This window comes from Dermacentor silvarum, chromosome 6 (genome assembly GCF_013339745.2).
Source record: "Dermacentor silvarum isolate Dsil-2018 chromosome 6, BIME_Dsil_1.4, whole genome shotgun sequence".
Taxonomy (NCBI): domain Eukaryota; kingdom Metazoa; phylum Arthropoda; class Arachnida; order Ixodida; family Ixodidae; genus Dermacentor; species Dermacentor silvarum.
The window spans coordinates 76,923,601-77,055,495 of NC_051159.1; the positions used below are offsets into that span (position 1 = coordinate 76,923,601).

The following is a 131,895-nucleotide window of genomic DNA, read 5'->3' on the forward strand; positions in this document are numbered from 1 at the left end:
CAGGCCGTGCAGAGCATCGCCGATCGGCACAAGCCCAAAAACGTGCCGAAGCCGCCGGACAAGCCGGACAGGCCGGCCTGAGGAGCAAGACACGGCTTTTTTTTTTGTACTTTTTTTTTCTCGAGGAAACAATCTCGCAACGTATAGAGCTTATCGAAAAGAAGTAAAATTTCGAGACCCAGGCGCATTGACACTTGTTTTAACACTCTGCGCTCTGGTTGAAAAGTTCAGTGACTCTTACGGCTTTGAAATCATTTGCTGCGACAGCACTTACTCTCCCACCCATACCCACAACTCTCCCAACATTGTGTAATACTCCTGCTAGCTAGCCCACCTATATACAACGACGACGACGCGATGGCGACATATGCGACGACACATCAATGGAGCATTATAGCTAAAGAATTCCCGCATGACCATGCGAACCTTTTTGACGGACGCCCTGTAGCAGCGGACAAAGTGCTTGGATCATGACTGTGCCCTATAAACAAAGGCGCGCCATTGGTACCTTTCGCGAAGTCTTAGAAAACAGCACTCTCATTAAGTGTCATGGTTCCAGGTTGTTTGAGTGTCATGCATTTCAGTGTATATGCATACCGCTAATTTGGTGAGAGGTTATCCTGTCCTACTACTTACGTGCTAGGAAAGCCAGGAGCTACAGTGCACAACTGAAAAAGAGAGGGCAGTCCAAATTTACCATAGGCTGAGAGTACAACAAGCTCTACTTACGTTTGAATCCGTAGCCTCATTTGAGGTGTAGATAGCTACAAAATGTGAGAGATTAACACAAACTTTCACCGACGATTACGATACTCCCCAATGCGAATTTCGAGCGCAGCTGTTTAGGTGTTTCGAATTCGCGATATATTGTGGCAAAGAATTGGATTCTGAACGACAGGGTGCTCTCGGCTGCGGTGCTGAGCCTCTGCTCAGGCAGCTCGTTTAGCATCAGCGGCAGACGAAGCATTCCCACCGGTTGCGTCGCTCACTGTTCAGAAAGGAAGCGTGAACACGGGATCGCGTGGCTCGTGCGGAGCGCATTTTCTAGCGGCGGCGGCGCCTTAGGCGAAGTGGCGCATGCGCAGTGGGTCGGAAGCCCACGCCAGCGCTTTGTTTCCGCGCTGGCCGCATGCCTGGTAGCCGCCGGCACTCCGCTTTCCTCCTCGCCATTTCGCCATACCCTCCTCCGCTTTCCGCCTCCTGGTTGCGCTGCGCCCTCCTATCCACTTTCCTCCTCGTGTCTTTCATCCCCCGCTGCGCTCCGCGTTCGCTTTCATCTTTCGCTGTGCTCGTTCGCTCGGTTACGCCGCCGACGTTCGCCGCAGGAACGGGCGCTTAAGAGCTGCACTATAAAATCGAACTTGGTCGCACAAGCCACTGCTCCGTTACAAAGAGACGCGGCTGAGCATTCATCCAGTAGGAGTCTGTGCGTATTCGTGATGTGTTCTGGCAAACAGGAAAACGCGTATAGCGCCGCGGTATGGGAGAGACGTAGCGCGGTGAGGAGCACTCTGCGTCTTCATACTCCTTCGCCTTCACCTACTTGCGCTAAACAAACATCTCTTAATCAAGGAAAGGTGTCTTAATTACGTTTTTGTACCTCCAGCCCAGTTACGTGCGGCATGAAAGTGTTTTTCCGAGCGTAAGGGAAGCCCGCGAATACACACAAAGTGCCTCGAGCAGCCAGTCGCGCGGCAATTTTGGGTGTATTCGCGGGCTTCTTTCACGCTAGGAAAAACTCTTATGTAGCACGTATTGAGCAACAGCAAGCCGTATCGGGAGTTTTCCATGTTGCTCTACAGTTTTCTCATTTACTCTTTTCATCAAATTATAATATTCGAGAATTGAACAATTAATTAGGACTAATTATGTAATTGTGCGGAATGCAAAAAAATGACCTGAGTATCTCCAAGCGACGGCAAACAACATTACCTTGATTCTGTCCAGCTACGTGGCATTTGCGTATTTTTAAATCTTGGTGCATGATAGTTGGGACGACACCCTGTATATAGGCAATACACGGCGCCGCATTCAAATGACCAGGTCAGCAGAATCGCCGCAACATGTGGTGGTCAAGAGCACATTGGTTCGGGCTAACAGCTACACCTCCAATGGCAAAGGTGACGAAGAGTCGAACAACCAACATAAATTGTTATGCATGATACGCGAGAAAATGGCGTCGCAGCATTGATATCAGGTGAAGGAAGCCCAGGCATCGAGAAGGAGTGATGAGTGTAAAGTTGAAGATTTGCAAGCGACACGAAATAACCATGCATCGTGCAGAGGCAGCTCCCAACGCTTCACAGGAGAGTAAGTAAATCTTGTTTTCCTGAGACATTCCAGCTCTCCCCTCTGCCTATGCTGCTGTCGTGGTGTTGATGGTCTGGGAATTCCTTGGGCATTGCACAATTTTTTTTTCTTTTTATGACTTTCTCTACCGGAACCATTTTCTTATTACTGGGTTTTGTTGAAGATTCTATTCTCTCCTACTGCGTATATATCATTGGTTTGAAGCGCTATCATTATTTACGTGCATCGCAAACATCCGTCCTCGTTCGTACCGGGAAGAAAATGTACACTTTATGGGCACAGAAATGAACTCTCCGCGTATGCAGCTGCACGGGTAGGCGTTACCTCTGTGCAACTCTAGGGAGAGAGAGGGAGAAAATGGAAAGCGAAGTGAAACCACCCTGAAAGACAAAATGACATGAATTATCGCATCACTGGAGCACCTAAAAACACGGCTACCATTTTGAAAATTTTCGCCTCCAGTTCGTTCTGTGTGAAAAAGGAAGCAAACGTTCAGAGCCCATGCCTCGGCCGCCATTTATTATAACAGCCTGTCTCATTTCCTCAAGACTAATACCGCCCCTTTTCATCAAATGAATAAAAAGAAAGATAGTGCGCGGCAGCCGTCTGAATGAATTGCGCGCACCTCGTTTCGCTGGTTCCGTAAATCAACGTCACTTCTATGCGAAAATAATAGGGCTAGGTCGGAGAGTAAGAACGCCCGAGTTTTGCGAAACTACGGCGCGGAACTGCAGCGGCGACAGGTTTGTGTAAGAGAGACCAGAGTCACAATGCGGGCGTCGGAGGTCCATGCACATCACTTCTATTCCCATTTCTGGGAGCAGAAAAGAGCAATCCTTAAAAAGTAGACATTGATATTTTAATGGTGTTCACTCTGGTAGTCAGCACACAGTGTTGTCGTAAGGGAAGCTTCCTCATGACGACTAAACTTACTTCCTGAATCCGACTTGCCAATGGCAGTAGAAACGTTGTGCATGCACACCTCAGCAGCTGCTCACCGCCTTATCACGTATCGTTCAAGGTACCTTAATTTACATGTTGCGTCTCGTCAACTTTCGCTAACGTTGCGCAATGTCCACACGGAGCACGCTGGTTCTCAGGGCGACCAGCGTCGCACGTCGGTGCCGCCGAAAAGCAGATGGTGCATTACGGTATTTCCAAACGAACATTTGTCTTTCGTGACCTTCCCGTCCTTCCTCCTCTTTTCTTAACCGTTTTCTTTTAAACGCTACTTTTAAACGAGCCTGGATATAAAACTGCAGAAAAAAGCAGTACTAGCCCTTCATTTGTCTGTCTCTTCTCTTTCTGTTTATGCGTGAGAAACATGCGCTTTTAGTACGCATGCTTCTAATATTGCAAGGACGTGTTTTACACGCACGCATAAAAATGCACTTTTTTAGCGAAGACATGGAATTTACTTTTGAGATTTACGAAAGAATTTTTGTTTGACTGCACGGTACAATTATGAAGATTTTTTTATGCAGAAGTCTCGTATAACCACGTTTTCAATGTAGTTTCTATTAAAAACTATCATAGAACGTAGCGCAACGCGGCATTTAACCAAGTTCGGCGTTCTGTGCGCAAACTTGGCCTCACCAAACCAGCTCGTGGCGCTCTGAAAATGCTAATAACCTGCGTCGGTTAGGCGTTCAGCTTATATTCAGCCTGAAATCACACAGTCCCACACCTTTTCACGAAGAAGAGGAGGGACATGGTTGGCTTTTAACTCTGTCATAAGTTATTTCATTGCGGAAACTGGATATTACCGTAAGAAAGCGTAAGACTCGAAGTACCCTCCAATAAACAAATGCAGCTCCACTAACGTGAAACCTGGGGAAGTGCGAAGTAGTGATGCGCCAGTGCTGGAGTAGCGCTGGAGGTAGGAGCAATCGAGCGCTTGTGGGGTGGTGGCGCCCTCTCGTGCGCTGCGCTGGTAACAGTCTGGCGTTTAGGAACCGATTTTAACGAGTTTCTGCTAATTAATGCGCTTAATACTTGATTATTCCTCTAAACTCGGCGGTAATACAGTTCCACTTAACGTGAAAGCTGGGGAAGTGCGGAGCCGTGATTCGCCGGTGTTTATCTTGTGTTTATCTTGTTTTATCCTGTGTTTGTCTTGTGTTTCGCAATCCATCATCTGTTTTTACACCTGCGCTAAGGCACAACTGGTGGGAAACCGCCACGCACATGGAGCCAAAGCCTTTGCTGATTATAGTTGAGTCAATTTTAACGAATTTCTGTTAATTATTGCACCTAATTATTCATTATTCTTGCCTTTTAAGTTATTCTGAATCATGATAGTTTATTGCGAACCGGTTTGATCAATTCTGCACTTGTTTCGGCCCTGTTTTGAGCATTTCTTTTTGAGCGTGATCACGCGGTAGACGCCGACGCCGACAGGCCGGGCCCCTCAAGTGCTTCGCACGTAATAGCAACATCATTTCATGGGAACTAAGCTGAGAGAGGGGGGGGGGGGGTTCAATTGGAAAATAATTACTATGGTCAATGCTTCATCATGCCTTAGTGGTTTCCTATACTCGACTTTGAAATCCGCAAAGCCGTTTTTATGCTTCCACTTACGAACATCAACAAAACTCGTCCGTAATCGCACTGCTTCTCGTGATCATTCTTTGTTCGGCGTCTTCCGTGCCGTTTGCTATTCAGGAGGCAGTTTCCAAGTTTCTTTTCGGGAAGGGATACTGTAAACGAACCCTCAGAATGAGTGATAAGCTTAGCGAACTACTAACTACTGAGTATGGTGTACAACATAGCTCTTCAGTAGGACCTCTGTTGTCCAATCGGTATGTTAACGACTTAGGAAAACTCTTACTACACTCAGAATTACTTCCGTTAGCCGACGATATGGCACTGGTGATGTCACGTCCGAGCTTAAAACAAGCCGCTAATTATTTGCAGTATGATATACATAAAATATTGCAACGGTTTCAAAAACATCAACATCAAAGATCAAGCTGCTATGCTTCCTTAATCAACTCGAAAAACTGGGTTTCACAATACCTTTGTACCTGCGTGTGACCAATTGTTATAACTGTAATTGTTATAACTGCACAAGTACACCCATTGAATACAGCAAAACGTTGCAAGGTACTTAGGCGCAGAATTTGACAGCATATGTCATGGCACGTCCACGTTGAATATATATGCAAAAAATGCGAACAGTAGCTTCAAGCTATATCATATTAAACCCTGCACTCAATTGCACTTACGAAGGATAATAATGTATGAGTCCCAAGATACGGGATCACATTTTATGGAATATTCTGTTCAGATACCTAAAGAAATCCAGTCAATCAAATTGTAAATAAATGTGCAGTCAATATATCGGGTCATCTATTCTGATACTGCGAAAAAAAGATGACATTCGGAAAGCTTTGGGCATATTAAATGTGGGCCAGTTACGTGACTATACAGGTGATTATATATATATATATATATATATATATATATATATATATACAGGTGATTATAATGGCCAAACTTTTACACAAGTGAAACAAAAACTGAAGTTCAACTTGCGCAAAACTGGAAGTTTTTCGGCACCTCGAGCATGCACTTATTACGAAAAAAAATGCAGATTACACTATGTGTCAACACTAACAACCTCTACATAGGTTCCTGCCCATATTGATCATCACATGTTCTTAGTGAATTTCATGATTGTGTATGCTTCGTGTACTACGTGTATATAAATATTTTTGTAGATCACAGTACAATTTCCCCATCGCCCTGTGTTTATGCATTCATATTGCAATTGTTGAAACCAGATCTTCTTTGGTTTCTTTTTGCGAATAAGCTAAGCGATGCTGTATAAAGCTATAGTAAAAATTATTAACATTTACTATCTCTTGCAGGTGATATTTATTTATCCGTGTCTTGCTTATTGCGTTTTGTTCAAAATTAAATGCTAAACTTACTGCCAGCGCGGCACTCAAGCACTCCTGTGTTTACGCAGCCCAGGATTATGTAAACGCTACTTTCTCTGAATATACCTAGAAAAAGAATATAAAAAGATCTGCTAATCGGAGGGCTTCAATGTGCCAAGGTTCCCTTTTCCACGGAAATGCTGCAGGTTCAACTGTATCGACCTGTCCAGTAGCAGCGACTGAGCAAATATCGTTCGGCCCGTGTCAATACAGCCCGTGGCGCCACCTATGTACAAATGCCGGAAGAGTAACGCTTGCTTCGCGGCCCAGCAGCAGCAGCGCGCCCTTGTTAAATGAAGAATTGGTCAGCATAGTGATATAAGTATAGTGAACGGACAACTTGTGACAACTTGTGTCATCATAACTTGTGCCTTTTTTTTCCGCCTTAAATTGGGTTATTGGGTCGCAATTGTGCAGGCTGATTACACTTAAGCTAAATAAAATATGAAGCAAACGCACCATTTGACGTAGCTTATTGGGAGGAAAGAAGTCAGTCTTGTTTTTGTCAGCCGAGATAGGTAGCGCAGCTGTTTTTTGCGCCCGGCTTGGAGACAGACTCAGCTACGTCACGGCTAGGGTTTGTGTTTGTAGGCTGAGACACAAATAAACGCAATGTAACGCAGCTGACGAGGAGACACAGAGCGTTGCCTACTCGTCCGCTGTCTTTTACTGATGTTAATTTTGCCTCATCCTTCAAAAATGTACCGATTAGCCCAATTATCTTGACCCGGACATTGTGATCAGAGACCGTGTTCAGAGGCGGTGTACAGAGACCACCGCCTCTGATCGCGGCAGCAGTGTCGTCGTCATGATCTTGATCAGCCTATCTATTTCCACGCAGGAACGAACGCATCTCTCAAGGATCTCCAATTACCCCTGTCTTGAATCACCTTTTCATGTTTACAAACAGAGTTGCCACAATACTTCCGGTTAAGCGCACTAGAACAACACATATGTTACAATATATATATATATATATATATATATATATATATATATATATATAATATATATATAATATAACTTTCCAACTGGCACCAGTTCTGTAGTAGAGTTGGAGTGCTCAACAAGTGAATATTTATGATTAAGTACAACGAACAAAAGCCCATATATGAGCTCGACCCATGGCGCACGTTCCTTGTATCTGAACACACCAAGAATTGCGCCTGCAGTATACTATGTGACAAAACACTTCCTTGTTCTTGGCGCACTTGACTGTCAAAAATGCAGGACAAGAAGTCTTCTATAGGGTCCTGAACACACTGCTGTCACACAGCGGAGAAAAAGATCTTGCAAATTTCCTTATTTCATCACGCCACCTAATTCTCTGCCTTTTAAGCGAAGCTTTATAGGCTCACAAGTTTCGGTGGTGGTGGTGGTGGTGGTGGTGGAGGTGATGGCGGTGTCACACTGAAAAGTGGGCCGATCCTGGCGATAGTACAGAAAGGGTCCAAGCGCATTGGCACATACCAGGGACGAAAAGAAAGAGAAAGAGAGGCAGAAAGAGAGAAAGAAAGAGAGAGAAAGGAAGAAAAAGAGAGATAGAAATAAAGAGAGAGATAAAGGAAGAGAGAAAGAAAGATAGATAGAGAGAGAGACAAAGAAAATCACCACGAAGGTCAGATGCACACACGACAAGCTTCGCTTACCCCCATTTTCTCGACAAAGGAAGGGTGGTGATTTTTTTTTCCGAGTGCGCTTTCCTTCACTTGGCACCCATTCTGTAACTCTAATGAACCACCGACTATCTTCCCTACGCATAACATGGCGTGCCCAACTTCACTAGCGAACTAACTCTTCATGAAACATCGGCTACTCCCTCTTGCTCTGTAATCCAGACCACTGTGTTCCTGTTTCTTAGCGTTACGCTTACCGTTTATCGTCTGTCTTCGTCTTCTTCTCAAGCTTCGTTGTTCACCTACAGCATCGAAAAGCACACCTAGTGCGTTTTGATCGAGCGGCCTGTGGTAAGGCTTCCTTGCGCTTGGACTCCTCCGCCGGTGCTCGAACCAAACTATACCCAGGTGCGACGTGTTGGCGCCACTCTGCATACAAGGCCGCTCCCGCTAGATGCAGAGCAACAGCACCCTGACAGCTCTGCCAGGCGCCTCACAACGTTGGCGTGATGAGCGTCGCCAGTGGCGTTGCAGGAGTGGCGCCTCGACGGTGCACAAGATGACACCGGCGGGAAACCGGCGGCGTTAGTCAATGCCCAGAAAATTGTTAGATAATGTTGGCTTGACCTTTACTGCTCATTCCGCTCAGGGCAGTGCGCACACACAACAGATGAGCAGGAAGGCTAGTGGCGTGCGAACAACGTTCATGCCATGGCAACGCAATGCGGAACGCTGGCCTGGACCCGCCTCCGAGGTCATCGAGCATAGTGTTGATGGTGCGCCGACTTCGGTTCGTCGTTGTTGCAGCCAAACCCCCTCCGGGTTTCTATAAAAAAAAATAGAGGCCCTCTAACATGGATGAAGGAAAATATAGGGAGGGAGCATTACGTCACGCAGCCAGCCTAGGCAAGCGAACGCTTCGTGTAGCCAGCAGTGGTGGCCCAACACGTGACCTCTTTCGTCGAGATCACGGAGAATCGAGATTTGCCGAGACGTTTGGTTAGCGGTAGTTTTTATTCGGTACGCGCTCGGCCGGTAGCTGCTCACACGCAGGAAGGAAAAAGATTGTTCCTTGTTTTGTTTTGTTTTTTCCTTGGTTTTATTTATTTCAAGAGTTTCAAATGATTTCGAATGGGCATTGAAAAAAAAAATCAATCGGGAGTACTAAAACCTACCGCGCGCTCTGACGTATCCTCCGTGCTGTGACGCTTTTATCACGTGTTGGGCCACCACAGTCGGCGACAATCGCGTTGCGGGATGCTCCCTCCTATATTTTTCTTCCTCCATGTCCTCTAAGCTCTAACCCTCCACGCTGGAGTCGTGCATGCGCCGAACGGCGCCGGCAGCGTTCCTGCGCCTCGGGCGTCTGCATAATTGCTATCGCAATAAATTATTCTTTCGTACGGCGCAGATGAGAGGAAAATAAATCAAAAAGTAGCCAATGTCGCACTGTTTCCTGAGTCACTGGCCTCGTAAAATACTCGTATCCAGGTTGTGTCCTGGAGTGCTATGAATGACAGCCCGAGTTTGGCTGAGTTTGGGATCTCCGCGAGCTCTGACGACGCCCTCAGACGAATGAGCTAATGGTATCAAGACATAAAATTCAACCTTTGGCACGCTTCCAGTTTCATAGGCATTATCTAGATTCACCTTTGGGTTATCATCACCTCTTGGGCAGCCGAAATAGAGTCACGCGGTGAAACCGTAGGTTCCTTCATTCATTTGTTTGTTTATCGTTCTCCCCAGTGCACTACTTGTGCAAAAAAAAAATTATGGGGTTTTACGTGCCAAAACCAGGATCTGATTATGAGGCACGCCATAGTGGGGGACTCCGGAAATTTGGACCACCTGGGGTTCTTTAACGTGCACCTAAATCTAAGTACACGGGTGTTTTCGCATTTCGCCCTCATCGAAATGCGGCCGCTGTGGCCGGGATTCGATCATGCGACCTCGTGCTCAGCAGCCCAGCACCATAGCCACTGAGCAACCACGGCGGGTAGAAAAGGAACAATAGCGCTCTGTCTTTCGTTGTTTTTCTTCCGTCGTCCTTACGCTATTCAAAATCTTTTACCGTTATTTATTTTGTCCGCTGCTATCGCGCCTTCCGCGTTATCTTTGTTCATTGACTGCCGTCGAGCAAACTCAGGCGAGCGAGATACTCGGGCATCCTGCTTAGCACCCCTGGCGGTTAACCCCACAAATGGATTTGGTATTTTCCTGAAAATACAGGTGGAAAATACACAGCTTCGATACTTATTGATGGGTTCACGGACTCTAATAAAGTATGTGTCACGAAGGTTTAATTACGAGCGCAGGATGCGTCACGTGACATCGTCGGGCATTGTTTCGTAAGTTAAGTTCAACAACGGTAAAAGGTAGGTGTACTTTAATGTGCGCAGTATAATTCAGTTCCGCATTTTCTCACTAATCTCTCAGGTAGTGAATAACTGACGCATGACACGACTGACTCGTAGGGTCGCAAAGGCCATTCCGTTGAACCCATAAACAGGATGTGCCCCGTAATAATTCAGTTCTACAGTTTTACACTCACCTCACAGACACTAAATGAATGACGTACGGAACGAGTGATTCGTTAGGTGAGAGAGGCTATCTCGTTTAACCTATACGAACAGGATGTGCCGTGTAGTTCCACGTGATTGACAGTAACGAAAAATGAGCAATTTTCCAGGAATATTAAACCGCAGCTTTGTTCGCTGGGTTCTTCGTGAACTTTGGCCTCTATAAATTAGTTTTTATAACTTGTGAAGCATGCTATGCATTGTTTGACTTGTTACTGCATGGTCGCCGGACGTCCAATAAAGTTCTTTCACTCACTCACTGGTCAGCTGATTTTTGTTTGTTCACCCCCCCCCCCCTCCTAATGTAATGCTCTACAGGGCCCTTAGGGTATCTAAATAAATATTTTAGTATGATTTGTTAAGTGTCAATTGCATTGTGTGACTGATCACTGATCCACTTGTTATTTGCTCTCCCGCCTTCCCGGCCCATGGACTGCTTTGCAGAGCGCTTAGGGTATCTTCCTAAATAAATAATGGTTCTACCAGAACGAGATTTGTTTCTTGAGCGTATTTCCGTTTATTTGCTTGTTTTTACGCACAATAATTTTCGGATATACGCATCACACAAATTGCTGTGACGCTATCACACGAATTTCTGTCATTAAGGCGTTAGCCGACCGCATACAGGTAGTGCGGTTTTCCTAGGCGTGAGCGGCGCGATGCTTTTCTGCGGGGGCAGTCCGTGCGTGCCTCTGAAATCCCGTTAAGAAAGCAGCCCACCGGTCACCTGAAAATACGCATTTCGCTAGTTAGATTCTAGGGCGTCCGCAAAGCTCATTTTTCATTGCAGGAGTTCTGAGGCAGCAATTTGAACAATCGTAGGCTGCTCCTCTTCCACTAGCGCTCAGTGTGAAAAACGAACGAAAAAGGTGGATATTAGCAGCCTTGATATAAACCGATAAAGCAATAAACACGCACGCTCATTCTTGCATGACGCAAGGATGGAAGATATCTTACCAGTTAGTCCGATGGCACAGCTAAATAATATTTCTCAAATTGGGCCGGGAGCATAGTGCTGTGGGTGATTCTACGTCCGCAAACGCGTTCTTTCGCGTAAGAGAAAGGTCTATTGGAAATTTTTTTCACAATATATACAATTTATGCAGGCATCTCTACAACATGCCCACGAGGAATGGGGGAAGAAATGACACACAACCTGCTTCCTGCCTATACATATCCTACACTCCGGGTTGTACATAAGGCAATGGCTACTGAAAAGTGTTGAACAGAAAGAAACACGGCAGGACTCATCTCACGATCACTGTCGACGGTAAAGCGATTAGCTTTCGAATGTATAGGGACACACCGTATTCCCGAAGTTGCGTTTATTTACCATGTGTCTTGGTCATTGTAAGAATTTAGTTGCTTCGGCTACATGCGACATACTCTGATATCGTCCCTCTTTGTTACAGCACTCGTTTGGCAAAGTTGCGCACGAGCATGGCGGCAAGACGACGACTCTGTGGTGTCGACGCAGTGATGACGATAAAAGTGACGAACAAGGAATGACATCGATGGAACGACAAAGGAGATATAGTAGACGACGGCATGACGGCAATGAGATGTTGACTCTTAAGAGACGACAGCATGATGACAATGACGTGAGAACAATGAGAAGACGACGAGTATGACGATGATGACATCCCGACAACCGGATGGCGAAGTTGGATGACGACAATTGGACGACGACGACGATATGACAACGGATGCATGATAGCGACTGTCGGTTGGCGACGAAATGACGACCATGACATGACAGCAGCGGTATAATCACGATTGAATAGCGACAGCATGATTAATATATCATCATTATCAGCCTATCCTTATGTCCACTGCAGGACAAAGGCCTCTCCCTGCGATCTCCAATTGCCACTGTCTTACGCTAGCTGATTACAACTTCCACCTGCAAATTTCTTCATTTCACCACACTACCTAGTTTTCCGCCGTCCTGGACTGCGCTTCCCTTCTCTTGGCACCCATTATTTAACTCTAATAGTCCACCGGTTATCGACCCTACGCATTATATGGCCTGCCCAGCTCCATTTCTTTTTCTTAATGTCAACTAGAATATCCGCTATGACCGTTTGCACTCTGATCAACACCGCTCTCTCCTCCTGTTTGTTAACGTGCTCTTCCTAACATTTTACAGTGTAAGCTGTTATGGGCTCATTCCAATAGCCGTTTCGGTTGGCGATGGCATCCGCCGCCGCCGCCACCGGTGGTGTCCGGTGTCCGTAGCAGCGATCGCCGGAAATGAGAAAAAAAAATACCCAGTTCATGCCGGAATTGCACCCGAGCCCTTTGCGCGGTAGCCAGCTACTCTACCACTCGGCAAGGCAAGCGCTTGCAAGCTTGCAGCGGAAAATGCCCTTCAAACGCACCCTAGCGCGCGAGGAGAAACCCGATATGATATGTCGACACGTGCGCACTTTACATTGCATTTGCGTATGATTATACCAGGTGGCACGCCACGTAGCAGATGCACAGGTAGCGGTACAAGGTAGTTAGAGTAGGTTTCAGGAAGATAAAGAAGTTTAAAGAGATGTGTACAAAAATACTACAAAAGAGATACATTGTGTACCTGATTAAATCAAGCTTTAGCTAGGTGGCTCTGTCCCCGCCGCGTTTCAAAGGAGAGGCCAATAAACCATCACGATCATCATCAGGCTAGGTGACTCTCACCACTTTGTTTCGAAAGGGATGCCAATAAATCATAATCATTATCAGCTTTATTAGCCGAAGATTAAGGAGTTGTATACAAAAATTCTAGAATGAAAAAGGTCTATAGCATAGCTGATTAAGTCGAGCAAACTAAGTCACTGTTTGTCGCCATCCCGTTTCAAAGAGAATTGCATTAAATCATCATAATAATCATCATTAGCATCGTATCGCGCCATGTTTGCGCGATGTGACACCCGTGCCGCGTAGCGTCGACACATACAAACATTGCATGACAGGTGTGTTATATACCACCAGGTGTCCTGACATGCAGCACGAACATACAGCAGTTGCATGCTGTATGTAGGTGGACCTGGTTAACTGAAGTAGGCTAGGTGACAATTTGTCACCACCCCGTTTCGAAGCGAATGTCAATAAATAAACAATCATCGTCATCATCATCAACAGCATCGCATCACGGGTCAAGGGATGTGACATGTGCGCCACGTAGTGCGGATGCCTGTGTTTGCTCTTCTGTACATGTTATGGCACCTCCTCGCAAGGCACGAACATCTGCAAAAGAAACGAATCGTACAGCTACGCGCGCGGCTGCAACCAGGCAACGTTGGGCTGAGCAAACCGCTGTGCAGAGCCCGAGGTATAGCGGCGCAAGCCACAGCTCGCCGTCGACGCCGGGCGGACAGTTCAGATTATTCTCGTGAAAACGACGCGAAGAGACTTCGCCGCGAAGACCCTGTAATGACAGCGTAAGCTGGTGAGGCGGCTGCACAGGAGCTCCATTTTCGGCACCAAGCATTACAGGGACTTCGCCGCGAAGACCCTGTAATGCTTGGTGCCGAAAATGGAGTTCCTGTGGAGCCGCCTCAAAAGCTCACGCTGTGACTGTGCTGCGTGTGCCGCTCAGGCCTGTGTGTTTTTTCGTTCCATCGCCCTTTGTGCGGTCCTTAACTTGTTCTCGAGCTTCTTTGTTAACCTCCAAGTTTCTGTCCGTGTTTTAGCACCCGTAGAATGCAATGATTATACACTTTTCTTTTCAACGACAGTGATAAGCCCTCAGTCAGGATTTGGCAATGTCTGCCGTATGCACTAGCACCCATTTTTATTCTTCGATAAATTTTCTGCTCATGATCAGGGTCCCCTGTGAGTAATTGACGTACTCCTTCTAGAGGCTGATTGGCGATTCAGAATTCTTGTTCTCTGATTCTGAATGTCTTCGGCATATTAATCTTCAACCCCAAGCTTACACTTTCTCGGTTAAGGTCCTCGATTATTTGTTGTAATTCGTCTCCAGTGTTGCTGAACAGGACAATGTCATCGGCAAACCGAAGGTTGCCGAGATATTCGCCGTTGATCCTCACTCCTAAGCCTTCCCAGTCTAATGGCTTGAATACGTCTAACTAAGCATGCAATGTATAGCATTGGAGAGATTGTGACTCCTTGCCTGACCCCTTTCTCGATAGGTAACTTTCTACTTTTCTTGTGGTGAACCAAGGTAGCTATGGAATCTTTGTAGATATTCGCCAAGATATTCACGTATGCCGCCTGTACTCCTTGATTAGGTAATGCCTCTATGATTGCTCGTATCTCTACTGAATCAAATGTCTTTTCATAATCCATGAAAGCCATATAGAGAGGTTTATTGTACTCCGCCGTTTTCTTGATTACCTGATTGATGACATGGATATGATCCATCGTAGAATATCCCTTCCTGAAGCCAGCCTTGGTTGATTGAAGTGCTTGGTTGATTGAAGTGAAGTGTTACCCAGATCCTATTGGAAATTATCTTGGTCAATATTTTATACTGCGCTGAAAGCAAGCTAATCGGCCTATAATTTTTAATTCTCTAACGTCTCCCTTCTTATGAATTAGTATAATGTTGGCATTCTTCCAGTTCTCTGGTGCACTTGAAGTCGTGAGGCTTTGCGTATAAAGGGCCGCGAGCTTTTCAAGCATGATATCCCCCCCGTCTTTCATTAAATTGACTGCTATTCCATCTTCTCCAGCAGATTTTCCCCAGGTCAGGTTTCGCAAGACCCTTCTAACTTCATCACTAATTATAGAAGGAACCTCTGTATTCTGGTCATTGCTACTTTGAATGAAAGTAGTTTGGCTGCTCTGGGATACTGTACAGGTCAGTATAGAATTCTTCCGCTGCTTTTACTATGTCAGTGAAATCGATTATGATATTGCCCTGCTTATCTTTCAGTACATACATCTCGCCTTGTCCTATGCAAAGTTTTCTTCTCACTGATTTCATGCTGCGTCCATTTTTTACGGCTTCCCTCAATCTTTTCTACGTTATAATTTCCAATATCACTTACTTTCTTCTTGTTGATCAGTTTTGACAGTTCAGTGAATTCTATCTGGTCTCTTGAGTTGGACACTTTCATGCTTTAGTCGTTTCTTTATTAGTCCTTTGTTACTTGAGAGAGCTTACCTACTGATTTCCCTTGGTGCCTTGCCTCCCACTTCAATTACTGTTTCTGAAATCTGCCTAGTTACTGTTTCATTCATTACCTCTATGTTGTCTTTATATTCCGGTTCTAAAACTGCATATTTGTTTGCGAGCACCAGCCTGAATTGGTCTGCTTTTACCCTTACTGCGTCTAGGTTGGGCTGTTTCTTCTTGACTAATTTTATTCTTTCTTTCTTCAAATTGAGAGAAATCCTAGACCTCGCTAACCTATGGTCACTGCACTTTACCCTACCTAACACTTCTACATCCTGCACTATGCTGCGATCGGCAGAGAGTACGCAATCAATTTCATTCCTTGTTTTTCCATTAGGGCAAACATGAAAGTTTCAAACTCGAGAGGTCAGATAGAATCCGCTGAACTGTCGAAACTGATCAACAAGAAGAAAGTAAGGGATATCCGAAATTATAATGTGGAAAAGATTGAGGAAGCAGTAAAAAATGAATGCAGCATGAAATCAGTGAGAAAACTAGTCATAGGACAAGGAAAAATGTATGCACTGAAAGATAAGCAGGGTAATATCATCAGCAATTTCGATGACATAGTAAAAGCAGCGGAAGAATTTTATACTGAGCTGTACAGTTCCCAGAGCAGCCAAGCTACTTTCATTCGAAGTAGTCATGAACAGGATACAGATGTCCCTTCTATAACTAGCGATGAAGTTAGAAGGGCCTTGAAAGACATGACCAGGGGAAGAACCGCTGGATAAGATGGATTAACAGTCGATTTAATCAAAGATGGAGGAGATATTGTTACGTGTGGAAAGACACACACCGAAGAGGCTATTTACAATATATTTACACTGGAACCAAAACCGCCAGGCCGACACCTTGCTCGCGCCCAAAGTCCAGGCACACTTCATCGTCTTTCTCGCGGCGGCTCGTCTCTTGAGCATCTCTAGATGGTATCGTAATACCACCCCCTTCCCCCCCCCCCCCCCCCCCCCACCCCGGCGGCAAAAGCGCCGTCACGGTGCTGTTAAATATACAAGGCGCTTAGAGAGGTGTAGGGTTTGAGTCGGGCGACGTGGACAATATCACTGGTTGTCACAGCGGAGGACGTAGTGGGCGTGGCTAGAACGATTTCATAGGTGACATCGGTCACTTGGCGGAGCACGCGATATGGGCCTGTGTAACAGGAGAGCAGTTTTTCACAAAGGCCAACTTTACGCGATGGTGACCAAAGCAACACGAGGGTGCCGGGTGCAAAATGCACATCACGGTGACGGAGGTCGTAGCGTTGCTTCTGTTTGTCTTAAGACACTTGCATACGAGCACGCGCAAGTTGGCTAGCATGGTCAGTATGGGCGATTGCATCACAGGGCATAATCGCTGGGTCGCTAGTTGAAGCTGTGGTGGATGGAAGCACAGTGTCTAGTGGGAGCGTCGGTTCTCGGCCATACAAGAGGTAAAACGGGGAAAAGCCAGCAGTTTCAAGACGGGAAGAGTTGTACGCAAAGGTAATGTAAGGTAGAGCCAGGTCCCAGTCACGGTGGTCGGCTGAAACGTATTTTGATAGCATGTATGTAAGGGTGCGGTTCAAACTTTCAGTGAGGCCATTCGTTTGTGGGTTGTAGGAGGTGGTAATTTTATCCTGTATTGATCAGGCACGCATGATGTCGTCAATTACTTTAGACAAAAACGTACGGCCACGATCGGTGAGCATTTGACGTGGGGCACCATGCATCAAAATGATATCGTGTAGGAGGAAGTCCGCAACATCAGTAGCGCAACTGGTCGGAAGAGCGCGTGTTATGGCGTAACGGGTGGTGTAGTCCGCAGCGACGGCAACCCACTTGTTTCCTGATGTAGATTCCGGAAATGGGCCGAGAAGGTCTAAGCCAACACGATGGAAGGGCTCGGCAGGGATGTCGAGCGGCTGCAGGTAACCAGCGGGGAGCTGGGAAGGCTTCTTTCGTCGTTGGCAAAGCTCACAAGCGGCGACGTAACGCCGTACGGAACGTGCAAGACCCGGCCAGAAAAAACGGCGACGTACTCGGTCATAGGTTCGAGATACGCCAAGGTGTCCTGCCATTGGAGCGTCGTGAAGCTCTTCTAGAACGGTTGAGCGGAGGTGTTTAGGTACTACCAGTAGGAACTCAGAGCCGTCCGGGTGAAGGTTAACTGTAACTGTTAACTTTAACTGTGTGCAACACTTTTGAATTTTGGGCGTGTATTAGCTAAAATTGTATAAACAATGTCATTTTTTTATAAATTAACATTTTTACGCAATCACACCCCTCTGCAATCTATCTACATAAACGCTAAATTTAGCCAGGTTGACGAGCGACTTACCCAAATCGATGAGCGATTCAATAAAATTAAAGAAAGAGTCGATCACCTGCATGACCGCATCCACTAAGCGCTCCAAAATAGTTTTGTGGCACTGGAACTGCAGGGGCTTTTCCAAAAAGAAGGCCAGTCTGCAACAATACATAGCCACTCTCACGCAACCTTCCGCAGTCATTGCTTTACAAGAAACGCATGGTTACGTTAAATTCCCCGGATACAACACATTCCAATGCAGAAGATGCGAACGTCCCAATACCGTGATACTAGTACAAAAGCACTTGACCGTTACTTGTTCCCATTTCGACGGTATCGACATTGATCACGACTTCATAGAAGTACTTCCTAAAAAAACCCGGTCCGGCTCCCCTTTACATCCTTAACATTTACAGCAGTCCCAGCTCTAAACACCACCGCTTTACTACCGTTCTTGCTCGGGCTAAACAGGAAGCTCAGAGAAACCCGCTCCTTATTGTTGGTGATTTTAACTCTCCAAATCAGCTATGGGGTCATAATACATCCACACCTAAAGGACGAGCTTTATGGATCCACATTCAGGATCATCAACTCACCCTCCACAATGAATTCGACACACCTACCCGCTTAGGAAATAGTGTCTCCAAAGATACATCACCAGATCTCACCATCACATTTCGGGTCAACTTAACTAAATGGGAAAACCTTCAAATCAATTTTGGTAGCGATTACTATGTCATTCAGATTTCTGTTACTTTCCCTCACAAGCGCTTTAACACTCGACCTCCCAAACTTACGGATTGGGACAAATTTAGGCAAACTCGCGCAAATAATGCTACCAATTCCGTACTTGATCTACAGCAATGGATCAGTCAACTCCAAACGGATGTTGACAGTCAAACCACAACTATGCCACCTGATGTTCCCTTTCAAACAGCTGATGCCAAACTGCTACACATGTGGCAAGCGAATGAATCGCTATTAAAGCGGTGGAAAAGACGCCGCCACAACCGCAAGCTTCGCATCCGTGTAGCTAGACTTCATCACGACATCCAAGCATATGCGACGCAACTACTTGATCAACAATGGGGCCAAGTATGTGAGAGCATGCATGGTAATCTCAGTAGTAAAAGGACTTGGCAACTGCTGAGACATTTGCTTGATCCCTCGACCTCGCGTACGCAACATAGTCACTATGTCACTCAATTATTGCACAAACACAAGGATAATATTCTCCATCTTTTTCAGGAGCTTGCACGATTACACCTCCATCCAACCACAACTCACGAGAATGCAAACTATACAGGCCAGGTTAATGAACTTCTCGACGCCGCAATAACAGAGACAGAAGTTCGACATGCCTTGGGTTCCCTTAAAACTACATCTGCTCCGGGTATAGATAACGTAAGTAAGAAATTACTCCGAAACCTGGACGACAAATCTGTCTCCGCCCTCACAGAATATTATAATCAATGCTTCGATAACAGCTCCCTTCCGAACGCATGGAAAACCGCTAAAGTAATATTTATTCCCAAACCCAATAATCCCTCTGACATATAGTTAATATTAGACCTATTTCCCTCGCGTCATGCTTGGGCAAAACGCTCGAGCATGTCATGCTTAACCGCTTAAATAAATACGCGGAAGGCAATCAGTTGTTCCCACCAAAGATTATTGGCTTTTGCAGTCACTCTCTTGCCAGGATGCCATGCTAAGGCTCAAGCATGACCTCCTTACACCTACAGGTAGCAAAGACACCCAAGTCATCTTGGGACGCGACCTTCGCGGTGCATTTAACAACATAGATCATGAATCCATCTTACGTGAATTGAATGTTATTAACTGCGGCGGAAAAATGCATGACTATATCCGCGAATTTCTTACCAGTCGTACAGCCGTCATTACTCTCAATGATCAAACTTCTCCCCCAATCACCCTAGGTAGCTTTGGCACTTCTCAGGGATCTGTGCTCTCGCAGTTTCTATTTAACCTAGCTATGAGGTCTATTGCAGGGGTGCTGGCAAAAAAACCGGATCTCCAATATTCTTTGTATGCAGACGACATTATCCTATGGATTAAGGGTGGTTCGAATGGCTACATTCAAGATACCTTGCAAGCGGCTGCAGATGCAGTGGCTACGAGAGCCGGGTTCATGAACCTCGAGTGCTCGCCCGCTAAATCTGAGCTGTTACTTCTATCCGCAAATAAACGCCATACGTCCAACATTCAGATTAATATTAACTGGAAGCAAGTTTACGTCATCGACAAAATTCGTGTACTTGGCATGCACAATCAATCTAACCGACTCAATACTTATACACTTCAAACGGTTACTGCCAATGTAGACCACACCACACGGCTTAGGAAGGGTGTCTAATAAGCATGGAGGTCTCCGTGAAGCAGAGCTGCTAAGACTGGTACAGGCGTTTTCAGTTAGTAAAATCACATTCTCCCTTCCCTACCTACACTTAACTAGGGCCGAGGAAGATAAAGTTAACGCACTGATACGCAGACTCTACAAATTTGCCCTTGGAGTGCCAAGTAGAGCTTCCACTGAGAGACTTTTGGCTACAGGTACTTTGAATACATTTAGTGAGCTCGCAGAAGCACACCTGACAGCTCAATACCAGCGCTTATCGAACACCCACACTGGTAGGCACATCCTAAACTCCGTAAATATTACCCCAGCACCCATGACCAATGAGAAATTTAATATTCCTCACCCGATTCATGAGCACTTTCATATACCTCCTCTCCCTAAGAATATGCACCCTGTTCATCACGAACATAGAAGGCAACAACGAGCTAAAGCCCTACAGAAAAAGTTATCTAACTACAAGGACGCGGTCTATGTCGATGCCGCAGAGTATCCGTGTGGAAACAAATTTGCCATATCAGCCGTTGACTCCACTGGCAGTGTTGCGACTACAGCATCCATTCTAGCCTCGGAGGAGGAGGAGGCAGAGGAGGCGGCGGTGGCACTCGCTGCAACAATGCCCAATTACTCTGTCACATAGTAAGTGACTCAAAAACTGCCATATACAACTTTGGAGCGGGTAGGGTTTGCAGGACAGCCCTAGCCATCCTATCCCATAATCCGCCATCCCAACTTCTGAATTTAATCTGGACACCTGCTCACGCAGGCCTAATCGGCAATGAAACTGCCCACGCAAGTGCTCGAGCTTTCACGAACCGAGCGCAGGCTAGGCTAGGGGACGGTTCAGACGCCAATAATCTACCTCCAGCATTCACCTCCAAAGACAAGTTACTTTCATACCACGACATTTGCGGGCATTACCCCCTAGGTCGCCGAACCCTCCCACCTTTAATGTGTCGGTCTTCACGCATACACGAAGTGCTATGGCGTAGACTGCAGACTCGCACTTTTCTATCCCCTGCGTTACGTCACAAAATTCACCCTGGAATATACCCTACCTCAGCCTGCAAGTTTTGTCCCGCTAGCAGAGCGGACCTAAACCACATTATGTGGCAATGCAACAACCACTCCCCACCCCCTCACCTTTGTAGAGTTTCAAGTAGTCGGGAGCTGTGGGAGGCTGCCATGCGCAGCCATAACCCCGCACTTCAGGAAGCTATCCTGAGGTGGGCTGAGGTGGTAGAGGCGGCCTACCGCGAGTATAGACGACCTCTCTCGCCTTCTTCTCGCAGCCCCTTTCCCTTTAAGATGGGATAAAGTTGTTTCTCTCTCTCTCTCTCTCTCTCTCGACTCTGAGAGTATTCTAAATCAATAAACAAATGAATACACAACTCTCAAAAATGAGAGGCAGGAGCAGCTCACTCGAGAAGCCTGATACGCTTGAAGAGATATCTCCCTTTCAGAAGTCAACGCTTCACAGACATGCTCACAATATGAAAACAGTCCTCGTAAGCGTTCCGACGTCCTCGTTTACTGCAAGCAAACTGAAGTCTGCAAATAAGCAGGCTTTCCGTGCGATTGTATTCCGCATATAGCTTGCTAACTGCACCATAGGGTCGCAACGAGAACAACGACCGGTGTGGGCAGGCATCCAGACGTCTACGATGACGCTACCGATACTGGCAGCTGGTCGTAAAAAAGCGATTAAGCGGGCGAACTTGGGCGCTTTGTGTGTCAGCAGGACGAGCGCGTTCGGCTCGCAACAGTACCTGTAGTTTTGTCCCTGCGGGGCTCCCATGGAAAGTAGACAAAGGTCACATGATCGTTCCTGAGCAGGCGGCAACTTGCTTTGTTTTTGCTCTTTCGCTATGGGACAAAGGTCAAGCTAGTAGCTCTATGCGTTTCCTAGCAGACGTACTTTGACCAAGAATAGAAACGTGACGGAACTTATACTGCAGTGATCTTTTTGGACATTTGCCGCCTAGTTTTATACGGTATTTCATTGGTATTTCATTGCAGAGCTTCAGCGAGTGACAGCGCTATGACAGTGTTACGTTGATTATTCTTCCCTTCCTATCTCTAAACGTTTGTGCCCGTTTTCCTTTGTCCCAGTACAGGGTAGTCAACCGTTGATATCCTCTGGTTAACCTTCCTCCCTTTCGTTTCCCCTGGTGGTCAAAATTAATTCGGAGTCCCCCACTGCAGCGTGCATAATCAAATCGCGATTTTTGCACGTAGAACCACTAGAATTAAATTAAATTATCCCTTCCCTTGGCCTTTTATTTCTATCTTCAGCCTTCGTAGTCTTCGCTTGACTCAGAAGGGCCCATACCACGGCCGCTCAGTAAAAATCACAGAGCAGTGTGGCAATCTGCAAGGCAGTTGCGGTTGCGCAGTGGAACACTGCGCATGCTTCGTCACTTTGTTCCTTCTTTCTCCCCCCACCCCGTTTTTCTATAAGTTAACGTGTTTGGAATAAACGCACGTCTTTTGCTGGTCGACGCCTGTCCGTTCACTGCGGTGCGGCCTAGCCGCCCGTGTTTGTAACATTAAGCTGGCCTGAAACGCATGAGAGGTGGTCTAGGCTACACATAGACTTCGCTGGACCAATTCAAAGCAAAATGTTGTTCATAGTCGTCTACTCTCACAGTAAATGGATAGAAGCCATTCCCTTGTCACAGTACAGTCTAAGCCCTGCGTGCTCTATTCAGCCGTTTCGGATTACCTCGGACAGTTGTCCCAGATAAGGGTGCGCAATTCATCGGCTGGGAATTTGTTCAGTTTATGCAGAAAAATGGCATCGTTCATATTCGTACCCCGCCCTATCATCCTGAGAGTAACGGACTGGCAGAACGTGCTGTACGCACTGTAAAGGATGGCTTGAAGGAGGCGGGCGCAATGGGTCTGCACACAGCATTAGCGAGACTTCTATGCCATTATCGCAACGCACCACAAGAGTCCGGGTTTTCACCCTCCGAATTGCTTCTGGGCTACAAATTGCGGACAAGACTTCATATGTGTTTTCCCTCCAGGGACCCGTCAGCACCCCCGACGAAATTGATGGACAGTGCGCAGTGGACGTTTGCACCAGGTGATGCTGTGTATGTGCGCAATTACGGAACCGGAGACAAGTGGCCATATATATGACCCCTGGCAAGGTCAAGTCAACGGCGGGTTCTAGAGTGGTGTCTGTAAAGACGGACAACGGTGTCATTCACCGACACACAGACCAGGTTCGCAAACGAATGCCCGACGTAACATCCGCTGCAGTCCCAAGCAATAGCATGGAGGAGACCGGTACGCAGTCCAGCAACGGAAACGCACCCCCTCAGGAAGCGCCAGTGGACGTCATAGATGTTCAACCCCAGCTGCGTCGTTCTACCCGTGAAAGAAAACCCGTGGAGCGTTACGGGTTCTAAGGGAAGGGAAATGTGGCAATCTGCAAGGCAGGAGTTGCGGTTGCGCAGTGGAACACTGCGCATGTTTCGTCACTTTGTTCCTTCTTTCTCTCCCCACCCCATTTTTCTATAACTTAACGTATTTGGAATAAACGCACGTCTTTTGCTGGTCGACGCCTGTCCGTTCACTGCGGTGCGGCCTAGCCGCCCGCGTTTGTAACAAGCAGTCGTGCCCATACAGTTGGAAATAGCTGAGTTTCACTTAATGCGTATCCTTGATATTTCACGCTTGTCCAAAAACCTTCATTTGCCATCATGGAGTAATGATTCTCTTCGCTCGGCTCTACTACACTGTTGCCGACCGCCGCGCCACCTGGCTGGTTTCAGCCTTCGGAGGGAAAAGCGTTGCTCAAGCATAAATGTTTCACCCGAACTTTACACACGATATGGCTGGAAGTAAAGTCAAGAGAAACGGCAAGAATATCACGCCAGAAATCAAACCAGAATAACATCACTGTACTATTTCAGCCAAGACGTCAAATATAGGACCGGAAAGTGTACCGCTAGAGTTTTCTTCCTTCCGCAACACTTATGAAACAGCTCCGAAGCCTTAATCATCGTATCCAACGCAATTTGTCTTAACCCTATAAGCCCCCACACCCGTAGGTTCGAGCGAGTGTGCGTTTCCTGCTCTATCCGGAAAAAAATGCGAGAAAGGCGAAATAGCATTATATCGAGAGTTTAACTAATAAGCGAAATAAGAGCTGCAGTTCTGATCTAATCGGAAGAAGAAATAAAACACAGAAGAGGAGAAATTTATAGCAGCAGACAAGCAATACATGCAGCTGTAACTGGATTCAGGTTCCCTCCGAGAAATCAGGCGCCACTTAAGAAGTGAAGACCTTGACCGTTGGCCCACCGCACTGGCAATCTTTAACACGCAAGTGATAAGCATTTCTGCAGCATACAATTCCAGCTGATCATAATCAAGAATCACCCAGCACGGAAATCATAACGTATTTCCTTTCTAAAGGCATGGAGAGGTTGTCCTATGAGTGGTGTCGAAGACGTAACGTCATGCAACGGTCAGCGCAGGCGTGCAAGCTATCTCGAAGGTGTCTCGAATGCGTACTGAATTCATACCCTTAGCCTTATCCAAGCGGCAGCGTACTATGTTTCTCTCGTACGTTTTCCCTTCTTTTTACAGCGAAGCTGTTTATGCGGACTCTGTGCCGTCGTTGTCGGACTTCGCAAAAAAATGGGGACGCATGACCTAGCGGGAGAGGAGAGAAAAGGAAGAGCTCAACAGGGGGAAGGGGTTGGAGTGACCCTTTTCCCCCTGTGAGGATGCTGTGAGAGCGTGCAGATGAAAAGGAGAACGGGGAGAGGGTTGACGTAAGTCACGCCGTCTAATACTCGCGTTGGAGGGGGAGAGCGTGAGGCGTGCTCGATGTGAGTGGTGATTTAACTTGAAGTGCGTGGTGGTTTGGCTCCATGTGCATGGCGGTTTCCCGCTAGTTGTGCCTTAGCACAGGCTTCAAAACGGATGATGGATGGCCCACAGTTATACCCCTCGCCACCGCTGATGCCTCTTTCACAAGTATCGCGATACTCGACGGTGGCACGTCCCACCAATCGTTGTGCCTCTTTGTCTCGTGACGTAGAGATCGCGCTAGCGCTGTTATCAGCAGTTGCCCTTTGGACTATGGGACGGACGCTGGTTTAATCACATCTTCCAGGATCGTGACGTCAGAATCCAGACGATGCCGTGCAGTGTGCCGCGTCTATGAACGCTGTGGCTCATACGCTAGTCTATGACCATGGGGCAGACTTGGCGCAGCAAACGCACTACTTGGCCATCTCGCCGGGCGAAAACAAGACGCCGTGTCCTTGCTCTTTGGCTAACATGCCGAAGACGCTCAATATAGTCAATAATGATAATTTATAAATTCACTATAGCAATATTCACTATAGCAGACCCACCACAGTCACAGCTTCACTGGCTTCCATCTTCCCAGTAGTGGAAGAGCTCTGAATTTTTTTTATTATTTACTTCTACTGCAACACAAGCCTTGAAAATGAAAGGACAAATTTCAAGTTATTGTTTTCGCACATTTTCTAAAGCATAGCGCGCACCAGCAGGTCTTTTTCTTCCTACCTGTGTTTTATATCCATCTAAAGTTTTTCCTGAGGAACACGGGCGTACCCGGCAAGCGATGTGCACGTGGATGACCCAGAACATGGCCCCCTGCTACGCCCCCACTGCTGACACTCAAAAGGCTCTCCCGACAGACAACTACGCAGTGAAGGCGGAAAGCAAAAACGAAAGCCAACAGAACCAAAGACGCTACCGTACCAGCGAAGCAGGGGGAGTCGTGCGAGGAACTAGTAGCGCGCGGCTATTCAGAGGTAGAGGACAAAAGAAAAAGAAGACCATTCACCACGTTTTTTTTTTTGTTTTTTTTAGGGGACGCGTCCGAAGCTGGCTACCACCAACCCACGGATCTCTCACTTGGTTCCCGACAGCCGCGCTCCAGCAGGCGCACGCTTTTGAGAGCCATTCGTTTCTATTCTGCTTCTTTGAAGCCGCCACCAGCGTTCTCGAACGCACTGCCGAGCGTCGACCTTCACTCATTTAAGCGGCAACCTCGTGTAGTGCATTTCCGACGTATTCTTGGTGTCCGTATCACATCTACTCGATGACCATAGAGGTTGTAATCCCGGTCCGAAATGTGACCCGGGTGATTGCCCAAGGTACGCATCCTCAATTTGAAACCAGCATGGCCTACCGCGTGTTATGAAATACACGCGCCGACGCATGACGACGCCACGCGACGCCAGAAATGACGTTCATATGGCTATCGCTTCGTTCCACACTATCCTGCCCAATTTAGATACCCATGTTGACATCAGCGACAAATTCTTACATGTGGCATATCTTCACGCAATTATTTCATTGCCGTCTAAAGGGTCACTGCGCTGGGACATTTGGAGCGCCAGCGCAACTAACTTGGAAAAAGACACACACTCAGCAGCCTCGAGACAATGACTGCGCTAGGCAACTCTTCTGCAATGTAGCCCTCCACATTACCTAGCTACCCGAGCCATGGAACCGACCGAATGTTTGCATAAGCAATGCTGAAGATGGGTTAAGCCAGTGTGCACTAATCAAGTGCGTCACGAAATACGGTGTTCTGAGCAGTAAAGAACCTGCCGCAAAACAGGCCAAGCCTGCCGGAACTTTTCATGATCACTTCCTGCGCCGGCTACTTGCCGTTCGCGGCCTGCCATTTAAGTTAAACGCTAGCTGAGACACAGCCGGGTTAGAATGTCGTATCTGCGTTAACACGTACATCCAGCGCCAGCAAAAAAGTAAGTAAGAACAGCGCAGACTGAAATGCGCACGGTGAAGCTCGTAAGGTTTTGACAAATGCAGCGTTGCTTAGCAAAAACAAAAGTTCAGAAACAATTATGAGCAAGAGTTGTGTCATAAGCGACGTTCGTACGTACAAAAAAAAAAGAAACCCGGGACCTGAGTTCGCCTTTTTTATGCGCAGCCAACACTTGCAAAATTGTGCTACGCTGTTTTCCTGACGACTTGTGTACACTGTAAGAGCTGGTCGCACCGAAAAACTCCGTTATGCATACTTTAGATTTCTTCTTCTTTATATAAGCACGTAATTTTTTGAAACGCCTCGTTGTAAGCTTGGAAGTTGAAAAGCTTTTGAAATTAAAACAAATACCAGACCATTCTGTTCTGCCGTGAATGCATGCTCAACAAAAAAAGGTAACGTCATTATCTTCGTTTCAGAGGAACTCATGTGCTTTGTCCTTGATAAGATGTCCTTACAAAAGGTTATTGATTATGGCGTTCAGACTTCGAATTTACAGCTTCCTCTGAGCTTGCATCTACAAGCATGAATTGACTTTCTGGATAGACAGGGGAAGAAAGGAAAGATTTCCCAATTTTGTTTTCAATAGAGCTTTGTGAATCAAGTTTCATAGATCCCGGCATCTAAGCGCTGGTACTACAGTTGATTAGCCTTGATGTTTAACCTTGATGAGATTATGACAGACAACATGACGATGACAGATGGTGTCTTGCCTATTCACTCCCCGAAGAGGCAAGGCGTGTGTTGATTGAGCTCCTGAGCAACATCTTGCAATATGGTGAACGCGGTTGAAATTATGGACCTGGGACCTCATTGAGGCACGACGTAATGTCAATGCATTTCTCACGCATCTACCGCTAAATCACCACTGATGTTGAGCCCGCTTTTTTAATTTGCACTGTCGCTATACATTTGAGCCGTTATAAAACATAAATATACCAACTTAGAGAAGGACAACGATTTGACTGTGTGTCAATGGTAACAGCGCTATAAAGCATTGCGGCTGCTTGGCACTTGTTTAGCAGAGATACGACGGAAACCAAGGCATTAAACGCTCCCACTTTTTAAAATAGACAGGGGTTCTTCTTCTTTCTGAGGTTTTACGTGCCAAAACCAGTTCTGATTATGAGGCACGCCGTAGTGGAGGGCTCCGGATTAATTTTGACCACCTGGGGTTCTTTAACGTGCACTACAACGCAAGCACACGGGCGTTTTTGCATTTCGCCTCCATCGAAATGCGGCCGCCGCGGCCGGGATTCGATCCCGCGATCTCGTGCTCAGCAGCGCAACGCCTTAGCTTACTGAGCCACCCCGGCAGGTAGACAGGGGTTATACGTTGTGTCAAAACTCAGTTTAGGATGTTGAGCACCAAGATATTGCGCAGCGTGATCGAACAGCTGTGCCACTTGTGTTCGTTGGTAGATGATATGTACCGGAAGAACATGTGAGAGGATGACGACACACGACACACAGGATGCGATACCATAATGCTATAAAATGGGTACTACAGCAGTCATACTTGTTTAGGCACAATGGAATGGAAACAGCCATTTTGGACTTACTGGCTATAAGGCCGCTGAGCACAAGGCCCACGGGCTCGATTCCCGTCGGTGACAGTGGTAGTACGGGAATGGTGCAATGCAAAAACACTCGTGCATTTAGATTTAGATGCACTTGAATGTACCATGATGGTAAAGTTCATACAGAACCCACCACCACGGCGTGTGCCGTAGCAAGGCGTATAGCTGGGGGCCCTCAACTCCATTATTTTAATATTATGTACGAATGGAACGGGCGAGTACAATTTTTAGTGTGTACTCGCAAGTGAGGCTTCCGTTCTCATGATGATCGAAAGCAGTCCCTTTGAACGCACACAGCTTTTCGCACCTTCATCATGCCTGCACTTGTGAGAGCTGCATGGGTGTGGAAAAAGCAGAATTTCGTTGTCTTCGCTACCGCATGCGTTTCACTCTTTTATTGTTGCTAACAAGTTCGAAGGTCGGCCCACATGAAGCAGACATGTTTCCTTTACAGACGTTGTTCTCTCTCTACAAGAAAGCATGGCCGCGGCACGATACGCACCAGCCACTGAGGCACAGCCGCCGGTGAATATCACGTCTCAGATATAGTAACATGAAGACACAGCACGAGCACTCGTGTTGTGTCCTTCTTCCTCATATTCGTCTTTTCAAGTGTTTTGCATTTGTCACGATGCTATACCAACAAAGCCGAGCATCAACCCTTGTCGAGTTAGTTATAGAGATGAAAAAAAAAAAAAAGGAAGAAAGGACTCATTAAAAACAAAGAAAGGCTGGTAAGAAAACGTCAGTTTTTTTTTACGAGCAGCAGCTCTGTGCAAGTGGACAAACTTTATCATTAACACATATTGTGCCGAATCTGGGCCCGCCTAGTCATTTGAATTCGGGACGTACAAAGTAGGCGCGTGCGGGGGAGGGGGGGGGGGGGGGGCGGAAATAATAGCGGTGATGAAGAACGGAAACTCCCCGGCAGGTCTTGATTGTGTGCGCAATCCTGGCGGTGTCGGTCACGACTGCCACTTCCTGTATGTTGCAAGCAAGTGCTTTCCGAGAGTGTTACGGAGTCTGTTGTCCCACGCAGCACGTAGTGCGCTTGCCGAGCCCACCATGTCGTTGTTTACTGTTTACAGTTTATCGCGGCACGGTCATCACAGTGATAGCTTTCGTGCTCCAAACTGCGGCCCAAATGAGTGAAAGTTAGGTCGATGGCACGACGAACTCGGGGAGAGAAGTGTCGAGCTCGCATGGAGTGGCAGTGTGGCTATTCCAAGATATTTGCACGATGTGGCAAGCAATTGCTGAATTAACCACATTCAGCAGAGTTCAAAATGCATTACGCCAGACGAATAGCGATAATTCAAGGCGCGTGTAATTTTTCTTTCGGGTTAACATTAAAAAACAAACAGTTCCACTCAACGTGAAAACTGGGGAAGTGCGGAGCCATGATTCGCCGGTGTTTCCCTTGTGTTTATCTTGTTTTATCCTCTGTTTTTCATCTTGTGTTTAGCAATACATCATCCTTTTTGACACCTGTGCTACGGCACAACTGGTGGGAAACCGCCACGCACATGGAGCCAAAGCATTTGCTGATGATAGAAGCGATTTTAACAAATTTCTGTTAATTAATGCGCTTAGTGGTTGATTATTCCTGTCTTTTAAATTATTCTGAATCATGTTAGTTTATTTTCAACCGGCTTTGATCAATTCTGCAATTGTTCTGACCCTGTTTTGAGCATTTGTTTTTTAGCCTGATCATGCGACAGACGCCGACGCCGACAGCCCGGGCCCCTAAAGTGCTTCGCACTTAAAACATCTGCTAAGATATGTCGCGTCCCATTGAATAGAATCCTTAATGTGAGTTATTGCGCGGTCATCACCAGGATGCTCTACACCAGGGTGTCATGCCAGTCATAAGATTAAACCAAGTCTATGCCAGTGACCTTCGAGTTTATATTCGTGGGCGTAGTTGTAGTTTCAACTCAACCGGAATAACTGCTTTGAAACTATCGATAAACCGCAGTTGTTAGCTATTCGTTTCTGTCTGCCTCCACATCCAGCACTCAGCTAAGCGTTTGATCATATTCTCTTTCTGAGCCCCTTGATAAACAGTGCGAAGCTTGGAGACCCCTTTATTCTACACTTATGCTGTTTTGGAGTGCCTAAAAAAGATTATTGCTTGTTGATTTTGGTACAACCATTGTAATCAGTAAGTAAAACACTGTTGGTACGCACTTTCTAGCCTGACAGGTTCTGCAGCGAGTTTAGAAAAGTATCAAATATCTTCCACAGTGGATAGACTGATTTATTTATTTATTTGTTGATATTAACTGGAAACGTTGGCAACAGTCACAATATGCCACCGGCTTCTTCACACCATTAACTTCGTAAATCAATGAACAGTGATCATAGTTGAAGTGGAAGACAGTTGAAAAAACAAATAATTCAATAAATATGTGCAATCCTTTTGGCAACTTAGTTCTCTCCTTCCTTTATTGTCCTTATGGTCCAGATTGATCCTAATTAAACGTATGAACATTCATAAAGTAAGCTTTCTCCGTATCACGGTTTTGGAAATCCTCACGTTAGCCTCAGGATTTAGCCTGTTATACCTTGAGCGGCTGCCACATTCCCCAGCCCTAATCTAAAGGACTTATTCGACAACTGCCTCATGGATTGAATTTTATTCATTGTTTATAGCATCACCACTTCCAATCTCATTGAGGTTATGACTTCCGTAAGAGTCACCCCACGCTCTTCCGCCCTGAGGTCTAAATGACCAAAGAATGCCTAAAAACCTTACCCACTAAAGAACGTATGCAAGCCATAACGACAAAGCAGTTCACATCCGCCAGCACAGCCGCTGGCACTCTGTCGTAGGTCGTGGTTTTACAGGGTAAAACGCACACACTGCCACGCACACACAGCAACTCGTGACGCGAATATACAAGCGCATATAGCTAGGAAAAGCGTAGAAGCCACAATACAGGCCGAGTGTCCGTGCAGTAACTTCCTTCCGTGGACGCGTACGTCGGACACCTAGACAAACTGTGTTAGAATTAAATTTTAAAGCGAAGCTTTCTATGTCTGCAGGAAAGACATAGAATGCACTGCAGGAAAGCCAACTTACACAATGGAATTATCTGCACATCTGCGCACCCAATAGAACAACATGCGCATCTGCGCACCCGATCGTAGAAGAGCACAGTTTACATTCGCAGTTATACCGATAAGAACAATGGTAACTGCAACGCCACGCTACCCAGACGAAATGTATATATCTGCATTGCGTTACGCGCGTCACGCACTGCATTCCCGACCGTCACCATGAGTAGGCTGCGGGTGCAGCACACGATCGAAGAAGAGGCTGCCGTACGCGAACGTAAGCGCGAGCGCTATCGTTCCCGTAAGGCCTATCCCGTGTATCGCAACGGCATGCACTCCATGAGAGTGTGAGTGTGTGCCTGTAATCAACAGCTACATGATCTAAAATAAAGGCTATGCAACTTAACTAAATGTGTTATCATTCAACTTCAACGTTCCAAAAATGCAATCCTAAACAAGCAATCAAATCACATGCATCGCATCGGGTCACTCAGCATTTCTTGCGTTCGTTGCGTGGTCGTTCGCTTTGGACTTTTATTCTGTTTGCATGCGCGAAAGCTTCGCGTTAAACCATCCTTCTTTAAGAAATGGGCTTTGATTTTTTTTTCCATGACTATCGGGTTACTCGCACGCCTACGTGCTCGTGTAGAATAAAGTGCGTTCATAAACAACACGAACGTTATACTAAACGAATATTACCTAACGCGTCATTAGTTACGGCTGTATGGGAAAGTTCTAGTAACCCCGCACCCCCTACACACACACATACACTCACGGTCTCTCCAACGCCAGCTAGTCAGGCTGTTTAACCGCTTCTGTAGACAGGTACTACATAACTTGATTGTTACGATTGTATGGGTTAGCTCCCGTAACCACACGGCCTACGTCCTAGGCAGGGTCTCTGCCCCTCAAGCTGGTCGCGTCGCTTAATCGCTACAATGAACGGGCATTACATCAACTGCTTATTATTTATACGGTCGTATGTGGTCGCGTTGCGTGAATCAAACCGCGCGCGTCGTATACTGCGGGATTCCCGCACTTCCACCTGGTGACGTCGTCTCGTAACGGGAGACTCCTGCTCCATCAAGGTTGGTCTAGTGCACTCGCAGACACTTCCTTAGAAAAGGCGAAGTAGAAAACTGTAGGTGCGCAGTACGACAGTGAGAGAAAGAGAGAGAGAGAGAGAAAGAGCGGTTCACGGAAGCGACGGTGTGAGGATGATGGCAGGTCCTCTGACGGCGCGCCGTGCGGTTGGGGGCGGACGCTGGCGATGGCGATTAACCCATTTCGGCGCCAAAACACGAACGGCGCGCGCTCCGTAGAGTCATCGCCCCCTGCCATCCACCCTGTGTCCGAAAACTTCCCCGGGGCGTCCCCGAAAAACGGAGAGTGGTGCGCCATTGTGTCGACAGGGGCGGACGCCGTCGCGAGAGAAAAAATAAAATATATATAGACGTGTAGCGTATGTGTGCGTGTGTGTTTGTGTGTGTGTGTGTGTGTGTGTGTGTCTGGAGAGGTATGGTGGTTGCGGGCGAGCTGGAAAGGTAAGAAAAGAAGTCGTTGTCGCCACCCACACCCAACCCGAAGCACAGGGGAGAGGCCTTCCTATATAAGTGAGCACCCGTGACGTGGACTGGCGACTCTGAACAGTCCACGAGACAAGATGCGGTTACTGGTACGTACATGCCACGGGGACTTTTCATGACTTCTCTTTCTTTCTTTTCTTTCTTGAGACAAAAGAGCGTAATTTTATACCATAGTGCCAGGATCATCACGTTACTGGTTACGTGTGGACCAAAGACAGATCACAGACCGACTTCTGTCGCGCTTCAGTATCTCTCATTGACTCTCTCTATGTCAGGTATACTGGTAGCACCGGCAAGAGCAACGCATACATGAAAGACAGCACCTAGGTCAAAGTTATTGTCATAAATGTGATACCTGAGTGTTTAGAAGGTCAACCCCGTAGCTCATGCAAAATTGTGGCAGGAGATCTCATAATAGACGTCAGTAATTCATATGTAATCAGTGGATCCAGTGTCGCAGAGAATTTAACAAAAAAAAAAGATAGAAAGTGTTTACTGATTTCAGCACATGTTCTGCATACCAATATTTTACTATAATGAAGCTCGGTAAAATAAATGTCATGGTGCAGCCGTGAGAACAGTGGGGACAAATTTTGGCAGACATACAGAGGGCTTTTCTGACTGTATTATATATGCCGATGTGATGCAGTGTTAAGATGAGTGTGACTGGCTATGCTTTAAAGGTTTCGAGGAAGGGAATTTCATAACTCTCTAGCGCTAAAAACGAGTGAAAATACACCGTAGTTTGTTTGCATGCGTTGTAGTTGAAGTTGAGTAGATGATGACCTTATCATACAAGACAAGTTGCGATACTCAGTTGGACACTGTATTACGTTTCTTTAGTATCATATACTTAGCTCGATACCTTGTTTGATTGTTAATATCGATAGGAGAGTATATGTAGACTACGCAGGAATCATGCCAGTGTGTGAACATCCTGATACAACGAGCCCTGTTCTGCGCAAACTGAATGCAAACCTAGAGCGTAGCTATTGCAACTATATACAAAACATTGATAAAGCCCCTGAAGAAGCCTTTCTAGGGTAGCCAACCAGGCGCGACCATTATTATGCTTCCTGCCCCTCCTTCTTTATATCTATATGAGGAATATTAAGGGGAAGGTGTATTTGCGGTTAGTGAAACATAGGTAATTCCTGCTGCGCCGTGAATTAAGACCCCATGTAAGGTGACGATTAGCCATGAATGCATGCAATTCAGCATGTTGTACACGTTGAAGTGGGGCATCATTCCTTATCGATCACTGGTTTACTCAGAAGTGTCTATTTATTCCGCTAATTATCTGCTGATTAAGTACAAGAGTTTCAGATTCCAATGAAATAAGGTCATTCAACTAAAGAAGTAGTCGACTTTGGCACTCCTTGCCCATATTCAGTAACATCCCTGCGGCACCTGTGAAATCTCGAAATTTGTTTCTTCCTCTGGCAGCGGTAGAAGAGCAATGTTCGAGAACTTGCGAAGCAAGACATTTGCTTTACTGCCCAGCCGCCACACAGCATGATCGTGCCAACAACCCCGAGCTGGCTTGCTTTCATTAGATTATGATGTATATACAAGTGGGAAAGACGACGAACGAGGAACGTTTACTTCGAATGCGTCTCTGACACTTGTATGAACTCAGACACAACTAGCCTATCTCAGGCAGAGTGAATTACCGCTTCAAAAGTGAAGCATGGCGTGGGCTACGAATGCCGGTCAACTAAAGATGCAGTAATCTGTGAAAGCACCCCGCCATCGAAACAAGTAGTACGCTGCTGCCCTTACTGCAGCTCGCATCGGTGTAGGAGTCTACAGTATGCAGTGTTTCATTATAATGACGGGGGTGGTATTCGGTTTTGAACGTAGCATTACTCTTATCATTTATTATCATTACTCTTATCATTTATTAGAGATTTTTAAGAACGGCATGCTGCAAGGACTCGCTTTTGCTCCGGGATGTATAAGTCTCAGACATGCTCAGTAGCACTTATGAACTGTTTTCATTTATGAATGTTTTTTTAACCTATGACCTGTTTTCTAATACATTTGTACAAATTAGAACAAGACAGAGTTCCCAGGAAGACTGATGTTGAAGTATGACTAACAGTGAGCAAACAAGGAAAGCCTCGTGACCAGAATGCAGTGCAAAACGCACCGAAATGCGGGAAGATATAGGCGCGTGGTTAACCGAAATGTGTACAAGCACAGATGCTGACTGCCAGCTGAATTTTATTGATCAAGCAACGCATATAAAGGTAACTCTCTTATCATAGAAGGTGAGAACGTTATTGATTAGAGTGCTTGGTAATAGTGCAATATAAAGCGTGATAAATACCGTCCCACGAAAGTTTGAAGCCGCAAGCACTAAGATTGGACAAGTTCAAGTATAATTACCGCTGCGCCTAGTAATTGTTTAGTAGGAAACTCAATGAACATTGTGGATACCGCTGCAGTTGGCGAGCGTCCTTGTGCTGACGGCCGTGTGCGCCGTCCACTGCGGCGGAGGCGGCTGGTCTGGCGGAGGCGGTGGCGGCGGCTGGTCCGGCGGTGGAGGAGGCGGTGGCTGGAAAGGAGGCGGAGGAGGCGGTGGCTATAAAGGAGGTGGAGGAGGAGGTGAGTGCACAGATAATTCTCTGCATGAAGACCAACGCCGATTGTGATGCCAGGCAAAGCTTCGAAGCCGGTATTAGGGAAACCGTATATATATATGCACATCACAGATTTGCCGGCAGAGACTGTAGTCCTCATATGCGTTAGCAGCGTATTTTTCGTCCCGAAAGCATTCCCTTTGAAAAAGAAACAAACAGTAAGGTGTCTAGGATGGTTTCATGACGATCATGTCACTGCCGACACCTGATGTCAGCAGGTAAGCAAAGCACAGTCATTCGCTACAGTAGCAGCGCGCATGTACGCGTTAGTTGATTACGGTATCACAAGATGTCGACAGTCGTGCATCCGGTTCCTTCGACATCTCTTGGTATTCTCTTATACTCCTGCATGCTGGTGCGTCGACGCAATACTAAAAATGAAATTCTGGGGTTTTACGTGCCAAAACCTACGTGAGTGGAAATGACTCTTGTGTTGGCACGAACCACCCATATTGCGGTTCCACCGTCAAGATAACGGTGGAATGTGTACAATGTGTCTTCATTCTTCAAGTTTATGAAGTTGCTTATACTAACCATGTCTAAGTTAATGAGAACAAATTCGTTTATTTAAGGGAATAATTCAATTCCTAAGCAGTCTTTCCAACCTTCCTACAACATATGCGATATAGCATACATCGAAATAACCTATAATCGGTGAGTACTACCGTCCAAGTATTGATACTGTTTGCCAGTGACTTATATGCAGTAAACGGATGTGATGAATTTAGTCTAAAATTTTGTAAAAAAACAGAATGAGTTCAGTTTATCTTACATTAGTTGTCATCTTTCCACGCAAGATGAGCCTTCAAGGTTGTTAATGCAATATGGCACTCTGACGCGAGGAAAGACGAGTACGCTTATGCCAGTGTTTCTAGATTGTGAAAGGAGGTAAACAGGGCTGGCACACAGACATCAAAGAGAGTGTATTAGCTTGGATGACGTTGAACATACACCTGATAGCATTGCTTTGTGCGTTCTCATAGCACTGACTGCGCTGGCTGGCTTGTTTTACATGTCCCTCGTTTCAGCAGTTTGTAGTTCAGCCCTTGTGAAATTCTCGACAATTGATTAAAACAGCGTTCTCGAAAAATAACTGATATGTAAGGCGTTCACCAAAAGGTTGAGAGCGGCTGTTAGCGTCGCTGGGACTGCCGGCCTCTTGGCCGCATATGTGATGCCCTTGATAACGTTACATAGCTTCAGAACTATGATAATTTACTTGTATAGTTAAACTTCGAAATATCAGGAAAAGTACAGGAGCGCCACTGCAGAATCAAATAGCCTGCATTGTCTCTCACGCCGTGGCTACCGGGCTATCGCCGCAATCCCGTCGCTGTGGCAAATGATACAATTCTGCTACCGTTCTACTACTGCGAAGGAGGAAGTGCCAAGGAATGAGAAACACATTTAGGAGCGGCAGTAAATTATGGGAGGGATGAGGTCCCGAAATTTACAGTTATATAAAATGGGCTCGGCTGACGCATAGCAAAGGTAAATGTATATCTTCTAGGAGCAACTTTTGCACTCTGAAGTTATTAGATAGGTTGATGACACTAATATTACTACTATTACGGCTACTACTACTACTGGTACCAATAATAATAATAATAATAATAATAATAATAATAATAATAATAATAATAATAATAATAATAATAATAATAATACTCCAGAATATACCACTGCAACTACCATTATTCCCACTACTACTACTGCTACTACTACTAACACAACCACCACAATTGCTAGTACAAATATCCGCAGTACTACGACTACTGGCGCTACTACTTAGTACTGCAGCTACAAATTCAGCCACCACTGCTCCATCAAAACCACTCTGCTGCTACTATTATTCCCACTACTACTACTACTACTACTGCTAATACTACTACTACTACTACTACTACTACTACTACTACTACTACTGCTACTACTACTACTACCACTAATACTAATACTCTCACTACCACTAACTGCTACAACCACCACAATAGCTAGTGCCACTAACCCCACATCTACTACTCCTACTACTGCTAACTAATTCTGTCACTAATACTGCTTCCACAAGCAACTCAACTGCTACTACCACTGTCCAAACTACTGCAACGTACTATTACTACCGATGAAATTAAGAGTTTGACGGAAACCCCTCGGGTCGAAAGGAGACATTGTAAGCAGTTGAATGCTGGACGCCGACCATACAAAAAATTTTTTTAATAAAACAACTACTACCGATATAATGCATTGAATGGACAGAGTTTTGCGCTGAATACTGAGCAACATCTCCCAACTCCAGGCCCCGCCGCTGGTGGTGGCGGAGGTAGCGGAGGTGGTGGAGGTGGCGCCCAGACATACAAGACCGGCTCTACGTACCTGGTGAAGTCCTTGCACCCGGTGAGCGCCGGTGGAGGAGGCGGAGGAGGCGGAGGAGGCAAAGGCGGTGGTGGCGGAGGAGGCGGACACGGCGGTGGAGGTGGACACGGCGGTGGAGGTGGACACGGCGGTGGAGGCGGTGGCGGCTGGCAGGGAGGAGGCGGAGGCGGCGGTTGGCAGGGAGGCGGAGGCGGCGGTGGCTGGGACCGCTGACCGGACGCTTCCCGCAGGATGACTTGCACGATCAAACTACTCGAAATCGACGACCATACTATTTCACTCGACGGCCAACCCCGGCCCTCGAACCCTTGTGCAATAAAACATCGGACAGTTCGTTACCATCAAAATCACGAAACGTGCAGATCTGAGTGCTTTCCTCGCCGACGGTTGAATTGAAAAGGACGCGTGTTGTACTGTCTGTCATGACAGTGGTGGTAGGGCTGCCGAACAGCTAACGAGCCCGGATTCTTCTCAACAAAATGCAAAAACTCGACTTAGACGAACAGTAATCCTTCAGTTACTAAAGCGTTCCATGTTGGTTTCAGGATCACCGGTTGGGTTGCTGTTTGCGATGGGCGCAATTGGGTGGTCATGGAATGCAAGAACTCCCGTTAAAGAGCTCCAGGTGCACAAAATTAATTGGGAAACCCCCTACGTATTTTCTCATAATCAAATTCTTCCTTTAGAACGTAAAACTCGCTATTCTTTTTTTTTTTCGTTTTGAAGGGATGTGGGTACACCCCTCTAAATAATCGAAAGTCGTTATTCTATTATTACTTTTTTAATTCGGGTTGCAGCTACCTTCACACAACAATCGCCAACTTAAACATGCAATGAATTGGAGAGCAGCCCGCACCCCTTCCTGTTATTCCTTTCCAGATAAAGGAAAATGGGCAGCTCTAATGGCATAGTTTTATACTTTGGGGATTGGCAATATTAACGCGTTATCAAAGCATTCGATGTCAGGTATTACGCAAAACGCAAGGTGATCATTACCAGCAATCTCTGCGTTTTGCTGCGTCTATGTTTAAGTGACCCTCTATACTTTGTCACTATCAGTAGAAAAAATCGAAAACAAATGGAACAAATAATAAGGGCCTTTCAATGTAAATTTGCTCTGAACATACTTGTGAAATTTAAATTGATTTGCTTGGATGCCACTTCTAATTGTAGGACAGACCGTTCTGCTACTTCTATTTCTTTCTACTTTATCAGCGAATCGGAAATTTCCCACATCTCGGTAACGCAGCATTTGGGTGGCGAAGACTGCCCTAGTTAAGCCGCATTGTTTACGTGGGGTTGTCCCGCATATCTCACTGGACATGAGATATGGAACGAAGAGCGGTTGTTTCACTGTCAGTCTGTCCTGCAGCCACGCGCAAGCTGTGTGCGGAAGGACACGCATGCAGTTGCTCTCCAGGCAGCCGGAAACAGTGTATTCCAGGAAACAGTGTATTCATTCCTCGGCATTTCAAGCGCGCTTGTGGACACGAGCTTTTTTGCCTATACCTGCTTTCGGTGGCGTACAGCTGGTCTCCATTATTCAGAGGTCAGTTCCACTTCTTCTTGTCGCCTATTCAAGCAGGTGCCGTTTATGTAGCGAAATCTGGGTGCCGCTAGTGTTCAAATCGTCACATATTTGTTAGAATGTCAATCCCATAGCTCATGTGTTTTTAAAGCGAAGTTTTCCTTTCCTCTTCCTTCGATTTTTCCCCTGCTGCTGCTACTAATGTCTTGCACGCCGCGTCGGGGAGTTATCTAGAGCATATAAATACATGGAAGGAGCGTGGCAAAGAAAAAAGACGGCGTGAGGAACTCGTTTGGGCCTTTCCATCGCGTCGCATGTGCACAATGCCCTCTGGAGTTCTCTGGGCGTCGTCACATTAGCCTACTGACAGCTGTAATTATCCGTGAACCCCCGCAAATGCATTGCAGAAACGGCAGCGCTTACCCTTCTACTAACATGCAAGTCCGGACTAGAGGTAGATGCAATGTATAGAGAGGCGGCAGCGAGAAGAAGCAGAGAACTCCTCAAGCAAACACGTCTCCCTGTGCGTTCTGGCTACTAAGCATACAAACAGCAGTGGCAAACGCAAGATAATGTTTAATACGCAACTCACCACTCTCGTATTGGACAAAACATTGAAGAAATTAAACATTCCTTGTCAACATCACCGTTAATTATCGTCAATCAAGGCAAACAGCACAGAAGGCGTCGCTTACATCAATTCCCGCAGTGCGTGGGATCCGCGTGATTTCTTGTTTTATTTTTCGAATATATATATATATATATATTTTTTTTTAAAGAAACATCCGTGACCAATGGCGCCACTCCACCTTTTCAGTTGCATTTGTGGAGGAATCAGAACTCACTTGCATCGGAAATCGCAACGACAAGGTGGCTAACAAGGAAGATTGACTATTTAGTAGTTTGTTTATTTATTCTCTTCATGGCACGTTTTGCAATTGGGAAGTTCAAGTGGAGCTGTAGTGGCCATGTTTTCTTAGCACAATTCGTAACAGTAGCACCATTTTCGAGATATCCGGCCTTAAAGTGTGCTTCTAAATAGATTGGCATTCCAATTTAATATTCCCTAGCAGCGAGCGTGAAACAGTTCGGGGCGACCTTAACTGGAAATCTGGCAGATTTGGGAATGGATATATTGAAAGTGGTCGTATAGCTGTATTGTTTTGGGTAAACAGGCATGAATAAATTACTGCTCGACTTCAATTTCTTAGTTGGAACATGCGTCCCAAAGTGAATAATTAAGAAGTTAGCTAGTGAATCTTTTTTTTTTTTTTTTTTTTTGCTCCGATGCTACATGCGATTTTAAAGATTCAAAGTTAGAAAACAAAAGCACGCCCTGTGTGATACCTTATGATATTTTCACATATAATTTTTGCTAGATATCTCCTTTGCCTTTCATATACATTCTTCCTCTATGTCTTATATGCCTTTTTTGTGCAGTCATTCTTATAGTATGTATTTTCAGTTAGTGTGTTTAATCTAAACAGTTTAATTTGCTATCATGGAGCAATTGGGATCCACATAAATTATTTGGGCTACGTCAGTAAAGAGGCACGGTTTCTGGGCGGCGTTGATTGCTGCGGCTCACATAGACCAATCTTAAATCTGCTGTTTTGCAGTTTCATAGCTCTAGCGCGGCGATGGTTTGGTGCGGCTTCTCTCTGAGGGTGCTGATAAGGCTATCAAAGTTTGGAATCGAGCATGTTGGGAGCGAAAAAGATACCAAAAGGAAGAAGACGAACAGTGTCTTGATCTTCTTTGTGGTGCCTCTTCCACGCCCAACGTGTTCAATTTTTCTAGTTGGTGATGTAGAATACATTAGCTAGCAGAATACTAGCAGAATACATTAGCAATGTTCATTCATAAACAAATAATTGTTCCAATAAGCTTCGGTTGCATGGATCCTTTATCTTTTTTTTTGCGGGCAGTGCGTGGCTTTGACGTAAAGATTGGGCGCTCTCCTCTAACTCTGTTGCATTATGTCGCAAGAGTTATTAACGCAAACCGGTATTGGTGGTTCGGCTGCTATGGCGACCCACTTCGGAGCACGACGCGACGGGTTTGACTCCTGCCTGCTGTGGCCGCATCTTGATGAAAGAAGGATGCAAAACCACTCGTGTACCGGGCTTCGGGTGCATAATAATGAGGCCCAGGTGGTTCAAAATATTCTGAATCCCCACACTACGGCGTTTCTCTCAGCTGTTGCTTAGCTTCGTGAAGTTAAGCTCCAACGATCAATCACTAACGCAAGCTACACGAAGCGTCAATGCTGACAAGCCTAAATTAGGTAAGTCTAAATCCACGCCCTTTATGCTATTTTATTCTGGCATTTGAATTAAGCCAACCTTGGTGGTAAAACATTTCAAACAATCACGTAAGTGTAACAGCGGAAATAATATGTTAGAACGACTGAAAGCTTTCAACGTGTAGCAGTAAACCGTGTATCTGTCTTGGCTGCGTGCGTATTATGCAAAGACGCACGAGAACTCTTTGCATCAGCCGCTTTATCATGGGCAATGCGCAGGAGAACTCGGGTCGCGAGCACAGATGTCAGGGCCCACGTAGAAGAGGAGGTGACGATGACGTCTTACCGAATTTGTGGCGCGCTAATATGCGAGCAGGTTGCTGAAGACGGCATTCCTGGCCTCCTGCATTCCTGCATTCTGAAATAAATATATTTCTCGGGACGGCGACCTTGGAGAATGTTGCGACTCGCAGATATGCGTCAGCTCTCGAGGCTGCTGGTAAAATGACCACAGTATCTCAGAACGAAGTCCCTTCTTTGCTATCAATGTTGGGACGCTGTAGGTGAAAATTGCGGCTTAATGATGCAGATGAAGGAAAGCGTCTTTGACGGCGCAGGTCTGGACTAATATAAAAGTGACTTGGAGGCATCAAACGGTGATCGCGTCTACAAACACGCAGCGGTAACGTGAAGCTCAAGGTTTGCATCGTCTAAGAGGACGAGGCGAAGTTACCGGATACCGTATTAGAATGCCCAAACATAGAAATATTTAAAATATTTCACGGCTGCTGCGTTTAGCGGGCGTAGAATACGGCGAAGTAAACGCACGGTGCTCAGCTCTGAAAATGGGGATTGCTCTTCGATCCATCACGCCGTCAAAAGATCTGCGCAATATATCGCCCGAGAGAGTCCTTACATAGCCTACATGTTTCAGACCACGAGAAACTAGTGGCCCTTAAAGGACAGTGCAGTCAAATACTTTTCTATATATAAGTACGGACATGAATGAATGAATAAACTTTTATTTTAAGCAGTGAGTTGGCAGTCGAGGTGGGAGGGTCCCTTATTCCAGGAACCCTCTGGGTTGGATCACCCTCCGGGCCCGGGCGACGAGTTCGCGCTGGTCGACCAGGTCCGGCTTGGAGATCGCAGCCTCCCACGTCTCAGCGAGGAGGGTCGGGTCTGCGTCTGCTGCTATTGGTTGTGTCGTTGTGATGCTTGCTCGGGTGTGCTTTCATTGCAGTAGGAGGTGCGCCAGGGTGTCTGGCACGTTGCAGTGTGGACAGGTGTTGCTGCATAGCGTCGGGTGGAAATGATGCAGTAAGCTTCCGTGGGTGAAGGTATTGCTCTGGAGTCGCCTGTAGTCGGTGCCTTCGTTTCTCGTACTTGTGCTCAAAATATTAGGGAAAACTTTTAGCAGTCACCCATCTTCGTTGTTAATGTTTCGGATTTTGTTTCTCTTTTCCTTTTGCATCTGCGAGTGCTTGCGCTTCCAAAATATACACTCTACTGTTCGGTTATTTATTTTTGGCATACAAGTTGAATGGTGTAGCCGTAGGAGTACTTCTTCCAGCCTTTTCAGTTAGACCTAATTTAACCCCGTTAACCTATATTGAGGCTCTACTCGCGGAAATGGGCCACAGTTTTCGAATGCCTAGATACGCATCTTAAATTTTGCCTCTGCAATCTTTCAACCACACATATTCAAAAGCCTACCGGTGAAACGCCACCTCCTCGAGAGTATATCGCTTTGCGACAGCGAAAAAAAAAATAACCACTTCCGAGACCTGTGCCGAAGCGTAGGAGCCGTAAACCACAAAGCGATCCAGGTACAAAGGGTGGAGTCACGCCTCCTACTTCAGTGCGACTGCGGTGGGTGCCAGCTTGCGCTCTCACGGACGCTGTCGCATCCGCTCTTCGTGGCTCCCGCACCGCTCGACCGTCCGTGCCCGCTCATGCGCGGCATCGCACGCGTTAATGAGGACGCGTGACTGGGCCGAAAAAGAGCAGGCCCCTCATCTCCCCCTTCCGTCACTGCATTCTCGCATCAAGCATTCCCAACGGGCCAAAGCGTTGGGAGCACGAATATACCGGAGGCATTAGAAGTAAAAGATTTTAAGCAATAAAACATCCCTATGGCCAAAACTTGTACACCTGATGTAATAAGCTGTCGGATAATCACCAGTAAGTTCCTTAATTAGAAAGTTTTACCAATCCTATTGTAATTGACTAGCTTCAATGAAACTGTAGATTTACGAAGTTGAAGCCGGTCTGTTCCCCATCCAAAGCGGAATGCTATTCTAGACACTGTCGGATTCGGCCATATATTGTAGAATTCGCCATTTTGTCAGCTTCGATTGGCTCACGGGGCTGCTACGGCCTCTCTGATTGGCTCAGAAAGCCTACGTGGCAGAAATTGATAATGCTCAGAATAGCAGCCCAGCGGTAAGATTGCTGTTGTTATCGTTGTTCTTGTTAGGTGCCAAAACATGGTTTGAGAATACAGAGTATAAAATTGAGCAGGTTAAATGTGGTTGATCGCTGATCTTGCACCTCTGCAATCTTTCCCTGGTCGGCATAATTAACTTCAAAGACCAATAACTCTCCATATATTTCTGTATTGTCCTCAGCTTATCCTTCGTTTAATCTATTTTTTTCTCCCCTCTGCCCTTTCCTCCGTGCAGGGTAGCCAACCGGGCAGAGTCCTGGTTAACCTCTCTGCCTTTGATATGTCCTTCTCTCTCTCTCAGCCATTATCACCTTAATAAAAAATTAGGTTCAAGCTCGCTTTACTTCTGCCTCCGCGTCAAGGACAGGCTGTCGAAGTAACCGATTCGACGTTATCATCATCATCATCATCATCATCATCATCATCATCAGCCTATATTTTGTGTCCACTGCAGGACGAAGGCCTCTCCCTGCGATCTCCAATTACCCCTGTCTTGCGCTAGCGTATTCCAACTTGCGCCTGCAAATTTCCTAACTTCATCATCCCATCTGGTTTTCTGCCGACCTCGACTGCGCTTCCCTTCTCTTGGTATCCATCGAAGTTATACTTCCCCCCAAAAAATATAGTTGAAGTAACCGTCAATTTGGCACACGCCACAAGGCTAAGACGTAAACACATAGTATCTCGATAGATTAGTATAGGCGAAGCAAAACATTGACTGCTACAATCAGGTCGTCCCGAAATGTCAATGCCAGATAAGGGAAAAAAAAAAGGATAGTTATCAGCAGCGCTCCATCGGCTCCTGGTTGACCTGCCGCCTAGCATCCTCTCGGTACTCGTCTTCAAGACGCGCGGTCGCCTTGTATGCACGCGTCGGCAACTGATAAAGGCGAGCGGCTCCTTGAAGAAGCTGAGGAGCTTTACCTGCCGCCTACGGTGTGGCAAAACTCCGCTGCCACGAAACGTGTACGGTGCGGATGTCCGTGGGGGCTGACCAGTGCCTTCTGTTTTCTTCCGATCAACTGACCCATACATTCAGGTCAGACGCATTTTCGCATTTTCGGCCAGAACCAAATTTCTGGATGCTCAATGCCACAGGTAAAGTCGAGTTACTAAATTGCGCTGAGGTATTAATTACTAGGTGAAGCGTGCAATACGCTTGCAAAAGCGATCACCTAAAGCACGGACCGTTTTGAAACTTGCTTCCAACAGTTGCATCATTAGAACACATCTTTCGGCTACTCTTTGTTCTTTTATATGTAGCAATATGTAGTCTTTTTTTTCTATTTTTGCGTTTCTTTTGTTGCGTAGGTTTGTGAGTCATGGTTTTTTTGGCAATCGTCCCTCTGGTAGCCTATCTTCCGATTCTAACCTCTTTCAGTACGCGATCAACAACTTCAACATGATATCAAATGAGATCAACGCTAGGATATTCCGCCTGCTCATCGTTCTTGATGGAAAATGGGAGAGACGTAGCAAGTTTACTTCTCTTCTGCCTTCTCTTTTCTTTGCGAAGAGCTTCCTCCGCAAAGGACTTGAAGCAAGAACTTTTCTTTGGCTCTCGTATTTTTTTATTTTTTTTTTACGTGCCAAAACCAGTTCTGATTATGAGGCACGCCTTTGGCTCTCGTAGTCTAAGTTGGTTAAACATCATCGTAGTTTTGCTTTTCCTATCCTCTCAACGTAGCACTAGTTTTACACCCCAGCCTAAACCCTTCACCTTCATTTCCACTTCATCGACGCCCGATAAGCGTCCACTGCGTGAGTGTCGTTGTATACCTTGAGCACACTCGATCCGGCCCAGAATCGAAGTACGCTTGGTCGGAAGCACAGTTGGTTGCTACGAGCCCAGAGACACTAGCATAGACGCACGCAAAAGAGGAAAACGAAAAGAAGGTTAGTGGGGTTCCTAAATGGAGCACTGCCGCCGTGCTCACACGTAGCTGTCACCGTGAATGTTAATCGTCCAGCTCTGTGCTTCATGCCTCGTGAGCCGGGATGAGCAGGCAGTATGAACTCACACCGAGAGAAACCAACGATATCGTGCTTTTTCGAGGCTATTTCTTTTTATTTGTTGCATCCAAAGTTGAGTATTCGCTTTATCTTAGGATCGGGTATGCTTCCTCATGATATGCTGATCTCTTTTTTATATATGTATCGTACAGTTTTCGTACAATTAACTGGCGTAAAAGTGGCGTATTGGCCTGTAACCTCCATGCAAGTAAGGGAAGTTATTGAGCTTATTTAAATACGATATAATACACCCCAGACCCATATGAATGAGGTAAGCACGAAGATCCAGGGAGCTTTAGAATTTAAAAGCAGCGAAATAAAGGTTAATGGGAGAAAAGGTCGAGCTAACAAACATTAAACAGGAATATTTGTAGACAGGTGAGATAAAATAGATCCGTTCAATCTTACGTTCCGGTTTATGTGAAGGTAACAGCTGTCACTGCCCCGTTACAATACTGTCCACCTATCCATCTAACCTTCTATCTACACCATCTACTTACACCATCTAACACTTCTATTTACACCATCTATCTATCTATCCATCTATCTATCTACCCATATATATATATATATATATATATATATAGCTGGCTGGATGGCTGGCTGGCTATAGCTTCGCGTGGGATTACGGAGACGTCGAGAGTTCGAATTTACATCTTTCTCAGAGATACGGAACATAATGAAGACGCGTCTGACTACTACGACAATTTCGCCTGTCCCTACTAAGACAGCGCATAAACGCTGCTGCGTTTAGTCGCACAGTTTTTTCGTCCTTCAGGCTTAGAAAAACATTTATGTATCACATATCCACCAACAGAAAGCTGGATAGGTAATTTTTCAGGATGGTCTACAATTTTCTCATTGACACTGTTGCTCTGAATACAATATTCATGAACCTCATTGATTATTGATAATTAATTATGTAATTAGGCGAAATGCAAAATAATTGTCTGACTTGCCCCAAGCGATGGCAAACAACATTGCCTTGGTTCTATCTAGCTACATGGCACTTACCTGTTTGATTTTTTTTTAGTTTTTTTTTGGCACCAGTTACGTGGTACACATGGAATGTTACCTCGCACTCGATGCTGTAAAAACATAAATATGTAAGTCAGGGAGATAATTTTGCAATAGTCATTTTTCACCTTTTTTTTCTTTTTTTTTTATCTATCATCGCCCGACCCACCGAGTGGCCCATCCACGCGGGAGCGGGGCGTGGCTTCGTGCAAGCCAATCACGAGAGACCAGCAACAAATATACAATATGAAAACAGTCTCCACGAAATGCGGCCACAGGGTGAGAAAAATACGCACTGACAGTGTTTCTACTCAACTCGGTTACTGGAGGGCCCTCGGGACCAGACCGGGTCTTTACTCCAGGGAGGGCCTCCGAAAGAGTCAGGCCTAAGCGAGCTGCTAGCCAAGACAGCTGCGAACACAGTGCCGAATAAGATAAAAAGCGCTCTTTGATAGCGAGTCTCGAGTTTCTCGGGGATCCAAGAAAGGCTTTCGCGTAGGCAGAACTAGATAAGGTGACGTTAACAGATGTTGCTCTGTGCCGATGGTCTAGACAGCTGTCCTGACCATCGAGAGAGCAGGGCACATTATTTGTGAATAGGCGCGTCACTGCTAATTTCTTCAAAGTTGCATGCTTTTAGCGACCACGCAATAACATAATCACAAGTTCCAGCGAATGGCGAAATCCTCCTGTCTCTCTTTTTCTTATCTTTCATTTAAAGTATTATATCACCAAGGTCGGCTGCAGCTATAATTACCTTCTTGTCCCTTCGGAATAATCAATCAATCAAATGTTCATTAAGCGTTTTCAACTACAACGGAGTGCAATCAAAATTATAGAAAAGATATCAATACTTGTTGCTGGGGTAGTTGGTTCTTCTTATTCTCTAGTGTTAAGACACAACCAAGGACGGGAAAAAAGGTTCAGGACAGTGAAACCCATCGGTTCACTAAAAAACAGAGTGGACGCCCATGCGCATGGGGATAAATATTATGAAGCCGAACAGAGCTAGGTTGACGCACTGCGTCACGCTAAACGCTCCTTTTATCACAATGATCTACCAAACCTATTAATAAATTATCCGAGGCAATTTTGAAGAGTCATAAACAATAGCGAAACGCGCACTATTAAGATAACTAACGAATCGAACGAAATTATTAATGATTCCGTTTGCGGCGACGTGTTTAATACCGCCTTTGCTTCTGTGTTCACTAACGAATCTAATGCGCCTCCCATTTCGTCATCGCTTAGTATAAACTCGCCAATGCCAGCCATTGCCTTCAATGTAGACGGTATTTGTGCGGTCATCGGTAAAATCAAATGTTCATCATCTTCCGGCATGGACGAGATTAATTCAAAAATTTTAAAAAACACACTACGCTTATTTATGAAGCCTATTTGTCTTTGATATTTGCCCAGTCTCTTTCTTCAGGTTACATTCCAGATGACTGGAAAATCGGGAAGGTCGTTCCAGTCCACAAATCAGGTAACAGAAACTCGCCTCTTAACCATCTCCCAAACAAGCGTCCCTTTCCAAATCATGGAGCATGTCATCTACTCTGTTATCATGAATTTTCTTGACTTGAATCACTTTTTCCATCCCGCCCAGCACGGATTCCGCAAAGGTTTCTCCTGCGAAACACATCTTCCTGCACGATGTTCACACTAACCTTGACAGTAACATACATACTGACATAATTTTCCTGGATTTCTCTAAGGCTTTCGATAAAGTCTCTCATCAACGTCTAATATTGAAACTTACAAGACTTAATTAGTATCCCGATGTTTTGAATTGGATTATTGAATTTCTTAGTAACTGCTCCCAATCTGTCATTATAAATAATCACCTATCTAACCCTGTGCCAGTAACATCGGGCGTCCCTGAAGGATCGGTTCTTGGCCCTCTATTATTTCTAATATATATTAATGACTTACCTTCGCATCTGTCCTGTAATATCCGAATTGTGTCATTTATCGCACTGTACGTAACACCTTCAATCAAACAGCCCCGCAGAAAGACCTCTCCAATATACTAACAAGGTGTGACGATTGGTCAATGTCACTTAATGTAAAAAATGTAAAGTTATGTCTTCGACTCGTAGCAGTAATCCCCTGGTATTTCCTTACCAAATCGAAAGCATGCCTCTCGAACTAGTAGAGTCCTATAACTACCTAGGTGTCACCGTATGCAATGATCTGTCCTGGCGTAAACTTATTTCTAACATCATATCATCTGCTAATAAAACACTAGGTTTTTTAAAGCGTACTCTCCGTCAGGCCCCTCAAAACGTAAAACTGCTTGCCTACAAATCCCTTGTTCGAGCAAAACTGGAATATGCATCTCCCATCTGGAGCCCGCACCAAACATATCTTATCAACTCACTTGAACCTGTTCAGAACCGCGCTGCTAGGTTCATTCACTCACAGTATTCATATGATGTCAGTATTTCTGCACTTGAAACACAATCCGGATTAACACTACTATCTAATCGCCCACGCATCGCTAGTCTATCACAAGTTCTTTTTCAGTGTCCTTCATCATGCGCCATACATCGTTGCTACGGCACGCACCAGTGATCCGCAGCAAGTCGCACGCCCGCGTGCCCGAACCACTCATTTTTCCGCCTCGTTCATTCCTCGAACAGCTAAATACTGGAACGGCCTTCCTGCTGACATTGTTAAGATCACTTGCCCGTCTTTGTTCCAACAGCGTGTGATTGATCACTTTGCATATAACTAATGATGTGTACAAACTGTGGAACTTATGTTAAACCCACCCCTTGTGTAATACCCCCTCCTGGGTTCTTTAAGGACAATAAACTGAACTGAACTGAACACCACAAGCCTCAAATGAATTAACTTGATTTTTGACCTCCACAGGGCAATAATGATATCTTCAATAAGCCTCATGAATACTGCTAATGAATGAGGCTTTGGCTTCTTTCTAGCTGCAGCCATACGGTCCAAAAGGCATATCTCACTAAAAAATTTGGGCCGAGCAGCCTGTGCCATTTCGCCAGACAGATTCGGGATGTCTGTTTCTCAAGAAACAAGCAGCAGTAAATTTCACATGTGAGTTGAACGTGTAGCACGAAGCAGTGAATAAATATTGGTAAATTCCTTTGCGTATTCTGAAAATAGCTGTAAGCCTCAATTAGCTTTACTTCAAATTACCACCACTTGATATTTACCGGTGAAGGACGGCCTAATTTTGAGAAGCTGTTAAAAGAACAAGTGGTGCCTGTTGAATCTAAACTGCAGTGTCAGGTCCTCGTGTTACTGCCGGGCGTTTCTCTGAAGAAATGAAAAATGATATATTATACCATGAGCTACTCGTCATAAGCAAACACGTTTTAATGGGTTAAAATCAAGGTAAATGTAGCATTCATATGTAGGTATGGTATCCTAACTGGATTCTTATGTGCTATGTTTATGCGTTTATGCTTTTATTAGTCACGTGCTATTTATGCTTTTTTATTAGTCCCTCAATTTGCAAAGTCTACATCCGCGCATGAAAAACACGCAATGGGCTTGTCTGAGCTCCTTCGGCTGGCAATGCAGCGTTGCCCTTGAGAAATCAATTGTCGTCTAGGAAATGAGTTCTTTGAATACGTTTGCGCGAATGAAGACGTTGTAAAATGTATTTGAGATGACAGTCATAAGTATACAAGCACAAAGAATGACAGCGAACAAACGGAAACACTGCAGAAGGTGCCCGGACAGCGCCCGAAAGGCAGCAGACGACAGGCGCGAGTCTGTGCCCTGACGTCACGCGAGCAGCGCTCGCAGCGCCCCTGTAGGTCGTTCTCGGGGCTAATAACTGCTGAGGGGGGCTAAAGCACTAAGCACTAAGCCATAAAGCACTAAATGCTTTATGGCTTTAGAGGAATGGTAGTAGTGCTATTTTAGAGTAATGGTGGGAATAAGAGTAATGGTAATTTTGACAGCACCCCACCCATATCGGTGATGCAACAACAATGAAAGCAGTTGCTAGGCTGATTATTTTATATACGAAAGGCTAGGGACGTCACAATCAACGTCGCAAGCTGGCGTCGCCGCGGCAGCTTGCGCAACTGTAATTTTTATCGGGAAACATATGCGTGGAGCGCTACGTGCTTCACATTGCTATCACGAGCGCCTTATAATCAATTATGTGGTTCGCGTTCAAGTATTGAGTTTGTTCTTTATTGAAACTTATGCTGTTCCGATGTTGTATGCGTGATTCCAAAGAATGTATGCACTGTTCGCTCCACTTTGCTGAGTGCTTATAGCATCTGCCTTACATATCTATGATCCATTGCATTTTTTTTTTTGCTTGCTTGCGGGGGTATGAGCCACTGATGATGATATTTTTCTGTCGGCGGACACGAAAAAATCCACACCATCTTAGCCATAGACTGCTTTGCTATAAGAAGTAAGTGGAACAACAGTACATTTTTACGGCGAGCTTCATGGCGCATATCTCCAAACTGGTCTCATTCTGGAAATTTATTCCAAGTGGATACGTCTTGCAAGCTCCACGGCCACAATTTGCAAATTGCAATATGTGCCGTAAAGTTATTCATTAGGAAGTTAATTAGCAATTTTCTGTTAATTATTTGGATATGTGTTTTGGTTTCTCGTGCAAGTAATGTGCGCCTCTCCGAATTATCCAGCTCAAGGACTAGAATTATGTTTCCTGCAACGGTGTGACTTATGTATGCAGAAAATCATGTACGCTGGCCCGAACGATATCAGCGTCTTTTTTTTTTTTTTTTTTTTTTTTTTTTTGGAGCGTGCCACGCAACACAAGTGCCAGTGACGTACCTACAACGTCTCGCAAATGTTATTCGGAGGCGCTGCTCCAGCAGTGCTGCCGGCATAGCCGAACTTTTTGACTGCGTTGGAGGATGAGGCCTTCGATGGCTTCCGAGTGAAGAGCAGTAAATGTTGGTTTTCTGTACCTAAGAGAAGCGTTGGTTGGAGTTTTGCTCTGCTAGACATAGCGGCTCGTAAAACTGTTGTTTAAGAAAATTTAGTGCCCTGAAAGGGGTAAGTGCGGCATTTTGAGATGAGTGTACAAGCATTCTTAAGCGCATTTCATCATATCGACCAAGTAAAAATAGGCGCGTCTTATACGCCGATGCGACTTATATATCAAATGTTTGTACAAAACTCGCGAAAGCTGGGGGGAACGACTTATACAAAGGTGCGACTTAACGTCCGGAAAATACGGCATACGTGAGAACCAAAATGTGCTGCTGACAGGTACCAGCGGTGAAGCCTGAAGTTTTGTACAAGGAAGAGAAATGGGCAGTAAAACAGTCGACAGTTGTTTGTACATCAGCAGCGCTAGAGTCCAGCAGAAGAAGGCATACCATATTTGCTGGAGCGCTTGCGTATATATACTTCGAAAAGTCCATCAGTCGGTAAAAGGCGCTCCTCTCCAGATACGCAATATACAAATCATTGTTAGGAATCAAGTAGGCCACTGACCATGTTCAAAACAAAATGAAGTTTCAAAATCCATACGCATCGCTTGGTCTCACTGAGATCTGTGAGGATCTCAAAACGTTACTTTGTTTCGACTATGGTCAGTGACATGCTTCATACCTAACAGTGATTTTACTTAACAAGACGGTGTTCCGTCGAACCCTCGATTGCATCAATATAGGAATCACGATCCCACTTACATAGGGGTTGGCAGAGATCCCGAAAAATGCGGGGTTGTTCCATAATAGACTCATTAGGCACATGACATTTAGCTTTATAGTGCGCACGATCTTCGTGCTTTCAGGCAGTTCAAGTCGGGATGAGATTCAGTAGTGATGTCTGGAGCATTTAGGCCTGTAGTTGGGAATGTGTCTTCGCATGCCGTTCAACTTACTTGCTCGTCAACATCAGCCATGCCAGTAACCAGAGACCATTCGATGGTGGAAAAGGAATCGTGTAGATCAAGGTATAGTCGCCACGCTTGAAACCAAACGAAGGGATTTCCGACGCCGAGGAAGGTATCCTTAGTGATGGATGACAGCGATCACGACACAGAATAGAAATGTTCCAGCGCAAATCATATAAAACTGGCGCATTTGACAGGCAGAGGTCTAACGGTTTACCTCAGCGATCGGCGATCAAGCTATGGTGCTAAAGGGAATTAAAGGTCAAGAAGTTCAAGGCCAGCCTACACTTGCTATAAACCTAATGATTGTAATGAGATCTTAGAGTGTTCCAATTTATGCCACGAGTATTAAAACCTCTAAAAACAATTATTATATCCTTAATACGAGATGATATTACATTTTCAATAGCTTCTTGCTCCGCACGGAATCTTTGTTCCCAATGTCCACAGTAGAAAGCTTCTCGTGCTACAACACCACAGTAACGGCAACAAATTAAAACGTCCATTCATGGTGTCCTCTCCTTTTTCATTTGTTGTGAGTGTGTTTGTGTCTGGAAAAAAATGATTAAACATTCAGCTACCTCGAAGGCACTACGAAAGGATAGCACTGCTATCTTCACCCTTTATACTACACGCATTCGTGCACATGACACGATAGAGTGTCTGTTGCGAACCACTGCGCACTGACCAGCTCAAGCTGATCCAGAGAGCAGAGAAGATGGCAAGAGCCAGCGGAGCCCTGGACTAGGGGCCCCGACCATTAGCGATGCCCCATTGGGGCAAGACAAAACTATATTTGAATTAAAGTTTATCTGTCTATCTGTCAGAAAATTGGCAAATAGTCGCTAGGGTTGCGAATGAAATATTCGTATATTGCATCTGAGCCGTCCTTGCTCTATTAAAGCGTCAATCACCAGTTGAAATGAAATTCTCTAGCGAGCTTGTTGCAGTCTTCCTGACTCAACGCGAAATGGCGGCATCCGTTCTATATCAAAATTAAATTCTGCGGTTTCACGTGCCGAAACCACGACATAGCGAGGGACCCCGGAGTAATTTCGACCACCTGAGGTACATGTAACCAATGCGCATCACACGGGCGTTCTTGCATTTCGCCCCCATCAAAATGTGGCCAACGTGGCCGGCAATTGATCCCGCGCCCTCCGGCTTAGCAGCGCAACGCCGAAGCCGCTACGCCACCACGGCGGGTATTGGCTATCAGGGGCGTAGCCAGAAGGGGGGGGGGAGGGGGGGGGGCAGTGGCGTAGCCAGAAATTTTGTTAGGGGGGGGGGGGGGGGCTCAGGTTAAAGCGCGGCCTCCTCCTTATAGAAGTTGTCGAGGGATCAAATACATGAATAATAACTGCATTGCCAATGCCATTGTATATTAGATGCTGCAAACGAATTATTGAACGCTATGCACTGTCAAGTAAAATATGTATTTTTTCATAAAAGGATATATACGGATGCCCTCAAAATTCTGGCAGAAATAACTGATATCAATGCGGCCGCGTTTTTTTTTTGTCTATTTAATAAGAAAAGAAAATATCACACGGACATTAGAACTATATCAGTTCGAAACCAGCAAAGCAGTGTATACAGCTGATATGAAGAACGTAAAGGTCATGAAACGAATAAGTTGAGGACAAATATTTTGATGAATCTTCGTCATTCAAGAACCTTGTTTACATTTTTGAACAGATGCAACGGCCAGCAAAAAACCTCAATGACGCTGTTCCTCGTTGCAATAGATTGCGCAGGAGCAGCTGTTACCGGTCGTATATTGTAATTACGCCGAGATTATGCTCGCAACAGTGAGCAGAAATAAAAAGTAGGAGAGAGAGAGAGAGAGAGAAGTCATAAGGGAAAGGCAGGGAGGTTAACCATGCTGAGCCCGGTAGGCTACCCTGCACGGGGGAAGGGGGAGAAGGGATTGAAAGAGAAGCAAGAGAGAAGTTCACACGTTGCACATTTACAGTTAAGCATTCATCGCTGAGTTTCGTCACAAGCGGTCATACAGGCTTGCGCACTTCAAAAAACACAGCAGCGTCTTTGTAGCCCTGCACACAGCAGACGCACGAGGCCACGCGCCCAAGATCTTTTCCTCCGTAAAAGGCCTGTCGTCTAAGTGCCCCATAGCCGTCCGAAGGGCAATCCTCTCATCTTCGTATCTGTGGAAGTCACATAAAAGTAGGAGCTCTGCAAAATATACATTAGAAATGCGAAGATAGAATGGAATATACAAATGCGAAGATACAACTCGCTAAAAGAGAAAAAATAGTCGCTGGAAACAAAGTTCACTGCTTGTATACACAACACCTCGCAACAAGATATTTAAATATACGTCTAAGTCTCCAATAAATTTACGTATTTAAGCAAACGTCACTGTATATTATGCGTCAAACAAGACAAATAAACACGTTGCGGAGTCAGAGATAGTAAACTTGGAGCACAGAAAGACAGATGATCTAGGCAAGAACAAAACTATGATCGCAGAAATCGTGATATGTACTGGGGCCATGCAGCGGTCGCGACAGCACCATACAGGTAGAATAATAGAGGAATAATGCAGAAATCAGTACGAAAATGTGTAATTTAACTGCCTGCACAGCGGAAACAATTATTCTGCACCCAAAATAAAAGGATGGTTTTGCTTCGTTTCAAAAAAGAAGTAAAAGCAGGTAGCTAAAAAGGAAAGAAAAGGACAAACGAAAGCCACAGATGATGCGGCAAGTTACTACCCAATATCCGAGTGTGTTTTTGGCAAACGCCGCGTGGGCCGGGCTTTCAATGAGCAAGGTCGGTCAACATTGGTTATTGATGTCCTCGTAATTTTCGTATTCGCATGATAATTTTGATCATGATGCTAACTGCTAGAATAAACGGCTAAAATTTCTGCGGTTTTAAAAGCTAACGAACAGTCCTACGTTTTCATAATTACGAGATTATGGACGTGAAGGAACAGAGCTTCTTATTTGCATTGAATGTTCCTGCTTCGCTATCTAAAGGACAAACTTCTCTCGGCGGGGAAGTTGAGCGAAGCGGTCAATGACTTCGGACACGTTGATGCCGACGTCTCTGTGGGTGTATAGAAGCACCAGTCTAACCATGCGTTCCACAGACATTGTAGAGCGCAAGTAGTTTTTTAGTAAACTCTTGTTAAAAAATATTCTCTCTGCGCTGGCAGTGGTCACTGGAAGGGTGACTAGAATCGGGAACAGTTTGTACACATTTACATAGAACCTGCAATCGCAAAGGGAGAGGGCATCTATTCCGGTGCTAAAACCTAAACACACTCCTTCGATGTCGTTGGCATCCTTGTTTAGGTACCTTGCACAAACAGTAGGCTGTTCGATTCCAGTGATGTCCGTCGTTTCGTCAGGACGTATGGAGAAGCAGCCTGCTTTTGCAACTAGGCTTTCTTTGATAATTTCGCCCCAAATTTCTATAATTTGGTTTTGTGCATCTGGGCTTAAATACGAGGCATTACTGGGGCAACTTTCCAAATGGTTCTTCAGATATGTATCTCCACAATCAGCTCGCATGCGAAGAAGCGCTCTGAAAATACCTGTATTTTCAGCGGGGCCTATGCTTAAATCCATAGGACCACTGTCCCTGTGGCCAACGAGAGCCAGACCTTGTAGCCCACAAAAAGAATTTCCTCAATAATAGGCCATTTCCTTTCTCCTGTTTTCTCAAATTTTACTTTGCCTGACCTGGTCCAGCCGATCGATCACATTGGGCACGCGTCCTGAAAATGTTTGGAGAAAATTATCAGCTGCCAGCTGACAGTCACGGTGATATTTAGTATTTTCGTGTGTGTGGGAGATTGCGAGCGCGTGCTTTCATTTCTGGAACGGCTTGGGCACGAGAGCTCCAGTGCACGCATGTTGGTCCAAGTTTATAACAGCATTAACCCCATAAAGTTCCAGAATTGAAAATCTTTTAAAGCACGCCTTTGGTGCACCTCAGTGCACCGTCAGTGCACCTTTCGCGTCAAAAGTTTATGAGAACGTTACACCCATACAGTTTCGGAATTGCAATCCATGCACTTAATAGATTCCGCGGCCGCTGCGACATGCCGCAACGCGCCCGCCCCCTATCGAAAAGCCCTTGAAAGTTTGTGCTCGGATGGGGCTCCTTGCGTTACGTGACCCCAGGTGCCCCGAAATCCACCCCAGGTGCCATGAATCCAGCCCGAGTTCGCAATGTTCGTGCCAAAATGTCTTTCGAGCGTGAAAAAGACATTGTAGACAGAATGCATAATGATTGAACATAGCTCGCCTACACGAACATGTCGCAGCCTATGACACTAGGACACCTGAGCAATGGAACATTCCGCACTCAAGAACGAATTATGGTCAACAAATGCTTCGACATACACTTCCGACTTTACTCAATAACCTCGCCTTACGAGAAATAGACCTTCTGTCCTTATGCAGCCTGCACAACTACTTTCAGTCAAACTAATCCTTGTTGTTTAATGAGTTTGTTCATATGCAATACTCTATGACTTTCCCCCCCTTTATTTGCTTTAGTTTATGCTGCACTGAATATAGTGCTATGTTATGTTTTTTTCCCTATTTTTCTTCCTGTTTTTGTAAATTGACACCTTCCCATCTGTTTACTCACATGTGAGCGCCCGACGCCCTCTGTTGCCTTTGATGGGCTTTTGGGCTGGTCAAGTTGCCAGCGTGCAACTTTTTATCCAGAACCCCACCATGTAATTCTTTTCATGGGAAATAATAATAATAATAATAATAATAATAATAATAATAATAATAATAATAATAATAATAATAATAATAATAAATTATTATTATTATTATTATTATTATTATTATTATTATTATTATTATTATTATTATTATTATTATTATTATTATTATTATTATTATTATTATTATTATTATTATTATTATTATTATTATTATTACTACTACTATATTAGTAAGTGGGGGGGGGGATTGAACCTCCCCCCCACTTACCCACCCTTTGTTCTCGTCGCTTCGCGCTGACCTAATTCATGAAACATGTGCTACTATCACAATTTCATTCCTGGGCGCTTCCGTTTGGGTCGCATTTCTGGTTAACATCCCTGCCTTCTCTTCCTTCACCTCCTCCTCCTCCGTTTGGGTTGGTAATTTACAACGAATCATGTCTGCATATGGAAAAAAACTGTCACGGTGTTTGTCAAGGCTTTGGCACTCTGTGAAGTTTTTGGCGGCAGCCTTCTTTTAGATGATGGTGAAAACGCTTGAGGCCCGTTTACTTAGATTTAGGTGCACGTTAAAGACCCAAGGTGGTCGAAATCTCTGGTATAGAGTTCCGCCGCTTCCCTTCAGGTGCCGGTTAGGCCGTGCTCGCGCAGGACCTTGAGAAACGTCTCTTGTTTGCGATTGCGCCCCTACGGAAGGCTGGTAGTTGCTGTTTTGTTGTGGAATCCCAAACCCGCAATGTACACACGAAGAGGTTGATGACAGCAGTGAAGTTCCACCGACTCGCAACAGAATGCACGAAACAGACAGCCGACAAGCATGAATTACTGCTGTGCGCAATACAGCGTAAGCAAACTCTTGTTGCAGGCACTGAAAGTTCTCGTCGGAGTTCACGCGTCCTGAGAAATTGATTATGTGCACTATGCACTGAACAAGACCGGAGTTCATTCCTGCATCACTGGTACACCAATCAGTCGAGATTCTGTGAGGTACAAGGCCGCTTCCTGTTTGCACCGGCGTAAGTGAAGCAGAAATGAGTTGCACGCACTACTTAAAATGCGTACACATTCCATATCTATGCTGTGCGGTTAAATATTCTGTACAATTCTGAATCTGTTAACGTAAAGGCAAATAACGCCTGCACGCTCGCACGCAGCGGAAGACACAGCGGCCCATGCACTTGCCGCAGGAAATGCAACCCTCTCGTATGAGGGAGCAGGGCGACGAAAGCTTCGAAAAAAAAAAAGCCTTACGCGTTTTAGCGCGTATTTAAGTTTTCTAGCGCAAAGACGAAGCGAACAAGCTATTGCTATGGGAGTAGGTATGGCCTGGTCACACGTGCATTTTCACGCGTATAGCAGTCCTTGACTTGTGAAACGCACTTCGCCCCGACGAGGACGACGCCATCTACGCTTAACGGAAATTACCAATTAATGATGTCTTCTCCGATCGCACGGGTCGTCTCAATGATGCGTTTTCGAAGACTGGTCCATTCAGTGGCGCGATGAGAGACCGTTGCTCCAAACGCCCACTGTACCTGTCGTACTTACTGTATTTACTGAGCTTACTGCACTTTTTACTTAATTTCTTCAAAGCACACGCACACGCGAGGGGGGGGGGGGGGGGGGGGGCGATCCCCTGTCTTTGATATACATGTATAGAGTCTGCTTAAACTACCGATATTTAGTATCGATCACGTGACGTAGAGGAAAGCAGAAGCTTGCCCCCCCCCCCCCCGGTCGGGCCGGTGAAATCCCCCCCCCCCCCCCGAAAAAAATGTCTGGCTACGCCCCTGTTGGCTATATTATGTAGAGCCCAAAGTAAACTATGTCTTAAAAAGGTTAACCTAGTGCAAAAAAAAACGTGACCGAAGCAAGGACAAGGAGAACACGAGCGCTAAACCGTGTCGTCGTGTGATAAGACTACTACATATAGCTCCACACGCCATACGAAAGGCTTGTCAAAATGTCACGAAAAGATAAGACAAGCAAACTCATTACAATTAAATTTAGGCAGCGGATATCACGGTGACCACCTGCATATTTGTGCAAGGTGATAACTTAAGCAGCTGCAGAAAATTATAACTGCCACATGAGAAAAGGGTATCAACGCGTACATTGTAACGAGCGCTCTGACCCGGGCACAATATTTTCATTGGCCTGCAATAGATTGTAGACCTAATGGTACGACGGCTGGTAAGTGTACGACAATTTCTACACACCAGCGCCTTTTATCAAATCTTCACCGTCGTCGCAGCACGATGCAAATCGGCCATTTAGTCCTCCACTTCGGTACTGCCGAGAAAAAGTAGAGCTCGGAGAGTCACGTGCTATTGCCGCGGTCTGCTGCAAATGCAAGAGGTCGCGGGTTCGATTTTTGTTCAGTGCGGCGGAATTTCGACTTGGACGAAATGCAGGATCATTCGTGTAGCCAGGTCTAGGATAAAGCTAAGGAAAGTACTTGCGCCCACAGCAATGAAATCACTTCAACGCTTTGAAAACGCTGGCATTTGTGATGAATATTGACTCTACACCACATCGTGTGCAATTGTGCCTCATTTTGCACTTCTGAGAATGGTGCACCCTTGGCATCCGCGGACCCCGTTTCAACGAGAACTTTTCGAGATAGATTTTTACTGTTAGTGTCGCTACACGTTCTTCCATTTAATTTAGACATTATTTAAAGCAGGAATGTTTGTTTTTTTTACAGCGGAGCTGTTAAGAGCTAGCTCCCCAGGATCGCGTCCGCATGTAGAAAAAAACTATCATCATCAGCACTGAATCGAGCGTCGTCGTCTTCTTCCGCAGCTGGCTTGTTGGTGCCCCTCGGTTTGCGCTCGTGCCGTTGGATGCCGTCCCGAGCACGAGCGCGTGCCGAGCATGCGCTCGTGCCACTCTCCCGCGTTCATCGTCAGCATCTGCTCCACAACAGGCTGCGTTTCCGCTAATCAGTCCAGCGTAGAATTTCACTGCTCTTCTGTCATCGTAATGGGGAGGCCGCGTTTACGGGAGTATGATTCATTGTTTAAGGAGGTATGAGCCATTCTTGTGCAACTGACGACGTGTCCTAACGCGTTTGAGCAACGCCGCCATCAACGCCCTCGGGAAAGGGTTCATCGTCGACGTGCCGATTCTAGCGTGATTGATTCCGAAGAAACGTTGGCGAAGAGCCGCGGACCCCGAGTTGAGGGAGCGCGATATTAAGGCCAAACGTCAGTGAAGTGCCGCCGACTCCAAGTTGCGGGAGCGCGATGTTGATGCCAAACGACAGCGTCGTCTTGCCCTCCACGAACCCGACAACGCTGGTGCATGCCTCGGCAACACTAGCGCCAACTTCCCCGGTGTGACGGCCAGGTTTCAACGCGAGTTTCTCAACCGGAACGTTCATGATAGACATGTGCGGTTGGGTGATGCCCAACGACGATACGCCCATTCTCATCGCAGGGGCAATATTCACTATACGGCATACACACTGTAGTCACAGCTTCGCTGACTTCCATCTTCACAGTAGTGGAAGGGCTCTGAATTTTTGTTATTCCTTTTAACAGCGGAGCTGTTTAAGCTCTCGGTTAGGCCACGTAGTACGAACAAAAAACTGCGCCTGGCGGTGACGCCACTGCGCATTGCCTAGCAACGCCTCTACCCAGCTGGTGCGATGCGAAGCGTTGCTAGGCAACGCGCAGTGGCGTCAGCGCCAGGCGCAGTTTTTTGCAGCAACGCCTGGCACAGCTGGTGCGAGGCGTTGCTATGCGATGCACATGACGTCATCACTCGGCGAAGCTACCATCCTCTCCCAGGTTACCCTCACCATAGCGCGAGGCACGGCTGCCGTATCCGGCGTTTATGGGCGTGCCCCCGGCTGCAGCCGGCGTCGAGATGCGACATATGCTGCATTTCACGCCGGCCTCGATCGTCACTCCGAATGGACCGCATCTGCGTTTCGTCGAGCAAGATGGGGTAGTGGACTGCCATGATTATGGAAGGCACGAAAACCAGCCCCTCTATAGTCCAATGTGTGTGCCGCGCTGCGCCGCCAAGCCGCATGTGGATTTTATACGAAACTAGGAGTTTCAGGATGATACGAAACTGCGAACTCTCTGCACGTGCCGTCAACTGTATCCATCAGCCCATATTGCTCAACGAGAGACGGATGTGGTCCATTCCAATTGACGAATACGGCGCGAAATGCAGTACGTTGCATCTCGACGCCGGCGGCAGCCGAGGCACGCCGACGAACGCCGGATACGTCGGTCAAGCCTCGCGCCAGGCTATAGAGTGCTGCGCTTTCACTGGCGTGGCGTCCCCGTGCCGAGCGCGCTCGCGCGTCAACGCTACGTCGGACTACAAAGTGGCCTTAAGAAGACTGCGCGCCGACCCCGAGTATCGTCCCAATAGTCGGGGTCCGCTAAGTTTCACTAAGAACCAGCCAAGCCAAACCAAGTTAAACAAAGGAAAGCAAAGACGAAGCTAAGAACCAGCCAAGCCAAACCAAGGTAAGCAAAGTTAAGCCAAAACCAGCCAAGCCAAACCAAATTAAGCAAAGGAAAGCAAAGTTAAGGCTAGGGAAGGGCCACCAGCTTCGCTGTTTGTCCAGTCTTCGCACCACTTAGTGTGAAGCTGCCCCTAACTTTATTAACCAAGCGAGAAAAGGTAGCCGTCGCCAGCAAAGGGAGACAACAGCTCAATCGTTTATTTTTATCTCGATAAGAAAAAAAGCCGGCAGAAACCACACCCTGTGGGAATCGATGTTATGCGAAGCAGTGTGCGGGGAGCCTACAGAGTTAATGAAACGACCATGAGAGTAACAAGACGTAGGCGGCTCTTTTATGACCTATATGACACGCATGTCCTCACATTCATATCAAGAGTCCTCAGAAGTCCCTTTACCTACACCTAAGAGACCTTAAGGCGAAGCCTTAGTCATTCTCATGACTATGATTTCTACCATCATCCTTTAGTGTTTCCTTCATTTAGTGCACACGTCCGAACCCATTCCAGTGGTTTTTGAATGGCAATCTTTTTCCCTGGGTCATTGTCATGACCTACACGACACGCATGTCGTGACCTATCCCTTATGTTCGCCATACACTTCTGTCATAGTATAGCAATTTTCCTACCTACCAAGTTAACGTAACGACCATGAGAGCACCAAGACGTAGGCGGCTGTTTCGTGACCTACATAACGCGCATGTCGTGACATTCATGTCATGACCTATCACTTATGTTCGTCATATACTCTTGTCATAGTATGCCAATTTTGGTACCTACCAAGTTAACGAAATGACCATGAGAGCACAAAGACGTTGCCGGCTAGATAGATAGATAGATAGATAGATAGATAGATAGATAGATAGATAGATAGATAGATAGATAGATAGATAGATAGATAGATAGATAGATAGATAGATAGATAGATAGATAGATAGATAGATAGATAGATAGATAGATAGATAGATAGATAGATAGATAGATAGATAGATAGATAGATAGATAGATAGATAGATAGATAGATAGATAGATAGATAGATAGATAGATAGATAGATAGATAGATAGATAGATAGATAGATAGATAGATAGATAGATAGATAGATAGATAGATAGATAGATAGATAGATAGATAGATAGATAGATAGATAGATAGATAGATAGATAGATAGATAGATAGATAGATAGATAGATAGATAGGATAGATAGATAGATAGATAGATAGATAGATAGATAGATAGATAGATAGATAGATAGATAGATCTATCTATCTACTTTCAAAGTAGCAAAAGTTCACCAAGGAATGCTTCACATTTAAAAAACTAGCGTAGCTTGCACTGAAGACGCAATGCTAAAGAGACAGCGGAGCTGATGGGCACCTATAGCTAGTCCTGGCGCTTTTGGGCCAGGCTAAGCACTGCCAAGTCACCCCGAGCATTTCCCGGAATTTATTGATTATTTGTCGATTATCGATTAGCTATTTATTGGCTATCGATTCGCTATCGCAAGGTATTGGCCATGTATTTGGGCTGCGCTAAGCACTAGCAAGTCATCCCCAGCCTTTTCCGGAATTTATTGATTACTGATCAATTATCGATTCGCTATTGATTGGCTATCAATAAGGACTACCAAGTCAACCACAGCATTTTCCGGAATTTATTGATTATTGATCGATTAGCTATTGTTTGGCTATCGATGACGAAGCTTAAGTAGTCCCAACCATGCGTAGCTAGACTTCAGGCTCAACTTCACTAGTTCACAGGGTATGTACCATTGGGCTTGGGCCCTTTCTGCACTACCGCCAGGATCGGCCCGCAGTTTCTGTTCGCACGTTATGGACTAACGCTCGGCTTAAACAGCTCCGCTGTTAAAATTCATGTGGGCAAAGGTATTTCGGCACCCTATGCCATAGAGTTTCTCAGTATAACACCTAGAGGGTAATCTGGCGCCACCGTCTATGCGAGTTTCTTAAAGGGCGTCCTGCCGTCATGGGAATGACGGGTCATGTGTCTGCGAGGCTTGCGTTGGATGCTGTTGTACGAGGCCTAGTCTAAAACGTGGATACGGCTACAAAAATAATGCGTTCCTAAAATACAATCGACATACAAGGCTTTCATTCACCCATATTACATCTCTCAATAAATTTTACTCACCTATGATCCAGAATCAAACCAAGAAAATCAAGAACAGACGACAAGTTGTTCCAAAGCGAGCGAGAATCTTCTCGTCTGCCCTCCAACTTTAGCGGCCATCTGATTTTTTTTTTTTTTACGTTTCATATAATTGTACATACAATAATAAGTTCTCAAAGTTAAACAGAACGTGTTTTTCTGTAATAAAAAAGCTAAAATAGCTTTTTACGTGCTGTTTCAGCAGGAAATGAATCATTGTGACAGACGGAACGGTGCTCGCCAGGAGCGTCTTCAATGCTTCCTCGGCTCTCCGAGAACGATGCCAATCCGAAGTCACAATATACCGGCATCCCCAAGCATACCACGGCGCAGCAGCGCCAGATTGCCCTCTAGGCAATATACTGAAAAAATATATGCCCTACACTATATGGCATCTTTCATAGTTTCAGTTGTTAATCCAGGATGTTGAACCTACGAATCAGTTAGTCTGATCTGCCATACTGACACCCCGGCGAGTCAAATGTCTCCCAAGGTAAAAGATGCCTACAATTTGAAAACTACTATCACGTATATGTCTACTCCATGCGCGTGCTCACGGAGCCACGTTCGCGGCCTCGGTGTGCAGCCTGCCGCAATCGTAACTATAATCCGGCGAGCTTCGACCGCACGCTATGTCAGTGCCTTACAACGGTGATAAACTACGAGACCGGCAGTAGCACGCGCACGAGCACAAGGCGGTGTTCAGTGCAGGTGTGTTGTTCTCTTTAAGAGGACCCACGCCCTACCATACCGTCTGAACAGGTCAATTATAAAAGTCGCAGTTTCGCCCCAAAGGCGAAGCATCGCTTGCGATAGAAAACTAGTGTACAGCTATACTAAATAAGGATAGTAGTTTTATCGGCCATATAAACTTGTAAACATAGACGTACTAACTAAATTAACAAGCATGGTGTCACGTGCGCACGAGCAAACATGAACGCATCTCACTCGATGACCGCGGAAACTCGCTGTCAAAACACTGTATAGTGAGTAAGCGCGGCAGCAGCAGCAAGCGAATTGATCTTCGACGCGCCGCTCGCATCAACCCGAACTAAGTCGCGAAAACACAGCGCAGGGAGGAAGGACTCTGCCCCCGCCGCAGCGTTGCGCGCGACGGGAAGACAGCGCGCTTCCTTCCCGCTTCGTTCTCTTGCGTGCGCGAGATAGAGCCGCGATCGCCGGCTCACCCTCGCACGTATAGAATACGGCTCGCGGCGACGATTTTATCGCCCTTGGACTTTATACGAAACCTCACGGCGACAACGGCAGCAGAAATGCTCTTGGGGTGTCCATATAATTGCTATGGCAATAAAAAAAAGAGGGCTACACTCCCTTGATCCTCACGGATCTTTCTCACTCGGAAAATTGCTAGGCCCTTGGCCATCGACAATAACGAGGCGAAAAGCATTGAACGCACTCAAACATTTTTTCGAAGACAGACGACAAGGAGGAGGAGAGAAAGAGTTGGCAGGGATGTTAACCAGAAATGCGTCTGGTTGGCTACCCTACTCTGGGGAACGGGAAAGAGGCAATAGAAAGATGAGATAGAGAGTGGAGGGGGAGGAAGGAGGAAGGACACGGTGAGCTGGCGCACGCACCTGGAGGGCAGAAGCAAGTCAAAGGCGTTCACCTAGGCCAGTCGCCCTCAAGAAAGACATAAGTGCCTTCACAGCTTTGTGGACCGACGAGCGATGGGAACGGTCTTCAAGGAGCACCTGCACGGACAACGGCCAACCGTCCAGTCGTCGCAATACTATAGATAATGTTTGTCTTTCCGACTGAAATCAATGGCAGTGACACAATAAATGTTCGATGTTCACTTCGCCACCACCGACGTCACACAAAGCACTGTCGGTCATTTCAATTAAAGCAGTGTATGCCTTCGTAAAAGCCACTCCCAACCACAGCCGGTATAGAAGCGATGCCTCACGTCGGTGAAGCCCGGGTGGAGGTCGGAGTTGGAGCGAAAGGTTCACATGCAGTTCGTGTAACCTGGTGCAAGGACATAGGCATCCTTAACGAGTACTACTTGCCACACTGAATAGTAACACACTGTAACTACAACTTGCTTCCATTATTTGTATTTATGAGCGATTGTATATTACGTGTTATACTCTTTTGTATTCTGTGCTGAAGCTCACTTTTAACTGTCATATCTCTGAGCGTGCATTGCTTTATCAATGCGCATTTCTCACCCGCCGCGGTGGCTTAGCGGCTATCATGTCGCGCTGCTAAGCACGAGGTCACGGGATCAAATCTCGGCCGCGGCGGCCGCATTTCGACTGCATCGCGGCCGCGCGTGTGTCTTAGTGAGTGTTTACGAACTCAGTGTGGTGCGACTTGACTTCGCCTTTTATGTCCATGTGTTCGTGTGCGTACAGGACTGTGTGCTGTGGTTTCTGGGCCCTATGACGTTGTTTCTTTTCATTTTCTTGCTACACATATGTATCTTTTATATTGTTGTTTCTGCTATGCGAAAAGGAGTGTCCACCACCATTACAGGATGACTACATCTCTTTCGTTTACTCTTAGTTCAACTTTTTTAAAAATTAAAGGAAACAATAGCGATGTGAACAAAAACATGTGCGTTCTTCCAATGTGCGTTCTCTTTTCTTTTCGTATTACTGTAGCATTGCGGTTGTACCAGGAATTCTGAAAAGAAAGAAAATGTAATCCGCACGAATGAGGCATGCACGCACGAGAATGATTGGTCCTGAAGGGAACAGAGTAGCAAACGACGGTCGCACTGAAGAGTGTTTTGCGTGGCCGCACGTACTATTGCCGGTCTCTCAGATTATCTTCATCGTAAGGCGCTGACATGGCGTGCGGTCGGCGCTCGCGCGATATAGTTAAGAGTGCGGGAGACTACTCCCTTCCCTCCTCACAAAGTTCCACTTGCACTCTTGCTGACCGTAAAGATTTTCAGCTCTGATTATTGTCCTCGTTGGTATTTGATAAGAGACATCACTTGTCGGTCGTCCACGTTTTAATTTCTTTTTTTGCGTGTGTCTTTCTAGTAGTAAATAAAGATTTTGCTTCCATATAGCTGTTTCCCTTCCTGTCTGCCGCTGCTACGCCATTCTTTCGTATAAATGGTCTCCGAAAATGTATTTCAAGCTATTGACCGCAATATTATTACAAGCTGTTCCATACGTGCTGTTCTACGCGACCATAAATTGGTACTGACGGTGATCACTGGTAACCGCAATGCTTTTTTTTCTCAAGCCGCACACTGCTGGCATAAATGAGTACATGATCGGGCATCATATAGTCGAAACTTCTCTCCTGCTTTGTGTGATGCCAACCGGCACCGTCATCAGCTGTTTCTGTCACTTTCATTTGTCGCTGTGACATCTGCAAACCTCTGCAAAAAAACAAAGAAAAAAAGCAGCTACACACTGAACATCGAAATGTCAAAACAACTCTTGTACTACAAAAGAAAAGTCCCAATATGGGAGATTGTATGGTACAATTATAAATCTTCAAACGCAGCTAGCTTCAAGCCTAGACATAGTGTAAAACATTTAGGAGTGTGTCTGGCGATGTGGCAAATAAACGATTATGACCTCTCCATACTGATTCGGCCAAAAGGATAATTCTCAAACCAGTTTTACTTGTCGCAGCTGCTGAGACTGGTGACATCACTGCCAAATATACAGGGTGGTTCAGTGAACACTTTCAAAACTTTTTAAAGGTTGCATGTGGCAGATAGCACAATTCTAATTCATGAGCTGGTCTAGTCGAATAACCGAACATTAGTTGCACAAGAAATTGAAATGCATAATCGACTAATGAACAAAAATTCACTAATTACGCTTTAACTGATTACCTTACGGCCCATATTGCAATTCACAAATTGTAGCCATGGAGTTCGCAAGGCAGATACATTTAGAACGAATTCTCAGGGTGACACCAGTTTTGAGATAATAATTCCCGAACTTTGCGGAGAAATGCATTGGCGTTCCAGTTACTTGTGTGCTTCAATGCATAAAACGACGTCTTGTTAAGAAAGTAACTGGAACGTTAATGTATTTCTCCGCAAAGTTCGGGAATTAATATCTCGAAACTGGTGTCAGCCTGAGAATTCGTTCCAAGTGTATCCGTCTTGCAAACTCCAAGGCTAGAATTTGTAAATTGCAATATGGACCATAAGGTAATCAGTTAAAGCTTAATTAGTAAATTTTGTTAATTAGTCAATTATGCGTTTCAATTTCTTGTACAAGTGATGTCTGCCTCTTTGAGTAGACCAGCTCATGAACTAGAATTGTGTTATCTGCCCCAAGCGACCTTTAAAATTTTTTGAAAGTGTTCGCTGCAACACCCGGTATACTAATTACTAATGTTGAGGCTGGGCTTGTGCCCCACGCATAACTTCCTCACCTTCACCGAATTACCTTCTTGGCGTCTGTCAAAGTCCTCCCGTGAACAAAGCGCCGAGCAGATACGCCGCCTCTTACCGACTGAAATCCACGTTGAGCACCGACATCTGTGCCCGTACCTCGAGCGAGCGAGAGTTATCAGTGTCAACCTGCCACAGGATTAACAGAGGAAATGAATAGCGACAGGCTGCGCGAGCGGAAACAGAGAAGGGAAGAGGAAAAAGGAAACAGCGCTGAGGACACCGCGGGGCCAGTCCGGGCCTGTGGTACTCGCGATTGGCTGCTCACGCCGCCGACGTCACGGAAATATAAAGGCGGGGGTGAAAGAGTGAACTTATACGAGCTCGCTCGGGAAGAGGAATGGATTTCTACCACACCTGTTGCGGGTAGTGAGGAATGTGCAGCGTATTCGGGCGTAGTAGAAGATGCGCTATTACCTGACCCTCCGACCAACACGAGAGAGAAAAGCGAAAGTTCAAACACTCTCGAGCACGTCCGTTTAAAACTGTAGCAGGTGTGCATCACTCCCAGGTAGCCGTTATTTCTGTTTCTTTTCGAAGCTGTCTACCATGTCCCGGGTATTATTTCAGTCAGCTCCGGGAAGGCAAATGGGAATGATAAGTTCGACGAAGCGTCAACTGCTTTCAGGAGCGTCTATTACGGTGAGTTCATAACTGTCGTATCGTTTCTGCTTCTCATCAATTCATGCTTACAGATAAAAAAAATTATCAGGTTCACCGTTCGATCGTGCCAGGAATGTGCTTGCTTCGGCAAGAGTGCTTGCTCTGAGATGTTGCATACTATGTTACCTTTGTTTTACACTTAATTGATTACACTAGACGCCAACACGCGAAATTCTTCCCATCGCCAATATTTAACAATTGGCATTCCCTTATCGCCTGTTCTTCAACACCAACTTTGTGCACGATTGAATTCCCCCCTCTTAACAATCACTCAAGGAAAACCTGCGGACAATAGCTTCCCACGAGACTAGACTCTGTCTATAGCGCTCGCATTCGGCGTGTGGTGTGTCTGTGTTTTTTTTTTTTTTTTCATCTTGTTTTCTCTTTTTTTCTCACTTAACTTCAAGCAAGTGAGCATGATGTCCTCTCCAGGAGATTATTAATAGCCCCCTCCTCGTTGTGTGTAGTGTTTAGAGACGCGTTTACAATAACACAACAATAAAAACAGTTTCCAGCATTCTCACATTCGTTAGCACAAATGAATAACTCCATACGTAGCGTGCACACGCACACACTTCGTGCACATAGCATGTGCACGAAGGGAATTTAATGCCCTTCACCTTGTTGCTTGCAGGAGAGAGTGCTCTGTCAGCATGAATTCTACATATGAACGCACCTCCAGTTTGACAGGGCCCTTTAATCAAAGCAAGAAGTGGCATCAAGCCAAAGCTGAAATCATTAATATTCCTGTCTACGGGGCAGGGATAGTTTAAAGAACAGCACACAATTAAAGGAACGCTTGTTTTATCTTATTTTCGGGTAATTCAGAACATTACGTCCCGAATGGCCCGTGATTCTCCGTGTTTTTCCTAGCGCCATATTGCGCCGTGGTGCGCTCGTCATGTGGTTACAAGCAGTAGACTCATTGACGTCATAATGCATACTACCGACTTCCACGCTGGCGAAGTGTGAGGACCACACGTGTTCACTAGCCATGTGGTCGACGTTCAAGCCTCCGGCGATAAGTATCGGCCGTTCGACGCACTTTCTTGCGGCAATTCTGTAAGGTAAGGTTGACTTCCTTCACGAAGGTGCCGCCCGATGTTTAGTCGGACGCTAGGACATAATATCTAACTTTGCGTTGACTGATTGATGGCAGACCTTTTGACACAACAAATGAATTTATAACACCTACCTCCCAAGCCCGTCACAGCAGACTACGAATGCACTGTTAAAATCCTTGAGGACAACAAGCGTGCACAAGCCGCTGTAGCACTGAGTAGAGTTAAGTGTTATCGTGCGCAGCGAATGGCTGTGATCGTGTTGCACGTGCGCCTCCAAATGTCAGGTAACAAACCCGAGTTTTTTGTCCTGGTTAACATTCATGCCTTTCTCCGTTATTTCGCTTTTCTCTCTCCATCCACTGTGTTTGAAACTCTCATCTCAACAACGTTTTCGCAATATCTGTCTTGGTTATTCACTGATATCTTACACAACGTCATTGTCGCAGCGGCGAGAGAGATCTGTCGTTTCAAGCCAGCGCCGCCAAATTAGGCAGCTGCGAAGCCCCAATAACAACTATAATTTAATCAATTGACTCACGGAGTTTATCGTCCCAAAATAATTCTGCAGCTGTTACAGACACCGCCTGTGTTTATTTATTCCACACATAAAGAGTTTCTGCCTTTCGCCACCATCGAAATGCGGCCGCCGGGGTCGTGAATGGAGCCAGCGAGCGATCTCGCTCTTAGCGGCAGAACTCCATCGCCACAGCGCCGTCCATATGGGAACACCGAACAGCATCAAACAGCACGCTTACCCATTCTTTATATGTTTGTGCCTTCAACAAACGCAATGACCGTGCCAATTGGCGCGTCACGTGCCACGACTCTGAACCTTCCACAGGTGTTCGAAGAGATGCCCAATGGCTGAATTTCGTGAAGCGGATGGAACGCAGATTGCAGGTCAATCAAATCAGAGAAAGGATGAATACGTAGAAATAAAAAAAGACAAAGTAATTTGAACACAGGCACTATAGTAGAAAACGATGATCCTCTAAATATATGAAGAAACGTAGACGTATGGGTGCCTGGGTTATCGACCCTTTTATTTCGAAGAAAAAAGAAATCACCGCACGCAGAGCGCGCGCCAGGGAAATGTTTAGTAAGAGTTAATAAACCTCACACATTACTAAAATGAGAAAACAAAACAGCTATACTACTAAACCTCTTAACGTAACAGTCGTAAAAAAATGATGTGGCCAGTAGTAGCAGCATGACAAGTTATCATAGAGCCTATTACCACTGAGTCTTGCAGTTTGAAGCGAGGGAGAAGCAAGAAAAGACAGTGAGCTCAGCCAGGCGCACGTCCGGTTTGCTACCCTACATTGGGGAAAGAGCGCATGAGCATTTTTAGATATCGGCCCCAGTCATAATGTGGGGTTGAAATCGAACGCGCGACCTCGCGTTCACCAGCAGAAAACTATAACCACTGAAGCATTTTAGCGGGCAATATAGCTATAATAATTACGAAGGTGAAGGACACTGCTTTCACGTCCATTCTTGAAAGCTTTTCCAAACTCTTACATGCGCACCTCTTTCGTTCACATGGCAGATGGCAGCAATAACTCACAGGCACAGGTTTTGTGAAAACAAAAACACGAAAAAATCGACACAGACTATAGAGAAAAAACTGCATATTCAGCAGGAGTTTTAACGTGGAGACGCTGATGCGACACCCGGTTCACAAACAGCGCAGTGCGATCACCGTATAGTGTTCCACGACTTTGAGCTAAAGTGCTCGCTTCCAAACTCGTCCCTAATTGCTCTTCGGTAAAGCAGCAAATTAAAATAAAATGTCTCGTGCAACTCCTATATAGGGCACGTCGGAATGCTCGCGCTGACGCAACCTTTTTATATCGGTTTTACCACTCCGGCAAAAACAAGGGAAAGAAACATCCGCGCGACTGGCAGGCCCTATGCTTGCACAACGAGAACTCTCCCATGTCACCTATGTTCCTGGAAACCATTTATGTCATCCAAGCCTCTCACTGCACAAAGCGCACGCGCACCCATGTGCGCAAGCACGCGTGCGCACACATACACACACTCTCTCTTCAAGCGCACGTGAGGGCACCATATAATCACAAACGCTCCACACTCACGCGTGGGTATACATACATTTTCACGCGTTTCAGCGAGCTCGCATTTTTTAGCAGATAAATTCTGGTGTCTTTACTAGCACGTATGTAGTGAGTGTCCTCACGCTCCTGAGGACACTGCTGAGTATCCTCACACTCCTGAAAACACTCACGCAGGACGTGAGTGTCCTACGGCGAGCATCGGCGTTGTGCCTCGGCGTAACCAAGCGAAAGAACGCAAAGAAGGATGAAAGCGAACGCGAAGAGCAGCGGTGGATGAAAGACGCGAGGAGGAAAGCGGAGAGGAGGGTGCAGCGGAATCATGAGGTGGAAAGCAGAGGAGGATATGGCGAAAGCGTGAGAAGAAAAGCGTAGTGCGGCGACGATGCATCTACGAGATGGCGCCATAGTAGCGCGCGTCATCTGGGAGGCCTGTCGGCGGCGGCTGCTCTGAATCGCGCCCACGCGTCAACCACGCTCTGGCTCTCGCGATCTCCATCCAGATTAGCGAGGCAGTCGCACCACACTTCGCTCCGTTTACAACATGCCGCACGAGACAGATTGTCCGCACCAGCCAATATATCGCGAACGAAAACGCGAAAAGAGCTGCGCTCAAATTTCGCATTAGGGAGTATCGTAATCGTCCGTGATTTCTTCCCCCCGCTTAGCTACTCCTGTTCTGCGTCACCATTGATGACTATCCATATACCAGTGACGTAAAGTGATACAGTGATGACTATATGAATACATGTCACCAGGCTAATCACGTCCATCTAGTGTTAATTTGAAGCAAGTGGTTTGGCTTCCCGTTTTTGAGGCTAACAGCGAAGCTAGAAGCTAAAGCTGTTAGACTAGTTGGTCGGAAGTTTTCGGTCTGTGCTCACCGAAAAAGAAGTGGCAGCTGGAAAATGGCATTTTTTTAAAGCAACGCTTTCCTTGCCTCTTGTCCCAATTTTCCGGGCGCTGCTATGGTCTTGCTCGCATGCGCCGCTGGGTTTCTCGCAACACCCCCAGATGGCGCTCACCTCCGCCAATCCCGCGGAGGAGGAGGAGGAATAAACTTTTATTGTAGAACCAGCACTTTATGATTGCCGGGCCTAAGCCTGCCATGATGGGACGTCGAGGGCTTGCCTCGCCGCCGCCTCACGCGCGTCCAGGGTCGCCCAGGTTTGGTCGTCGAGGGCGGAGCTCCGCAGAGCCTCACGCAACCTCGACGAGAGGGCCGTGGTGTTAATGTGTGTGTACTGTGCTGGGCACTCCCACAGCATATGCACATATGCACAGCAGCACACACACACACACACACACACACACACACACTAAAAAGACCTAAGGTTCCATACGGTCACACGCGTTGAAACACGTGGCACGAAAGGGCGCTCTGACTGTCCTACCAAAACACGTATGCCCGATACACAAGCACACTAAAAATACACACTAATACCCTTGCCGCTTCCAACCTACTATTTAACGAATAACAAATAATCGTAGCAAGTATAAAAACGGAAACCAGCTCAGTGGCTGCGTACACACGCGCACACACACAGGCGCACACACACACAGAAACTGAAAAAAAAAATGTTTTCGTGGCCGCCACAGAGCCCTGTAAAAAATGTCCCTGGTGCTCGAAACATGTACACCGAACCCAGCAGCCACCGCTATAAGGGCCGCTGGCGCAGTCCGCCGCCTGCTGCTCAACCACTTTATACAAGTGGGATTTACATTGTACAGCCTTGCAATTTTTATTAATATCGCTCGAACGTTCACCGCACGGCGTGTCAGCGAGTTATAACGGCAAGAAGCAGCGAGATCGAGTACATTATGCGCAAGCAAAATAAAAAAAATAATAAAAAATTCGGGTAGGCTGTATCAGGGACGCAGCTGCAGTGAGGTGCGTGAGACGTCTTATGCGTGCCGGACCCGGTCTCACTAGGGTACAGAAATTACGTGACTCATAGATGTTTGAGGCTCCTGTGCTTGCCTGGATCTCTCGCGCTTGAGCTGTCTATGAAAACGGGCACGTTCCACCGTGGTAAAACGGGCTGGATATCTCTTTGTCTTGCTCTCCGGGTCTCTTCACGTTATTTCTGGACCGTACGTGTTGATGAACGCATGGGGGCATAACCGAAGAAGGGTGAAATTTCTGTAACAAATTGCACACTTGTAGCCCCTTAACTCCTGATGAGCACTGATTTGAGTTTGATGGATGCTACATACATACTGAGTGAGTTCTGTGGAACGCGACCACTCCCGCTATAGGATCGACAAATGTACTGCCGGCTAAATATGCCTCTCTGAACACCGAGCGAGAGGCAAAATACGCTCCGATTGCTTCATGCGTATCACACACAGATGCACAGATGCATCAACGCACAGATGCACAGATGCACAGATGGCGACATCAACGTCGCCATCTGTGCATGAGACACATGCACGATCGAGGAGGAGGAGGAATAAACATTTATTGTAGAACCAGCCCTTTATGATGGCCGGGCCTTAGCCTGCCATCAGGGGACGTCGAGGGCTTGCCTCGCCGCCGCCTCACGGGCGTGCTGGGTCACCCAGGTTTGATTGTCGAGTGTCATGGTGTCACTGGTGTTAATGTGTGTGTACGGTGATGGGCACTCCCACAGCATATGCGGAAGCATAGCCAGGTGAGTGCTACATCACCGGCAATTGGGGGTACTGTAAACTTTGGTGAATATAAGGTGGAGGCGGGCGGGTGAAGGGTACGTATTTGTTTGTAGCAGGCGCAGGGTGGTAGCCTGCGCCCGGCTGAGCTTGGGGTGAGGTGGGGGGAAGGTTTGGCGACTGAGCCCTAAAGAGATTGTTATAAGTGGTCAGATTAGCCCTGGTGTACAACGGAGGTGCGTGGGATTCCTAGGCTCACAGCCATAGGGGTAGACGAGGTTCCCGTTAGGCTGATTAATGAACTAGGACCAAAAAGTAAGGAAGCTCTCTTGAAAGCAGTAGAGATTAAATTAAAGCGGCAAGCATGGGCAGAGAATAACGGCATATTGGGAGAACTTCAGAATGGCTTCAGAATCGGTAGGCGTCTGGGTGATAACTTATTTGTCATTACTCGGTGTATTGAAATATCCAAAGAAGAAATGAGACCGCTATACGGGGCAATGTACTAGAAATCTGGTGCCCCACGCATAACTTCCTCACCTTCACCGAATTACCTTCTTCGCGTCTGTCAAAGTCCTCCCGTGAACAAAGCGCCTTGCAGATACGCCACCTCTTACCGACTGAAATCGACGTTGAGCACCAATAAATGTGCCCGTACCTCGAGCCAGCGAGAGCGTTGTCATACGCCGGAGCGCATGACAGCGTAAACCGCAACCCATTGTGGGATAATCCTGGAAGGGGAAGGCACAGGTAACGACTGTATACAGCTTCTTAGAGCGATTTACGTAGAAAATACACTTTGCGTTGAATGGGAAGGGATAAGGAGCGAGGAACAAGTTGGTATCAAGAAGGGACTGTGACAGGGGTGCCCTCTATTCCCGCTGCTGTTTATGATGTACATGGTAAGGACGGAAAGGGCGCCAGAGGGTAGCAATATCGGGTTTAATCTCTCGTACAAACCGGCGGGTACAATAGTAGAGCAGCAGCTTCGAGGTTTCTTTTATGCGGACGACATTACGTTGCTAACAACCAAAGTGATATGCAACATCCGGCTAATATCTGTGGACCGGAAGGCGAGAATTTAGGTCTGAAATTTAGCATTAAAAAATCGATTGTTATGGTATTCAATGAAAACAGTGAACATAGAGTGTCAATAGAGGGCCAGGAAATACCTCGGGTAAAAGAATATAAATATCTTGCTATATGGATAAAGGAAGGCAATCGATATATTGAAACACAGGGAAAAAAAACAATAACAGCGAAGGGGAAGAGAAATGCGGCTATAGTGGAACACAGAACGCAGTGGGGATACAATAGGTACGAGGTACTCCGGGGTATGTGGACAGGTGTAATAGTTCCAGGACTTACATTTGCAAATGCGGTTGTTTGCTTGAAGTCGGGATTCAATCAGGACTCGATGGCAACCAAAGGTCAGTGGGACGCCTCGCATTGGGCGCTCACGGGAAGATTACAAATGAACCTGTGCAGGGTATTATGGGCAGGACAAGTTTTGAACTGAGTTAAGCGCTAATTATGATTATGCGCTGATTATGATTAAGCGCTAATTATAATTAAGCGCTGATTATGAACGACTGAAGAACATGGAAGAAAGTGAATGGGGTGGGGGAGTGACCAGATATTGGTACAGGGAGCACATTGATTTACAGTGAAGAAAAGAACTAGGAAGCTTACCAGCAAGTACGCGAACGGTATAGTAAGTAACATGGCAATAAAGAATGTCAAGCGCAATGTCAGAAAGGCTGAGACAATTTCATGGGTGGCGGCAATTGAAAAGAAACCTTCTCCGAGTGACTACTCAAGAGGAAAAAATGAAATCAGGAAAGAAACAACTTACGATAACTCAAAGGGAAGCTCCTTACTTTTCGAAGCGAGGCCAGGATGCCTTGGAACGCGCACTTATAAAGTGAGGTACAATAAAGAACAAGAAGCATGTGCTTGATGCGCTAAAGCTAGGGAAACGATGGAGCATGCTCTATTAGACTGTGAAGATTTCTGCCTGCAGCGGTCAATTTAGGCACCTCTGGTCTCTTTGAAATCCTTGGGTTCAGGGAGAGCAGGGGGAAAGTAAACATGTCCACAATAGAGATCAGTAAGAGGCGATCGGAAGACTGGTGGAAGAAAAGTAAGAAAATGACAAACAACCTACAAGTTCCCAATAGGGCTTCAGAAAGTTTCGTGATGAAAATTGTTCGTTTTCCTTTTCTTTTTTTCCTTTCTTTTCTTTCTTTTTTTTTTTGGTGACAGGTAGGACATTCGGCAATATAACAACGAGCTTGGTGGTGCAACCCACCGGCCCGTTCCAAAGGAGAGGCTCCTAGCATGCATCCATCCCTCCTGGCCGGCGCCGCTGTAGCGGGGGCGGGGTTTCACTGTTTGTGCGTCTGGCACGTGCTGGGCGTGCGTTCCTATGCGACAACAATGCAGGTGCTGGGCTGTGGAGGTCCCGTGATGGGCTGTGATAGCGTAAACATTGCAATCGTGCATAGCCTGAGCAAAGCGCTTGGAACTGGCGGCTCTGCCGGCAGCCGTGGTGGTGAAGCACGCTGCGCTGCCGCATCCGTATGTAAAACGTCCGAACAGTCCTCACCAGCAGCCGAATCAGCAAGAGCAGTCAGTCCCCTTGCTGACTAGCCGTTCATGAAATGTTCTTCTGTACACTTCTGCCGCGATGGGATGTACCATGTGAGGCAATGATAATGCTCAACCCCCTCAGAGATTATGAACAATGACGCACAACAACGCCTCAAGCAAACACGTCTCCCTGTGCGTTCTGTGAACTACGCAGACAAACAGCAGTGATGCACACAAGTTAACCAGCAGTGGTACGCACAAGTTAACGTTTAACATCAATTCACCACTCTCGTATTGTACTAAACGCTGAACAAATTACACATTCGCCGCCAACATCCCCGCTAATTATCGTCAATCAAAGCAAACAGCATACAGAGCTTCGCTTACATTGATTCCCAGAGTGCATGGGATCCACATATTCTTTTTAGTTTCCGCGTATCAGAATTATGTTTTCTCGTCCATTCAAATTATAATCCGATGCTATCGTATCTGCAGGTTGTGTGTAAGTCGTCGTACTTTAGAAATATTGTGACGCATTTTACTTTGATAAATTGAATTAGTTCAATAATACGCTTGCGCCAGGCAGAGGGCCTACTAGAATGAGGATGTATGCTGCACTCCCGCACGCCTGTGTGGGCGCGTGACGAACGTGCGCACACGATGTATCTGTCTTCGATGCGTGGGCACTCTGCCCATTGCATCTGTCGCACGGCGTGTACGGCGACCATAATCGACCTTAGAGTAAACAATGTTCAAAGAAAAAAAAAGTCGCAATTTCGCTCTAAGGGCGCAGCATTGATTGCGATAGCAAATTAGTAGACAGCTATACGAAGTAAGGATGGTAGTTTTATACCGGCCGTATATACTTGTAAACATTCGCTTACTAACTAAATTAACAAGCATGGTGTCACGCATACACAAGCAAACATGAACACATATCACTCGATGACCGCGGAAACTCGCTGTCAGAACGCTGGAGTGAGGAAGCGCGGCGGCAACAGCGAACCAATTGACCTTCGTGCTGCCTCTCACTTCAACGCCAACTAAGCGGCGAAAGCATAGCGCACGGCGGACTATGTCCCCATCGCAGATCGCTTTCAAGATATGGTCCACGCAGACGCGCCAGTACGTAGCAGCCGCCAGAGTAGAAGGCCCTCCACTCCACTCCCCCCCCCCCCCCTTTTTTTCCGTTGCCTTGCGCGCGACGGAAGACCGCGCTTCCTCCCCGCTTTCCTGCCTCGCGCGCGTGCGAGATTGAGCCGCCATCGTCGGTTCACACTCGCACGCTTTCACTAGCATATGGAGCATACGGCGCGCGGCGACTATGTTATCGCGCTTGGCAACATCACGGCAATGGTATAAATCCGCCTGGATTGTCCATATAATTGCTATCGCAATACAATTAAAGTGACGTTTCACCGTCTCCCGTCGTGAACGCGGGTTACGCCCAAGCGTATGGACGCCGCGAACGTGCACCGCGGCGTCGAAGCACAAACGGAAAGGGCGCGAACACGGTCTCAGACGATACATTGATCTAGACGGTGCGACGCTTTGTGGTGGTGGTGCTTGTGTAACGTCGGCAACAGCTCCGCTGTACAATCACTTTCACAGGCTAGAATGGAAGCGGAATTTCTTTTTTTTTTCGTACTTATGCTCTTCGCTCAGTGAGTGACAACAACTGTTACATATTATTTTAGTGCTCTTTCTCTCCCTTATTCTTGAATTAGTGCGACCCCGCGTCGACTTTAAACTTAAATTGCTTAGTTTTACGTGCCAGACTACGATTTGATTACGAAGCACCCCACGGGTCGACTTTCCTTGCTTCTTCTATTCCAACTGCGTTGCTTCGTTCTTTGTCATATAGATTTACTTTCGTCTTCGTGCTGCGTCGCAGTTTTCTTTTCCCTCCTTCCTTTCCTTTTTCGTATCTCATATCTTTGTATGTTTCTGTGTTTTCAATAATAATAATAATAATAATAATAATAATAATAATAATAATAATAATAATAATAATAATAATAATAATAACGATAAGTGGAATTGAAGAGGTGGGCCAAAATGGAGGTCTAAGCTCCGATTCCAGCGTAAAGTACTTGTGTCCTGGGCGAGTTGCCTTTTGACATTGAATGACAACTTTTGGCATTGAATGCTCACAGTAGAGGACAGCTAGTGCTAGTTACAGCTAAATGTGTAGACAGTCACAGAATATAATGCAATAACGCCGACCAACCCCGGTCGACCATACCGTTGTCATAATTTCGACATCCCACATTGCCTGTGTTGTCAGTTTGAAAGCATCTCGAGGTTGTCGGGGTCAACTGATACGCCTAGTTATACAAACAAAAACTTTCTCAGCACACATTTTGGGTCAAAGCTGCGTCAGAAATTGTGAGTATATGTGAGCTACAACAAGGACAATTTCTAGGACGAGCTACTATACCGCATGCACGCCACTACCATCCTCATATCGGGAACACACAGTCGCGTCAGCACATCGGATTGTGCATATAAGAACACAGTGCATTGCGTAGATTGACGTCTTTGTATGAACCTGTACGCCAATTTTGTTAGATGATCAATCAGTGCACCTGTGCTTATTAGGCTCCACACGTAACCTGCACGGTAGAGCTGATATAACAAAATGTTCACGCTTTGGCACTGAGTCAGCGGCTCATTTTTCGAAACCATTGACCTCCATATAGCAACGGACAGCGGATGGACGTACCGTAGCCCAGTGTGGACTATGTTGGGAATGATAATATAATAACACACTACTGAGAGCAGCAGTCGTTTCAATTTACGGTGAATGCATGCACGCTGGTCAGCTGTCACGGAATGAAAACCAGTTCGCAAATAGAAAAAAATGGCGGTCGACACAAAAGCAAGACAAAGAAGACGACGGGACAGGCTGAAACTATCAACTGAAATTTATTGTGAAAGAGACATTTAAACCCTCCGGCAGGCCCCTGGCACATGCGCAAAAAGAACCTCGCGAAAACAAAAAGAAAAGATATATTTCTAGTACATCACTTAAACTTCTTACAACCACACCACAGCGCTAAGAAAACTCATCTCTTTACTTTGTAGGTATCCATTTGACCAAAAAATGTGGGCCGATCCTGAAGCCAGTGCAGTCTAATTCACAGCGTCTCAAAGCTCTAGCTGTCACGAAGGAATAGTGCGAGAAACTGGCCCATATGACGCACGCGCCAGATGTTTCAAAGAGTGACTTGGGTGTGATAAAAGCGTGCTTGCGATCGTTGCCTAAATAAAAAAGGGAACGAAAGCGCTCGGGGCCTAATGGCCAGTGCATTCGGCTCCCGTGCAGGAAGACCGAGGTTCGAACTCACCAACAGTAACGCATTTCTTCATCGCATTACATGCCGACTTCAGTCACGTTGAAGGTATATCTACCAGGAAACTCGAAGGGTTCTGAGCGTACGCAATCGCGTAACAGTGTGCACGAAATCGCAAAAGATATGCGAGATATAGAAACGCAACTTTGATAAATCAGAGTGGGCAAGGTCGCCTGTGACGCGCGTGGGCGTAGCTGTCGCGATGTCACATTCGTCACAATCTAAGCATGCTATCGCATACGAACAGTTACCGGCGCTAAGTTCTGGCCTAGTCTTTTTTTTTTTTTTTTCACCGGAAAAACTGAAGATTCGATGCGTACCTTGCTGGAAACATCTCATTTTAACGTCTCTTACAATTCTCTACAACCCCCAATTAACAATTAAAAAGTTCGCTAATTACTTTCATATTTGCTAATTGTATGTCAGGGTCTAAAAATACTGGCCGTTGCACCTGGTCTTATTCGCGCACAATAATCCGCCTTTCTTTAAAACTTGCTGCATGGTCATTGAGACAACCTGTAGTAAGTCACCTCAGAGATAACCACATAGACCTGCTGTTAGAAAACCTCGTGATATTCAACGGTTCGGTTATTTCCCCAGGTTAGGTGCTACGTCCGGACGACAGCAAAACAAACGCTTACGTGCACTTTTGCCGCCAACTCCACAGGGGTTCGAACTCATGCCCCCTGCGTCAATGTACACTTCGGAACGGAACAAACTATATACTGCGCTATCGTGGAACATTCACACTTGATAGCTCATGCGAGGTGCTGCGCGCCATACAGAGACTCTGAGACTTGGTGGCGTGGGTGCATGCATTTCGGAGGACACACCATCAGTGCTGCAGTGGACGAGGACCTCGTTGTGCGATTCGCAATAACGTTATAACAAGAACAAAACGATATTTCTAATGTCATCCGATTTCAGGCCAACCCTCTACGGGTACGCACCAACCACTCGCTAAAAAAAAACTCAGTGACCTTGTTCAGCAGGACATGGCGGTGTCCGCTGTGGAAGCCTGCTGCTGTTGCAGTAAATGAATTCAGCGCCACAGGAATCCCTGGAGTCTGCTGATTTTTGTTGTTGCTGTTCTTGAAATACAAAAGCGTAGTTTGTCATCAGAGAGAAACATGAAGACGGAAATTTTTCGTACAGACAGGCACCACGATGATCATCATACGTGAAAACCTACACAGCGACTTTCCGAAGAGGCGGACCACTAAGCGCTCATAACCTGGCTAATTACCATAACTCGTCCCTGTACAAGAAAACGGCCTTCGCCTGAGCCATTAACGCGTGCACTTTGGCCAGCGATCATCGCATGTGGTGTCTGGGATGAGTTTACGACAAGGAAGCAGGCCAACAACGTAACCCTACATCGGCGACTGGCACGTGACCCCTCTTGGATTAAAGTTGTTGTTCACGTCTATAGCAGACAGTTTCTTGCAAAAATGAAAAAGAGAAAACGATGTAAAAACAAAAGTGTTGGACTTTACCGCATACTGAATTAGGCGTAAGTACGAACCACTGTTTTTTTTTTTCTCCCCTATAATCACGAGTGTGTCCATGCATTATACAGCGCCTTCTGCTACGCGATAGTTGACGTAAGTGTGCGCGACAGGGTATCTATGAAGCAGGGTCACTACGCGGAAAACAGCCAGCGCTATAGCCATATGTGCCCTACATGTCATGACACGAAGTAGGCTAGACAAAAACATGATTGGCTGTGCAAATTTTGCGCATGTAACCTTTTGGGCATGTCTGAAGTCTCGAAACTATGTGTGCCACGCGACCTGAAGATTGCACCACCACTTGCAATCATCAAAAAGGCTTTTGAGCCTCTATTAAAGTGGCCCAGAAGAATCTCCCACTCGCCTTCTGTCTTGGCTTGAGACGTAGCTTCACCAGTGACCTCCAAAACAAAGCATCTGTCTATGGAATAAAAGACGCCCCCTACACACAAAAACGTAAAGATCTGACGCTTTCGTGTTCTGCGATAGCGACCAATTCCTTGGACGCAGAATGGATGCGGCTGATATATTACCTGGTAATTGGCAGAACAATAACAGGGGAATATTATGCCAACGTTCTCTGAAAGCTGCGTGCAGGCAATGTGAAGAACAAAAAAGAAGAAAAAAGTGACGAGTGCTCCTCAACTCCCTGGCTCACAAATCTCGTGTCGCCCATACACGCATTCGAGTCGTGATTTCGAAAAGCTTGACCACCCACCCCTACATTCCCCAGTGACTCTTCTTCTAAATCTGGAGGAACACCTCAAGAAAACAAGGTCTAGTGACGTGAACACATTCAAAAATTGCCACAGAGCAGTGGTTTGACAAAAAAATATGAAAGTCGCCTTTCTTTTAGCACGACGGCGTTTTATGCCGGGGTCCACCATCAACTTCCTGTAACGGATGTGACGAAAATATGCTCTCTCTTGACAGGGATGGCGCCGACATCTAGGAGCGGTGAAGCGAAGTACTGCATCATGACACTAACGAGCGCCGACAGTGAGCACCTCTGTTGTTTCAGCGCAGCGGAGGCTCCACCGCGATGCAGCCTGGTGTAGGCGGTGTATATAGCCTTCTGCTGAGGTGACGACGCAGTTTCCGCCCATCGTTTGTCTTTCGCGTCGATTAGCTTGTGACGCCTCGTCACCTACGGAGTGCAGCTTCAACACGCATCAACAGCGCTTACACGCCGCCTACTGCTCCGCTTGCGACGGCACCAACTAAGAAAACTGCTGCGCTGAGCGGCGCAGAAAGGCAACGACGTCGACGGGCGAATCTCGCTATCGTCCGACGAGAGACACGCCAGCGTGAAGAAGGACGCCTTCGCGTATTCGCGGCGCTCGCTGCGAACACTCGCATTCCTGAAGCTGAGCGCGTCGGAACTCAACTGGCTGCCCAAGACACTACGGAGTCGGACCAAAATGCTCGCGCCGTCGCCGAAGCGACTCGGCAGCTGGACGCCGCGCGCAAGGTAAACCGGCCGACCCGCAAATCGCGCGCCTTTCGCTTCAGCGGACCGCGAGCTCACGAAGCAAACGTGCAACAGCTTCTGGGAAGACACGTTTCACTTTCGTGTTCGATCGATTCCAATGAAAGATGATGCAACCATATATGTATATATACCATGGTGGTTTTTTTTTTTCTCTTTTTTTGCGGGTTCGTACTCTACCTGTTGAAGATATAAAGAGACTGTTCCGAGAATGTTCTGTATCCCTTGAAAAAGGTCGGTCCACCGACCGAAGCTGTTGGGTGAATAAACCTAAGATAACCGCGAAGTTGTGCTTCTTAATTTTCTAAATACGCTTCGCCCATTGAAAAATCCAGTTACTATACATATATATATATATATATATATATATATATATATATATATATTGCATGGTGCGAGGCGCCTCCCATGGAGGCAAATGGGAGAATTGAATTAGTGTGAAGGGGAGACTGGGCCGAACAATATTTTTTTGCACGTGAAACGTCTTTAAAATTAGGTCAGAAAAAATGTAAGAAAAATAATAACATGTTGCAGCGTAATTTAAATTATAGCATTATAAGCAAATTATCCCTGATATATTTGCAACCGCACTGTCCACGTGCCTTACTTTGGTATTGCTGTGTAAAAGAAAAAGAAAAACGGAACATGCGTAGGGATTTATTTCACTGTCCAATTTGCGCGTTATATGCAATATTGTACACTTCATTGTTACACCTGACAATCGGGGGCCGAATTCCCAAAGCTTCTCGTTCGTAAATGGTCGCTGCCAACTGGCTGGCCCCCTTCGCTAGAAATATGTCCACCATGAGTATTGACCGGAATTTGATTTTACGAACAATCTTAGCATAAGAAGTGTTTGTGAATACAGGCCCAGGTGCTGATTGCACAAGACAATCTTTTATTGGCCAGTGGTATTTGTTAATAATATGTCCAACCTCACAATTGACTGGCATTTGCTCTTACGAACCGTTCTACCGAAAATCCTTTTTCGTGAATACGGATTCAGAGGACAAATTTACAAATCTTTTCATAACTGTACGCGTGTGTCCGATATCAGGATCAGCTGACATTTAATCTCTTTTGCTGAATCCGGACCCTGAATCAGGAAAGAAATAATAACACATAAACAACATTGCACACACCTTAAAACGATATTGCTTGACTTGTGATGAAAAATTGGCAAACATGCGAAGTGTTTTAGAAAAATCACCGCATATCGACGAAGTGAATTATGATGAGTGGGCGAAGCACCGGGGGATCATTCGGGTAAACCACAGCTGCGGACGAGAGAGAAAGAGAGCGCGCGTCGAGAACGAGAGAGAAAGTGAGCGCGCGTCGGGAACGAACGCCCTTGTGCACCGCAGCGCCCCTAGCTACGGACGAAAGAGAAAAACGCCGGAAGCGTTCTTCCAGAACCGGAAGCAGAACAGGAAGTGGAACCGGAAGCGGAAACGGAAGCGGAAGTCGGCTGCCGGTTCCGCCTTCCGGAAGCGGGGCTTGGCGTACATATACTATACATATATATATATATATATATATATATATATATATATATATATATATATATATATATGTGTATATATATATGTATGTATGCGTATACATACATACATAAGCGGTCTCCATGCCAACCAGAGTTACGGACTACGAGGGACAAGGCTCGGCCCTAAGGTGCTTCGCCCCTAAAAAAGCCATAACTCGATCATGCATGTGTCTCATGCATGCACAGATGGAGACGTTGTTGCGCCACGCATGGTGCAATCGGAGCGGATTTTGCCTCTCGCTGGGTGTTCAGAGAGGCATATTTAGCCGGCAATACGTTTGTCGATCCTAGCGGAAGTGGTCGCGTTCCACAGAGCTCACTCAGCTATAGTATGTAGTATCTATGAAACTCAAACCAGTGCTCATCAGGAGTTATAGGGGATACAAGTGTACAATTTGTTACAGAAATTTCACCCTTCTTCGGTTATGCCCTCATGCGTTCAACACGTACGGTCCAGAAATAACGTGAAGAGACCCGGAGAGCAAGACAAAGAGATATCCAGCCCTTTTTACCACGGTGGAACGTGCCCGTTTCCATAGACAGCTCAAGCGCGAGAGATCCAGGCAGGCACAGGAGCCTCAAACATCTACGAGTCTCGTCATTTCTGTACCCTAGTGACACCGTCTCCGGCACGCATAAGACGTCTCACGCACCTCACTGCAGCTGCGTCCCTGATACAGCCTACCCGAATTTTTTCATTTTGTTTTATTTTGCTTGCGCATAGTGTATACTCGATCTCGCTGCTTCTTGCCGTTATTACTCGCTGACACGCCGTGCGGTGAACGTTCGAGCGATGTTAATAAAGAATTGCAAAGCTGTACACTGTATATCACACTAGAGCACTGCACGGGCTCGGGCTTAACCGAAAGCCCGGGCCCGGCCCGGCCCACGGGCCGGGCCGGGCCGGGTAGAGCAGTTTTTTCACGGGCTCGGGCCGGGCTCGGGCACGGCATGTGCTTTTTGACCCGGGCCCGGGCCGGGATCGGGCTTTCTGGTGGTGCGCATGTAACGTGCAGCGAGTTATTCTCGGGCGTCTCAATTCTGAAAAACATGTATTTTTCGGTCTCGGGCCGGGTTCGGGCCGGTTTCGAGCGGGGCTCGGGCCGGGCTCGGGCCTAAGGTAAAGGGGTGGCGGGCCGGGCCGGGCGGGTAACGTAGATTATTTCAGGGCCTGGGCGGGCCCGGGTCTCGCCATAAAAGTTTTGATCGGGCTCGGGAGGGCCGCCCAATGTAAAAACGGGCCCGTACGTGCAGTGCTCTAAATCACACTTGTATAAAGTGGTCGAGCAGCAGGCGGCGGACTGCGCCAGCGGCTCCTATAGCGGTGGCTGCTGGGTTCGGTATACATGTTTCGAGCACCAGGGGTGTGCAGGCGGCATGGACATTTTTTCGTGGCGGCCACGAAAACATGTTTTTTTTCTTTTTTTTTTCTTTTTTTTTTTTAGTGTGTGTGCGCGTGTGTGTGCAGCCACTGAGCTTGTTTCCGTTTTTATACTTGCTACGATTATTTGTTATTCGTTATAGTATAGGTTAGAAGCGGCAAGGTTGGAAGTGTGCAAGGTTGGAAGTGTGGTTGGACGGCAAGGTTGGAAGGTTGGAATTGTGTATTTTTGGTGTGCCTGTGTATCGGGCATACGTGTTCTTGTAGGACAGTCCAAGCGCCCTTTCGTGCCACGTGTTTCAACGCGTGCGACCGTATGGAACCTTAGGTATTTTTAGCTTTTAATTAGTAGGTTGGAATCGTCAAGGCTATTAGCTATTAGGTTTCGTGTGTGTGTGTGTGTGTGTGTGTGTGTGTGTGTGCGCGTGCGTGCGTGCGCGTGCGCGTGCGTGTGTGTGTGTGTGTGTGTGTGTGTGTGTGTGTGTGTGTGTGTGTGTGTGTGTGTGTGTGTGTGTGTGTGTGTGTGTGCGTGGCCTTGGCAACGCATCACGTGACTCGCCACGCTGAGCTCCACCGCCGCCGCGTGCTACACCAGGCTAAACTAAGCTTTCGCTTTGCATATCCAGGGTTAGCTGGGCTAAGCCGCAGCCATTTTTCGAACTGCAGGCAGTGTTCGTCATACGCGAGTTGCCAAACTTTGTGACTGCCCTTCGTATATTGCGTGTGGTGGTGTATTACGTGTATCTTGTGTGCATGTGAGGTGCACTGCGAAAATCATTGTCTTTCTCATGGTTCCCATCTGGAGTGGAATGCTAGGCGCGCCGCCAGCCAAACCTCTCAAGCTCTCATCAAAGAACGTCTCCCTCTAGAGATAGTGAAGAAGCAAGCCTTAATAGTCCTGACAAATGGAAAACGGTTACTGTCAGCATGAGCTTCATCAGCTCGCGGATCTTTCATTGATGCATCTCCACTGCAAGCAGTTTTCGTTGGTCATGGCATCGCCATGGTTTCATTCTCTTCGCAGATCAGGCTGCTGGCCCTGGCAATAGCGCAGGTTCAACTCAGAACAAGTGCTCGCGTGAGAGAATGCTTGAAGGAGTGACAGAACCCGCAGCAGCGGCTCAGTGGCAATGGCGTTCAGCCGCTGAGCCGGAGCTTGCGCGTTCGATCCCTGACCACGGCTGCCCAACTTTGGTGAAAGCTAAATGTTAAAATTATCGTTCACTTGCATTTAGGAACCCGATAAGGAATCCTGTGTGATCACAATTACTCTAGGGCCTTGCACTACTGCATCTCTCATCACTAAGGTTGGCGTATTTCTAGGATACCGAAAGTGCCGACCACGGCGGTTTCGTGCTTAGCCGTGCCACAATCCCCATAATGTGTTGCGTCCAATCATCCCTTATAGACTTCCCCACCTGGACTAGGCGGAGGGGGCTCTCGCGTGTAATTGGGGTCCATTATTTAAGGCACACATAAGCTCGTAGCCTCAGCTGGGCGCCCGCAGCAGCGGGCAGCCTCATACAGTTGAGGCAAGCGGCGGGATGTGATGCGATATCACTGCATGTGAAAACAAAAACGGAGAAATAGGCAATGGATTTCTCAAAGACTAAAAAGGCGCGAAGAAACTTCGATAGAAAACGGCCTCACAAGTACCAGGAAAGATGCATTTACCATCGCGCCGAGCGACACAATGACTGTGACGTCCCTAAGGTTCCCGAATCTATGACGAATTTCTATCACTGTCACACAGGACACTTTGGATCGCGATCGAGTCCGTTCCGGATCGAGTGTTTCTACACGGGTACTTTCGACCACGATTTTGCCCGATCCGAATCCAGCAGATCGTGAAAGTAGGCTGTCGTCAGCACCGTCACGCTGCTAAGCTCAACTAACTTGACCCGGAATGTTGGACCACGCAGCAACGACCATTATTGATCGCAATCGAAAAGTTTCATTCGGATCAGCCTTGATCGCAATCAAAAATGCCCATCTTGCTGCGGTATTAAAGAACGGCTGAAAGCCAAAGCGATTTAGACTGTCGAATCGCCCTCCTCTCGCAACACAACTCGCGGAAAAATCACACAGTAGGGTCTGAATTTTTGTCACAAATGGGCTACCTAATCAAACTCCTATGCTAAAGTGCTCAACAGCTTGCAACTTGCTACTACAGAAGTGTGCGCGGTAGAAAAGCGCGCGCTATTGAGAAAACATGAGAAAGCACAATGTGCGTCGCACGCGCAAATCAGCCGACCGACGCACACTACCTCACTCAAAGCATGTCGAAGTAGAAATGCAGGGATATTCTCGTCGTTATATACGAGCAAACCGTCATGACTTAAGTACAAGGCGAAGAGACCACGCTTAGCATTAAGGAAGACGGCTAATTTTTGCATTCCGACTTAATTGAATATGCGGACGGCGGTTATCCATGCCGGCTTGCGTACATTTTCATACCATTTACCCGGAAAACTGGTGCCGCCAACCTGATAGATGGTGACGAGTAGCTCCGTTATGGGAAGGGGTGGTGCTGGCGGCAAACTTTGAGGTTCGGAGCTCTAATTTTTTTTTTCTTCTTTTTTTTTTCCAGCCGCGGCGTGCTTTACAGTGAAAATGCGGGCCTCCTAACGTGATGGCTTTGAGCTTGATAACAATGGGCTTGTGTTTGTCTCGAGGCGCTCACTGATTCCGTGCAGTTCACTCTCCCTTCCCCACGTTTTGGGTAGCCAACCGGGTACAACCATTGTTAGCTTCCCTGAAACTCCCTGTTTATTTTTCTCTCATAGAACGCCGAATGCATGAATGTTCACGCCTGAAGTTTGATGATGATGGGTGGTGTTTAGTGACGCCAGGGCCAGGGATGGCCAAAAAGCGCCAAGCAAGTTGTTATGAGTTTTCATTGGATAAACGTACTTCTAATGGTAAATGTATTAAGGCTGCAATAATGAGCGGCTGTAAAGTACGTAAAATATATATGTAATAAGATTGTGGCAACGATCAGTGAGGTGTGCTATAAACATAAAATATGTGTTACGAGGAGATGTGAAAGTAAAATATGTCGGGGCAAGTAGCACGACTGCCTTCTCCGGGCACTTAAAAGCAAGAACCTGGAGACATGTGCTCGATGATGGAGCTATTTATAAAGTTCATGGTAAAGGTACCCGGCCGCGCAGGCTGTGCGGCATGGTGCTCTGCTGCTCCGCATGAGGTCGTTGAAACAAGAAACGTTTGTTCTTAATCGCACAGTCAGTAAAGTATAACCGACCGCACAATTCTTAATTTCGTGCAACTATGACAAAATTTGAGCAATCAACCACCTTTAACTATCGGTCGCAATCTGACCCTTTTAGCATGCTACATTACACGCGGTGTGCCAGGACATCGCTTGATTGCGCCTATAGCCGGTTTTTTCTATGCCGCTATGGCGGAAAACAAGGAAAACCTTCAGGCAAAGCAGTACCACGTTGAACTTGGGGGCTAATCCCTGCCTGCAGCTATAACATAGCCACAAAACCCCCCGAGCAGCAAATCTCACTTTCTTTTTCTTCGCCTTGGGAAGCCGGCTTGCAAGCACAACTTCCGAAAGGGCAATTCGTGAATCTCACCTTGGCGCCTTCTTACCTCCCTTTCACTACCGGCTGTCGGACGTTTCCAAGGTCATCCCACCCTCACCCAAGATGCGCTCTCGGTGTAATAGCCCTGATCGTTGCCGGGCGTTCAGGTTTTCTGCCTTTATTTTATTTTTATTTTTTCATTTTTTTTCCTCCTCGCATTTTGTATACGTCACGCTCGTCTGGACGACGTTTCGAGGAATGAGAAAGAAGACGGAAAGCGAAGCACTGAAATAGACGGCGCAGTTTTCCACGCAACGCGCGACCGACCGCAGGAACCTCCCCGCATGCCCTCCGAAGCCTGCCCCGACTTCACTGCATCTCTTCGTTTTTTCAACTACGTCGTTTGACGCTGGGCACAGGCGCTGCAGTGCAGCGCGCTTGCGAAAGAAGGCGTATTTTTGTGTGCGTGTGTGCGCGTTTCGTTTTTTACGCGGTCTGCCGCGATGATTGGTGTGTGTGCGTGCGCGTCCGTGGCCTTGCGGTGTACGGCCTAGCTCAGCCGTTTTCTTTCTTTCTTGTTTTTTTTTTTTTTTCGTGCGTGTGCGTGTGTGTGTGTGGCTCGAAGTGATGGATTTCGCCTGTTGTTTACGCGCTCTTAGTTTTTACAGTGGAAACTTACGGACCGGCCGGAATGTCGGTAAGGTGAGTCCATCGCTTCGTTCCTTTACCGTGCTAGCGGCCTTTCGAACACGTTGTTTCTGATACGGCGGGGCAACGAAGGGTTGAGAAGCGGCACGAAAGTCGACTCTCGTTCCTCGATTTTCCCACGGCTTGCAAAAATAACGCGGGTTTCTTGCCGGTTTATATACGTCCTGTCTTCACTCTCTGGTAAGACGTTCGGTTCATACAATAAAGTCGATGAAACTTGCTTAGCATCGTTCTGCACGAGAAACGATTGATACGAAGCTGTTTTTCCTGCGTCTGTGCTGCGATGCATTTCGTGATTGGGCCAGTTACTCAAGGTATTCGCTGCTGGATTCCCCCACTTTTCTGCTTCTTGAGCGGCCAATATATATATATATATATATATATATATATATATATATATATATATATATATATGTGTGTGTATGTATGGGTGTATATGTGTGTGTGTGTGTGTGTGTGTGTGTGTGTGTGTTTCGCTTAGTTGAGGTAACTGATAAAAAGGTGCGACTTAGCACCCGCTGTGGTTCAGTGTCCGTAGCGTCACAGGAATGCAATAAAGTGAAAAAAGAAGCCATCCAGTTTTCGAATATTTATGAATAGCGCGGTCCGGAGCCGGACGTCATCACATCCTATCCGCTCTCCTCGTGTCCTGTTCCGGTTCACACGTCCTGCTTTTAATCAGCAATAAAAACACACGCGTCTGGTTTGGTGCACGAAAACAAAAGACAAAACCTCTAGCCGTCGTAGTATACCCACAGCCTTCCACGACGCCGTCCATCGCATCCCGCTGAGCACTTTTGAGGCGTAAAATCTGTTCAATTTAAGTTATCTGGGTAGCTCGAGTTTTGTTCACCTGCAAATGACCCCTTAATTTGTCTCCGTCAGCCTATCAATTAAATAACTCCTTGATGGTCTGAAGGAAAGCGGTGTCACGCGAATACATTTTTCTCCTGCCACGTCGATACGCACTGAGTCGATTGGCATTCATTCGACCCCAGTCTTCAGATGGAGAGAGAAAAGTGCACTGAATGGCAGAGAAGCACTCTTGATGTTGACTCATCTATCTTGCTAATCTAGCTGCGTCGAGGCTAAAGGGGAGGTGAGAGAAAGAAGGTTACTGGCGGCGACGACGTGGACAGAAAGCGTGAATAGTCTTTCAGATGCACTTTCACAACTGCGAGTCAAGCCTCATTCTGTAAAGGAAGGTAATTAATGCACAAATTGTCCTGCAATTGAATTTGCGGTCTCGCCAAGGTTCCAGTAGTGAGACTTCATTAAGCGGTCGATTAACAACGGGGAATTAACAGGAACAGTTGCTCACGTAGGGGGACCATGGAATGGTGAAAAAAAAATGTATATAGTCGTTATAGATCCGTGATTCACATACGGATGACAACTTTTGCAGGTTCACTCTGATGGCTTTCCGCCAGTACTTTGTCTTTCGTATACGGAAAATATTAATGGACAGCACGGGTGCGGCAGTGTCGGACAATGGTTTCTGAGCGTGATTTGATGAGAGCTTCGGTCATGTCCGCAGTGCTTACACTCTTGTTTGATTGTCGGGACGTGTGAAATGCGAGCAGAGCGAAAGAGAGAGAGACAAAAGCAAATGAAACAAAGGAGGGTTAACCAGATGATATCTCTGGTTGGCTGCCCTCTGTCGGGGAAGGGTGGAAGGGGTGCGAAAGATTACAGAAAAATAAAAATAAAACACACGCACTCAACACACACAGACACACAAACTGTTTCTGTTTACAAGCAGAAATTACTGAAAATGCAGCGGAATCTCGAGAAGACTGTTTTACGTATAGCTTACCCCCACAAAGTGTTTGCTGTGCCAGTCGAATTTGCCGACACTGCAGTTATGTTTTGATGGAGCGGCAATAAGAAGCGCACGTGTCATACCTTTGTCATCTATGTTCGCGTGCGGATTTCGTGAAAGTTAGGTTTAGTCCCGTCAGTTTATCGATGCAACAAAACAAACAGCAGACAAATTGACGCTTGCGGTCAGTGCACTGCATCGCGGCTCACTCAACCAGTTGCCGAGCTAATAGTACGTTTACGCTGTCGAGAAACAGAAATGGAATATTTGCTGACGTCATCCACAGCTGGTGTTGACTGCTCCGGAGCGATCAGCGTATATTGTTTGCCATATTGCACATTTATTTTTCTGACTTTCGCAGTAAATCAATCTTCAATAGAGAGAGAGAGAAAAAAAAACTAAATGAGCAAAGTAAAAGTTAGGATAAAGAATGACAATAATGCTTCTGTATAAAAATAGGCAACGGTACCACGCGTGAGTCGCCAGAGGAATAAATTCGCATACAAAAATTACTAGAGGGAATCGTGGCGCTGGTGCCTGCAGGAGCTACAAGTACGATGGCTCAGCCTGCATAGAAATTACGGGTAATACATCAAATTGACAAACCGTCGTCCTTCGAGCTTCGTATGCGGCTTTGCTAATTTGAAAATTGATCCCTTTCAGCAAAAAAAAAAATTGGGTTGTAAACAGAATTGACAGCGGTTATGCACGCGAGCAGAAAGGACATCGTTCTCGTGATTTTTTCAGAAAATGTGTTCTCTCTGAAATTTAGCAAGGATTTAGAAAGGAAAGAGGCCACACGAACGCGCTAAGTAAATTTTCCAGGAAACTCCATGACCAGAAGCACCCGTAAAATTAGGAGACGCAGCTAGCGCGATTACATTTGTGCACTCGTAGGTAGTGATCACATCCATGAACGCCCGGTCCCAAAATGATTGCTGTTTATGCTATGCGTGCCGCAACTAACGTTTAATGCAATGCACATGCAACGCCCGTTCGTATGAAAGCCTGCGCACTGCACACAGAAAGTTGCGAAGCTTCCGACATGATCTTCCTATCTTCGTTCGCGCTCAACTAATCTACGCTTCTAACACATGCAGCTAGTGCTTAAATAAATAACGTAATTTCTATGCTCCAATAGTCGAAAACGCAGAATCCAGATTAATGCGACGCAATCAAATGGCCGTCATTGTACTGTAACGTTCGGGAAACAAGATTGCGCTTGGGTTTAGCCACGACAAATTCGCCTCATCATGAACTACCAGTCCCGCGTTCAAAGGTCTAATTTAGCAACACATCGCGATCACTGCGTAGGCCCGAGGGTAACTTAATTTACTAGCTGCTGACCCCCGCGTCACTGCAACAGAATAATCTTAAGAAGTTAAGGTTTGTATGCAACTAATTTATATAATGAAACGTAAACTTGTTAACACAGCAAGCTGGGCGAGTTGGTAATTGAACATGTTCTTAAACTTGTACTTGTTTCATTCGTAATCGCGGCTGACAATACTGCGCAATGTTCTCGAATGGGCGCAGCGCGAACACGAAGACAGAATGCCGACGACGACGATGAAAAGCCAGGAAGGTGTAGGAAGACTGAGATGGTGACGAGGGTGAATAAGGAAGTTATAACCTGTGTCGACGTACGGAAAGGAGGGGGGGACGAAGTTCTCGTCGCGCCGCGAAAAGGTTTGGATAAGCGCTAGTAGTATCTAAGCGATATGGCTAGCTGGTTACGGCGACGACATATTTTGTGCAACATTCATATATATATATATATATTAAAATACCCATGTTGATACGACGATGTGCATGGGAACAAACATGGGTCGCTATACCGTAAAATGATTCCAAACTGTTTTGATTCGATTTCTGCAATCAGCCTCCACGATTGGTCAAAGCATTTCCGGGCCACTCCCAACGTCGCCTGTCTGTCACGCGACGTCCCGAAAACAGAGATAGCTCCCCATCTAATATAGCATGTACACACTGGTTATGCACGATTAAACCGCACAAAAGAAAAATAATCATTCCTGATTCGACGCCTTTTCACCATTAGCCCTCTGCTATTGGTCCAATGCTTTCTGGCTACGCCCACTTCGCCTGTCTGTCACGCGACCTCACAACACGGCGAAAACTCACCACGTCAAAGTGACGTGTACGCGAAAAAAAATGCACTAATATGCCGAAACGAAACTGAAAATTTTTCTGAATAGCCACAGACTGCCCGGTTCCGAAAGGAATAGAAGATGGCTGCCCGCCGATCGCTCAGGCCCTCGCTACTGGCACCTGCCGGTGAGCATGTATTAATCATGCGCAAATAAACTTTTTTGCGTGGCAGTAAAACGTTATCGAGCCCTTTCGGCGTGCATACGACATCGCTCTGCCAACTCTTCCTTGCTGAGGATCTGTTTTAGCGAAATTCTTATCCTTCCGTTGCACGCCGCCGCGATTTTCGACCAGCCACCGCAAGTTAAGTAAGGCGAAGCAGACCAATCGGAGAAGCCAGCACCACCCTCTTCATGCAGTTATCTATTTTCACTGTGCTGGCTCGGCCCCATCGAAACCCTCTCCACTAGAGCGTGCTCCTTGCCTCTTGTCAGCCAATTAGATAAGAAAAACCGCTGAGTGTAGACAATGTTATTGGTTTTGAAAGCGAACAAAGGTGAGCTCCTATAAACGTGGAGAGTGTTTGATTGGGTTGTTCAGACAACGCTGCGGGTCACCGCCTGATGCTTGCGTCGGTGGTTACTTAAATTTGACGTCAGGAGTTTGGAATCAAAAGAGTTTGGAATCATTTTACGTTATAGCGCCCATGCAGTGTATATGCCTATTTGTTCATTGGTGGTGGTGGTGGTGGTGGGGCCACCAGAGAATGGCGATCCAGACAAGGACATCGCAACAAATATACCTTTTCTTCTGCTCCGCACAACCCAATAGTCCATACCATTAGGCCACGATCGCACACATTCAACGGTCGTTCCAAAGTCAAGTAGCTCTGTGCAGCAATTAGCGCATGCGTCACGTCTCGCAGCACGTGCTAGGGCACGGACGCCGCGCCAGTCTCCATTAGGACGCATGCGCAGCAATGAAATGGAAGAATAATAGTCAACCTTGCCAATGCCTTTGGCGTCGTACTCCTCTCTGCCATGCACCTCTCCTCACCATTCTTCCTCGACAATCATCGATCATTGCCTTCGCCCTCGTTACGTACGTCCCTTTCTCGACGTCTCACGGCGTGCGTTCGCATGAATTGCTGCTGTTTGCATTGTGGCGTAGCTTTAAAACGATGTATTGCTAAACATAAGTGTTGAATCACACTATAGAGTTTTAACCTGTGCGGTGCGTAAACATAAACATGGCATGAGATTATGCGTTCTGTAAGACAACAAGACGCATGCACGCATGGCATTTAGTTTCGTGACGCTTAATTAACGGATTCACGATAACTGTGCTTCACATATAGATTCCAACGTGTGCGTTAGATCTGAATACTTCACTGTTTCTCCAAAATATTAGTTCTACGAATTTGACCTCGCCAACCAGCAGTTCTGGTATGAGATACGTAATAGTGGAGGATTTTGCATTGGTTTCGGCTGTCTGAAGTTCTTCAATCTGCTCTTTCATTTAAGCACATGAGCATTATACAGCGAAGCTATTTGCCGCTTGTTGGTCGGTATTTTTCGTATCCGCGTCCATGGGCAGAAATGTGGGCCAATCCCGGAAGTAGTACAATACGGGGCCGACGCGCGGCGGAGGTGAAGCAGGCTCCAAGCACTCGGCAAAGTGAAACGATAAGTGCACGCATTCTTTGGAATCACGCATGCAACACACAGAACAGCATTCGGTTTAATAAAGAACAAGCTCGGAACAAGCATCCGAACCACATAATTGATGATAAGGCGCTCCTGATAAGAATGCGAAGCACGTGTAGCGCTCCCGGCACACGTTTCCCGGTAAGGCCTCATTCACACAGCCGTCAAACGCTCCGTCACGTCACCGTCACGGCATCCGTTTTCGTCAGGGGAGAGGGTTTCCGAGTCGTTTTCCCCTCAAAAACGGCTCGCCGGCGACGCAGAGCGGTGCTCTACGTTTCCGTCGCCAGCACGGTGACGGATCCCCGCCCCTCAAATATCGACCAATCAGAAATTAAGAAGCCGACGCTAAATACAGCCATATTACAAAGCTGAAGCTGGCAACAGCAGCGGCGGCTCGTTTGTTTACATGCGTGCCAGCATTGGTTCCACGTGCGGCACGTCGAAAACTCAGCTGTGCGTTTCGGTGGTGCTCAAATGTGCGACATGGACCACGCCGATGGCCGAACTTGCAATTCCTGCACATTTTTCGCCCCCACGTACTTGTTCGTCGCCGAGCTTTGCGCCCTTGTTGCGGTCTCCGCTAGCAAATCAAGAACAGCAGCAGAAAACCGCTCGGCATTGCGAAAGTCGCCTATTCGTACACTGCTCCGTCGCGCCTGCTGTGCGTTTTTTTTTTTTTTTTTTTTTTTTTTTTTTTTTTTTTTTTTTGACGTGACGGTGACGTGGCGGAGCGTTTGACGGCTCTGTGAATGAGGCTGTTGTGCAAGCTACTTGCCGCGGCGATGGCACCTCGCGACGTGGGGTGGGACGTCACTAGCCTTTCGTATATCAAAAGAACCAGCCTAGCAACTGATTTCATTGTTGCTTGCAGCATCGCCATGGGTAGGAAACGCATAGTTAGGACTCCCGAGAAGCAGCGTGAATATACGAGGAGCGGCAAAGAGAAAAACGACCATGCGACCAGCGGCGGCGTGCTGTGAAGGTGGAATAGACGGGAAAACAGGGAGGTTAGCCAGTTCTCAGACCAGCTGGCTACCCCGTGCTGGGGAAAGGGAGTAAGGGGAATAAACTACAATAGAAAAGAGATGTTACAAAAAAAAAGGGGGGGGGGGAGGGAACGGCACTGGGTAAAGTCTGTCTCTAAGACCAGTTCTCCGCAAGAAGCGCAACAACGCTTTCAAAGCCTTCTGTGCTGAGGAACGGTCTCGGCCAGTGTCCCGGGACCCTTTCCTCCGACAAAGGGCGTTCGTCCAGTCTATATCTAACACTCTTGAAAGCTCTGTAAAAATTTCCATTACAGTCATTGCTCTAAATTATCATTAGTGCAATCACTCTATTGCAGTAAAGCATTGTATAAGCCCACTCAGCAGTTGTAGTGGTGGTCTTCACCAGCTTCGGTGGACATCCACTTTCCCAAGACCGGAATGGCGAGTCAATTGTTTTTGCCCTTCGCCCCCAATCGGAATGCGGTGACCGCGCCACGAACCTTGTGCTCCGCAAACGATCGTCATAGCCACATAGTTATCGTGGAAAGCGCATGTCCCTCAACCTTAAAGTGTCTATATACTTTGACAAGTTAATAGTGAAGAAGCACATCATGTGGAAAGGCAAATGCTCATTTCCTATGGTTGTTCTCAGATCGCGTCGGTGTCCGAGTGCTCGTTCATATTAGTGTGATAGAAATTATATGGACACTCAAAGAGGATTTCTGCCGTCGGCGTCGCCGTGAGGTTCCGTATGACGTTAACGGCGACGAAATCGTCGCCGCGCGCCGGACGCTGTATGTGCGAGTGAAAGGGTGCGAGGGACGCGCTCTTTCACGGGGGCGGGGGGGCGAACGTACGGCGGAGAACAAAAGCGCGTTCCGCGCCGTGCTTCCTGAAGGGCTGCAGAATTAAGCGTCTCTTTCCTCCTTTACAATCACCATATATATATATATATATATATATATATATATATATATAGAGAGAGAGAGAGAGAGAGAGAGAGAGAGCAAACGCGACTTCTTCCGTCGCGCGAAAGGCCTTGGGGGGGGACGGGAGGTAGGGAGGGAGGGAGGGAGGGGAGGCGACGTTTAGCTGCGGCACCACATGCGTATTTATATAAAAACGTTGCGACGCGAGAAGGTGCTAAAAACTTCTGACGCTGCTCGGCGAGTTTCCCGTTCTGATCTCGTCGAAAACCTCCGAGCCGCCCCCAGAGCCCCTGGCAACAGTCACCAATGCCGCGCGCGTTCGGTGCGAACACGGGCAAAACGCCGACGGCGTCGACAACAGTTTTGCGCATTGCTGGTGCGGCTGCATGTCCAAGTTTATACAGCTGATAAAACTACCACGGCCGCTGGATAAAAAACTTTTTTTTTTATCCAGCGGCCGTGAAACTACTATCCTTACTCCGTATAGCTCTCTACTAATTTCCTATCGCACTTGATGCTTCACCTTTCGGGTGAAACTGCGACGTTTTTTCGAGCACATGGTGATGAGCTCACCTTCTTTCGTACAATAGCTAGTCGTGTAACCCATGACGTAGGCCAAACTGCAGAGTTTGTAGGGCTGCTTTCTAATCGCAGAAAATGGCCCATCGATTTGGTGGCTGCTGGAACACGTAATTGATTGCAGCTTGAATAGCCGCCAGTTCTGATACTGTCGACGTGGTGTTGTGAGAGTATTTAAATAGCAAAGTGATGACGTCCGATGGAACAAGCATTGCTCCGGTAGAGTTATCTCTGCTTCTCCTACACGAGTCTTATTTTGATCGCATACACATATACAAGGACGGTTGCATCAATTCGAACTGCAAAGGGTAGAGTGCTCTTATTCTCTTCAAGATATTTACTGTTGAGAAAGGGCCGCAGTACGTTTCGGAACTAGCGTTCAAGATATTTGCTTGGTAACGACTTAAACATGTACACCACGCGCAGTTTTAAACGCATGTCCTTTTTTTTTCTTTCTTCTTGCAGCCTATAGGCATAAAGGCTGGAATCAAGTGGTAGTGCCTACGTGCGCCCGTTTGACCAGTGTCATGCAGAAATACAATTTCACGTTGCACAGCTGAGCTAGAAGAAATAAATATTTTTTGCTGATGCCATATGGTCTTTAAACTTTCGCGCTCAACTGTACAAATTTAATTATCTATTACCAAATGCGTACAAGCATGAGACACATGGCATTTACTTTATTTCTTTTTTTTTCCTACGTGCCACTTCGTACCGAGAAAGTTCACAACCTGAAAGATCAGGGGGTTCTTATGTGTTTTCATGAAGCTTACACCCATAAACGCTCATTCTTTCCCCTGAATCATTACCAATGCACATTTCCGTTCAATTATAATCAGCAATACATGGAGAAGGACCACTTGGCAGTTCGGAAAACCGAATTGGTTATAGTTAAGTGGCGGCCGATGGGTGCTGTACGAGAACAGTGGAAATTGTTTCGTTGTGCCAACGGTAACATTATTCAGACAACTCTGGCTTTAAAAAATGGAATGTTCCACTATGCCTATGAAATTGATTCGTGCGTTGTAACAGCGGGTGTTAGTATGCGTAATTTTAATTCCATGAACTATATGGGTCGAGGGGTCAAAGCTATAGCGAAACAGTCAATGAGAATTCCGGTAGTTTGTTTCCGCGAAGCCTACAACTAGGTTGTTCCCGTGACTCCCACTGCGCGAGCATCATGATGCTCAACGTACAGCAGCGCAGCTGTTAGAACGGCAACCACTACTGCGCAAGAACTGCAGACACCGCATTTATATCGCGTGCCTAGTAAATCATTCGTTTCACAGCGTGTATGACAAGGTCGGTCCAAATAGGTCGCGAAGCTTCGGGCGAAAACCGGTTCATAACGAATTGCCACCGACATCAGCAAGGATGGTTATAAGAGCAGTGATAGAAGCGAGACTATGCTTGGAGGGAACAAACACTGGGAAAGAAAAAAAAGATTTTTTTTTAATTACAGCGAGATACAGTTAGATTCATTCAACGAAAATTCCTAATCAAATGTATATACGCATGGCGAGAAAAGTAGAGCCAACTTTATTTTACTTTATCATTATCTATAAATAGTTTTTTTTTCAGCACCCACCGTAAGAGCGTCCATCGATAGAGGCGGGCGTTGACGCCGCCATCACTTGCAACGCAATACAGATCTTGAATTGGGCAGAAAGGGGCACTCGTAAATTTCACCTGTTACAATACGCCTCCCTCACATGTGTGATGTTTTGCTTGTCGAAGTTTGTCTGAATTTGATGACACGGGTAGTTTCATCGTTTGTCGACCTGTTCAGTCAAAAGTAGTGAGTTGCGAACGCCAGATAATTGTTTAGTTGTTTTCGTGCGACAGCACTGGCCGACGTGCTTGGCGTTCGACGAAAGGACGAGCACTCTACGCCCAAAGCATTCGTCAGCCTCCAGAAGAAGTGCAGCGCTGCGATTTCGACACGCGTATGGCTGACCTGTTCCTGTATCGATTTTTGCACTGAATGCTCGAAACGCCCATCAAGTCAAATGGCGGGGCATTTGAATATACAGCTGTAATGGCAAGCCTCCAAAAACAAATTTCGCGCCCAAAGAACAAAATGACGTCACTTATGTTTTTAACGAATATGACGTCACAATATTTTTTCTTCCATCGGAAGTGCTTCCTCCTCACACAGATGGCGCTAAGCTCCACGAACTGCCGATGAACCGCCATGTTTTGAACGTATGGGCTTCTATGGAAGCTTCGCTACCAGGTATATTTACCTTGCGGATGAACCTCAAACGCAGCATTTATGTCAGTACAAAGAATCAATAAGAAACGGCGTACCCATCGTAGTGACGTAATGTCTCTGGCGTTGAGCTGCCAAGCCCGAGGGCACGAGATCAAATACCGGCCGCGGCGGCCGCATTTCGATGAAGGCGAAATGCAGAATCGCCCGTGCATTGGCTGCACGTTAAACATATTCAGATTGTCGAAGTTAATCCGGAGTCCCTCACTACGGCTCGTAATCAGATCGTGGTTTTGGCACGTAAAACTCCAGAAGTTAGTTTAAATTTCGATCACAAACGAAAGCGATCTTTTTTTTTTAATCATTGTATGGCAACTTGTAAAAGACGTTAGCAGAAACTAAGCGAGGTCGCAACACGTTTGCGTACTAATTGCTGAAGGAAAGAGTTTCCAGACCGTCTATATCTGCAAAGCACAGACAGGTTTCAGAATTCACCGGGAATCCCCGCGTCGTGCCCCGCGCACATAGACCCTCTGCATACACGTGACCACTGAGTCCCCTCGATGGCTCCACATGATAACCATTAGGAATAAAATAAAAGAAGAAAGACAGCACACTTCAGCGCTTTCAACGGCTCTGAACTCACTTACTGCGACTGCAACATTCTCTCACAGTAAAGACCAGCGTCTGTTTTGTTTCTTTGTTCTGGTTGCCTGCTTTTCCTGAAATAGTTGTGTTCCCCCGCTACTGCGAACTGCAGAAGAACGCAGCGGTTATAGGGCGGCTTGTCTTGTTAAGAGTAAAGGTGCGGTGCGCAAAAAAAACGTCTAAGTATAGGCTATATTTATTTAGTAAAATTTAGCTTTCCAGAACCTTTCATCCGCAGTGTTTACCCCAAAGGCTCGTGCTAATCATTTTTTTTTTGTTCGCGGTGGTTCAACGTTTTACTACTGAAATATATTTGATTCAGATAATCTTGGCGCATAGTGTTTATTTTTGTTTGTGTTGTGTAAAACAGCCACATTCCTTTGTTTCCGTCGTTCACTATAGGACAGCGTCCGAGGGCCTACGTGCCGGCCCCGACGTGACTGCAACGTGGCATTTGAGATTACCTTCAAATCTGAAGACTCCTTAAACCAAAGTTTTAATTCAACTTTTCTGTAAATCAATATTTAGGCCTCGGCGGACGAGACAGCTGCTTCCTGGTTTGTTTTAAGGTTCGATTACTCGAGTAGACTCCGAGACCAAGATGCCTAATACAACTGATGTCACGAGCGAAAGAGGGGTTTAGCTGCAGATCCTGCCATTGAGCTGCATGGAGTACATTTGCCTGTACCTAGCGAGCACAAATTTCTGGGAGTATACGTTGACTCAAAGTTAACTTTTATCTCCCACATTAAATACCTCAAGGCAAAGTGCCTAAAACAGCCAATGTATTAAAGATACTGCCACACAATGCTTGGGGCAGTGACAGGAGATTCCTAATGAACTTTTTAGGAGTCCCATACGTTCTCGCCTGGATTATGAATCAGTCGTATATCAATCTACAACGCCAAGCGCACTAAAGATGCTTGACCCTGTCCACCACTTAGGGCTCCGGTTAGCGACTGGAGCTTTTTGAACACGCCCCATTCTCAGCCTCTATGTTGAGTTAAACGAGTGGTCACTCAACCTGTGCAGGTCATATTGCAGCTTCATGTACTTTCTGAAGGTCACTTCTGAGGGGCCTAAACATCCATGTCACCGCGTCATTAATGACCTCTCTTCTGATGCCGTTTTCGAGGCGGCCCGCAGCAAGAGTTCCTTTCTCACTGCGTATCAGAAGCCTGGCTGACAACCTTGGTATTCCACTTTTTGACGGTCGAATAATGTCACCGACGCGCTCAATACCACCATGGCTGCGGCAGCACATTGAATGTGACACATCTTTTCGTACAATATCCCGACACGCTCCCGAGGCATTAATACGCAGTCACTTCCTAGAATTACAAGGAAAATACCCCTGCATTAAATTTTATACGGACGCTTCTAATTCTCCTGATAAAGTGTCCTCTGCCGCTGTCGGGTCATCTTTTGAGTTATCAGGGGCTCTCAATCCACAAATGAGTATTTTTACTGCCAAGGCTTTTGCAATGATGTCGACATCAGAAAACGAAGGGTCAGCAGAGCTGTAATATACATATACAGACTCACTAAGTGTGGTAAAAACAGTGAAATCCTTGAAGAAGGCCAAAAACCCTATACTGAATGAACTATACTCTGAGCTTTGCATGGCATATCTATCCAATCACCACGTAACATTATGTTGGGTGCCAGGTCATAGATGCATTGATGGCAATGTGCTCGCTGACCATAATGCTACATCCGTCCGCCATGGATCCGCGGGAAGCAACGTAGCAGTGCCAGTGCTCGATCTAAAACCTTTCCTGCGTATGACGTTGAAAGAATACTGGCAACAAGAGGGGGATAAAGAAACGCAAAATAAACTGCACTTAGTAAAGCCCCATAGAGGTAACTGGGTCTGTGGAAACAAAGCGAGGCAAACTGATGTGGCACTTATCCGACTGAGAATAGGACACACATTTGGGACGCACTCCTACCTTCTCACAGGAAATGAACCCCCCCACCTGCAGCAGGTGTGGGGAATTGCTCACTGTAGTACATGTCCTAATAGAATGTAAGCACTTAGAAGCTCACAGAAAAAAATATTTTCCTCGAATTTATAACGAGTGTATTTCACGGCATCCTGCGCTATTTGTTGGAAGAGAACCACTTTTTAAAACAAGCACAGTGATGGCATTCCTCAGTGAAGTCGGCACATGGAAAATTATATCTACGCAGGGCTACTAATAGCCCATGCTTGTAGCCCTCTCTTTTATATACATAGAAGGGTGGGATTGCTATCACCTCATCAATGTCGCTGGTCTCACTGCAGCTGCTTCAGCAGTTGTATGACTATTGTTGAGGTCAAGTGATATTGTTACGTGTGGAAAGACACACACGAAAGAAGCTATTTACAATATATTTACACTGGAACCAAAACCGCCAGGCCGACACCTTGCTCGCGCCAAAAGCCCAGACACACTTCATCGTCTTTCTCGCGGCGGCTCGTCTCTTGAGCATCTCTAGATGATATTGTTACGCGAAGGACGAGTCAGTAAGACGACGGCCGCTGGATAAAAAAAAAAAAAAGGTGCCTTTTTTTATCCAGCGGCCGTGTTACTACCAACTATTTACAGGGTGTATTTACAACAGCGGTTGCAGCGCTGACCGGTTAGATTCACAGCGCGAGCCCAGCTCCTTCTTTCTCTTCTTTTCTCGAGTGATGGCGCCCGCGCGCCTCGTTCAAACAACCAAATACCACACGCGTGTAGCATTATCGTAATACTACCCCCCCCCCCCCCCCCCCACCCCCGGCGTCAAAAGCGCCGTCACGGTGCTGTTAAATATCCAAGGCGCTTGGAGAGGTGTAAGGTTTGAGTCGGGCGACGTGGACAATATCACTGGTTGTCACAGCGGAGGACGTAGTGGGCGTGGCTAGAACGATTTCATAGGTGACATCGGTCACTTGGCGGAGCACGCGATATGGGCCTGTGTAACAGGAGAGCAGTTTTTCACGAAGGCCAACTTTACGCGATGGTGACCAAAGCAACACGAGGGTGCCGGGCGCAAAATGCACATCACGGTGACGAAGGTCGTAGCGTTGCTTCTGTTTGTCTTGATAGACTTGCAATAACCTCCAGCCTTTCATAAATAGACGCCAATTCAGATTATCACATGATGATTCACAGGCACTGTTCTCATCTTGTTTATCTCCTACCAATGTCAACTCTTAAACATTTAACGCTTCACTGTGCGCGCTCATACTTCTATTGTATAGTTTTTACGCATTTTGCGGTAATTTTAGGCCCATTTACAGCCATGCTACATACACCATGTTACATAGCACCACCTCATCGCATTAATAACGTTATTCTGGCACTCTTTGGCCACAATTGGCCGTTCCGCCATTAAACACCACATATCATCATCATCATCGAAATGATGCAGTGCCACCTAAGAGATATGAGTGATTTCATTTTCTCTGCACATTTTCTCTGCACGTGGCGTGGCGCTGTGGCTACGACTTTGCTGTTGGCCTTGACGTTGTCGATACTTTCGACGTAGTTTTTCCGAACAACCTTACTCTCGGCGCATCCTCTATTGCAGGCATGTGCCATGTTTGAGGCATGTCATCGTGTACGCCTCCTTTCTGGCACCGACGTTGTTTTGCACTAGCATTACAATGAAGAATTGCACGCAAGCACGCCACCACCATGTCCAGAACAATTTATATGCGATACACCTAATGTAATCCTCGCCCACTACGAAATCGCTCGTTCTGGCCTCCGTAATACATGCACGAATACCACTGCTCTCAGGCTCTATGTGGAGCACAAAACCTTGCAGTAGTTTCACAGCACTGTCCTTGGCGGTAGCTCAGTGGTTAGCGCGCGCGACTCCCAAATGCGCATGGCTTCACTGGCATGGGCTCAAATCCCACTGGAGGCGGTTGTGGAAAAGTTGTATTTTTCGTCACGTTGGGGCCATGGCGAAGTTGGGGATGATGAGGTGACCTGACGACTACAAAAGTCGTCGTTATGTGTCGTCGGTGACGTCCCCGGTCATTGTCAAGGTAACGGAATGGACGGTCGGGAGGATAAGGCAATCCCGATTTCAAGCGCATAACTGTTGTCGCAGTAAAATTATGCCCATGATGGCTAGGAATGTAAAAGTGTATACTGCATTGCTCAATTGCACTTGGAACCCTTGTCCAAGTTTACAGACAGTTCCAAATTTTGCACATGTATGAGGTGAAAATATCTTATCAAAGGCATACGGTGAGCAAAAATCAAGAAAAAAAAAGGCAAATCAAAAGCCGCATGTCTACCACTCTATTATAAAGCAGGGTTCGATGGGAAAGATGAATCTGTGAATCAATTTGGCATGTTTAACCCAAGCAATTTCGGCGCAGTCCGCTTGCTGCTCTGCTTTATCTGATGCATCCTTCTCACGTCACTGTGTTCATTGCCAACGTTGATTTGTTCCATCACTCTTAGTTGTGCCACTGCCAACTGCTTGCGTGCGTCTTACCGACTGCGCTGAACGTCCTTCTAAAGGGTTAATGCTTTGTTTCTTCCTATCGGGTTAGAAACCCCCTCCTTTTAAGCCATAAGAATGACGTTCGCTACTGCGTAAAACACAAGCCGGTTCATCTTGAAACGCCTTTCTCGATATGAACGAGAAGACGCACACGCACGCGCGCGCACACACACACACACACACGCGCGCGCACACGCACGCACACAAGCACGCACACACAAGCGCACACGCGCACGCACGCACACACACACACACACGCACACACAGGCGCATACAGACACGCACACATACGCACACACACGCGCACACAGGCGCACGCACACACACACAAACAAACACACGAAGAAATGTGCAAGACCGACGGAATACACTAAAAAATTAAAAAATTAAATTATGGGGTTTTACGTGCCAAAACCACGATCTGATTATGAGGCACGCCGTTGTGGGGGTACTCCAAAAATTAGGACCACCTGGGGCTGTTTAACGTGCATCTAAATCTAAGTACACGGGTGTTTTCACATTTCGCCCCCATTGAAATGCGGCCGCCGTGGCCGGGATTCGATCCCGCGACCTCGTGTTTAGCAGCCCAACACCATAGCCACGGCGCAAGACGGAATACACTGCAGACGCATGCGTGCCTGAATGCGCATGAGCACTACATATCTGGGACCCAGGGCAAACCCGTGTTCATCGAAATTAAGAGAAAACTATAGCTCGGGGCCAACTCCGACTTTACTATTCAAATACACATAAAACGCAGAAATGATTTCATGAGACCATTCGATCTATATGAATGACATCTGCTGCATTTGAGAAAGCAAATAAAATTCAAGGCACTCCAGAAAGCAGAATTATGATGTAGAGCTTCGAATGCTTTAGAAAAATTACCCAAAACTCGTAAGTTAAAAAAAAAGGAAGTTGAAGCACGAAGTTTACAAATCCGTAACTATGCTGGCTTTCAGCTGCTATACAGCTTGCTATATATACAGTTGGCTTTCGCTCAGCGACCGTGTTATCGGCTAAGATCCCCCGCTTGGCCCTATACGTGAGATAACCTGTGCGCATATTCATTATGGTGCACTGACTTCAATTCGCGGCACTGTTCATGGCACTTCCCACAGACAAGCCCTTTGGATACCTAACTTCAACTTGCCGTGAAGGATGTCTTCTGGTACAAACCCAGTTCTGTCAAACTAGTACGCGTTCAGCTTCACAAATTGTTTTCTTGTCGTTGGCAGAATTGTTCAACCTTATGCGCGAGATATTTCTCGCTTGTCGCGATACTTCGTTACAGCTCGACTGTTATCGTTGCTTTTTGTCTCATCTTTGGCCCAAATTCTCGACTAATTTGGCTAACATAATGGCTATTTCAACAAAATTCCTGGCGAAGTTTTATTTTCAGTCTTGCTAGCCCTGCTCTCAACGAATTCATCATCGCGAGTAGGGCGACGTGGCGCAAACTTATACAGTGTCTTCACTGTTTGCCGGACCAAATATATGTGCGCCCTGACACAATTGATAAGGCTCTCAAAGTTAACAAAACACAATTCGCCATGTTTTCGCTTTGGGCTAAATTTGAAGCTGATCTACAGCAACTTCATTCGCAGATGCAATAGTGGCCTTGATAGCGGCCACGCCTAATGACCTGATTAATGACGTATCATCTGCCGCAACCACCGCAACCATAGCAATATATTTGGCCTACGCAGACGAGCTATGCAAGAGTGCATACTTCGAGGACAGTAAAGATTAGCGTAATGTTTTATTTCGCAATGACGTCAACGAAAAAAAAAACGTTTTGTTATGCGATATAACAGACCCGACTGCGTCAAAAAATAACTTGCCTAAATTAGTACACAGAATTTTGTTGATGTTGTTGTTTTCTGCTCTGTAAAAATTCAAAGAGGCAGGCCAGCTGTGCGTGATTGCTATATTCCAACAGTCACGCACCTCTTTAAGCAAAGCGGTTAAGCAAGAGCCAGAAAGGGGCTGGAGCTTGCTGCGCATTTTACGGCGCCAGCATTTACACACTTTTTACTCACTTGGATGTGTACGCATCTGCCGTCTTTGGTGCCCGCCGTAACAATTCAATGCATATAGATTCACACCATTTGTAATGCCAAACGTCATATTCGCTGAGCAGTGCAGCTTAACGTACGCACCCCTTGGCAGACAATCACCCAAGACTCATTGCTTTAATGTCGCGATACATCAGTGAGGGCACGTTTTTTACGGGGCATGCGCGGAACAATCGCAAAGCGTGATAAGCTCAAAGGCCCGCCCACATGAACCGCATCAGCCCACGTTTCACAACCTGCGCAGTCACGCCAATAGTGATCATATTCTATGCTAAAAGATTCTGCGCTACTCAGCATAGCTTTTGCGAGTCTGCTATTCTGAGCACTGGTGAGGTACGCATTGAGTGACACCGACGCCGGGTCTGCGGAAACCGCGAGCAATCAGTGCCCCTGCATCGCGCCTTGTGAACACGAAACAGCGAACACATTCCTGGTTAACTACGTGAGCAAACGTGAAGCACAGATAGGCTGCTGTACATACCTGATGTCTTGCTTTTCAGGCCGTAGCACGATGACGCTGTTCTGAAGGCCCGAGGAGACCATCGACTACGTGAAACAGCCATGGTCACCGGCGACATACAATGCCCTCTGGGCATACGCGACATCCCGCAAAAGTATTCGCACATCTTCCGAAAGAAGAGGACCTGGGAGCTGGTGATGCTCAGCGGAGCCGTTTGCGGCATTGAGCTGTGCTACGCCGCAGAGACGGCCTTCATCGGCCCCATACTGTTGGGCCTCGGGATTCCCATCTCTTTCGTGGCGCTCACCATGTGTCTCAGCCCAGCGCTGGGCTTCTTCATCACGCCGCTGCTGGGCTCAATGAGCGACACGTGCGCGTCTCGCATCGGCCGCCGGCGGCCTTTCATCGTACTCCTCTCGCTGGGCATGCTGCTGGGCCTGATACTCCTGCCCAACGGCCAGGACTTTGGCATAGCGCTCGGCGACAGTGGGACGGACGAGCAGCTTCTAGGAAAAGGCAGCGTCGTGATTCCGGAAGGGTGAGTGCCACGCTCAGCGTTTCCGAAGCTTGCAATCGAACGCTCCCTGTTCAAAAACATGTGAAATGCGCAAGTGCTCCAATTCAATGCACGGAACTCGATCTCCTTGTCGTTAAAAGGCGCTGACTTTCCGAGCGGTCGACGATCGCGCGATATTAATAATAAAGAGCAAGATTTACACCCTTGAATTTTTTTTATATATCACGCGAGCGTCGACCGCACGGCGTGTCAGCGTCCTCATAGCGGTGAGGGGCGGCAGGACCGGCGGCAGTACACGCGGGCGCACAAGGAGACCTCCAGTTCTAATGTATTTTGCTGCCGTGTTCGCTTCATGAGTGCTCCTCGCCGCTACAAGGCCGCTGACAAGCCGTGCTGTCGACGCCCGCGCAATATTATGAAAAAAATTGCAATGGTGTACCGTGTCCATCGCACTTGTATAGAGTGGTCGAGCTGCGGACTGCGCCGACGTCGCTTCAGTGGTTGCTCGGTTCGGGATCTGTTGTCTATGAGTGCCAGGGTTGTGCATGTGGCATGGCCACTCGCGGACGTATCGTAGTGCCGGTCTGTGCACACAGTGCGCAAAGCAAAAGCGTAGAACTGGTCGTCATCGTTCGACAGACAATGTACAGGCCGACACGGCGATAAGGCCGCGATTGGCAATGCCGCAAGCATGCACGCTCCTAGCCAACAGGTCTCGAACCCAACAGCTACCACTAGGTGACTCTGGCGCAGTACACAGAGCACTGTGGGGCCACAATAAGTATGAGGTGGTGCGTGGAATCTGGAAAGGAGTAATGGTGCCAGCGCTAACATTCGCAAATGCCATTATATGCTTAAAATCGGATATATTGGCGGGTTTGGAAGTTAACCAAAGATCAGTAGGCCGGTTGGCTTTGGGAGCACACGGTAATACGACAAATGAGGCAGTGCATGGAGACATGGGTTGGGCCTCTTTTGAAGTCAGAGAAGCACAAAGCAAAATTAGTTTTGAAGAAAGGCTCAGGAACATGGATGAAAATAAATGGGCGGCTAAAGTGCACAAGTATCTCTACATGAAAAGCGTAGGCACAGAATGGAGGAAGAGGTCAAGGAAGTTGGCAACCAAGTACAGGATAATCGAAACTGTAAATAGACAACCAGGGGTCATCAGAAAGAAAGTGAGAGAAATAGAGACCGTGAATTGGATGCAAAGAATGGAAACGAAAAGGACAATGGAGATTTACAAGAATGAGAAGAAAGAAATTAGAAGGGAAAATCTGTACGATAACACAAAGGGCAGTGCCTTGCTATTTGAGGCTCGAGCCGGTTGCCTAAGGACGAAAACATATCGGAACAAATATTCGGAATTAGATGAGACATGTGTATGCTGCAGTAAAGATCCAGAGACCACTCAGCACATCCTAATGGAATGCGACGGGATCCACCCAGCGAGAACCGTAGGTAACGTGCAACTCCCAGAAGCGCTTGGGTTTAAAGTGGAAGGAAACATAAACAGATCAGCCGTAGAGATCAGCAAGAGACGATTAGAGTACTGGTGGAAAAAAAGTAGGGAAAAGATGGATGCGACCTGATCTCTTAAAATCATAGGCAGCGGTACAAGGTAAATTTTTGAAAAAGAAAAATAATGATAGGTATACAAAAATGCAAGATAAAGAACATGTTTAGTATACCTGATTAAATCAAGCAGGCTAGGTGACTATTTGTCGCCGCCCCGTTTCAAAGGGGATGCCAATAAGCCGGCTGCTTGACCCAGGGCTGCCTGGATCGGCGCGCGCGGCGGCAACCCAGCGCGCGCCAATCCAGGCGGCCGTGCTCGACCCATAGAGTTTCTCGCTATATTACCTGTGGTACGTTTGGGAATGCTGGCATATTGTGACTTCGGATTGACATCGTTCTCAGAGAGCCAGTACGCCTTGAAGACGCGTCTGGCTAGCACCGTTAATTCCGTCTGTCACAATGATTCATTGCCTGCTTAAACAGCAAGTGAAAACGTCGTTCTAGCTTTATTATTACGCAAAAACATGTTTTGTTTAATTTGGAGAACTTAATATTGGATGTACAGTTATATGAAACGTAAAAAGTATCAGCTGGGCGCTAAAGTTGGAGGGCAGACGAGAAGATTCTCGCTCGCTTTGGAACAACTTGTCGTCTGTTATTGCTTTTCTTCGCTTGATTCTGCATTGTAGGTGAGTAAACTTTATTGAGATATGTAATATGGGTGAATGAAAGCCTTTTATGCAGATTTTACTTTAACAACGCATTATTTCTGTTGCCATATCTACGTTTTAGACGAAGCCTCGTACAACACCAGCCAACACAAGCCTCGCAGACACATATCTTGTCATTGCCCATGACGGCACAGCGCCGTTTAAGAAACTCGCATAGACGGTGGCGCCAGATTACCCTCTAGGTGTTATAGTGAGGAACTCTATGGCTCGACCACTCTGAATAGTCCTAGAACTGGGCCTTTTATCTTACAGGCAACAAATTTCTTTCGAGTCAGTTTGTGCTGACTAAGGAAATATAGTATTTCATGTGTACTTCAATATAGGACGGGCCAAGTCATACTTGGAAGCATCTAAAGTTAAATTGCTCTGGTGAATTAAACTCGAGTGACCTTTGATTTATCAAGGGTGCATGAATGGCCTATTTATGCTCGTAAATTGGACTATGACAATGCTGAGTTACACTCGAACCATGATGATGCCTTTCAATAAACTGATTTCAAGCACGCTTCATAATGTTGATACTGCGGCAGAATGCAACAGTTGATCGTCTATAGAATAACTGCTAAAAGCGCTTTTGTTTTCTTCCCTACCTGTTTTCCAGCAACTCTGCGAACGTTCTCTCTCTGCCCTCGAGCAACTCGACTGCCGGGGTTGACCCAAGCCATGCCTGGTCCACGCACAGCCGAGGCATTGCGTTCACCATCGTGGGCTTCATATTTTTGGACATGTGCTGTGACGCGTGCCAGTCACCGGCCAGGAGCTACGTACTCGATGTCACAATCGTGTCGGACCACGCGCGGGCGCTATCTATGTTCACCGTTTTATCGGGCCTCTCTGGTGCTGTCGGCTACATCATGGGCGGCATCGACTGGGAAAGCACAACGGTCGGAGCCAGTCTGGGCGGACACGTCAAGACTGTGTTCGGCATCGTCGGCGCATTCTTTGTCGTCTGCATCGTGGTGACACTCACGAGCTTCCGCGAGATGCCGCTGCACGTCGTAAGGGCGGCCACGGCGGCCGGTTACTTTGACCAAGATGGGAGCCGCGGCGACTATCAGAGGTTCGCCAACGACGATGCCAACGGATGCGAGGAGACAGAGAGCATGGAGCTCGCGAGGCGCAAGTCGAACAGCCCGTTCAAAGCCGGAGACAAGAGCGCGGAAGAGGAGGAATCTCCGACGATGAAGGCTTACCTCCTCTCCATAATCTACATGCCTAGGTATGCGACTCCACTCGCTGATTTTAAATAGACCACGTGTTTTTAAAAAAGGGTGTCTTTAGGAGATGATGGGGCAGCGCTGCTCCCATCGCCGTCGCTTTAAAAGGCGCTCAGGTTACAGCTGCATCTCGGTTGAAATGAAATTTGGGCAGCCTGCTAAAGTTTCTGGGCTTTGAAAACAAAGCAACGGTCTAAGGGTATATGCTTCAATCACCACAAGTACCAACAAGTTACACGACTGTTCCTTGAAAGAATGAGATTTGCGAATATCAATTGGTAATTTTTTTTTTTTTGCACAATGATAAATGTTACGTCTGACACAATTGTCTTGTCTGCAGTATTGAGGTCAGCACAATTTAAACGCAGTTAGCATTTTTAGCACTTGGTGGATTATGACACTTGATTACAATGTGCAGCGCGAGTGCACGAAGACAAAGAAAAAACGACACACAAGCAGCGCTACATTAAATTACGGATTTTTATTTTCGCAGCTGTACGGTATACAGCAGTGATGAAAAGGATATGATATTTTTGTATTTGGGTCCTGTGAGCTGATGTGTTCAGAATGTTACCCAAACTGCTATCTATCTCGGTAGTGCCGCCAAAAGAATAGAGATGGATAACACTTTGTTTATTGACGGTGTCATTAAGCTCCACTTTCCACTTCGTTGATTTCATGATGTTCGCTGCTGCCCCTTTCCAACCTTTTGTGCGAGTGGGTGTAACTGGCGTTATCTTCTTTTATTTCGTCCTTTGGTCTTTTGCTACATATTAAACCTGTAGTAGCATGCCACACCTATTGCTCGGCTAACATCCTTATCTGTCATTAAAATTTCTCTCAGCAGCGCGCAGGTATTTTTACTGCTGGTTCATATTACGGTTTCTTTGTGATACATCGTTGGAATACGCAAATTATGTACTCATTGGGTAGGCTATGCGGCGTGAATAAAGTACGATGGCAGTGCGGGTTTAAGAGACTAGTGCCCTAGGCTAGCGGTCTGGCATAACGCAACACCAACATTCTGAGCACGTTAGCCCACAGGACCCAAATGCAAAACATCATAATTTTAGTTCACTATATTCTATGTACATACAATGCAAAAAGGTTATAGCGCCAAATCTTCTTTCTGGGGTTTTACGTGCCAAAACCAGGTCTTATTATAAGGCACGCCATAGTGGAGGCCTCCGGATGAATTTCGACCACCTGTGGTTTTTTAACATGCACTACAACGCAAGCACACGGGCGTTTTTGCATTTCGCATCCATCAAAATGCGGCCGCCGCGGCCGGGATTCGATCCCGCGATCCCGTGAAAAACCGCATGAATCCGAACCAACTAGCTCGCCACATGTTTTAGAAATATAATAGCAAGAACTTAGTTTTGGAAAGGGGTTTTCCGTTTGCTCATGGCCTATTTCTGGTTGTTCACGCAGGAAGTAATAAAATTTGGACAGTATTCTATTCCAGTGGGCTCCTGGTGCCGAGAGGAGGTAGCTCACCCAATTCACTTCCCAGATTTCATCGCACAGGATCCAGGATCTAGTCATCAGTAACGTCAAAATTCAGGGAAAGAGCTTTTGATTGACCAGCTTGGATAAACTATTCCCACTAACAAACGACTGTGAATCCTTGAGCCAATTGTCGACCCGTCTATTTATGATTCACTTTAATTAACTTTCACTTTAGTTAAAGATTTGTTGATATCCCTAATGTAATCTTAAGGGAGGTCATTCGACTGAAGAGTTGCCCTGAAGTTTTATTCCGAAGAACTTTAAAGACTCGAAGTACTTGCTGCTACTTTAAACGAAAGTTCACTCAAGTAACGGAAATGTAAAATGGATAACTAGTGTCACATGAGTTTCGGGCTGTTCATTCCATTTAAGAGGCAGAGATGCTGACTTTAACATGATAGTAGAGACGTTAGCGTGATTGATGGCTCGGCGTGCTACTTCAGTTGCTGGGTGAGAATGATGGTGCCCTCAGTGATCACACAAACAGCGCACACACTGAAAATATCCTCAAACTCTCATTAGGTCCTGTAGACCTTACAAAACCACAAACACTTATATAGTGCACAGCACATTGGTGATGTTTTCTCACGGAACACCGGAGGTATATATACACCGCAGTTGTAAGCTCGAGTGGCTCGGAAGTTCGTTCAAGCGATGCATGATCAAGCTGTACTAGTACTTCAGTTAATAAACTATTGGGGGAGTGTCAAATCATGAAGCGAGACAAAACCAGCATGTCTGTCTGAACAAACGCCTCCGCTGCCTGACCTTGCAGGTCCATGATGGTACTGTGCTTGACCAACCTGTTCTGCTGGATGGCACTGGTCAGCTATTCGCTGTTTCTCACGGACTTCGTGGGCGCCGTGGTTTACGGCGGAGACCCTGTGGCGCACATGGGCACAGAGTCCTATCGCCTCTACCAGAGTGGAGTGCGACTGGGCTGCTTCGGCCTGGCCATCGACTCCGTCACCTGCGCGTTGTACTCCCTCTTCATCGAGAAACTTGTGGACCGCTTCGGTAGGTATTGTCCGCCACGAACCGACCTGTGGTTGCAGAATGTCGGCCGAGTTTTATTTATTCACGTCTGTACATTATCTAAAGTCTTTATGGACATTAAGTGCAAAAATAAATGCACGTGCGACATAAATGAAAAACGAAAGGAAACTAAACCTGACTTGCTTTCTCGGTGGCTTTAAGAGAACTAAACGTATTAGTTCGTACTAAAATACGCCTACCTACCATTTCCTTTCTGCCTGCATTGCTAATCACTGTGTGTAATGATGTTGACTGAGGGTCCCATCTAGAAATTTTGTATTACCAGACCATCGTATAAATTAAGGCAGCGAAATGTGCATCATTACACAACCTGGATACAGTGCTGAAAAGTGGCAAGGTGTGCGTCTAGTGGGGCTTGTCTTTAAGGGGCCTAGCTAATAAGCACTCGGCCTGTATGCAACGTGCACAAAGGAAAACATAGTGACTGGATGTGGCACTCTTTCTCAGCTGCTTTAAGAGAACCCAAGCGTATCAGCTCGTACGTATACTGTTCGACGGTGTCAACTGCGTTGCCATTCCTCTTTCGAGAGCCGACGCAGCGAAAAAACTTTCCGCGCTTGCGCGTGAACTAACATTGATGCAATGGAATTCCTCCGATTTCACAAGTGCACGCCTTCAGGCCCTGGACCCTAATTTACAGCTTCGTATTCCATTCGACCTTCCACGACGGGACTGCACACTTCTAATCCGTCTATGGCTTGGAGTAGCATTTTCAAATGCGTACTCCTTTCGTATCGGAATGGCCAATAGCCCACTTTGTGAATCCTGCGGGTGTAACGAAACAATCGCACACCTTCTTTGTGAGTGCCCTCGTTTCAACCTGCAGAGAGCAGCTCTCTCAGCGACAATAGATCAACTGGACAAACGCCCAATAACAGAAAAGAACATCCTTGGAAACTGGCCTACACAAACAACGGCGCGAGCCGCCCTGAAGGCACTGCTGCGTTACTTGAAAGACACCGGACTCAATGACAAATTGTGACTCTGCATTGTGTTACTTAGGACGGAACGTTCAGACAATGCAACACGAGAACGCCTTCGCGGACTTCATGACAGTGCCCACAGAAACAGTTCTGTTTTGTGTGCGTGTGTGATTTTCTTGTTTCCTTCCTTTTTGTTTATTCTTTATTTTCACTTATTTTTCTCTCTCTCTCCTTTCGCATCCCTTTACCCCTCCCCCGGTACAGGGTAGCCAACCGGAGCTACCACTTTAGTTTTGTTTTCTCTACTGACTACCTTGCATGCAAGCCACCGAGTGAGTGAGTGAGTGAGTGAGTGAGTGAGTGAGTGAGTGAGTGAGTGAGTGAGTGAGTGAGTGAGTGAGTGAGTGAGTGAGTGAGTGAGTGAGTGAGTGAGTGAGTGAGTGAGTGAGTGAGTGAGTGAGTGAGTGAGTGAGTGAGTGAGTGAGTGAGTGAGTGAGTGAGTGAGTGAGTGAGTGAGTGAGTGAGTGAAATAACTTTATTGAGGTCCAGAGAAGACGCAGGGGACACCCCGCGCCACCCGGCTAGTACCACGTAGGGACCGGCAAGCCGAGCCACCGAGTGCTACATCTGTTGTTTACTGGTGGTGTCAGGTGAAGATGTTCCACACAATACTTCTGTATACCAATGTGTGTGTAGTTGCTGTAAATACTGTGCTGCTAATTGTAAATGCTGTGCTAGTATGGTTGCTAGCTTCGCTTTTATCGTTACGGGACCTAGCAGTTGATAAGCACCAGTGGCTAACGAGCCCCGAACGTTCAAAATTCAATTTTTGCAGGTGCCAAGCCAATATACGTCTTAGGCCAGGCGGTCTACTCCGTGGGCGTGGCACTGCTTGCCCTTTTCCGCACCAAGGCGGCCGTGCTGCTGGTGTCCCCCGCGGCGGGTCTCCTATACGCCACCCAGTTCACGATGCCCTTCATCCTTGTGGCACACTACCACAGCTCGAAAATGGTATGCTCCACGACATCTCTTTTTACAGCATGCGCTGATTGGCGCACATTCACCAGAAACAGAGTAAAAGAACACTTTGACGGGCCACGCTGGCTCAGTGGCAGTGGCGTTCTACTGCTGAGCACGAAGCCACGGGTCCCATTCTCAACCGCGGCGGCCGCATTTCGATGAAGTGGAAATGTAAAAACGCTTGTGTACTTTGAGTTTTGTGCATGTTAAAGAACCCCATACAGTCAAAACCCTTCCAGAGCCCTCCACAACATATAAAAGACTGGCCACCAATAAGAGCAGTTAGACAAGAAAGCATCTTGCTTTTACATCGGTGAAAAGGCCTTCATTTCAAGGTTTCGGTAGTGTCTGTTCACTTGTTGTAACCAACTGCTGCAAAGTCTCCTCTGGTGTTTAAGCTCTGAGGTGAATTATTCTTGCGGCGCTTGCTTCCTAGTCATCTTAGTTTAGAGAATATAAGAAAGCCTAGTCTGCTGCCGTTTCGCTTATTATAAAATTTGCATCCTGATCCTTCTCTACACATCGCAGGTGGAGGCTGGCACCGACTGGTCCGAGCGCGGCCTGGGCACTGATATCGCGCTCGTTAGCAGCATGATGTTTCCGGCCCAGTTGCTTCTGTCGCTGTGCGCTGGGCCTATGGTTCGACTCTTCGGAGGGTCGCCGACTGTCATCATGTACGGCGCGGCGCTGGTCAGCGCTTGCGGGGCGCTGTGCGCCACGCGCGTCACCTACCACAGATTGAGCTGAACGTATACACCAGGAATGAACGCTTTGTGTGGCGCGATTCCATTGCACATCATCAGCGCTGCAACCTGAAGACACGTGCGTTTGACCACCGGATTTAACTGGAGAATGCGCACGTGCCTAAAGCGCAAGAGTGGCATGCTGCGCTTCAGTCGCTCATTCCTCACAAACTCAATTTTTGAAGCAAAGTGAGAGGTAATAGAGCCGGAACCGGTAATATACAACCGGTTTCATTGACAGTTGACTGTTTGTCACCTACCGCGTTTCAAGTTAGCGGGTTTTGATTGATACCTTTGCTTTCCAACTTGCGAAGAATTATGTGCGCCTGTTCTGAACGTGCCACCCACCGCTTCAAAACGAGACAGTGCAGCTTACCGCAGATAATGTTCATCGGCTGGTCTTCTTCTCCCCAGCGATTATCGCGGTTTCTTCAAACGGTACAGCCATATCCTATCTCACCTGAAAGATATGTGTATGTGCATGCGTCGCCGCTGAATCACCAGTCACCAGTCGTGGTGTCAGTGTTCACCAGAGCATCACAAAATTTGCATACCCAACATAGCCATAAGCAGTCATCTCCTGAATGATGGGAGTTGCGGCCTGTCCGCTGTATTCGCATAGCTAGTCACATTTGACAAGTAGTAAACTAAACCAAACAAATGTATGCTTGAAATGCAGCTCATGAGAGCCCCGTTCGGGCATTTATAAACATCATTCGAAACGACCTCATAAATTGATTACATTAGAGCCTAACTTCCAGAAGCATCGTCGTCAACAGTTTAAAACGTGCAAGCAAATAAAAATGAATGAAAGTAATGACCTGCGGCCTCTGGTCCAGGCAGTAAGCTTTAATGTACGCAAGCACATGAGTGCATCCGTTACGTATCTCAGGAACACGTCTGCTTATCTAGAATATGTTGTGCAAGAAAAAGCGTCAGGCGCGCTCACAACACCAGCGCACATATTCATGCGCTTCACATATTGTGCACCTACTACCACGTATGCTGCAAATAACGGGCAGATTTGTAAGCGTTGGCCGTATGGTTAGATATTCAGCGACCATGTCTGAAGATAAAACCCAACGTGAAGCAAGTGTATGAGGCCGATGCTAAAACAGTATATTTGCGCATCATTTGCGGTCATTTTTGCGCATAATTGGCACCGACAGCTTTGACGTTAGTTCCGTTCTTGCATTCATTAGGACGGTGACAAGATCAATTATAATGAAAAACAATTCTTTGCTAAGATGTAAGCGACCCGTACTTAGGTGCAGACATGTAAAGGCCAGGATCATAAGAAGGACGAGGAGTTTCCGTACGTGTGCTTCTATGAAAGAAACGAGTCAACTATGTCGGATGCCACGAGTGCAATATGTATACATCTTGATAATTACGTCTGTGGATAGGCTCTTCAGCGCTGTGCTCACTGCACTGACAAGTTAATGGCAGTGCCAAGTTACAAGATCGCCACTGAAGTAAACAAGCCCACGGTCCTATTATGTTTACACGCATCCAGAAACGGCCCCATACTTCATGTTCCGAGGTTAAAGTCTATGTGCAAAGGATGCTCGCAACTGACGTATTTCTTCGCCGCCACGCGACTCAAGGGAAATATCACCCCTATGCGTTGCTCAAACCCGCGTCGTACCTATGTTAGGGCATTGGTAAAACCTAGTCTTGGCAATGAAATGCTTAGGCGCTGTTGCATCGTGGCGAGAACCTTTCTCAATGCGGCGGATGCGATGCACGAGACTGCGCAAGGATGCCATCGATAGCACGCTTTTCGTGCAGGGCGGGGATATACCTGTCAGGAGCTGTCATACGCAACACCGCTGCGCCAGTGAACGTGGTGTTGTGCACTTGTGCACAGAGCGCCCCAGAGACAGTGATCGCAAAAGACGCGCCTTCGTCGCGCAACTTCCAGATTTTAGTCCCTCGCTGAGGTTTTACCACCCATTTTAGTCCAGGCAGCTTCATTTTCCTTGTCACAACCATATTTTGTCCTATTGTGAATGAAGCACCGAGGCACCGCGGCAAACTTGATTGCAACGGCGCTTGCTGTGACGCTATATACGACAAAACGCAGCTGTCAACATCCGCATCCGGACAAACTTAAATTTTACGACGCGCCAAGGAATGCCTCTAGCGTGTTTACGGAAGGTCATCTGGAAAACCTCTCCAGCCAGCTGCTCAAGTTTAAGGTCCTTAAACTCTCGATGAGACAAACTCGCGCCATATATTTCGGGTGTCACGCAGAGAACTGTATAACCCTCGTCAGTATATAGTCAGTGTCGTGGAGTATTGAGATGTCACTGTAAAATGCCGAATGCCGCATGTATACCTCTTTGAAACCCTGTATAAGTGTTGCGTTATTACAACAGAATGTGCCAAAAGAGCTGAAATGTACCCCAACGTAGCTTTTACAGTATTCCAATGTATTTCCGGTGTAGTTTGTGTGTTGTGCCTCCGTTTATTTCTCGTAAATTGTCCGGAAGCAGTGCACAGATGAGGAAGTGCAAGTGCTTACACTGCGCACGAAGGAAAACGAAAGTTTTACATCCGCGAATGAACCTCACAGTATTTGTATATGTTTGTCTTGAGTTCCAAAATAAAAACTGCGGCTTTGTTTTTGTTTTATACTTTCAGGTGGCATCCAGCGATACGATTACATCCTCTCATTCAGCTTGCTTTTTAAAGGCTGGTGCAAATTCTGCTGAGAAGTCACATAGCACACACTGTTTCTGCAAAGGTATATAGCTCCTTCCAGTATACCAACTGCCCGTATATAGCACGCTAATGCACGCGCTGAATAATAAACGGTGATCTAGCAGCGTGAGGACATGTACTGGTATAGCCATGCACGATCAGCAAACATCTTCGATCCACATGCACTTTCCTACTTGGATAATCGGTTGCGGTGGCACACTGTAGGTTTTCGTGTATACGCATCATCTGATTTACTGCCGCGCTATGCAAACAGACAATCAGCGTGCGAAGACGTGCACGTACGTCGATCCTCAATTTATAGGATCAAAACACTCTTTTATGGCACAGCTAAAGCGGAGAGCATTTAATGTCGCCAAGCTGCGAGACCATCCTTTGTGTACGTAAAAAAAGTCTCTTCTTTGCAACATCATTAACGATCCTTTGTATTGTATGTTCAGTCGGGCCGAAAATTTTACAAGACACGGGTTTTATATATATGACAAATTCAAATTTATCTTGTCTTAAAGCATGCGCTTTGAATTCACTGAAACAATGTGTAAGTCGGAAAACCACTAAAGATTGAAATTCTGAATCTGTAATTTTAACTGGGATTCATAGCGCTAAAACGACACAAGGACGAGGAAGAACACGGGACGAGCGCTAACTTTCAACAATTGCTTTATTGCAGTTGGTAAGCATATATATATATATATATATATATATATATATATATATACTCACTGGGAAAGGCACTGCAAAAGACACACTGAAGGAAAGAAGAAAAGGAAAAAACAGTCATGTAGCTACTGTGCCAAAAGTGCAAGCTCTTTCTTGGATAAGAGAATAGACGGCGTGCTAACACAATCTTTTCTTTTATCCAAGAAAGAGCTTGCACTTTTGGCACAGTAGCTACATGACTGTTTTTTCCTTTTCTTCTTTCCTTCAGTGTGTCTTTTGCAGTGCCTTTCCCAGTGAGTATATATATATATATATATATATATATATATATATATATATATATATATATATATGCTTACCAACTGCAATAAAGCAATTGTTGAAAGTTAGCGCTCGTCCCGTGTTCTTCCTCGTCCTTGTGTCATTTTAGCGCTATGAATCCCAGTTAAAATTACAATTACCTACCAACACGCCCAAACTTCTTCCCTGCTAATCTGAATCTGAGGCTATTGCCCATGATTCGAAGGAATTCAACGTTTTCGCAAATCCCATGTCCTGTGAACTTTTGTGGTTCACTGCACGTTTACACAGCGCGAGTTGACAGAATGATGCTTTTACGGCGACAGTTTCGTCCGGTACTTAAGGATATGCCGCACGAGACGAGTTCATCAACCCCAGATAAGGTTACGGTTAACGTAGCTTACACCTGCGAAAAGCAAGCAGCACGCGGCGCGAGTGTAACTCCATGGACACCGCGAACCGCACCCGAGGACAGCGGCACTGCGGCAGGATCGCGCATCCCGCGGCAAGTTTGGAGCGGCCAGTTTTCCTGCTTCCCAGCTCTAGCCCCCCTACCCCAGATTGCAAGGCACCAAAGTCGTTCAGATTCAGTGGAGGCAACCAGCTAGCACCATTGTGTCGAAAATGGAGGAGCAACTCGAGTACGGTGCCAAAAGGTCTAACTTCAATAGATGAGTGAGGAAGACTACCACTCAGCCCTGTTGCGGGGCTCATAATATAAAATCCCAATGTTCCAAGACAGAGAGACATGAGTATAGTGCAGCCCACTACAACCTGTAGTGTATTCGTACGTGTGTTCAAAGGTTCATATCGCTCCCGGACCTCGTGGGAGAGATAAGAGACTGTGCGGACGAGCGATGAGTGCGGTTGTTGGCAGAGTAAAGTGCCCACCCCCCCCCCTCTCCCTCCGGCGCTGGCTTCCCGCTTCGTTGCGTGCGCGTGGGAAGTTGTACGCTTCCGCTCGGGCATACGATGAAGATTTTACATACGGAATCACGGCGACGGCAACGGCGACGGCGACGGCGACGGCGACGGGCCAGCGATAACTATATAATACACTTGGTTGTACGGCCTTTCGTGCGTATATAGTAAAGGAGGAAAGAGATATAGTTAAGGGAGCACGGCACAGAACGCGCGTTTGTTCTCCGCCGTGCGTTACTCCCCGTGAAAGCGCGCGTCCCTCGCGACCTTTCACTCGCACATAGCGTTCGGCGGCGCGCGGCGAGATTTCATCTCCATTGGTATATAGTATAGTATATGGTATATAGTATATGGTATATAGTTTTTAGTATATAGTATATAGTTTCGTATATAGTTATATATATATATTATATATATATATATATTTCTGCATTTATAAGAAGCCCGCAAGTGTAGAAAAATGGGCTTGTTGGTAAGGCATAACTTTCAGTGAACAGCGAGGAAAAGACCGCAAGAACAAGCAGAGGGGACGACACTCGGTGCCAACAACCTTTATTGCAATTTTTACTGTCTGATCCCAACATCATATACATGAACCCAAAAGCAGAGGTTTACAGAACCGGTATAGAAATCACGTCACCCCAGAGTAGTCGGCCGAACTCGGATTGGCGTTGCTATCCTGGCGTTACAATCGCTCAGTCGCGCACACACGATCTGCTTCCGAATATCAGCAAAAGCGCGCAATGGCTTTCCAGGAAATACATACGCCTATGCCGTGGGTGCGGATTGCAGTGATTATCTCGTCAAACGGGAACACTATCAAGGGGGACCTTTAACATAATCATATAGAAAGGGACTCCATCATCGAAATCAATTGCGAGGCACTTCATTCCATATGGGGATCTAATGAAATTATTTATTAGGGAACTCTCATATCATACGAAACTTGTGCCACTTTCCAACAGTGTAGAAAAACGTGATCAATTGCGCCTCTCCTCTAGGAATAATTTTCCCTGAACAGCGCGCAAAAGACAGGACGAACAAGCAGAGGAAACGACACACAGCACGAACTTTCAACAATCTATATTTTGTCAAAGTGCACGAAATATATACATGAAAGCACTATCGCTACCAGCCGCCTGTCACGCGCAAACAAGCAAATAAACCAGTTATACTTATGTCATAACGCTCTATCTGCACCCCGTGCCAAGAAAACTTAATTATTTTTTCCAGCAGAGCTATCGAAGGAGTGCTTACGCAGACGTCACCTAAACTTGCAATATTTTGGGGCCTCTATTGAGGGGAGAGCCTTAAGTGGCTCATACCCAAAATTACTTGCCAAAAATTACTTGCATATTTATAGGCGCCTGTGCTCACTGATGCGCCCACTGATGCCCAATATATACGCCTAAAACTTTAGCAGCAGCAGCATCGGCGTCGCATGAGAATTACGTAGACGCTCGCGTCTACACGAGGCACGAGCGGCTGGCACGCACCGGCACAGGCTAGCGTTCCGACACAGATTAAAAATGCTACGCTAAAAGATCGGGTGTCGGTTTTTCCTCTCCCGCGAGAGCCCTGAGACTTTACCGGTCTACGTGGTCGCTCTTTGCCACAGTTTGGTGACCTCGGACGTGATACTGCCATACGCTCCTGTGGTAGAGACGACCATGGACCAGACCAACGCTACGAGAGCTCAAGGCCAGAACCCTTTCGACGAACACGGTGAGCCCTCCTGTTCGGCCATCGCCGTCCGCCTCCCACAGTACTGGGACCAGCATCCCTCGGCGTGCTTTCTTCAAGCCGAATCGCAATTTCAAGTCGCTGGTATCCGCTCTCAAGCCTCAAAGTTTCATTACGCCGTTGCAGCGCTCTCGCCCGCCGCCATTGACGAAGTAGCAGATTTGTTGAACGTCCCATTGTCTACCGCCGCCTATGAAGATCTCAAGGCCGCCCTGCTACAGCGCACAGCAGCTTCACAGCGTTCTCGCATCCAGCAGCTTCTGTTCGCTGAAAAACTCGGCGACCGACGCCCTAGTCAACTTCTTCGCCGAATGAGGCAGCTGCTCGGAGACAACGCGAGATCCATCGATGACACGCTGTTGCGCGAATTGTTTTTGCAACGACTGCCGGCTAACGTACAGATGGTCCTGGCGACAGCCTCTACCATGGATCTTACCGGACTTGCCACTTTGGCCGACAAAGTCATGGAAGGAGCCACCCCAACCATCGCAGCCACGACATCGTCTCCGGGTGACAATACAACCGCCCTGCAAACCCTTCCCTGCTCTTCGGCAGTGCAATCTGCGCTCGACTCCTTGTGTGTGCGCCTGGAACGCATCATCTGTGGAGCGGAACATCGCCGCACGTCATCTCGACGCCCACGCAGCCGCATTTCCAGTAAATCAATACACACGGGCAGCCGCGATGAAACATCAACTACAACGTCTGGCGTTTACTACCACCGCCGTTTTGGAAACGATGCTCGTCACTATCGGCGTCCCTGCGCTTGGCAGGGAAACAGGCCGGCCGACCTCTAACGGCGACGAGTGGTCCGGCCCAACACACAAGTCGCCTTTTCTACGTGACGGACAGGGTTACGGGACCAACGGTTCCTAGTAATGGCTCATGAAGCGTAAAATTAGGCGGCGTGGCAGGAGATGGTCCGAAAAGTCACGAGGCCACAGAGCCGGACCGCACGCCAGGTGCTGCTTCCATTGGTGGAAGTGCACGCGACGCCACGTGCGCTTCCGCCAATTAGAGGGGAGAGGCTCCGATGGACGAACAAATCATGTGGTCACAGAGACAGACCACGCCGGTGGTCGGTGTATACAGGGCGTTTCAGCTAACGCTTTAAAAAAAATTTTTAGTGTTGCCTGTGGCAGTTAGCACAATTCTACTTCATGAGCTGGTCTACTCGAAGAGGCGGACATTACTTGCACAAAACACTGAAATGCACTCGACTAATTAAAAAATTCCTAATTACGTTTTAACTAATTACATTATGGTCCATATTGCAATTTACAAATTCTAGCCGTGGAGTTCGCAAGGCGGATCCACTTGGAACGAATTCGCAGGATGACACCAGTTTCGAGATATTAATTCCCGAACAATTTGCGGAGGAATGCAAAGGACGTTACTTCCTTAACAAAACGTCGTTTTATGCACTGAAGTACAAAATTAACTGGAACGAAAGTGGTGTCATCCTGAAAATTCATTCCAAGTGGATCCGCCTCGCGAACTCCTCGGCCAGAATTTGTAAATTGCAATATGGCCTATGAGGTAATTGGTTAAAACATAATCAGTGGATTTTGTTAATTAGTTGATTGTGTATTTACATTTTTTTGTGTAAGTAATGTCCGCCTCTTCGAGTGGACCAGCTCATGAAGTAGAATTGTGCTATCTGCCACAGGAAACCTTTAAAAAGTTTGAAAGTGTTCACTGAAACACCGGTACATAGCGCCGCGCGTCGGGGCGCTGCCAGTCGATGCAGTGATTTCGGCGAGTTCTGTCGTGCGCTCCGATGAAAAAAAAAAAACTTCGATTTCTCAGTCAGTAGCTGCGCTCGGCTCCTTTGGACGTCCACGCGAGCACGCGAACGAGGCCGTCGCAACGCTTTCGCATTCATCAACGTAGGGATACCTGAGTGCCCTTGACTTTTCCCTCTTTTTCGATCGAACGGTCGTGACAGATCGAGCCAACAATATTACGTCAGCTAATGTTGCAACGAAGCATACTTCCAATTTATACTGGAGATCATGTACAACACCCATAACTGCTAACAAAAGCCGCTACCTAATGTCATAATCTTAGCCAAATTCAGGTGATAATACTACAGACGCGGTTATCTGGGAAATGTCTGGCTCGCTTAATAATTCAGCACTTTTGATGATATGAAATGTCAGAAGTTACAAGCAGCTTTACCTCAGAAGCTGCTATTGCAAATACATGTGAACGGGGAAATTGTTTCGCTCACCAAATGGCTGCACCGATTTTGATTTGGTTTGTTTCAAGTTCAAAGAAAAAGTGTAAATCTACCGACTGTAGAAAAGACTTTTTATTAAGCAGTCATTTTTTTACAGAAATTGTTGAAAATTGCAAAAGTCAGAAAACAAGCAAGAGCCTTTCAACTCCGTAACTCAACAATAAACAATGATATCAGAATTCTATAAACTGCACTAAAACGGACAAAACTGATGTATTATACATCGCTTCTAGATATGTCGCTAATTTTCGAGTACGGATTTCACAAAACTCACGTAGCCGCTGCAACATATACGCAAGCTGTAAATTTAGAAAATTTGCCCGCTTCAGATGTACTAGCAGATGCAGTTTACACAACTGCGATATCTGTTGGTGGTGCAAGTTGTGGATTGTAAACTTACTGCTTCCATTTTTTTTACTTGTCAGTTTTCGTAAAAGATCATCAGCCTATTTATGTCCACTGCAGGACGAAGGTCTCTCTTGTAAAATGTAGGAGGCCCCTAAATCAAGATTATGCTTCCTGCTGTCAGTAGACGTTAATTAATAATGTATCTTAAATGCAGCCGGGCACCAACAGCCATAACCGTTGGACATATAAAGTTTATTCCTATCATATCCTTAAATACAGCAAAGTTCACTCAAATCTGGTAAGAATTTGTCTGATGAGAGCACTTTTGCGTTTCACGTGTACTTGAATGAGGAAATCGGAGTCGACTGCGCAGTCCACCCACATTTATTTCGTGGCCACCTATAGCCGAACCTCTTTGTATTTGTAGCTAATAGTGCGCGTTCCAAACAGCATTACTGATGTGTTCCACACCATGTGCTCCACTAAATTACCCGTCTAAAAGTTGCAGCTGCCACTTGTCCAGAGTTGCGGCGGAAGTTGGCCGAAGCAAAGTGCCAAAGCTTTTTTTTTTTTTGTTTTTTGTTTAACACAGCACGTTGACGCAGAGACGGCGCATTATATAAAAAAAAAAATCCAAATTCGTTGCACGCCGAACAAATAGGAAAGTTACAGAGGAAATTGTAATGTTTGTTTACACATTCCGCAGCTGGTGCATACACGCCACCGAATTTGATTACAGCTGTCCGTAAAGAGCGGCGCACTTGTCCCACGATGCGCGCCATTTACCTTTGGCATATGTGCGAGAATGAATTGAGTCTTTCAGTAAATCTATATGTGCTGCCGACACCGATTACCCAGTCTATGCTTTCTCCTTGCTATAGCTGTTCATAAAGTTGTGCCTTAGTGCAGTGCAAATGATATGTCACGAATATATTGCTCCTCGTTCCTCTCCGACGACCTGTATAAGAGGAAAGAAAAGTATTGAAAAACTCTGGCTGTAGTCATCGCGTAAGCGGGGTGCGAGTAGTTCGCAATGTCTTTAACCACTGGCAGGACTCACCCCTGTGGTGCTTATTTGTGCAGCTGTTCTCATGCTTAAAAAAATTCCAAACAGAACCAGTCTTGGGTTGACATCTTCGTAAGCGATAGCTCGCGCACTACGAACAGAGATGCGCTACAGATTTCAGTGACGAACGCATCAATATGCCACCATGATGATAGGTGGAGCTTGCAGAGCAAGTGGAAGTTTTATTGAGCATTAAACCGTGTTGAATCACAAGACACGACGTGCTCGACTTTGTAGAAAAGTGCCACAGTACAATTAGAGACGCGCAGAAATTTTAAAGCGAAAGCTTTACTAACGTAGTCGAGCCGAGTTTCGCCGTCACCAGCAATTCGACCTTCATTTGATCGGAGCTGCACCGTAGCCTTGGCAACGCATCACGTGACTCGCAGCGCCGAGATCCGTTGCCGCCGCCGGCTTGGTGCATGCGCTCTCCGCAGCTAGGTTGCCGCCTCACCACGTGACTCGCCGCGCGCCTGGCTAAGAGGAGCGCCGCGCTCGCCTACAAAAAAAAAAAATATAGTCGGGGTAGCTTGCACTAGTGGCGCAAGGCTAAAGACACGGCGGAGCTGATCGGTTCCAAGCTGGCCGTGGCTATACGAAGTGATGCTAAGTTACACGAAGTAATGCCAAGTGCATAACCATTTCCTCGTGGTTCGTGGCATCCCGGAACACCTCGCGAAGTACTTGCAGTCCCGAGCACACGTAGGGGAAGTTGGGCGAAAGCTATGCACAGTGCGCGGGCGGCACGCAGCAGACGACACGCCGAGATGACGTCACGGCGCATGCGCAATAGCGCGCAACTGGCGGGACCTCGGCTATAGTGAACTAGAATGTCTCCTAGTGGCGCGACCACCTCCGCTGGAGAGGGCCTCGAGGGGAAGAAAGATGCGGCGGCGCTGTAGTCGGCCGCACTTGAAAGCGGGTCAGCTTTCGGGCCGTCGCGCTGTTAGGACAACCACTTCGTCCGGCGTTTTCGCCAGGGTGAAGTTTACCGCCACGAAGTAATGCACGACTAGCAAGGGACAAATGTTTTTGCTTCTGGTTTTTATTCTTTGCAGCTTCGTTATGCATGTGGAAAAATTCAAATACTGTCGCTTGCGCGTGTTGTAGTTGTGGAATCGTCTGATAAATAGAGACATAGCCGCAATACTTTCTCATTTCGCAGTGGTATTCGTTGCAGTTTGCCTGGCTTATTATCGACACTGTTTTTTATACGAACGTGCAAAGCGTAAAATGAGTATTTGCGATCGCTTACCGCAATTTTCGAGAGCGCCTGAGCTGGATAGCCGACTGCAATATGCAGGGTGTCCGAACTATCATGCACCAAGATTTAAAAATATGCAGATGCCACGTAGCGGGACAGAACCAATGTAATGTTGTTTGCCGGGGCCTGGAGATACCCAGATTATTTTTTGCATTCCGCTTAATTACATAATTATTCTTAATTAATCAACTTCTCAAATATTACAATGAGATGAAAAGTGTTAATGAGAAAATTGAAGAGCAACATGAGAAACTCCCGAGACAGGTTTCTGTTGCTCAATACGTGCTACATAAAAGTGTTTTTTTCGAGCGTGATAGAAGCCCACGAACACACGCAAGAATTGCCGCGCGACTGGCCGCTCGAGGCACTTTGCATGTATTTGCTGCTAGAGTTACGAACAATTAATAAACAACAAAGTTGTGATATAGCACACCAATGCACTTTTATTTACACAATATGCTCGCTTTTCAGTCGACCACTGTCCAACGGCTTGGCATAATTACCCTCATAAGCGACTAAGCTTCAAGTGTTGTTGCGACTTTCTCCGCGCTGCATCACGAGACTTGTTTAATAATAATAATAATAATAATAATAATAATAATAATAATAACAACAACAACAACAACAACAACAACAATAATAATAATAATAATAATAATAATAATAATAATAATAATAATAATAATAATAATAATAATATTTAAGGTTATACGTGCCAAAACGACCATCTGTTTATGAGACACGCCGTAGTGGGGGACTCCGGATTAATTTGGACCACCTGGGGTTCTTTAACGTGCACCTAAATCCAAGTACACGGGTGTTTTTTGCATTTCGCCCCCATCGAAATGCGGCCGCCGTGGCCGGGATTCGATATCCCGCGACCTCGTGCTCAGCAGCCCAACACCGTAACCACTGAGGAACCACGGCGTGTGAGAAGTACTTGTTTACCCTTTAATATAAAAGTGGAGCAAGCGTTATTAGGAGCAAGCGTTGGGGTCCTCCTCGGATTGTTACTTCAGTTTCATTGATCATGTGGACATAATGCCTCAAGATAAAATGCGGCTCGAAATGCAGTTCACAAACAGCTCAAACAGGGTGCAGCGGCTTGTCAAGCCTGTGGAGATTTCGCTGCCAAACAAGCCTTTGGTTCAACAAGGCTGATTCTTGGGCTAGTTGGTATGGTTTCCTCATATTGGCAAAGCCTTTAGCGCAATTAAAGAAAAGACAGGGACGTGACGGAGACAGAGAACAGTGCTATCCTGTGTCTCTGTCACGTCCCTGTCTTTTTGGATTGCGCTAAAGGATTTGCCAATATGAGGAAGCCTTTGGTGTTCATCTTTCGGAGCCTTAAAAAGCGATCACTTGTGCTCCTGGGCTGTTCTTACATAGCCAGTTGCGCAGCCTGGCGCGTAACAGTGGTTTAACCGCAGCTTTGGCCACATCATAAACACTGACGCAGAAAAAGGCGCGAAAGAAGCCACGTTCCGCGACGACGACATCGAAAAACAACGTGCAGACGCAGAAGCGGCGCACTCGCTTCAAGTGCGGGCGACGACAGCGCCGCCGTTACTTTCTTCTAAAGCGGGTACGCGACGCGCAATAGGCACCGGGCGGCCGTAG

General features: G+C 46.5%; 3 protein-coding genes across 6 annotated transcripts in view; all 3 read left to right on the forward strand.

Moving 5' to 3' along the window:
- Positions 1 to 177, forward strand: part of LOC119455615 (uncharacterized) — a 21,845-nt gene extending 21,668 nt beyond the window's left edge. Inside the window, exon 3 of the mRNA XM_037717029.2 lies at positions 1 to 177. This exon is cut by the window's left edge and continues 165 nt beyond it. Coding sequence (XP_037572957.1) covers positions 1 to 81 — 81 coding nt within the window. The 3' untranslated portion in view covers positions 82 to 177.
- A 45,192-nt stretch (positions 178 to 45,369) lies between these two features.
- Positions 45,370 to 121,633, forward strand: LOC119455616 (proton-associated sugar transporter A). 4 transcript variants are annotated; one of them, XM_037717031.2, is made up of 6 exons: positions 45,370 to 45,538; positions 109,811 to 110,308; positions 113,138 to 113,755; positions 116,041 to 116,282; positions 118,080 to 118,255; positions 118,793 to 121,633. In XM_037717031.2, exons 2-6 carry the CDS (start codon positions 109,872 to 109,874, stop codon positions 119,009 to 119,011), a joined length of 1,692 nt encoding a protein of 563 aa, XP_037572959.1. In that variant the 5' UTR covers positions 45,370 to 45,538; positions 109,811 to 109,871; the 3' UTR covers positions 119,012 to 121,633. The 4 variants fall into 4 exon arrangements, with proteins under 4 accessions (XP_037572959.1, XP_049524868.1, XP_049524869.1 ...); XM_049668911.1 differs by lacking the exon at positions 45,370 to 45,538 and adding an exon at positions 69,540 to 69,819; XM_049668912.1 differs by lacking the exon at positions 45,370 to 45,538 and adding an exon at positions 91,339 to 91,738 and having other exon boundaries at positions 113,171 to 113,755.
- A 3,402-nt stretch (positions 121,634 to 125,035) lies between these two features.
- On the forward strand, positions 125,036 to 129,087 carry LOC119456728 (uncharacterized). The gene is made up of 2 exons (XM_037718551.2): positions 125,036 to 126,012; positions 129,029 to 129,087. The coding sequence occupies exons 1-2, from the start codon at positions 125,283 to 125,285 to the stop codon at positions 129,085 to 129,087; spliced, it is 789 nt and encodes a 262-aa protein (XP_037574479.2). The 5' UTR covers positions 125,036 to 125,282.
- Positions 129,088 to 131,895: the final 2,808 nt, after the last annotated feature.

Bases quoted from the DNA above. Each gene is read 5' to 3' on its own strand.
- LOC119455616 (XM_037717031.2), top strand. From the start codon at position 109,872: ATGGTCACCGGCGACATACAATGCCCTCTGGGCATACGCGACATCCCG. The intron at 110,309-113,137 runs GTGAGTGCCACG...CCTGTTTTCCAG, and splicing joins AGCGTCGTGATTCCGGAAGG to CAACTCTGCGAACGTTCTCT. The intron at 113,756-116,040 runs GTATGCGACTCC...CTGACCTTGCAG, and splicing joins TCCATAATCTACATGCCTAG to GTCCATGATGGTACTGTGCT.
- LOC119456728 (XM_037718551.2), top strand. From the start codon at position 125,283: ATGGACCAGACCAACGCTACGAGAGCTCAAGGCCAGAACCCTTTCGAC. The intron at 126,013-129,028 runs GTAAATCAATAC...TTATTTGTGCAG, and splicing joins CCCACGCAGCCGCATTTCCA to CTGTTCTCATGCTTAAAAAA.